General features: G+C 40.7%; 11 protein-coding genes across 16 annotated transcripts in view; 4 read left to right on the top strand and 7 right to left on the bottom strand.

Moving 5' to 3' along the window:
- Positions 1-1,046, bottom strand: part of six6a (SIX homeobox 6a) — a 2,288-nt gene extending 1,242 nt beyond the window's left edge. Inside the window, exon 1 of the mRNA XM_054614083.1 lies at positions 475-1,046. Within this exon, the coding sequence (XP_054470058.1) occupies positions 475-1,046 (572 nt within the window). The remainder of the gene's footprint in view (positions 1-474) is intronic.
- A 19,102-nt stretch (positions 1,047-20,148) lies between these two features.
- ppm1aa (protein phosphatase, Mg2+/Mn2+ dependent, 1Aa) lies at positions 20,149-42,351 on the bottom strand. Of its 3 annotated transcripts, none has more exons than XM_054614488.1 (6): positions 41,949-42,351; positions 40,227-41,080; positions 40,001-40,118; positions 38,442-38,553; positions 38,252-38,309; positions 20,149-21,936 (listed from the first exon to the last, which is right to left on the bottom strand). In XM_054614488.1, the coding sequence occupies exons 2-6, from the start codon at positions 41,061-41,063 to the stop codon at positions 21,901-21,903; spliced, it is 1,161 nt and encodes a 386-aa protein (XP_054470463.1). In that variant the 5' UTR covers positions 41,064-41,080; positions 41,949-42,351; the 3' UTR covers positions 20,149-21,900. The 3 variants fall into 3 exon arrangements, with proteins under 3 accessions (XP_054470463.1, XP_054470465.1, XP_054470464.1); XM_054614490.1 differs by lacking the exon at positions 20,149-21,936 and adding an exon at positions 27,792-32,860; XM_054614489.1 differs by lacking the exon at positions 20,149-21,936 and adding an exon at positions 27,792-28,025.
- Positions 42,352-43,876: 1,525 nt separating this feature from the next.
- dhrs7 (dehydrogenase/reductase (SDR family) member 7) lies at positions 43,877-48,327 on the top strand. Its single transcript, XM_054614491.1, is given in 8 exon segments — positions 43,877-44,031; positions 44,034-44,090; positions 45,067-45,219; positions 45,427-45,533; positions 45,768-46,007; positions 46,278-46,400; positions 46,521-46,736; positions 47,943-48,327. Coding segments are annotated over 8 exon segments (1,008 nt in total). The 5' UTR covers positions 43,877-43,961; the 3' UTR covers positions 47,985-48,327.
- A 46-nt stretch (positions 48,328-48,373) lies between these two features.
- On the bottom strand, positions 48,374-57,638 carry pcnx4 (pecanex 4). Of its 3 annotated transcripts, XM_054614485.1 has the most exons (12): positions 57,482-57,638; positions 57,312-57,411; positions 55,877-56,651; positions 55,592-55,771; positions 54,496-55,034; positions 54,265-54,365; positions 53,919-54,041; positions 52,957-53,317; positions 51,021-51,124; positions 49,836-50,941; positions 49,530-49,716; positions 48,374-49,348 (listed from the first exon to the last, which is right to left on the bottom strand). In XM_054614485.1, the coding sequence occupies exons 3-12, from the start codon at positions 56,572-56,574 to the stop codon at positions 49,097-49,099; spliced, it is 3,651 nt and encodes a 1,216-aa protein (XP_054470460.1). In that variant the 5' UTR covers positions 56,575-56,651; positions 57,312-57,411; positions 57,482-57,638; the 3' UTR covers positions 48,374-49,096. The 3 variants fall into 3 exon arrangements, with proteins under 3 accessions (XP_054470460.1, XP_054470459.1, XP_054470461.1); XM_054614484.1 differs by having other exon boundaries at positions 57,312-57,638; XM_054614486.1 differs by lacking the exon at positions 57,312-57,411.
- A 4,754-nt stretch (positions 57,639-62,392) lies between these two features.
- Positions 62,393-75,914, bottom strand: lrrc9 (leucine rich repeat containing 9). Its single transcript, XM_054614388.1, has 32 exons — positions 75,840-75,914; positions 75,207-75,425; positions 74,868-75,008; positions 74,567-74,630; positions 74,400-74,470; positions 73,521-73,703; positions 72,904-73,059; positions 72,556-72,764; positions 72,280-72,411; positions 71,984-72,163; positions 71,729-71,849; positions 71,267-71,402; positions 71,033-71,173; positions 70,823-70,950; positions 70,238-70,411; positions 70,031-70,150; positions 69,629-69,820; positions 69,419-69,544; positions 69,108-69,248; positions 68,735-68,912; positions 68,367-68,587; positions 68,149-68,271; positions 67,919-68,049; positions 67,707-67,815; positions 67,467-67,606; positions 66,786-66,922; positions 66,108-66,325; positions 65,193-65,261; positions 64,179-64,304; positions 63,063-63,252; positions 62,680-62,836; positions 62,393-62,600 (listed from the first exon to the last, which is right to left on the bottom strand). Exons 1-32 carry the CDS (start codon positions 75,894-75,896, stop codon positions 62,567-62,569), a joined length of 4,524 nt encoding a protein of 1,507 aa, XP_054470363.1. The 5' UTR covers positions 75,897-75,914; the 3' UTR covers positions 62,393-62,566.
- A 647-nt stretch (positions 75,915-76,561) lies between these two features.
- On the top strand, positions 76,562-96,481 carry rtn1a (reticulon 1a). 2 transcript variants are annotated; one of them, XM_054613340.1, is made up of 9 exons: positions 76,562-76,963; positions 83,785-84,492; positions 85,003-85,689; positions 93,578-93,785; positions 93,881-94,019; positions 94,252-94,321; positions 94,665-94,711; positions 94,795-94,853; positions 95,596-96,481. In XM_054613340.1, the coding sequence occupies exons 1-9, from the start codon at positions 76,741-76,743 to the stop codon at positions 95,636-95,638; spliced, it is 2,184 nt and encodes a 727-aa protein (XP_054469315.1). In that variant the 5' UTR covers positions 76,562-76,740; the 3' UTR covers positions 95,639-96,481. The 2 variants fall into 2 exon arrangements, with proteins under 2 accessions (XP_054469315.1, XP_054469316.1); XM_054613341.1 differs by lacking the exons at positions 76,562-76,963; positions 83,785-84,492; positions 85,003-85,689 and adding an exon at positions 91,734-91,782 and having other exon boundaries at positions 95,596-96,478.
- Positions 96,482-96,767: 286 nt separating this feature from the next.
- Positions 96,768-117,432, bottom strand: tdrd9 (tudor domain containing 9). Its single transcript, XM_054613853.1, has 35 exons — positions 117,237-117,432; positions 112,776-112,858; positions 112,588-112,655; positions 111,857-112,078; positions 110,233-110,355; positions 109,884-109,964; positions 109,640-109,804; positions 109,444-109,547; positions 109,241-109,360; positions 109,032-109,116; positions 108,897-108,954; positions 108,689-108,793; positions 108,502-108,599; positions 108,296-108,427; positions 107,452-107,614; positions 107,217-107,280; positions 106,466-106,529; positions 106,330-106,374; positions 105,855-105,908; positions 105,377-105,493; positions 103,489-103,596; positions 103,141-103,241; positions 102,844-103,014; positions 101,926-102,037; positions 101,582-101,797; positions 100,870-100,959; positions 100,521-100,778; positions 99,762-99,929; positions 99,297-99,367; positions 99,106-99,215; positions 98,359-98,455; positions 98,134-98,272; positions 97,445-97,563; positions 97,284-97,356; positions 96,768-97,156 (listed from the first exon to the last, which is right to left on the bottom strand). The coding sequence occupies exons 1-35, from the start codon at positions 117,362-117,364 to the stop codon at positions 97,058-97,060; spliced, it is 4,011 nt and encodes a 1,336-aa protein (XP_054469828.1). The 5' UTR covers positions 117,365-117,432; the 3' UTR covers positions 96,768-97,057.
- rd3l (RD3 like) lies at positions 114,832-116,094 on the top strand. The gene is made up of 2 exons (XM_054613854.1): positions 114,832-115,145; positions 115,731-116,094. Exons 1-2 carry the CDS (start codon positions 114,832-114,834, stop codon positions 116,092-116,094), a joined length of 678 nt encoding a protein of 225 aa, XP_054469829.1.
- Positions 117,433-117,574: 142 nt separating the features above from the next.
- On the bottom strand, positions 117,575-129,180 carry kif15 (kinesin family member 15). The gene is given in 37 exon segments (XM_054613852.1): positions 117,575-118,206; positions 118,208-118,233; positions 118,338-118,469; positions 119,004-119,136; positions 119,257-119,294; positions 119,381-119,447; positions 119,556-119,659; positions 119,924-120,088; positions 120,229-120,324; positions 120,435-120,581; positions 120,704-120,826; positions 120,964-121,068; positions 121,168-121,254; positions 121,358-121,436; positions 121,530-121,615; positions 121,696-121,846; positions 121,936-122,101; positions 122,249-122,354; positions 122,487-122,615; positions 122,701-122,868; positions 123,023-123,164; positions 123,709-123,850; positions 123,937-124,114; positions 124,985-125,076; positions 125,079-125,193; positions 125,296-125,375; positions 125,833-125,980; positions 126,094-126,216; positions 126,639-126,764; positions 126,862-127,071; positions 127,323-127,502; positions 127,603-127,700; positions 127,797-127,834; positions 127,960-128,036; positions 128,160-128,346; positions 128,808-128,838; positions 129,073-129,180. Coding segments are annotated over 37 exon segments (4,137 nt in total). The 5' UTR covers positions 129,089-129,180; the 3' UTR covers positions 117,575-118,160.
- Positions 129,181-131,597: 2,417 nt separating this feature from the next.
- On the top strand, positions 131,598-138,952 carry tacc3 (transforming, acidic coiled-coil containing protein 3). The gene is made up of 17 exons (XM_054613726.1): positions 131,598-131,730; positions 132,822-132,987; positions 133,482-133,609; positions 133,691-133,734; positions 133,817-135,710; positions 135,821-135,875; positions 135,967-136,129; positions 136,382-136,440; positions 136,529-136,659; positions 136,818-136,899; positions 137,026-137,154; positions 137,807-137,874; positions 137,955-137,998; positions 138,091-138,251; positions 138,357-138,463; positions 138,546-138,666; positions 138,757-138,952. Exons 2-17 carry the CDS (start codon positions 132,823-132,825, stop codon positions 138,820-138,822), a joined length of 3,417 nt encoding a protein of 1,138 aa, XP_054469701.1. The 5' UTR covers positions 131,598-131,730; position 132,822; the 3' UTR covers positions 138,823-138,952.
- A 947-nt stretch (positions 138,953-139,899) lies between these two features.
- LOC129103717 (fibroblast growth factor receptor-like 1) overlaps positions 139,900-141,559 on the bottom strand; it is a 25,978-nt gene continuing 24,318 nt past the window's right edge. The window contains exon 7 of the mRNA XM_054614305.1: positions 139,900-141,260. Coding sequence (XP_054470280.1) covers positions 140,818-141,260 — 443 coding nt within the window. The 3' untranslated portion in view covers positions 139,900-140,817. The remainder of the gene's footprint in view (positions 141,261-141,559) is intronic.

Below are 141,559 nucleotides of genomic sequence, written 5' to 3'. Positions count from 1 at the left end.
TTCATGTTAGCCTGACTAGTGTTCTGTAGCATTGTGATAATCTTATTCCTAAAACAATAAAGTAAAACCATTTCTCCAGAGGTTTGCTCTCCCAATAATCAAAAACTACTTTGGGAAATCCTTATTTTGTTGTTGTCACCACTGCTAGCTGGATTTTTGTTTTTTGGGGGGGTTATTTGGCCTCTGATTTTAGGATGATAGGATGTTATGAGAGAAATATCAGAAGTGAGTGAGACTATTAAGACTATTAAATCCTATGATGCATACGTCGAGTCAGGATGCAGGTTTGGCTTCCCTCGTTTCTGTGACAAAACAATTGGTATTGTGTTGCAGCTATCATGATGGGAAACCGTGCAAAGGATGGATGTAGCTGTAATGTAATGTAATGTAATGTAGCTGTAATGTAGCTGTAATGTAATGTAATGTAATGTAATGTAATGTAGCTGTAATGTAATGTAATGTAATGTAGCTCACCTGTTCTTGGCCGCCGCTGCTCTGTCTCTTTGTCTGCGGTTTTTGAACCAGTTCCCTACTTGTGTGGGTGTTAGTCCTGTAGCCTGAGCCAGCTCCCTCTTTTTACTGGGGTTTGGGTATGGATCCTGCAAATACCACTCTCTTAACAAGTGCCTGGTTCTCTCCTTGAAGCAGTGGGTCTTCTGCTCTCCGTCCCATATGGTTCTGGGCAGTGGGAACTTCTTCCTCACCCGGTATTTGTCCACCGGTCCCAGCGGCCGTCCTCGCAGCTTCTCCGCCTCCTGGTAGTGCGCCTCCAGCCACAGAGCCTGCAGCTTGGTGTGCGACTCTTTGGTGAACTTGTGGTTCTCCAGGATGTGGTAGAGTTCACGGAAATTGCCGGTGTGGAAGGCGACGACCGCCCGGGCCCTCAGCACCGACTCGTTCTTGTTGAGGACCTCGCAGGCCGCCGGAGCGACGGGCAGCGACCAGAGGAAGCGACCGAGGCGCTCCACGTCGCCGCTCTCCTCCAGGGTCTCACAGACCCCGGCGACCTGCTGGGGGCTGAAATTCAAGATGGGCAGCTGAAACATGGAGGCTTCTCCCGTGTTTCCTCCTCCTTTCTCCTCTCCTCTCTCCTCTCTCCTCCGTGTCGAGCTCTTCTGCTTCTCCCTGCGCGGTCCAAAGGCGAGACAATCCCCAAACTCACCCCCGGACCAATCAGTCTGAGCGGCCGTGAGAGACGATGCTGCGGTGGGTGGGGGTGTAGGGTGGGTGTAGGGTGGGTGGGTGGGGGTTTTGGGGTGGTGGGGGGGCCTGGCTACCGCATCCTCAGGCCGGGCTACCTCGGCAGGCAAAGGGCTGAAGGTGCGAGAAAAAAAAAAAATTTACAGCCAGAGAGCCACAACCTGGGATTGAAAGTAGGAAAGGATTAAAACCGGAGCAGAGATGTTATTTTTTAAGGTTGGTGGAGAGAAAAAAAAAAAGACAGACAAGCCTCCTCTGATGATCTCCTATTGGACTTGGCAGATTGGCTGCCCGGTTGCCATGGATGCACGTCAATCACTGTCAAGTTCGACCAATCAGGCGGAAAGGAGATCTCAGCACCTCCCTGTTCAAAAATAATATAAACATTTTGACCTTTTTTTGCTTCGCTTCTACAAACGTTTAACTGCCCCGTCGTGCTTTTTCCAAACACCCTCCGCCTTTGTGTCAAAGAAAGACTCTTCAGTCTCTGTCGTCAAGTGCCAGAAACAGCTCATCTCTCCAGAGCTCTTCAGGCTGCACAGCAAAGAGACACATCCTGACTAAAGCTGCACTAAAATATCAAAAACACAAAATCATATTTAGAGATTTATATAATGTGTTAATGTGGCGTTTTAAAGTGACCTCACTAATAGGCTTTCTATTAATCTACAAACATTTAGGCTTATAATATTCCTATATCATAAATGTTTTCATGCAGTTTGAATGTATGGCTTCTTTTTTTTTAAAATAAGATTACCCTATAGTTCATGTTTAATACTCGTATATCCCCAAGGCTTATGCTTATTTGTGGAAATCATTTAAAAAAAAAAAAGGGTCAATGTGGGCTTTATTTCAACAGGGCTGCGAATTTGCAGCCAACCCACTTTGGCAACCTTGAACAGATTTAGTGGAGGCTTCTTGCATTTTTTCAGCCTGACAAAAGTGCTAATTTATTAACCATAATAAATTATATCAGACCCCTAAGTTATGATGATGCATACTCTTTTATGTGGAGCATGAATAAATGCTCTTTTTTGTAAAACAAGGGCTAATTGATTGCTGTTATATTGGCAGCAGTATGTGTGTGATTGTGATTGTGTGTGTGTGTGTGTGTGTGTGCAGACTGGAGTTAACACAGTTGCTTATATATCCTCCTTTATTTACAGTATGCTTGCATCACTGCCGACAGCATCAGCAGAGAGGACATAGCAGGGAGTAAACGTGGTCGCTGCTTGTAGAGGATGATCACGGCCCTGCCAGGCTACCAGGCTGCTTTGGTATCAGACACACTCCGTTTTGTGCACAGGCTGATTTAGTAAATAAGAGGGCGGATAGATAGCGCAGATGGTTTGAAGTGTCGGGTCAGATTATTTCATGGCTGGATACAGTAGTAAAGTTCATTCTGACGGAAAAGCCTGATATTATTTCCACAGATCCCCCCTCCCTCACACACACACACACACACACACACACACACACACACACACACACACACACACACACACACACACACACACACACACACACACACACACACTCTCTCTCTCTCTCATGCATGCACACACACACACACACTCTCTCTCCTCTCTCTCTCTCATGCACACACACACACACTCTCACACACACACACACACACACACACACACTCTCTCTCTCTCTCTCATGCATGCACACACACACACACACACACTCTCTCTCTCTCTCTCTCACACACACACACACTCTCTCTCCCTCTCTCTCTCTCTCTCTCTCTCACACACACACACTCTCTCTCTCTCTCTCACACTCTCTCTCTCTCTCTCTCTCTCATGCACACACACACACACACACACACACACACACACACACACACACACACACACACACACACACACACACACACACACACACACTCTCTCCCTCTCTGAATCCCCTCCGGGCTCTTTTTGCATGAATTATAGACTCTTGATGTGGGTTATGAAATGCCTTCTGCACAGGAAGCTGTTCATTCGCTTTGCCGGTTTACTGGACACCGCATCACCATTGCATTTAAACAAAAGCAGAAGAATTAGGAATTTGCATATAGTGTCCTCAAACAAATAGGCCGCATCATCTTCATGAAATGCCCAATTTATAGCAGATAGAGCGGCAACGATAAACAATTAATGAGATTAATAGGATTCTATCGGTGTCATCCATCCATTCAGCCATATTACCATAAATATCAGTAAATAAAGGATCAGACCTCCACCACATGCAGCAGACAGACAAGGTGCTGGTTTAAAATATTTAGCTGCTTGTAAATATTTCATCCCTGCAGGGCTGACTGTCCCAAACTAAATTTACAAGGAGTGAAATACTTCTTCTAGGAAGCGCGCATTAATAAAATATGGACGAGTTGTGGATCTCTTAAACGGAAGGCTGGAAATAACAATAGTAGACTGAGCTTCTGTAAGCAACACGTCCAGCTTAGAGGCGCTGTTAAAACATTTATAGGAGAAAAAGAAGGACGCGATTTTTTTTTTTCCCTCATTGTGAATTCGTGTTTAAGTTTGGCCGCACTGATAAACAGGTGCTACATAAATTAATCTATAGAAAAATCCCATAATTCCTTTTTATTCAATTATTATTATTTTTTTTTTTTAAATTGCTCGCATCCTCTTATATATTTTTTTGTATTTAATGCTCCTTTCATTTCATCTTCCATATGAAATGATAAATATTATATGCCATTTTAAATATAGGCCAACTCAGACTAGGTCCAGGCCCATGTCACTGTGTGAGGAGAGAGGAGGCCTCCTGACACCAATATCTCCGCACATCCAGCACACTGGACCTCATTCAAACACAGAGTTTTTTTCTCCTCTTTTGCTTATTGGTCTCATGGTTGCCACTGACATCCTTGCAGCCAGGCCTTTGTCAGATAAAACTTATTTTGATGCCATTGTAGGTTTGTATATTAGACGTGTTTTTGTTAATTTTTTTTTTTATTAACATGGCTGTTGATTCTGTTTTTTTTTTATTAATTACAATAAAGATTCCCTAATTTACACACAGCTGTAGCCACTGTTTCCTTCGTAAATCTCTGGAGGATGAGTGTGAAGATCAGGTGAACAAGATTCAAGAGTGGTGAGGCACAGTGGGTGTACAAAATAACAGGAACACAGAATCTAAGCCAGCACGCCAATTGTGATCTGAAAAGAAACTATAAAATCAACGACTCCCTCAGAGAGTCAAAACAAACCAGTATTTGTTGCAGGATCATTGTAATGAATTGCATTCATGCCAATAATGGCAGATTTTCCCGTGTTTTGTAAACCCTCTGCAGATGCCAAATAGGACATTTCTACGTTGTATCATTTAACAGCAAAATATGAACTACAAGAAGTCTTTAAAATGTTTAGAAAAATGGAAATATTCAATTCCACAATCACTGGCAAACTCAATCTGTTGTTGAAGATCATTAAAAAAACAAAAACATTAATTAGCTTTCGAATTCAAGTAAACAACATTAGATGCAACTTTAAAACAGTAAGTGTAATAGTATGAGGAATATTAAAGGCTCTGTTCTTCATGAACACAACCAGCAGCTTCTGCAGCAGCTGTGGCAGTTTACTGCATCGAAAGAGTTAAAGATAACTGCGAGAAAGAGAAAAAGCTTGATACACATTTTTTTTTATTGAGCTCAGAAACAGAAAGAGGACTACAAGGTGAAGAGAGGCTTGATAGAGCACAGAGGTGTGGTGCACCCTTCTGAGGACCACTGCTCAGTTTCCTCCTAATTTATGATAAGAGATGAGTGTTTACTTTGTGTGATCATTAGCATGTAGCTGGGCCATAGCTTGCCCTGGGCAGAGGGAGGGGAAGAGTGGGGAATAGTTACATGTGAACAGGCTGGAAATGACCCAGATTCCCTCGGATTGCTGGAGCAGATGAGACGCTACAAGAGCCTGTCACAACAGCCGTCCTGCCACTATCATATGCAGACCTACAGTACCTTTCTCCCCCCATCACTGCTCCTTTTCATGGACATGCTTGCATGCACAACAAAGAGCGCTCACCCTAAACATTACTGGTAAATGCCAATCCGAACCTGAAACAAATAATATCATCGTCGTCATCATTTTAACACACTTTCTTACTGTAAATATATTCAGATCTGTCTCTGTCGCCTGTTAATGGCACTTAAACAGCATCAAGAGAAGCAGTGATGTAAAACTGTGCCACGAAATGCTAATGTTTGCTGTTAGTTGCCTGGGGCAGGAAGGCACTTCTGCTTAGCAAAGATGGAGGAATCAAGCATTTCTATGCATGTTCACTGCCTGCCTGAGTTCAGTGCTTTGTTGACTTCTCTGTGCTCGACAGACTGTTTTAACTTAGAGTCAGCTGTCCCAGCATCGGATTAACTTTCCAATTAAGATATCATGTCAGCAGCACACCACCATAACCCCTGCACGACCCGGATGTATTTAAAGGCCAGGGCTTGAGAGAAGACATTGCCTCGTGGCTACAGGGTGACAGGAGGGTTACGCTAAAGCTCTGTGAGAGTCGTGTGTTCAGACCCAGTTGCCCTCGAGGCAGCACTAGCTCTCGACACTGCGTTTAATCTGTGGATTTGTGGTAACAGAGAAGACTTCTTATCCACTGACCCATTGGCCCCCAGTGTACGTAATCCAGTGCCTTTCAGTCACACAGCTCTGCTGACACGGATAGAGGAGAGCCAATACACTGCAGCAGTCAGTGTGGGGGCGCACAAACACATGGGCGGCCCTGACACACATACTCCTCCCCCCCGAGCTTTTGTTTCACAGGGCATATACTATACAGTGTAGACCCGGGCTATTATAATCAGTGCACGTGATATTTGACCTTATATCCACTAAGCCAATTCACACTAGTATGGTGAATATGTAATACAATAATGCCCTTTTCAAAACTGAGAATGACAGCAGCACTGAATATTTACTGTCCGTTTTCAATGCTGCTATGAAAAGAGTAATTTTACCAACAGTGCAGTGCAGAATATGCACAGTGAGGCCATACAAAGCACGAGTTGCACTTCTATCAAAGAGATTTTCTCTTGTGTAAATGCCTGCAGTTCTCCTGCATATTACAAAAGGCTTTATCAATCTATCCGATCCGTGGCTTATGAATGTAACTTCATTGAATCCTGCTATTGTAATGTAGTACAAAAGTGAGATCTTATGTTGAATGTTTCCAGGTTCCGTTTTGCCGGCAGGTCGCAAATGTGAGTGAGAAAACTATGTTGGGCTGCTACAAAACAAACAATACAGTGAGAGTGAACCTCAAATCCTTGGAAGAGAGCCATTAGGAATACCTTGAAACCTACCCCTTTCTTTACTTTTTTTTTTGAAAACACATTTACGGAGCATGTTATAGAGGGCTTGCAATTATTACATCCATTCCACTCTTGAATGCAGTCAATTTCTGGGCTAAATGGAACTAGAGAGAGTGCATGTTGCACACAGCCGGGCTATATATTACTTGTGCTTGTGAGTGTTTGTGTAAGAGGCAGAGCAAGGGAGCAGAAATTGCAAATGAACAAATGCATGCATCACCTATAGCACTTGCAAGACAAAGTGATTGTATGTAGGAGGCAGCATTTCACTGTTTAGAGCTAAAATGCCAACCTGGTAATTATGAACAGTAAATTATCTGTGTTCACGCGCAGTTTTGTGCAGCATGCTTGAAATTGAACACAACAGTGAGTGATTTTCCACGTAAAAAAACAACATCCTTGTCTTCAGTCACAGCTACAGACAAACTGTCAAAACAGGTGGGTTGATTGAATGCTTGGTCTTTAGACCTTCCTCTGCAGCCACCCACACACTATCTCCGTCTCTCTTTTTCCTTTGTATTCACACATGAAAACTTAGTGGTCCTGCAATACTTAACATCTCAAAGGTCTACGTCTATTATGATAGCAGTGCGTGGAACGTTTCTGACTGAGTTTGCAACTATTAAGGTCAGTGTAACGGGAGGTTCCTGAAGAACAAGCCTCCATGAATAGTTATCCGATTTTTCTGCCTGCGCGTGACAACAGCAAACCCCTTTTTTTGTTTCCTGGTGTCTAGAGTCTGTCTAGAAAGCCTCCTCAGTGTCTCCTCTCCTCTCCATTTACCACTGGTGGGGACAGTGGTCACCCGTAGAGCATTTTCGGCTGCAGAAAAGCACCCTCTCAAAAAAAGAAAAAAGAAAATTCCATGTCAGGCGATCTTGACGACACCCAAAGGTGACAGGAGTCAAAACTCATCACGGTCAGAAGGTCCTCTGGCGCCAGGGAGCTACATGATGCGTGAGTCAGGGCACAGGTCACAACGCCCCAGCCATGCTGCCTGGGCCTCACCTCCACTTCACATTGTCTAAGAGCCCCTGCTCCTCCTAGTCCTCACTCACAAACACACACACACACACACACACAACACACACACACACACACACACACACACACGACTGTCAATAAATGTCTCTTCTAGCAACAGACTTGCTCTTTTGTCTGCAGAATGGTAGCTTTTTCAATTGTGACCTTTCTCTTAAGGATATGTGCAATTTAATGCGTTTCATGCAAGAAGAAAAACAGCTACCAATACTTCTTTATTTATGTACTGTACAAAAATGGCAAGCTATATTAATTTCATATACTTATTTGTATGTTTTTCTACAATTTTCATCTTCAGGGCTTCATTGACAGATAGGGGAAACAAATAAGACAGAAATGAATTGTGTCCATTAGCTCGGGGGAACGATTCATACCGAGCCCCTCGAAGTGCAGTGACTTCACAGTGATGAGTGTATCACTAAATGATACACTCATCACTGCATTACACTCTCCTACACAAGAATCAAAAAGACTCCTTTAAATTGAGTTTCCGGGAAAACCGAATGGTTTACTGGACGTTGTGTAAAATGCAGCACAATTTCACTCCTTGCCTGTTGAAAATATACATGTTTTTGTTGGCTAAGGTTGCTGTCTTTTAAACTATTATATTTTTGCATTTTTAGCAGGAGTACAGTTACAAATAAAAGGCATAATACCAAATCATCCTCATCTATTTAGAGCAGCTTAATTTAAAATTTGCAGAAAACAAACGCCTCAGATTAAAAACTGCTTATGATTTGGGGTGAAATTGTATATTTAACAAAGTGAATTAAAGATTATGTCAGAGATATCCATTGGCCCTGTATCAGATCAGAACTTCAATGTAGTTGCCCGTCTACTGATTGCAAATGGAGCACAAATTCAGAATTTGGGAGTTGTTTCCACTACAAGGGGATGGGGCAGCCAGGGATATCCTGGATTTCCGGACTCTTAATATCTGTCAGCTGTGCTTTATTGATGGCTTATGTCAAATGCCATTCTGACAGAGCTCATTAGGATGAAGGGAGTCGTCTAGGTAGAGGCAGGAGAAGGCAGAGCTGGCGAGCTGCCTGATCACTGTGTGCACAAAGCTCACCACTGTACCTAGAGGGTGATGCCTCTGACAGGAGGTAGCTGACAGGGCTATCTGTGTATCTGTGTGTGTGTGTGTGTGTGTGTGTGTGTGTGTGTGTGTGTGTGTGTGTGTGTGTGTGTGTGTGTGTGTGTGTGTGTGTGTGTGTGTGTGTGTGTGTGTTACAGAGAGGGCTGAGGGAGGCTGATGGAGTGCAGAGAGAGAAAGTATATGTGCATGTGTTCATGTCATTGCTTGAGTTACCCGGTGTCACTGAGCAGGTCCCTGCTTGATGCCACGACTCCAAACACAACTGACAGGGCTGAGAGTCATCTCGGTTTCGCCACTCACACATACTCAAATATTTATCCGTGCGCAGCCCTCTCAGTGCACTGCGTGGCATCAGCAGTCTTGTGCCACAAGGACAAGGCCCTGTAGAGACTTCAGGGACCTTGAGAAGATGAGTCAAATGATTTCAACCCTGGTCCCTGATCTTCTCTGTCGCACAGTAAATCCAGCAATAACCTTAACAAAAAGAAACAAAAAATACATCTTATTTGCACCTTGATAGTCACTCGTATAGGTAAAAATACATTTTACACATCCTCATTCAGCGATTACTCCCTTTTAGCCAGCAGCCAGGGTCTAATACTTGTCTGAACAGCAGAATCCATAACTGCTATGGCCAGCGGCACTGGTGATGAGCTCAGACTGTTATGTGACATCTTAATATACTGATTAAAAATGCATGTTCGGGAGGGTAAGCAGAGGGGTGCTCTGGGTGCTCCTGCCAGGGAAGATTAAATCATTCTACTAAACAGACATTGCTGGGGATTCAGGTCAATGTAAATGAGCAAGCTATAAGACACCAAAAGTCAGCAGTGGATTTTATAAAGAGGCAAAAACAATATGTTATGAAAAGAAGAGGATATGATCAATAAAAGTTCCGGCTGTGAGCCTGTGTCAAGGCCAGCTGGAGTGATGGTTATATGGAAGCGCTTATTCAAATGCTGAAACCAGCCCAAGCAGAGTTTGGTGTAATTAACAATTCACCTTCAGTTGGTCCAAGAAATAATCCGTATTAAAATCAGTTATGAATGGAGATAGATGCATAAAAAAAAACGGAGCGCACGAGTCATGTTAAAGAATGTGATAGATGTATGTTTATGGTCTCATCAGCATCCAGTTTCATAAAAATCCTGCCAAATAGTTTGGCACCCTGCAGCAGATCGTCACTGACGGCAGCAGGGATGCTGAGACCGTGTTAATGCTATCTTATGTTGGGATGGAACGTGGCCAAAGAGATGTGGCTGCTAATCCAATCAGCTAAAACACACAAGTCCATAAAGGCTTTCGTTTGAGCCGAGATAATCAATTGCTGTAGCCTTTTCTTTGCCACGCACATTCACACTCAACTGTTCACAGGTGAAGAAACACAACCTGACCAAAGCCAAATACAAAACATTTTTCACAATAACAAATTGACGCATTGAGCATTTACAAAAAAAAACCCTGCAACAATTACTGTTATTTGAGTCAAAGGAAACGCATTTATTATTGTAAACAAATAAAAAAGAAATTAAAAAACACAGTCAAGGCAAGAAAAAAATTCTAATATAAATTCTAATGTGGTATGTTTTATTTATTAATGTAAATGTCACATGTATAGAAAGTACAATTGACAAACTCATTTTAATGGTCTAATTAAATAAACATTTTAACTGCCAATAAATTAAAGCTGATTTGTTCATAAATATCATAAATTCAATTCAACTGAATTTAGCAAAGGGCTGTGACTGTAATCACTTATTGTTATTGAATGTATGATTGTCTCAACAGGGTGTTTTAAATAAATGAGCCAAAGTCTCTAAACGTCTTTAAAAATCAAGATACATTTTTGACCCACGTTTTCTTACCTACTTATAATATCAAAAACAACCTATAACGCATTCTCAGGAAAACACAAGCTGCCCTTTCTCTTTAGCTTATGGAAGAAACATCGAGGGTTATTTTACCATCAAATGTGAAGCCTGTATCTTGATCCAGACAATTTGTTGGCCTATCACATATAAAAAGGAAGCTATTGTGTATAGGATCTTTATTCTTTTTGTACCTTGGTGGGTTCCTGACAGTTTTTTTAGCATCACCATTTACAATCTTACAAATGCTTTTAGAAACACTGACTGGCATGGCCTTGTGCTGAATAATACAGCTTTAGAGAGAGCAAGGGAATTTTCCTGAGGGCACAGGTGTGCCCTGATAGTCTCATAAGCCCCGGCAGCACAAAGAAAGAAGGATGCTTTCTTGGTGAAAGGAAATAGGGAAGCACGAGGTGGGGAAACAGAACAACAATGGCTTTTTCGTTTGGGTGTATTTGGTTTTGACCTTCAGACAGAGCTTCATATAAATGCGACACCGAGGGGGAAATCAAAAATCCCACTGACCCTGAATCTATACACCATACGCTGGCAAGGAATGAAAACGTGATGTTCAAAGATGACTGAAAAAACAAAAAAAGATTCTAAATCTGAAAGTGTAATACGTTTCCAGACAAATGGAGATACGAAGTGTGCGGGTAATGCCTCTCCACAATCGGTAGCACCAGCAGGCGCAGTCAATTCTTTTTATTTACTCTCACACTCCTGAAGACAGAAGTGCTGGACATGGAAATCAAATATACACTAAACAACATTCCTATCATGCATGTGACTTTGACTTTGTCCGGAAAATCTCACTGTAAAACCTACTGTTGTTCAGTCAACCTTTAGGATTAAGAAGCTTGAATTTTTTTTATCACCTATAAAGCAGAAAAAAAAAATGTATACATAAATATTTATAGAAATAAGTCTCCTTAAAACTCTTTTCCTCCATTTCCATCTCAATCTTAAATTCTGACTGCAGATGGCCCTCTGAAAGGGTCGGTGTGGCTGCATGAGGCTGAGATGCTTGACATACAGTGACGGGGTTGACAAGGTAAGTGGTCAGACTGCTAAGTCAGGTTGTAAGGATATGTACAACACACTTATTGAATGAGGAGAGAGCTGAAGGAAGTGTTTGCTCAGGAAAATTCAATGAGTTGGTCAGAAAAATTGAAATAACCCTCATGTGGGTCCAAGTTATTGACTGAATTTTGATTGGAATAAATGAAAATTTCAAACCACACCTAGGGATCTCTCTACCTTGGATTATATTTGAAAATATCTGTATTTCAAATGGCAAATAATAGTATTTCAAATGGCAAACCTACCTAGCAGCAATGCTAGCAGTGAGGTGGGGGTTCAGAGAAATCCTGCCTGTCCTTGTGTGTCACTTACCAGCCCCAGGAAAAGGCTTCTTTTTTTTTTTTTTTTTTTTTTTTTGCCGATAGCGCAAAGTGTCTCCATGAGGCTAATACTTTATGTCAGATTCTATACTAACAAGCCGTTAGAAAGAGGGAATCCACCTTTACTTTCCACATAAAAGCATTTTTCTTTTCCCACAACACTTAGCAGCTGTAAGGTTTTTAAGTATCGACACAGTTGAAAAGCTGATGACTAGGTTCTTAGTAGGTGCTAGAGGTGTACTGTAGAATCCTGCATGATTCACCCTGTTTTGTCTATTTTCTCTTCATTTTATTATCTACACTTCAGCAATGAGAAGAGCTAGACAAGTGAATTGATGGGAGTGTGGTGCAGAGCGGGGGGGAACGGGGGGGTGGAGGGGGACGGGGGTGATAAGGAAGAAAACAAAATAAAAAGGAAAACAGACAACGAGTGCCAAGCTCTGAAAACTGGCATGCTGCAGTTGTATGTCAGTCACCTAGCAACAAGTCCTCCCCATCACTTACCCCCCGCTTCCCCGTCTCCCGCTGCGCTCTCTAATTCAACAAATCTGCTCAGAATGTATGGCAGCTCTTCTAACAAAACGCATTCTGCGCTGGGGGCTAAGGATGTGGGCCTCCGCTGAACACGCCACTCAGCTGCCCATTGACCACCGGGGCCTTTCTCTGCACACACTAAGGAGCGAGGGACAAAGACCCTGAAAGCAGGGGCAGCTCCACAGAGAAAACATTTGCTTGTAATTGTGTTTGACTGCATAATGAAAATGATGTTCTTTTTTAATTTGGGCTTGTTAAGGCCAACCTATTTTCATCTGGTCACCTGATTATTGTAAAGAAGCAACCCCTCACTTGCCCTATGGGGCACAGAGGGGGGAAATATTGAAAATGGTCCAAAGACCTCCCCACTCTTTACTTTAAACCCTCTTGTGTTTCAAGTGTTCTCTGGCAAAAACATAAATATGTAGACCCTGTTCATTACAGGATGGGAGAGTATGCTAGAACGAGTTTTTTTTTTCTCTCCCTTGAGAAAGGATAATGGCAGTGAGGCACACACAGATTGCACACACATACACAGATGGGAGTGCTGCCATGCTTGCCCTGAGTTGTGAAGCATTGAGAAGGTTAGCATTCCTGGTGCTACTTCAGTGAAACAGACCATTAGTGGGAGCATCAGGCGAGCACCCAAAAGAGTCCTTCAATGGACACATTCACATCCAGTGATTATTTGCACTTTAGCCCCCCAATTTACAGTTTTATTAATGTGTGTTTTCCACATTCATCTGGCTTTCCCCTTTTTCTCCTCACTGCTCTCCTGTGGCAAAGGTGAGGAGCATTCAGGTGAATGTCTGAAAACTGGAAAGGAGAACATTTAAACAACCTGCAAGCTGAAGACCAATTGGTTTAATTGTTGTTTGAGAAGGTCGCATCATGCTAGATTTTGTATCTAGTAAAAAAAATTGCCTACCAGTGCCTTTCTTTGATAACTACAATGTGACATTTATTTTGGTGACTTATGTCATGTTACATATGATTTCTGTCACCCTCCCTATGGACACCTATTCAGTGATTTAATTGGTTTAAGTCGGTGTCCCGTTTTTAACAGTCATCCTCAAGAGGTCACAGGTGAGAGGAAAACAAGGTTGACCTCTGCTCACTGATATTCAAGTATATTCTCTAGGTCTCTGTCTTGGAGGCCTTGGTGAAATGTGGGCTCATGTGACCTTGATGGCGATCGATGGCTTTACTCGATAAACAACACCACCTTTATCTGCAGTTGAAATGTTAGAGTCATTCATGATCCTGGTTCATGTAACTGAATCTCACAGCATTTATAGATACATACAGATTGTGAGAGCAGCCTCCAGCATGCTTTCATGATCAAATCAGGCAGTGCAAAGCATGTGTCTATTATTCTCTTCTGTTCTGATTATCTTCATATATATCAAATGTTTCAACTATGGATGGATAAAAGGGTGGATACAATCTATCATTGCATATTCAATTTTAAATAAAACACTCAGGTGTTATGCTGTCTAATGCAACAGCCCTGCATTAACTGAATAAATGTTATAATGGGAAATTGAATCAAGAGCCGTTGATTCAATTTTTTTGTCACTGTGGAGGCTGTGGTTTGTGATGCTGTTGAATTGTATTTTGTTATACCCGGAGGTGTTTTCTTATATTGCGTTCACTGCATTTAAACAAGCGATGGTAGACTAAATATAAGAAACACCTCTCAGTATAGCACAATAACTACATCCTACAAAATGATCATACAGTTGAATCAACACAACTCTCTAAAACCGTTTCAACAAAAACTGATTATAACCTTCCTGAAAATAGGACTGTCATATTAGGCTAACTTCAGTGTTAACCTAATCAACTTGTTTTGGCTATTCCAGTTATTTAAATACCTGACAAATAAAATACTTCACTAGATTTATACCAAAATCACGTGGATCTAATATTACCAAAAAAGATATCAGGCTCATTGATTTGCTACAATATACACAATGTTTTTATTCAACCAGAGATATTAAAAAGATTACTACCTTGGCAGAAAATATTGCAAAAGACTGATTAACAAAATACAAATCAGTATATAACGATTCATTAATTAATCAATTTGTCAACTGACATAAAATTGATCAGCAATAAGTTTGATTGTTCATTTTTGTTTTGGTTCCTGCTTTTCCAATGTGAGCCTTTTCTGTCTTCTCTGCTTTATATCATTATAATTGAATAATTTGGGGTTTTGGAATGGTGGTCAGACAAAACAAACGATTTGAAAAAGTCACATAGCTTTGGGAAATTATAATGGGCATTTTTCACAATTGTCTACCTTTTCATAGACAAAACAATTTATCAAACAAAGGAGAGAATCCGTAGATGAATCGATAAGGAAAATAAATGGTAGTTGCAGCCCAACCCTAATTTAGGCCAAATGAACAAGGAGATGAGATGAGATACATTTGTTCCTCAAGGTGTAAGAACTGTGAGATTAAAAGCTAATCTTCTGTCATTCTACCTTGGGACTGAGCAGGTGTAAAGAGGGAGGGTTGAATAGTCTGAGGTCAGATGGGACTGACTTAAGTCGAAGGATCCTGTCAGACTGGAGTGGCTAGAGGGCCTGCGGTAACACCCCCACCTCCCACTATAGATTAACAAGTTTCAGCACCACATTGACAAGACCCTGTTTCATTGGGATTTTTTTTCCTTAAGTGTCAACAAGTGAGCGTGTCTGTCTGTGTGGGTATTTTCAGGACTTTCACCATACGGACCCCAACTTTGACACCAATTAGAGAGATTATGTCTTAAAATGAGAGGAAAACTATAGCCGTGTGTTACCACGGTGATCGCTTTTGACAAGGTCACAGGGTACCGTGCAACAGTGCACGACCTCAATAGGGAGCTGACAAGGGATGAAAGCAAACAAAAAGAAAAGAATCACTCTAAAGCCAGAAACAACTCACTAAAATATAACAGTTATGTTCAGCCAGTCAGCAGCAGGCTATAAGGAGTGATATAAAAACCTGTAATTAACATAGTCCACTTTTAGACATGTAGCTGCAGCTCTCCTCCCAAATGGATTACATAAAGTCAATTAATTTGCATTATTATAGATTGCCTGTTAGTATGATTTAATTTGTTTCTCTACGATGTACTTTAAGGAGTTGGTGTGCAGTTAAATAACATTAAGTGATTCAGTGGATTCCTGTCCTCAAAAGAAACTCAAATGGCTGCCTGTGTTTTATTTTGAAGATGTCATTTACACAAAAGGCTTTATTACAACCTTGAAATACAGCACATGAAACTGAAAGAGCATGATCAATTGAATGTGACTTGAAACTATCAAATTGTAATGCTTAGTTAGAATAAAAAAACTAAAAACTGGCTCATTCAATCAACACGCCATGGGAAGCCTTTTTTATTTAACGTTGGTTAACAGTTTCTATGACTTCCTTGAACCCTATTCGTAAGTTATAAGGAGTACTTTAACACAAAAGCTGTCTGAATCCATTCATGATACAGAAACACAGGCTGGCGTTTCAGCACACATAGCGTTACTATGACGCGTTACGTCACGTGTGTGCAGAACATTTAAACTACATGACAATAACCACATGACAATGACCACATGACAATAATAACATGACAATGACCACATGACAATAATAACATGACAATGACCACATGACAATAATAACATGACAATAAAAACCTGTGCAATACATTACACATTACACTGTGCAATAATAGTTAAAAAAGTTAAAAATAGTTGTTGTTTTTTTCTCTGTCTGTAAATATAATATTTCAGTTATTGTTGTTTTTTCTACTGTTTTTATTTTTTTATTGCTTATTTATAATACTTGTTTTATTTTATTTTTATTTTTTAGCTTGTCTTCTTCTACTATGTCTCTTGTGTGCACTTTAATAAAGGATTATCTTATTTTATCTAATCTAATCTAACTAGAGGGAAAGAGAGGCCGGTTGGATTTAAACCAACGTTTAGAACGTTCACAACGTTTAAAACGTCCGCAACGTTCTAAACGACCGTTGTTCAGCCGTTATAGTGGCGTCACTTAGTTAAGAGTGAACCAACGGAGCAAACGTTACTGGTTTTGCACTTTAACTGGTATTGTCCTCTCGCCAAGTTACCAAATGAATACATAGTAGCCTAAGTATCTTACACAGAATTATGTCACGTCATTAAAACACATAAACGCAGTGCCAGGCTTCAGCTTAAGTAGCCCTTCAAGAAGGCCCAACGGAGCTAAAGTATTAGCATTAGCATTGGATGAGCGTACGCCTTGAGGGCTCAGGTACACGCTAAGCCCGGAGCCAGGTGCTGTTTTGGGCCTGCTCCGTACGGCGCAGCGCGTCGGGTGTCCTACCTTGGTGTGGAGGGCAGGCCCATCCTGACTCAAGTTTTGTGGCGGAAACCCAGTGGCCTCCTCCCCCTCTCTTTATTTTCCTCCTCTTCTACATTTTTTTTTACGTGTTTTCACGTTAATTAGCAGCAGTTGAACTGTGAGCCGTAAATCAAGAAGTGCGGAGTGTATTAATGAGTGGGACCACCCAGGAGAACTACTTTCTCTACACTTTCTGAGCAGACAATATGAGGATACTCGAGCCTGCCATGCTCTGAAAACCATGAATGAACATTCACAAGAGCAGTTCCGCCCTGCTGCCACATTAATGGCTGCTACAAGTACTGATTAAACTATTTAAAAAAAACAACACAGAGATCATTTTATTGGATGAATTTAGGGACCCTGTACTGTTTGTTTTTGTTGCTGAGCGCGGAGCATGAAGCTGAGACAGAAAACTTTGATTTTGAAATGAAAATAAAATCGAATGAAGGGCCACCTAAATGAGAAAATCATTTTTAATAAAATAATTCACCGGCCTCGATGAACATCCATCCAGCTCAGAAAATACGACCGCAAGGTGTCTGTGTTAGTATATTTATTAAAGTAAATAAACAATAACCTAATGCTGAGAACATTTCCCACATTATTTATTTTAACCTTTTTTTCTAATACAAAGCAAGGTTTATAAAACTTAAATCTAGATGAAAAGTCAATTTACAGGCTATAGGTCGGGCTATTTAACATATATCAAGATCTTTTCATGAATATAAAGGCTAGATATAGAATTTCCCTCTAGAAGTCCTTTTTAAAAACCTACCAAAACTCTCTTGCTATATTTTTCCCAACAAGAGCAGATCCTCAGCATGGCAGGTAGTGCTTAATTGTCTTCCATTATGAACCCTCACAAAGCTAGACCACTGGCTACTAAAATACCAAGGTTAATCTTGATTAAATGTCTTTCCAGGGTACAAAAAGCATATTTTACATAAAACATCCTTCAAGGGGATTGAAGCATGATGTTGAAAAAAAAAAACATTAAATGTTGCTGATGGCAAGGCCAAGCATCCCAACTCTCAAATGAAAGGTATCAAAAAGATTAAAGAAAAACCATTACAAATCAACATACCACTAATATGGCTTCATCCGCCTTCCCCATTATCTTCCTCCCCAATTCAAGTCACACCTTAGCAAGTCAAAACTGCATCTTTAATCTTTCCTCAAAGTACATTTTAAGATTTCACATGAATGGTTTTCAGTGCATATGCAGTACTTTAACATTTTCTGCTTTTGTAGCCACCATTCAGCGTAAAACACAAGTTCTGCAGCCTTTAAGAAGCAGCCTACAATGGACTAGGAGCCGTTAAAGCTTTAAAAGTAAAAAATAGTATAATGTTTTCATACAACATGAAAATAGGCAGTGAAGGTGAGTATTAAATATAAGTGTTAATTCAAACGGATTCTCTTACAAATGACTTCAAGCTTTACTGATCATTGTCAAATCTCAATGTCTATTAAAGAGTAAAGACGTGCAGTTGATTCAGCTGTATAAATGCTTGTGCATAACCAGCTGTATCAAGGCTTCCATCTCTTCTTTCCTCTGCTGAGCGAGGAAATTCTCTTGCAGGCTGAATGCCCCGAGCCAGCGACTTTTGTTCTCCCACACTTACCCCACACACTCCAAATGTAACATCCTTCTGCAGGGAGAAAAAAATATATTTCCTCTCACACCTGTTGATGAATTGTGTTTGTGTGTAAGGCTCAGACGGGGCAATAACACAGTGTCTCTTTATACAACTGAGGCACAGACCCAAAATAGTTTCTCCACATGGATAGTAGTGAATGAGGAAACCCTTTCATAAACACAGCACAGAAGCTTGTGACCAAATTAAAGTGACATTCATTGACAAGCAGAAACTCATTCCCAGTTTGGGCAGGAAAGTCAGAAGATGCCTTAATGACTGCTGCTGTAGAGAAAAAAGTGACTGTTTGTACTGTGAGGCGGCTGGCTGAATGTTTTTTTCTCCCAAATCAAACCATTCATTTTTATTATACCAAGAATATTTATGAACAATACAGGTTCTCAACCTCATCATAACTTTTTATTGAAGACGAAATTTAACAAATGCTGACAAATTACACACTCTGTTTCAACTTTCACTGCAGCAGAACTAAACTTGAACTTGACTGATTAATTAAAAATTATAAAATATTTTCCCACAGCAGTGTTTGTATAGTCAACTCAATAGTGGATTAAAAGTAATTTACCAAAATAAATCGGATTTTCTACTACAAGGAATATATTAGCTCTTATATTGAGCTTCTTGTTTACCTATAGGCCTTAAGTTCAATCTCTTTCGACTAAATCAAACTCTTTGTGTACTGAGGATATAACATTTAAGGATCACATGCTGAAGAAGAGGAGACAAAAGAGGAGTCAAATTTTAATTAAAATCAATATCACTTATACAACCTCACATCACAAGGCTGAAAAAGTCAGTGGTAAGGATCTTGACTCATGCTCTGACTTACCACTCAGAGACCTGCTGAAAACTATATAAATTCACAGTCTAGGTTATTTAACAATTTTGTAGTCATCAATTGGACTACTTTTTGTTTTCTTCAAACACAAAGATTTCCTGGTATCAAAGGCTTGACTGGAGCCTGTTCTCACAAAAGTAACTATCTACATTAATTAAATAATGCAATTTGTTAATATATGGTAAAACAATATATTGAGGAAATGTGGATTTAACCAGGCAATTATTTTCATCATAACCTCAAACAAAATGATAGCCAAACTATTTTAACTTTAGGAAAAAACTGAGCCAAAACTTAAATAAACGAGTGAGGTCACAGTTAAGGTTTGACAAATTTTGTAATTTGTGGTATTGAAATAAAAACATTAAAAGCGTTTTGTAGGTTATATGAAAGCTGGAGCTAATGGGGGAAAACATGGATTACACAGATTGTGCTGTTATAGTGTTGCACATAAGAGTATATAAATTCAAACCTTAATTAATTAGAAAATAATAAAGGTCAATGATACGCAGCACAAATTATTTTAGATTTATGATTCACTCAGTATTTGTCCACAATGAAAGCACATACAGTATATACATTCATCCAGAAAACCGAAGCGTTGTAGTCAAACTGCTCTTTTCCTTGTCCTCAGATCTTGTCCATATTTTTTTTCTTCTCAATATATTGCAAGCAAATGTAATGTGTTAGATTAGAAAGACTGTATGGTTACATTAGATTATCTATGTAACGCAGGAAGAAAAACATAGTATTAGAAAATGAAAAAGACACTGAAGGCACTTTGGAGGAGATGTCAACTTGTTTAATTCACTGTTAATAGAGGGCAACACAATGGCTTTCACATAACAACATAAAAACTCAGCTGTGTTCAAGGTTTTACTGGTGGACGCACATTTTACAGGGAACAATGTTAAGTCACTCAAGATACTTGAGATGTTCCGATCAATCCCTCAGGGAACGACCATGGCCTGCAGATATACAGTACAGTTCAGTATCAACTTTTGCACCTAAGGGCTGGTCTGCAGGCTGTGTAATAATATGTGGTCATACAGCAGGAATGAAAAATACCTGTTCACTTGGAAGATTCAGCCTTAGAACCAGCAACTTAGCTCAGGACCATTGTTTATCACAGACGGTTCAATTAAGAATCGTGAGGTGAGGTCAGAAAATAACAAAAGCACTATAGAGTTGTGTGATGGTCCAGGAAAAACTGAGGCGCACAACCCACTTGATTCCTCTCGAGGCAAACATGCCGGCAGCATGAATGGAGGGCTTTGATAAAGTAAGCTCAAAGCCTCGATAAATGCCCGTCAACATATAATGCGACTACAAAGAGATTTCATACACGTGGAGATCAAATACGCTGTCATTGAGAGGTAAGGTACAGTAATGATTTTTTTTCAACAGTGGCCCAGAGGCAAACACAGCTGCAATAGTTATCACTGCAGCTGTGGAGAGTGACACCAAATATTAAGTAAAACTGCATCTACTGGCTTGGTTCTTTTTCATGGGATTTAATGCTTCTGGTGTATGATGTAAAGGGATGGAAATTTACACAATCTGTTCAGTAACGAAGAAAACTTATGAATATGTGCAAAGTAATAAAGCTGTGTAAAACAGATAAGTCTCTTATGGAGACACTCCAAGTATTAGAACTTTGGAGCCATGAAAGAGTAAATTATAAGAACCCCAAAGCAACACATGAAAAACCACCATACACTGAAATTATTTGGGGATTTTGTGATTTAATTTAAATGTGATTAATGAAAAGAAATGTAACCACCCTACTTTTAAGTAGGTATTAGTTACTGTGTTCAAAAATGTTGTTACAAAGAAAGATGACAATAGAGCCATTTAGAATACAGAATAAAACAAATGTAGTTTTGCCCCATAATGAGTGTCTTATGGGGCAAAACCTCCATAGCAAGATTTGTTTCCCTAATTCTAGTTTAACTGTGGTGAATTTCACCAGTTCGTACTGCTCAGCTACCGGAGGCCTCTGCACTGTCCTCTCTAATCCTAATACCACATCTAATAACAAATCACTTAAAGATACATAGATTTATTCTTACCTGTAGTGCTATTTATCAATATAGATTGTTTTGGTGTGAGTTGCAGATTGTTGTAGGTATAGGCCGTAGAGATGTTTGCGTTCTCTCCAATTTAATGGGACTCGGCTTGTGATGTTCAAAGTGCTCATTGTTTTCTTTATTTGATCATTTTAATTTAACAATTTAGCATTAGTATGATCAGATAAACTGAGCTACATGATAGAAGACTAGGTAAATTCCCATCCCTGCACAGTGTCCTATGCTGTATTAACAATGAGTGTTCAAGCCATTGTTTGGAATGGTGTTATGCAATGGGCAAAAAAATTGGGTCAAACAACGTTGAGATCAAATGTTGGGTACATCTCATGTGTACGTGGATAAAAAACACATTCAATAAATGATGAAGTGAGAGGAGATTCATTCATTACGTTGATGGACAAATATGTGACAACAAATGCTCGCTTGACATCCTCTGATTAGTTCTTGTTTTAGCTGAAACCACGGAAGAAGAGGATGTCTGGGTCCTGGGGAAGAGAAGAGCAGGATGCAGATGAGGTGAAGTCTGAAGATACAGATGAAGTGACGGCATGCAGGAGGAATGACTCAATCACCCACAGGCTTCATGCTACCAGATGTCAGACAACATGCAGAAGAGATGAAAAAGACATATCGGTACGAAAAAAATAGACCGACACCTTGTAGTCTATTCTGTACGTGGGACATCTATTGCACGTCTGTCCGTCGTCGCAGAGGGACGCCTCCTCAGTTGCTCCTCTTGAGGTTTCTTCCATTTTCCCCCGTTACATGGCTTTTTGTTTGGTGGTTTTTTTTTTATCCCAAGCGATCGTTTGAAAAGGATAGAAGGTGTCCTACGCTGTTCAGATTGTAAAGCGCCCTGAGGCAAATTTATGAATTGTGATATTGGGCTGTATAAATAAAATTCACTTGTGACATTTTGATTAAGAAAAGCATTTAATGGTTGAGGGCCCACTGAAGACAGCCTGATGACAAGACACCTACAGACAGTTTCCATCACCAGCCTGATGACAGACAAGAGAGCACGCTGTAAACAAGAAACGGCTGTGCAGGTTCAAAAGAAAAACAATTTGCTAGCAGACGCATCAATACATTTTTCACAGTAAAGCGCAATAGTTGGTCTTAGACAAACGGAATAATGAAGAAAATTGCTGGTATGGATTGTCAGAAGACAGCAATGAAGGTACTGAACAAACACTGTACGCCTTTAGCAGTGCTTAACCATCAAGTAATAATCATTAAATGGGAATTTAACCTTTTTTTCATTGACAAAATTGAATTTTTTCTCTGCATCTGCAGATAGCGGTGAATTATGGTTTTGTTGAAACCTCAGTGTCCACTGTAGAGGCTGTACTTTGTGGTCTGGTTAAGTAAATACAACATTGAGTTTCTTTCAGCCAGTATTGCTAAGCATCTACTTGCTCCTCTTTCGTAATTCAGTTCAGCCATGTATTTTTGTACTTTCCCTTAGCCACATTACATATCATTTTTGCTGTTTTTGCAAGTGATGAACCAGCAATTCAGTTGCAAATCACATTGACACAGAAAGCTACGAGCAAGACATATAAAAATGAATGAATCAATAAACTGGATATTATCAGATTAAAATGGCCGCTCCAGTGATTTTTGATATCGCACTTCCATAAAGTTGAGGGAATTGTGAGAGTTTGACAAATTTAAAGCAGCACAGAATAGAGTGCTGCAGGTTTGACATGTTTTTGTAGGCTAACCCCAGAAGTTAGTATTGCACTTGTATTCTTAACAAAAAATCCAATGGAATTTTCCATTGGATTTTGAATTTTTGCAGAAAATAAGCACTGTAGCAAACACAACTTTATTACACGTTTTCACTGCTTTAATGATTTTTGGAGGATGAATGAAATTGCCAGAAGTGAAGAACTAACGTGGCAATTCTCGTTTCACATGTGGAACAAACTGTAGATTTAGCGGTCTTTATACGTCCTCATTAAAGATTACGTGGCTAACATAGGAAAAAATGAATGGGATATCTATGAATTACGGCGCATTATTTTATGTAGGTATTTTTATGAATGCTGAATGAGACCAGCCAGAATGTGGCTATAAAGAACTTCCCCACGGCCTCATGAGCAGTAGTAAACACAACGAGATTGTGAAGGCGGACTAGCCGGCATGAAGATGTTTTTTTGTCTCATTTAGCCACTTGTTGGCAACTGTCTTTTTAAAGACACAAGCTTCAAACTGTACAAGCTTCAAAATGCAGACGTTGGCTATAGAACAAAACTTCTTAAGCTCGTGTTGACTACAGACTTTATTTCAGACATCTAACCAAAAATCCATTTACTTTGAAACAAGGAAACCGGAAGTGCAGAAATGCTAACTCATTCCGGGTTTTAGTACTCAATCCTGCAGCACTCTACTAGATAGCCTGACTTTTAGTCTCTAGTATGGGCCAACCTCCAAAAACAACAACCTTGTCTTCTAGGAATTGCATCTGTATACAAGTAATTTGCAACAGCAAGTGTATTTAGATTATGTTTTCTATTGACATAATGAGGCAATGTCACATATCTGACAAAAATGTTGACACTGAACTAAAATATTCACTGAAATTATGTTTTATTGGTTTTCTGCCAGAATATCCAAACTTATGTTTAGGCTCTCACATTAAGGAAACATGGGGACTTCAGAAAAAGTCATCAGTGACTTGAAACAGGAAACTAAATGTGATAATCAACATTTACCAAAATCAGTCTTTCTTTCTTCTATTAACCTAACCACCAAAGGATGCTCTGGTCTCTGGAATTAAAGTGCTGCACTTTGTATGCCAACCCTGAATCACTTCACTCATTCAAAAACAACATAACTTGTGAACATAATCCAACCAGCAATTTCATTTGTAAGCACAACGTTATTGTGAAAACCAATAAGTAACATATAAAAACATAATTTCTAGGAGCCAGAGGGTTGAAAACACTGGATCCCAGATTTCCCAGAGTGCAACTGGATTTGCATCTTTTGGGGACTATCATATCCACTATTTAAGGAGCTTTTTTTCAGACTTTTGAAACTTTCAACAATTATTAGAGACAGAGTTGTATACTAAATCCATTAAAAAAATTACCATTAAGTTTTAAAAATACCTTTAACAAAAAAAACATTATGAAAATCAACAAAATGGGTTCACTAAAAACCCAGCATATTATATTGTCCATCCCCTGTAGCCGTGACAAACTAGTCACTTGCCAGACAAGTTATTCTGAGACATGTTTTTTTTTTCTTTTCCCTTCTACACAATGAAATATGGATAAGAGTGGCGGGGATAGTGGGCAGCTGTCAACAAATTCCACAGCTTTCCGCCACCACCGATCAATCAAGACCACAACAGTGCTGACCTGCTGGCTAAAGCTGACATTAATCCTAAATCTTCCAGTCAGTGCAGAGGAATGACAGGACACAACGCAGTGGTGGTGTTGGTGGGAGCGAGAGGCTGATACAGGCTCTAACAAGGAAAGGTGCTGATGCTAATGAGTGTGTCTGTGGCTCTCTAACAAGCCTGCATCGTTTGATGTCCTAATTTACAGTGAGCTTTGTCTCAGGGGTGCAGGATAATGAGCTGGCCCAGGATTCCCAGGGCAGCAGCTTGTGTAACACACCTCATGCAAGGGGACGCTCACTCCCACCAAGCGTGAGAGACAGAGAGAGAGAGAGAGAGAGAGAGAGAGAGAGAGAGAGAGAGAGAGAGAGAGAGCAGGAAGGACATATTGGATGTCTGTAGGAGAGAGAAGGGCGTGAGGAGGGGGGGGGGGGAGATGGGTACATGTCATCGCTGCTTGATATGCTTGTTTGTACACACCAATCATTGAATCGCTGCAACCAAGTGAGAAAAGCTTGTGTTCTCTGTGACAAACTGACCTCGGGCAACGAGAACACTCACAGAAAGAGGAAATGGAGAAGGAAAGCATGGCGGGTGGGGGAGAAGAAGAAGCAATAGAGAACGTTCGATTTGATCTTGATCCGGCTACGTCTTGTCCACAAAACACCCGTCAGAGACATCTCTCCCCCGTGCTCAACTCAATAAAAAAAAAATGTCCCTCCTATTTACAGAGCAACCCTGAAAATTCTGGCTCCTAGTGCACTCCAAAGCAAATTAGCAAATGTGGAGCTCAGTGACCTCAGAGCAGAGACCATCCACACAGAGTATGCGGTGTGCCCTACCACCCCCACCTCCTACTGATGCGTCTGCATGGCTGCATTAGTCAAGCTCAAATGGGTTTTTTCCGCCATGAGAAGCAGAGCATGACATGCGCTAAACAATGGCAGGCAGATGACGAGCCAGCTCCATTTGATGATGGCCTCTGCCGACATGGCCGCTTTTGTTTTGATGTGGGGGAATATAAGGGCAGAATGATTCATTAGGAGTGCACAGGTGGCCCCGGATCTAATGAGTCACATTTTTGTGCAGCTCTAACATGCAAATGGCTCCAAGAGGGATGAACACGTTTAAAAAAAACAAAAAAAACATGTTTGTTTTAGACAAGAGTCTGAATTTAGTGGTGATGTAAGTCTGCTTGTTTTCAGTGAATATAAATCTAATACAGCAGTAGCCAATAGTCCCCAACAAATTTAATACAAGAGGCTAAAGAATGTAACGACACGTTGACAATGACCATTAACAGCAAACACGGCACAATATTCAGGATCTTACCACCTTAAATGTCAACCGTGTTATGTGCTGTTATTTCATGCAACTAAAAGTCATCATCAACATCTACTTAATAACTAGACACTGACTGTTCCATCAATAAACTACAGAGGACTATTTGTCGGAGTGTGGATGCTATGGCTGGTGTCTCTAAGCAGCCTCAGCTATTAACACTGCCCCCCTCTGGCTTGCTTGCTGCCTGATTAGGATACTGTTTTTGCATCAATCATCAGATATTGAGTGAAGAGAGAAAGCGATTGCATGGTAGACATTTTGTTACATATCTAATGGGAGATACCCACTCATTGAGAAAAAAATAATCTTTAAAATCTACTCTTGAATATACTCACAGCAATACTTACAGCGGCTAGAGTAGCAAAACACACTCCAAACGGCATAATACAACTAACCTTGCATATCTTTAAAGAATTCACAAAAACATAAAAAATAAATAAAAAAAAGATTGTTTCAACATGCCACTCAATTCCTCACAGGAGCCACAACAATCCAAATTGTACCTGATCTATTAACTGCTCGCCACTGAGCACCGTTTGAACGTTTGACCTTCTAACACAGCTCATGACATTATGTTGACATTTGAAGCAATCCCTCCTACGGTTCTTAATCCCAGTGGCTGTGGACCGCCCTGACCCCTCCTCTGACATGCACTCACCACACACTGACAGAAGAGACAGGGAGACAAACACGACTCTGATACCCGGACGAGTCAACAACACCACTGTGCTTTGGAAAGCTCATGGGGATCAGAAACATGCAGCGATGAGAGGGCCTGTTAATTATCATACACAAACTGAAGCACTGGGATTGTTTGAGCCGCTCATGTTTCATTACATTTTTGTGTAAAAAGTAATTATTTGGCGATTTTTGTAAAATAAAACACAGTTTAATTAAGTACACTTGCAGCTGTTCTGAAGACTCTTTTAACATCTGGATGAGAAAATATTCTGTCTGCTGCACGATAAAGAAAGATTCTCAAATTGCAACTGTATTTCTTCGCTCAGATTTTTTTGTGCGTCATATTGTAACATCAAAATATATCAATACAAGCGGTGATACATTTTGGTTGTACAAATTAAGCACGGACGTGTCAACAATTTTTGGATAAGGAAAAAGAGGCAACAAAGAAACGGATAACAGATCTTTCATCGCGATATAGACTAAATACTTTTTTATCCAGATGTTAGAGGAGACTTCACATGATAACTAAAAAACAGCGCTATAGGTATTGCTTAATTTACTTAAATGTAAACATTAATCAACAATATGAGGACTGCCTGCCAGTTATTAACAGTAAACTCCCTTCTACATTTGAACATTTAAACTGTGTCTGCATTTGCGTAACAAGGAAGCCTGTTCTGGATGGCATCCTGTGTAGTTAGCATGACTATGCAGAAGATCTGCACGCTGCGTTTGTCTTAAAACTTACTGTTAGGCATGTTCAAGTGGCAGGATGTATGAAGCAAGTTCATTTTCCACCAGATCATATTATATAACTGAAGCAAAGAAGCGTGTTTGGATTTGATAACCTCAATTCTACCCTGGCTTTTAGAGTAGACACATACTTTTTGGAGAACGTTTCACAAGTGCAACAGGCACAAACAGATAAAAAGTGATGAAATGAGAGGTACAAGATGACAACCCATTTATTTAGTAATACATTCTGCAAACTAGAAACTTTATTCAAACTTCAAAGGCTAAAAAATGAAAGAAAGGAGGGAAAGAAGGGGAGAAAATGTAAGGAGCAGGGAGAGAAATGCATCAATTCACAAGCAAGGAATGCAATTTGTTCAATCGAGAACACAAATAGTACAATTTAGTTCAGGGAACAAAGCTTTTTTAAACATTTTCTTTTTTTCTGCCATTCCTTTGGAGCTAGAACATAATAGAAAATATACAGTTATTGAACTTTGTAAAATCACTCACAGAGGCCTCTGAGAAGCATTTGAATCGACATTGACAATACTTATCTACAGCACTCTAAAGCTATTCTTGAATGTAATCATAAATATAGCAGACATGAGTGTATGTATGCACATTTTGAATGCTTACGAGGTTACCATGTTAAAACACTTGCATTAGTTAAAAAGTATGACATCATCTGCAGTGAAAAATTAAAGAAGCTTTAAAGACCGAGATTCAATAAGGTAAAATTGTACCATGTGACAACCAGGACAATGTCCCTTTGTTGATAGCTTAAGTACCCTAACATGGGGATAGTTTTGAATTTGTTGGAGTGTAATGTCAGCAGCATTACTCCTCCTCATAGTGTTTTGTTGAACAAGTACTTTAGGGGGGCAACATGAGACTGGGTAAGGCAAATCGGTGAGCTTATTTATGAGCTGAAAAAGGTCAGCAAAGTGAGGCTCAGGTCTCCCTGCGAGGGGACAAATAAACCACAACTGCTCAGGGTCAACACAGTAAACGCCACAACTGAGGTACATCAATATGTACAAGAGGGCGCAAGCATTTAAAATCTCTTCAACGACTGCCAGGAAGTCCTCCGTACAAGAATATACAGGATGCAATCCAGGCAACCAAAGGTAACTCTGTAAATAGCTTTATAACCTATTTTCTACAATAACAATTTTCTTAAAAAAATGCTGATTACAGATGATCAGTGCATTTGACTTTTGTCATATGCACTGATCATTTCTAAAACCCTGAACTCTCGATACAATTCTAGATTTGAGCTAAGTGAAGCATCGCACAAGTAGACAAATTGGTGAATCACACAGGTGAGCATTTGAGGGCATTGGAGGGTTAGCGTATACGACAAGGCCAATAGTGTTACTAGTTACTAAAATACGCTGTCATTTGCAGTAGCAACTAAAATCATTACTTGGTTTTGTTAACATCAGCACAATTCAGTCTAATACTGTACATGAGCACAGGCTAATCCCACTCGTATAGATCAGTGTTAAAATCATAAGTTCTGGGGGAGAACCACAAAAAAAACCTGCTTTCATTAAAGTCTCCAAACGTTAACTGCTTCTTGAACAGTTTAGATCTACACAACACCAGACAAAAAATATTAATATGAAAGTTATGAGGTATTTTAGTTAATGACAAATAAAAAAACAAAAAACTAAAGAATAGATGCTTGGGATCTTTTTTTTGTTCATTTTTTGTCGGGGATGCAGGTTTAACAGGGATGCGATGCACATTTTTACATAATTGAAACAAAACGCCCAGATGTGAATCACACAGCCACTGTCAATATCAGCTAACCTGGCAGCTACAGCAATTTAAAAATGTAAAAACTAATTTAATTATTTTTCGTGAAATCGGGGCTTTAACCAGCATCATTTAAGGGCCACATCCTGAATTGTAAATCTCTAGGGCAACGCAGGACAGTAAAGGGGCCCAGGGATATCGATGGCCTCGAAAGGCAAAGAAATATTGTTTGCTCCTTATTATAGCGCAAAGAAAAAAGCATGAAATGTTGCTTTAAGAGTCATCAACACCTACCAATTTAGCAAGTAGCAGCTTGGCGCTGAAAACTGTTCTGTGTCTGACAAGAGAGACATTTAGTGCACTCACTAAACAAATACAAGCAATACATCGCAAAATAAAACTGCTCATCTAAGTAAAAAAAGCCTTTTCATCCACATTACATTTTGTCCTTAAACATACTGAATAAACTACCTTAAAGTATTTTCATTTTACATGATGTGAGCACAGTATGTACGAGTTCTAGAAATACAATACTGTCATTTTAAACCAAAAGAAGTGAATTAAACAATGTTTTTACTGTTTTGTTTGTATTTTGTTGCATTTCATTTTTTTTGCTTTTCTTTTAATGGAAGGGAATATTCAGTGAAACCACATTTTTATTTAAACACACAACGAAATCTACTGAATTATGACTACGTTTTGTCGGGTGACTGACTGTTAAAAGGTACTCTGTGGAGTTTCTACTGTAAACACACAGGTTTACATTCAACATTTCTTCCCAAAATGCAATACGTCTCTAAGGCCTAAAAAACATGTTCAATGCTACTCTAAATATTACAAAAGTATTTCAAAAGGCTTTTTTTCATTTTAACATGAACTTCCTGTGTCAGCTTGTTTGCAGTCCTATTGTCTTTTTTGGCTCGTTACCATGACACCAACTGTTGATATAGACGTTACTGCGTCCTGCAGCCATGTTCACTCTTCAAAACATTTCTCTACAGCACAACCAGTGTGTTAAAAACTCCGCAGAGTACCTTTAATAGCTGGAAATCTTAAAGTTAACATCACTTTCTTACAGTTTATCATTTTTAACATCTTTTACAGGGTTACAGGTTTGTATTCCTTTATATTGTTACTTCTTCTGATATAGACATCGCACTTTGTTTGAATGTCTTTGGCCGTTTTGCCACAAAAGCATATTAGAAAGCAGATAGTTCAAGATAAAGTTCTGTGTTTTGTTAAGATTGAATCTTTTGCAACCACCAGAAACCTAAATGCGGTGAAATAGTTAGGATTGTCATTTCTATAAATGAAGTTACATATTTTGTACATTATTATTGTGTATTTTGTAAAAGAATCAGTTCAAACTCTGTGTTGATCAGAGGGACACCGAAGTGATTAAGGGGAAAGCTTAAATTGAAGCACAAATATTGAACTAACCATCCCAAGACAAACCACCATCACATTTTGTCCATGGCAAAAAACTAAATCAAGCGACATGATTTATTCCTTGAAAGTTTAAGTCAAAAATATATACATACATAAATTTCCAACAATGCAATTTTAGACAAAAAAAATGGCAGAAAATAAATCTGAAATTAAACCATTTCTCTTCAAGAAATATATCTACTGTGTGTGTTTGTGTGTTAAATACAGATTTAGTTAGGGACTATTCATCTTTTCAAGGGAGGAAATTAACCAAAAAAAAAAAAAAAAAAAACCCACAGGTCATACACTATAACAGCAAACTGTATTGTGCTGTGGCTTGTGGTGCCGTGGGGGAGGCGGAGCAAAATCAAATGGGAATAAAAAGGTGCTATACAACCATGAGAACTCATTGCAGTTAGCAGATTTGTTCTTGGTTTGAATGTCCAGCTGAAGTCCATGTGAAGAATAAAAAATAGACTTGTAAGTTTAAGAGTCAATATCTTGTAAGTTTTGTCCTTTCATCGGACTGGTAATGGGTGATTTTCTCTAAAATAGTCAGTGAATAAACTGTTCATATCAGTCAAATTACCAGATGTTTAAGGTAGAAGCTAAAAATCTATCTGTACCACAAAAAAAAAAAAAAAAAGATTCTCATGAAAAAGAAACTTGGCATAGGCTGTCATAAAGCTGTGATTATAAATCATATTGCACCCACAGTGGGCACTGGTAACAATGTTTGTTTAGAAAGTGATATTGAAATATGACACAATCGATGTGTAAACTAGTCTCGACTCGACTAGATTCGATGCATTGTACACCAGGGTTAAATTAAACTACTTGTGTCATCTCAGGTTACTGTATAGTTATGATATATAGCTTGAAGTTGTTCAAACAGCATAACAGCATGTAAACTCTGTTATCCAAAGCTTTTTGGAATAAGAAGTAGTGAAAGCTTATGTTGGGTTGATATGGAACACTGGCTGAAAAAGAGCAGACAATGTGGGTAAGCGTTGGGAGAGCATTTCCCTTAAACTCCATCCTGGTCTGTTGTCTGAACCACCATGGGACATTTAAATTAGAGTTGCACAAACAGATCTGCCTTTACACTGACACACGTGCGCACATACATACACACGAGCACCCATTCACGCTTGAGAGTAACTATTTGCACAGACAAACGTGTTAACAGGGGTCTTTTTTTCATTAAATGAGTCGAAGAAATGAACAAAAATAAAAAAGATTATTTGTCACTTCAAACTTCCACAATGACTGAGAAACACTTTGCCATTATTATTTGAGCATGTAGAGAAAACCACTTACAAAAATAAAATACAATAAAAAAGCACAGGGAAAAAAATAATTAGGATTTAAATGGTTTGATATAGAGAGCTTACTGTGCTGTCAACTATACAATTTACCCGTTTCTTTTAAAGGAGCAAAGACTAACTAAAAAAAATAAGGAAAGTAAAAGCGCAGAGACATTGTGCCTGGAGGACAAGCAGTAATATTCACTGAATAGACTTTTGTTACAATTCCAGAAGAGCAGGAAAAGGCAGATAGTGCATAAAAGGTTCTCTTTTTCATTTCTTTCATTTTTTAACTTAAAATCAAGCTGCATTAAATACAGGCTGTTTGTACAGGACAATTGCACTTCACAAAAACAGAAATATACAAACACACACAAGGAAATGTGAATCAAATTAATTACAGCAAAAAAAAAAAAATCTTACTACTTAAGCTGATTATTTAACAAAAAGAAAGAAAACTTTGGGGACTCAACTTGTTATGGATTTCTTTAGAGGAGAGCATTAGGGTGGGTGAACATAAAGGGGGAGACAAGACGGTGGGGATCCTGAACTCCAGAGTGGACTGATGCTGCACTATTCCAGGTTTGTGTGCATGCAACTCCTCTTCTTCTTCCTCCTCCTCCTCCTCTTCCTCCTCCCATGAAATTCCCTTCTTAGAAACCAAAAGCTCAGAGTGACGGAGAGACAGACTGCTGAGCTGAGCTGCTGTGGGTCTTGAGAGGATGGTGGTTTGTAAACTCTATGCTGTGTTAGTGGTAGGAGGTTGTGTTACCACATGTCGTCTGTGGACGCAGAGTCCTTGATAAGAGAGGAGAGTAAGGAGAAACCCTTCAGACTGGCTCTACATCCATGATATCGCTATCATGAGGCTGGACAAGTTTAAGCATGTAGGACACAAACTGAAAATAAAAATCATCCAGGATTTGACCAAGATTCTTAGATATCTACACCATTATTTCTCGATCATCTTTGAAGCTATGGTAAATACTTTTACAGATGAAGTCATATATCGTTACTTGATCAAATATTCTTTTTTAATGATAGCTGCATTAATTAACTTGTTCAGTGTTCAACATAACTATATACAATTGCCATAGAAAACACAATAGTTATTTGTTTAAAATATATGGTAAAATAATTAACAATGACTCAAAACCAAACAACCCCCCAAAAAATGAAATGCACAAGACAAAGAACTGGAGTCAATATTTGGAAACTCTTGTTGACAAACAATGTGTAATTTGCCACGGGTTATAGCTATTACAGAAGAAAACTACAACACTTGGCTTTTTAATGCGACTTTTGTCATCCGATCATGCCAGGATGCTTTGAAAAGTCAAGGAAAGAGGAGAAAAACCACAGCTGGAGCAATGTCTGAGTAGGAGTTTGTTACTGCTGATAACCCGACCTTTCCTGATTTTGCTGCTTCAAAATAAAAGCTTTTTGGAAAAAATAAGGGCTCTTATTGTGAAGGATTGATAGGATTTTTTTACTGAATCAGCAGCGCTTTATGAGTGGCTTTTTTTCCACTACTCTACTTTCTAGTCTATTACTGCTGCAGCACGGAAGAGTAAGCAGTAAAAATAACAGAGGCTTTTATTGTAAAGAATTATAGGAAATTTAATGTGTTTATCAACGAATAAGCAGAGCTTTGTTAGAAGCTATTCTTAAATAACACTGCAAGGACGAAGAGTAAGCAGCAAAAATAACCGGGAACTTTTATTGTGAAGAATTTATAGAAAATTAAATGAGTTTATGCACAATTTTACAGTGGCTCCTTTGACCACAAAATATATCCGTTCAGACAGGTTGCATTATGTAGAGATCTGATCTGGTGGATTCCGATCACAAAAGTGTAACCATGGCTCAAGTGTGGAATCTAAATGCTCAGACTGATTATTTAACACAACCTTTCACTACAAGTTCAGGCATAAACTTGGCATCAATAATCCTTTGGGTTGTATATACTCAGTAGTATATACTCACAATGACTGCCATTATTCTCATAACTGATGTTACTACCATGTCATTTTAGCACTCCCTGCAGGATAAATGGACAATCATGTCTAATAGCCGATTCTAAGGATCATTATCAGGTCCGATTTGGGCATATTTGAATGCATCAGTATTAGTGATGCACCGATTCTAAATTGACCTATTCCTTTTTTCTGCATATTTCGAATTGCTTTCTGACCTGCCTGTTACGATTTTTGCAGATATCATTTTCCAGTCTAAGAACAATAATCAACAGGTTCCAGACCACCTTTTTTTTTTTATACCACCGACCCAGAACAGCCAAAGTCAGTTTAAACCGTCAAATTTGACAAGATTACATTTGATCACGATAATGTTACAATTTACCTTCCGCCAATATTCATTCTTACTGAGTAGAGCTGGGATGTTCAATGCAAGTCAACGCAACCTCCGTTAACGTTATCTGTTGAGCTCTGTGCTGTCTGCAGACGAGCTAGTCACTGCCATAACTCTGAGCAGCATGCATGGGAATGAATTACAATATGACAACTGTCTGATTAAATTAGTTGTTCCAAATGTTTTTAATCAAATACATAAAATGTAATTCCTCAATGGCTTACTGTGGACTTTCAGTGACAAATTGGGAGCTTTATGACTACGCCAGTATTTTTGTCATACAAACAAAGTTCATGTCTGAAGATAGAAGGCAGACAGTACTCTATGTAAGACTGACTTAAGGAGACATAAATAAGGCAGACGTGCTAATAAACAGCATATTAATACAACTTTTTTACTGTCGATTCACGGAGCAGCCATCTTGACATTTCGAGCCCAGATTGGTGGAGGTTGTCTGACTTTGCAAGGCAGAAATCCGAGGTGTTCCAGTTAAAATTTTCCGACTGGGAACTCAGAAATTCTGATTTCTCAGTTTAAAAGGAATTCAGTATATTTGACAGAAAAAAAAAATGGAAATATGAAACCGAAAAGCAGCCTATAGATCGGTGCATCTTTCAACAGAAGCAGCCAAAAGAAGATCTTATAAAGGCCTATCCAAGGAGCTCATCCGACAAGGCAAAACATGTAAGACAATTTCTCCACGCACCACTAAAACATGGAGCATGTCCTCCACAGCATGCCTCTACAGGCCACGGCTCATTGACCGCAGTTCACCAATGCTGCTGGATATACTAAAGTTACAACCTAACTCTCTTCACTACTATGGAGTCTATGAGCAATGAGTAGTTCTTAAAAGCACTTCTGGGGGCCAAGCAATCTCCCAGCTTCAAATGGGCATGAGTTCCAAATGGCCATGTGCTCCAAACGGGGATATATATATATATATATATATATATATATATATAATATATATATATATATATATATATATAATATATATATATATATATATATATATATATATATATATATATATATATATATATATATATATATATATATATATATATATATATATATATATATATATATATATATATAATATATATATATATATATATTATATATATATATATTTTGGATATATATATATATATATATATATATATGTTTTGGATAGCGACAGCAGATCCCCATTACCAATATCAAAAGGACTTGGTTCGGGGCAAAAAAACTGATATGGACACCCGGTTTCTTTACACATGCAGTGACATTAACTGTATACAATGACTTATCTGTCTTAAACCAACCAAACCCATCTGAATGCTGAATTCAGAGTATTTTCCGTTTTCATTATTAATGAGTCCTTCTGACTAATGTTTTCCTTTAATACAAAAAAATGTGTATTTGCTGGATAGTGATGTTAACAAAGTTTTGTTAAAAAGCAGCAAGGGCCGTCTTAAATTAGATTTTTTTCCCCCCCTATTTAGAATGTATATATTACGATTGTACTAACTTCTGATCCGTTATTGCCAATTCTTTGCTGTGAACCACAACTTTATATATATAAAAAAAAAAGATTAAAAAAAAGGACAACGGCCCATCTTAATTTGAGGACATAATACTGGAAGTTTCTGTACTGTAAATGGGATTATTCTTGGTAAGGCATTGCCTTTATTCTCACTATAAATAATGCTAAATACCTACTACAGAATATCCACACTTAGTAACAAATACTCAAGAAACAATAAAGGTATTGGGCTGACCTATTGACAACTACCATTGTATGCATTCATTTTGTTCATGACTACATCTTGAATCCTTTCTTATAAGGACTTTAGTAACATGGTGTGCTTCTACACAATACTGACTTCTGCCTGAAGGACAAAGTACCAGCTAACAAACCACTCCAATTTTCCTGAATAATGTGATAAATTGCACTGCCTCAATTACCTTTTTCTGTATTTTGTGGTGCTACACAAGTTTATAATGGGCTGTTAAGATTCCTTGTCCCAAATCTTCCTCTGTGTTTAGAAGGGTTCATGTGTCACGTACTGCGCATAACGTGATCTACTAATGTAGAGGTCTTGTCTGAAGCATTAAGAGCCAGAATGAGCTGGATACATACATCCGAGCAATCAGGTACGACTCAATCAGAGCAACAGGTCAAAGGGATGATGAGAGATGACACTTATGGAGAAACTTTTTTGTTTTTTAAACAACTGGCATTACATAATGTTTGTAGTTTGTAGAGAGGGAACGTAAAGACTCAGCACAAGTTCAACACAGTCTGTTTCGTAAAAAGACCAATGCCATAACGCTACGTGCCATCAAGCATGGACCGATACGGACGATGAATGAGGCCAAATACAGAAACATTTGAGAATCTTGTGTGAAAGACCAAATAGAAGGAGAATGTTTGTGCTTTAAAAATACAATCACAGTGCACTAGAGGAGCAACAGTACCGTCACCTCACAATAAGATGTAATGCACAAAACTTTTAACATGATTAAAGTTTTGGTTGTGTAGAAAATGTCCCATTTATTTCAACTTAAGCCAAGATTAATAAGTTAACATTTACATTTATTTGTTAGCTTTCATGATTTCATTTGATATTTCTAAATGTTAAACGCCTACAGCAAAGTCATCTTCAGACTGGCCTTCCTTTGACCTCAAATTTGAATTTCAGAAAGAATTATAGTGAAAACTTAAGACAATCCTTCACTGCTTGACCAAACTAGAGCGAATCTGCAAACACTGGGATAATATCCAGATGTCCAAAGATGATAAATATGTGTCCTAGATGAACTGAAAGTGCAAATGCCGCCAAAGGTGGTTCAAAAGACGACTCACTCAAAAGGATGAATATTGTTACAAATACTGTATAGGATTTCTATGAGTCACTTTGAATATGTTTGCAAATATTTCAAAGAACCTAATTTCACTTTCTCCATGGAAAGCTTTGTGTCCGTTTAGCCCATTATGTATTCAGGCTGCACCACATAATACAGAGGAAGCCAAGGGGCCTGACGGCTTTCTGAAGGAACCCTTATTTTCTATATAACTCAATGTGTGAAAGTAATTTCAAATCCATCTTTATACAAACACAAAACACTGAAACAAAGTGCCAATTTCCACTGTACACACAAGATGACATGCACAATTCAAATGCAGCTGACCCAGTAAGCTTATCTGATGAAAACTCAAAAGCTTTATATCCGAGTGGACGAGGGCAACAGCTTTGTGTCTGTTCATAAAGGAATTATGAGCAATGTTCCTTTTTTTAAACCAGTGTGTGAGAGTGCAGGTTTTTTATTCCAGTGACACAAATACTAGACAATTTAACTTATTAGCTCTCCCCTCCTTGATTAAAGAGGACTAATTAGTGAAATTAGCTCCTGTTGTATGAAACTGAGCCTTTTTAGCCTTTTTTCAAAATTAAACCAAGTTATGTTTTACTAGGACTATTATAGGGAAACAATCTTTTCTGCTGGTGTCAGCCAAATTGTAGTGTTACAACAATATAATGGTGCTTTTATAGATTTTTCTCAGTTTTTCAGATTCACTTACACTAGACAGAAGGCAAAGATACATCGTAGAGTCACTACGTCATTGCTGAGCCAGTCATTAACGTTATTTTTTTTGACTGCATTTTGAGGTAATTAGACTTGGCAACAAGCCTATTTCCGTGTTCATCTTGTTGAACACTAATGACATGCATAACATTTTTTCAAATTTGCCGGTCACACGAAAAAAAGCATGCATGGACCAATTCAAGCACACCTACGGGGAGTTAAAAGACAAGTGGGCATACTTACTGTGTCATCACTCCGGTAAGGGTTGAGTTTGTTGTACACTGACTCAATAACACTTCGTCTAAGGGAAAGAAAAAGTAAAAAATATATATTATAAGAAATGATATGAAATAAAAATACTACTAAAAAAAAAATCACTGCTAGAAAGAAAAAATTGCCATTGTTATCAAATCTAAGCACAAAGCTCACTCACTTGCTTGCCAGCTCTCCTCCGGGGGGGAGGTTAGGGATGCTCTCAGACGCTAACGTCCGCATTACATGGACCAAATCCGGGACACCTTCATCCCCCTGCTTTTTAATAATCTCTGTTGGAAAACAAAATTATATTTGGATCATTTTACAGGAAAGAGTGTTTTTAAAACATATGTGATATGTGCAAAATATGTTTGACTTTAACTTTAGATATATTTTTTTCTGGATACACAACATCTATAGTATTACATGTCTGTCTATCCTGGAAGAGTGACACCTCCTCTGTTGCTCTTCCTAAGGTTTTTCCTTTTTTTTCCCCACTGAAAGGTTTTTTTGGGGCAGTTTTCTCATCTCATCTCATCTGATCTGATCGGGGGTCTATAGAGGCTCCCTGACCTCCTGATAGAAAGTATAAAGGTTTCGTAATGTAAAACTTAAAAGGCAGTGGTAATGATTTTTGAGACCTATGGCCAACTACTGTTCCCAGAGAAGAAAATTATTAACCAGAAATGTTTTGTAAACAACCTATTTTCCTGGTTGTCAAGTCAACATTGAACAACATGTGTTAAGTTTAATTCCCGGATGAAATGGCATCCAATTTGAAAATATGTCTCTCAGGGAAGGACAGAGGATGTCGCATGTGCACAGATTGTAAAGCCCTCTGAGGCAAATTTGTAATTTGTGATTCTGGGCTATACAAAATAAACTGAATTTAATTGAATTGAATTCTTTCAAAAACACTTGGCATTAACATGTAATTGACTGGAAGTTCTTTGCTCAAGAAGTTAAATGTAATTGATTGTTGTGTGATTTAAACCATATACTCTAAGGCTTACTTGATGAAAACAAACAACACATTTCATTTAACAGAAAGAGCCAAAGTGGTCCACAGGGTCGGGGTTCTGCGCTTCTTCTCAACAGACACTTACAGTGAATGTCAGGTAATGTTTTGATTAAAAGAACAGGCCCATAAATAAAAGCATTTTGAATGGAAAAAAAATATGCTATGCCAGTGGACCTCTAGCTGTAGTGACTGAATGGTGGAGACTTTAAGTGGGTGTTTCAAACTTCTAGTATGTCTTTAATCCAAAGAAGAACACTGTAAACTGTCCTGCAAAAAAGTGTAAGTGTATCAAGGATAAACCTGAGATTTTAAAAGTGATGAAATGAAAATGCATTAGACATTTAAGAACCCCAACTGGTTATGTAAAATCAAACAGATGACAATGATATTTGAATCTCTACATTATCCTCATTCTAGTGTTTGCTTTTTCTTTTTCAAACTTTGTTCTACCTGACCACTGTAGATGCTTGCTGAGCATAAGGGAATCAAAGGAGAATAACTGCTTTCCGAGCTGTGAAATATAATATTTATAAACTTTTCCCATCAGCCTAGATGTTAATAAAGCTAACATTATTTTAAAACATGATGTTAAAAAACATGGAACTAACACTGAATAAGGAAAAAGACCATAACACCAAAAGTAAAAGGGATTATGATGTCAATATCCCAGGTTCTATTGTGTTTGACTAATCCCATATAAGAATTTTCTCTCCTACCTTCTACTCTGCCCTCCAGATATTTATCCAGCTCAGCCTCCCGTTTCACTGCTTCTGGAGATACCTTTGGTGCCCCAGGAAAGCAGATTAACACAACACTCATATTGTCTCGGCTTCCCTGTGAAAAAATAAAGAACAAACACAGATGTTATGTAAATCAACCATGTTATCATAACAGACAGGTGTGTAACAAAATGTCTATATAGGTTTTGTGGGCATGCCATACCTTGTACAAGCAGGTGTCAACAATTTCATTGCTGACTCTTTCAAGATCATCTGTCACCTCTAGCCTTGACCTGACAAAGTCACACAGTTCTTCATTGGCCATGACATCCCAGATGCCATCACAAGCTAGTATAATGAATTCATCTTCCGCCTCGCATCTCTCTATTGCATACACTTCGGGCTCCGGGGACACAAGCTGCTCTGTCGGACCTTTTCCATGCACACACTTGTAGTCGAAGTCTCCCAAAGCCCGAGACACAGCTAGAGACCCATTAACTCGCTGGATCATGACTGAGCCACCGGCATTCTGGATCCTTTCCTTCTCCAAAGGGTTGCTGGGTTTGTGATCCTGTGTGAAGAAGTGCACAGCTCCGCCCCGGCTGAGGAGTCCCCGTGAGTCGCCACAGTTGATAAAGTAGATATGGTTCGGAGCAATCATCACTCCCACTGCGGTGGAACCACTGCGGTCAACGCCATGCTTTTTCTCGGAGATGGTTCGCATGTGTTCATCAATCTGCAGGAATCCTGTGCGGATCCCATTCTTCACGCTTTCTACGGAGGTGTCCTCCTGCAAAGCACTCTGGAAGTCTGAGTTGCTGGTGATGTGCTCCAGCAGGTGCTCACAGCAGTACTTGGCCACCTGAGAGCCAGCATGCCCATCATAAACAGCAAAGAATGACCAGGGGTCGAGACCATGAGGCAGACCGATTACTGCTGTGTGTGCATCTTCCATCTCTACTCGCCAACCCTGCATGCTACTCAGCCCATACCTCAGGTCGTTGCCCTCACCACGGGAATTGTATTTTTCCATCTTTGGTTTGTCCAGAAAAGCACCCATCGTGTCTCTCTAAAGACCTGTAACACAAGGGGAAAGAAAAGCGTCTATTAACAAGAAATGAAAGAAACGTAGTATTTACTAACGCAGCCAATAATTTAAGGACTTTGTGGCAATGTTCGGTTTCTGATCACGTAATTATACAAAGGTATATCTTTATAGGAAATAAAATAAAATGTACATACTGGATATATCTAGTTCTAACGGAAGGACACAATGTTTTTTTATCAATGGGTCCCAAACAAACAGCACGTATTCCATCCATTTGTGGCCAAAGATTAGCATATTGGAGCTGGGTTTAGGTGCCCTGTCCTTATCTAAAAATAGTAGAGCCGTGTACACATTTTGGCTACTTATTAGGAACCCTGCTGGTGTGGATCAGATTGAAACGCCCTTCACCCACTGCCTGCTCGAGTGTAACATTGAATGTAGTTAGTGTAATGCATTTAAATTGTACTTTAAATAACATTACACCGCCAGGCAACATCTATCTGACCTTCTCAATGCCCAACACCATAATAGCTCCTCGGGTTAATACTAGTCAAAGCTATAAACACCACATAACAACCTCTTGAGATCTGAAAAATGAAGCCTTCATGCAGCATGGAGCTGCTGCTGCCATCAGGTTAGAGGGTAAAAGTTGTGTCTGTATCCAGACTAAACCCGAGATAAACAAACAGTCGTGCCTGGATGCGGGCCTTGACCCTTGTCCCCGACAGCTCACTCTGACAGGCCTCCCTCTCCCAGGGTTTGCTAACAGAGTCTGAAGGCAAGGAAAGCCCCAGGCCTAGCTAGCGTACCGTCGCTAGCATTGCATGCTAACGCGGCTAGGCTAGCTACACCACACAATGTCCCCGCGGGGCTAACAGGGGTCGTGTGAGGACTTACCAAATATCTGATATACCAGCTGACAGCGACGGAGACTGTGGAGGTGACCAGGACGGGCTCGCCTCAGGAAGCTAAGCCGACGGAGCAGGGGGGGTTGCGGCGGTGCAGCTATGCTAGGCTAGGCTAGCCGCAGGTAGCAGTGAGCAGCGTCACTCGCGTCTCATGTGAACGGGGTAAGTGCGGAGGTCCCTCTTTGCGCGCACCCGTGATGCATTACATTATCTCAGCTGGCGATCTTCAGGATATGTTTTAACAGGTTTTCTTGTGGGTTTACGGGCCGGAGATGTGTGTGGTCAAGGGGGAAGCTGAAACGTCCGTCCCAGCCTCTCCGCTAGACAGCCTGACAGCTTGCTAGCTAACGTTAGCTTGTGAGCAGCACAGAGCGAGCCGCCGGGAACAGCGCCGCGCTGTGATGGGATTTCGCCCCAGTGGCCGAGAGGTGTAATTACAATTTCCGGGATTATCACGTGACGCGCACTGGGCCATTTTTCCTACACACAAACATTGGAAAAGGACCAGCTGTAAAATGGCGAATACATTTTTCCAAAAAAATTCTGAGCGTGTCAACCCCCCCCGAAAATGACTTTTTACATTTTCATAATTTGATTCATTCAGTCCAATAACGTTTGAAAAGAGCTGCGTGATTAAAATGATTTAATCCCATCCGTGTGTACGGGAGAGCAACAGGAAGTGGAAGGATGTTTTTATTATACATTCATGGATTTAACTCCCACAATGAGCAGTTGTTATTATAATAATTGGGGCTCAGTCGTTGAACGTGGTTTGCAGTTATTGTCAATGCATCTGTGGCATAGTTCCTAAAAGAAAGGACCCGGATGTTGCAGGTTGCGTACTCGAAAAATGACATCATCCCTGTTTTTTTTGTTTTTTTTGCCTGGCACAGACTGTAACACAGGAGGCATGAAGCCAATGCAAAATAGGCTCTCAAATCTGATATTTAGCTTTGTTTTTTTTTTTTTTTTACATGGTATGGATTTAAAGGACTCATGTACTTAAAAGGATATTTTTCACATACATGTAATATGTCAGTATTGAGCAGTGTAATATGTTTTGTAATACGGTAATAAAGTATTGTCTAGGCACCAATATCCTACCCTTGTTGTTCAGTATTATGTTTTTGGGATGCCAGTGGTCAAATTTAAGTATATGTTGTCCATACACACAGTCTTTAAATGAACCATTGTGCATACGTTCTTCATTTTAGAATGTAAACTTTTTACTTGTTACTAAATGCTCAGATTCCCAGTAAAAGTACAGAGGACAGGTCCTCAGTGGTGTAGCTGCAAACGAGCAATGTAATTTATGATCACAAGCCTATGCTGCCCAACACCTGCATAAACCAAATGTATGGCCTGTTTTAACTACAAATGCACTATACATGAGTCTATATACTTGATAATATGAAACACTTTTGGCAACTGATTATGAATATGAGACATGCATTACTTTACAGCTTTTATGTTTTATGTCCAGATGTTAGTAGAACAATCTGTAACTTTCTTAGCTTCTCCTGTTGATTCTCTGTTGACCTCTATTGCAACATCAGAGGCCATGGACATTTATTTATTTATCTCTTTTGCTTACATGACGCCTCATGAATTGCACTGCTGCACATTTTACCATAGTTAGTTGGTTTTCCATCTGTCTTCTGAGAGTGAATAGGTTTTTGTAACAGCAGTTGCTTTTTGGAGAACCAACATGTGTTTGTGTAACACTGTGTAACTGTTGTGGTTTGACGTTTATTATTGCAAAAAGCTGACAATCACCACAGTGATTCTGCAAATGGAAGAGCGCAGGAACATTTAAGAGTTAGAGGAAAAGACGACGGGGTTTCCCTCACAACATTCATTTTCGGCCCAAAATTGCCAAGCGCATATCTTTAATTCTGAAAATATTTGACCGGAAGTGACGTCGACATCCTTAAGCTGCAGTTTAGTTGTGGCAGCAGCTTCATGAAGCAGTATGGCTTCTTAACTTGAACCATTTCATCAGATGGACTGCTGCATTGCATCTGCCCTGTGGTGGTTTATTCCACTTTGTTTACTTGTTCACTTCCTGTGTTTCTCTTCGCGGATGCAGACTTCACTCTGCTCTGGGCAGGTCTGCTCGGACACCGGCCAGGTGAGTGGAGGAAACCTGACCCCATGTCTCTGATCGAGACCCGGTTCTTCTTCACCAACAAGGACATGTATCCGTTTTATGAGAGGACAGGGACAGTCAGTGTCATTGGTCCTATTTCCCCATAAACTGGAGGTCAACGAGGTATCGCAGCACCAAGTAAACAATAATTAGCTCACGTTTTATGTTTGATCTTTGAATGTAACTCACATGATGCTCCTCTGAGCTGGTCACAGGTCAAATCCCAGTCCTATCTGGGAATGATTGACACACGTTTTCATATGAAGGACCAGTGGTCGAATAGTTATTCACATATTTGACTCAGTAAGAAGTAGCAGTAGTAATTGAAAGCATAAAAATATTTAGTGGCAAAAAAGTAAATGTCACTTTCCACCATTGTCAAGGACAAAATATAGACACACAAAAAAACCTATTTACATTTTTGTTTAATGGAGCCCCATGACTGTTTTTTGTTAAGTTATATGACCTTTGATTCCAGGGAGTAATTATAGCAAAAGTATTTAATTAAGGGGAAACAGGACTTTCTTGGATAAAATAATTCTTTGTTGACTCACAATTTTGTAGACTAACAAAATAGTTGATAGTTTCTCCACAAAGAATCCCACAAAAGCACCACTCTACATTTTTTGTTAGCCAGAGAAGTTTCTTCAAAATAAGTCAATCAGCATGAAAAAAAGCATAGTAAAATTACCAATCAACTGAAGAAAAGTTGGTAGACTGAGTTCAAAACTATCAATTAGTTGATTAATTGACTAAGAGGAAGCAAGCCTAGTATAAAAAAAATAATATATATATATATATTATTATTTTATTTTTTTTAAGGTTGTGAAGATCCCTGGGGGAGACCAGAACTAGTAGTGGTCCAATTCACAGTCAAAAAAAAGAAAATGTTGACAGAGTAGTCTCAGACCCAGCATATGACATGCAATGTTGACAGTTGTATTTTTTTGTTAACCAGAGAATAAACTGAAAGGGCTGGTGGTTTGGGTCACTGGAGCCTCCAGTGGTATTGGAGAGGAGCTGGCCCACCAGCTGGCACGGTGTGGGTCACGTCTCATCCTGTCTGCTCGACGTGAGGATGAGCTAAAGAGGGTGAAACGTAGCTGTTTAGGTGAGATAACTAAAAACAACTATATGTATCTATGTATTACTTTTTGGCCTAGCGAAAATAAATTCACCAATACTTTCTTAAACTCTTACAACACTGCAGTGTAACACAGTAACACAATAATAACATTGTGTAACCTTGCCATAGGACTTTCATTTAGTCTTACTCCGTTGTGACCAGCTGAATAATTTCTGTAATTTATTCCTCAAGAGTGCTCCGACCTTCAGGATGAAGATATTCGTGTTCTTCCACTTGATTTGTTGGAGAGGACATCGCATGAGGAAAAAGCCAAAGCTGCAATTCAGTTCTTTGGACATGTAAGGCCACTACAATTACTCTTTTATAATAGAATGTGCTGTCATCATTAGTTTAATTGCAACAAGAACATGTCACAGACTGTCATTCCCAGGTGGTAAAGCAGAACAGCTTTATCAATGTGAAATAATTATATATATATATAAAATTTGTTCAAATTTGAATCATGCTGTTTTCCTATTCCTGTTTTCCTATTTTTTTTTTTTTTTTTTTTTTTTTTCAAATTTCCTTTCCAGATTGATGTCCTAATTAACAATGGGGGCCGAAGCCAGCGCTCTCTGTGCTTGGAGACCAGTCTTGATGTGTATCAGGCCTTGATGGAGCTCAACTTCCTGGGTACGGTCTCCATCACCAAGCAGGTGCTGCCGCACATGACGCAGCGAGGCACAGGGAGCATTGTGACTGTCAGCAGCGTCGTCGGCCTCGCAGGGGCGCCCCTGGCAACAGGATACTCTGCCAGCAAACATGCTCTTCAGGTGAAGGGAATACAGATGGCAACTGTTTGGACCACAGCTTCAATAGTCACATGACATTGTGTTTTTTTTATCTCTGATTTAATTTCTCCAGTGTCCTCAGACAGTTTTTACCAACAAGTTGTTGATTCATTTGAATTTTTTTTATCACAGAAGGATCAGTTGTTGTTTATTTAGTCATTAGTTCTATCTGTGAAATAAATACCTCTACATGTGATTAGCCATTTGGTCCTGTGTATGTCCTGTTGCTGATTCTAACTGTTTTGTCTTCAGGGTTTCTTTAATTCTCTTAGGACCGAGCTGACTGACTTTCCAAACATACTCATCAGCACGGTGTGTCCAGGGCCTGTGCAATCCCAGATTGTCCAAAATGCCTTTACGGAGGAATTGCACAAGGTATCTGTCACAGAGCTGTAGATTTTAACCATAACAATCTAGTGTTTTACCTGTATGTGATATGAAAGTAGCTATTTCAGTAGTAGGTTTTCATTCACCTGTTTCCTTCCATTGACGAAGCCCATGGCTACAGCAGGTAACCAGGAGCACAAGATGCCAACGAGTCGCTGTGTGCGTTTAATGCTGGTGGGAATTGCCAATGGTGTCAAGGAAATGTGGATTGCACAGCAGCCCTTCCTCCTGTTCTACTACATCTGGCAGTATGCGCCCACATTTGCCTGGTTCACCACAAACATGTTGGGCAGAAAAAGGGTGCAGAATTTCAAAGATGGTCTGGTAGGTATATATTGAAATTTTGAAAATCTATGTGTACCATGACAATGTGTTGCCTAATTAACCAACACATTGGCTAGATTTATCATCCGTGAAGTCTACCTAAAATCAAATATCACAATTGCTATGTCTTTCTGGTAATTATGTAAATGGACTTGCCACAGATTACTTTAGCATAAGTAAAGACTGGAGCTAACAAGGCTCTATTCAAAGGTAACCTGAGGCCAACTAACGTCTGTAAGGTTTTAGTTAACAGGTTATATCTTATCCAATCAGCTCGTTAACATAAAGACATAAGTGGTTACAATCTTCTCATCTGACTCTCGCCAGAAAGCAAATAAGCATGTTTCCCAAAATGTTGAACTTTATTTTAAAGTTGGGTGGAGCTAGGCTGGGAATTTTCTAGGACACTAATTCATACTTAATGCCAATCAGCCACAGGCTCACATAGACTAGGCTGAGATTTGTAAACCTGGCCAAATTTAGATTGAAAGTCTCACTTTAGTCAGAATGCACCAGAAAGCGCTCACAAGGGATGAGACCAGTTTGTTGTTTCTGTATGTTTGGCCTTGTAACTGCTCTCTGTATGGTTGACCTTGCTCCGTTAGACCTGGGACAGGGGGATTTTCACTGTGTCATAGGACTTAAAATACTTGAATAAAGCAGAACATGGCAGACAATATGCAAAGCTGTGTCTTGACAGCTGGCGGGCCTCAGCTGTTACTGACCTTGCTTGAGTCTAATAAGAAGAAGACGGTGGCCAGGGTATGACAGTGAGAATGCTACTTCCCCGCGGTTCTGACTGACTGACCAGTGTGCCTGTTGGCCTCTGCTGGACAGTGACAGCTGAGGGCCATGAAGAAAGGTCATGCCCTACTGGCCAGACATTGGCGCGTCACATGCTTATACTTCAGTAAGGTCTGTGACATCTACTTTTGAGACCAAAAAGAAAAACTTGTACACAGTTTTCCCAAACACTGTGGTTAAGGTAATGTCACAGTCGAGCTTGTGAGAAGGGTTGCAAAGTGAAATGTCTGGGAAATTTTGAAAGAGCAGTTAAGCTCAGGAGTGTTCAAAATGTAGCTCAACTTCATTATAAAAATCATATATTTTTAAAAGAGAACTTTTTGGGGGTGAAAAGACATCTAAAAATCTTGATGAAATTTACAGTCTTCAAACAGTGCTAACTTCCAGCCCTTTCTTTTGCAGGATGCAGACACTGCTTACTTCACTAAGCCCAAAACCTCCTGAGAGAAACGCATGTATTCCTGATGTCCCACCTGGAAAATGATATACGTTTTTCTACAAAAAATGTATTTTCCTTCATCCCAAAGAAAAACTTTTAAAGACAACTTCTGTGACAGCTCAGAGCGCAGTGTTTGACAGGGTCTGATAAAAATGGGTACGTTTTTATTTCCGAAGTCTTTCATCTCAAATGTTATATGATTAGATTAGTTATATAACAATCATCTTCAGAGTATGTTCATTTCTGGCTGAAAGCCTACATTAATTATGCAATGGGGGTTATAGATTCAATGTAACGAAGCACCATCACTAACCTTTGAAATGCCTAATAAAATGTTGTTGGGATCAATTTTCTGCCCTGGCCAGTTTGTTTAGTGAAACATAACAAAACTGCTTTTGCCAAGCTATTTTATTATAAGTATATACAGTTAAACATATAAAAATCAACAATATGTACATAAGAATATGGACACATTCATTTAACTCATTCTAAATTGTAAACAAGTGAATTGTAAACAAAACAATAGCAATAAACACCTTACACATACAGCAAGACATACTCAAGGCACATCCTTGATATCTTAAGAGAACATTAAAACTCTTGTCCTATCTTTGTGGACAAAGGGGGATCACCAGAAAATTCCGAAATTTAAAAAGGTACAATAAAACTGGAGGTATGCAACAGGTGTCATCTAGAGAGGAGGCCAAATGTTTTCACTTCTTTTTAAGCACAAACAATAAAACAAACCACAAAACGTGTGTGCTTTGGTGGAAATCTATCAGGGATTTTTTTTTCTTCCTTAATGTGCTGTTCTAGGAGGTAGTCCACATAGTTAAAATCTGTTAACTTGTATAAGAGTACACTGGTGACGCCACTGCTTCTTCCTCTGTGGTGCAGAAAATGAAGCACCAAAAAAGTCAAATTCATGTGAAAACTAAGTAGGTTCCCGACATAGCTTTTCTGAAAGTTTTCTCTTGACTTTGCAATAGTTTCCACATGAATTACATGATAACTGTTGACTTCGGAAATGGACATTTTGCTGTGGTTGTACCGGCTAAAAAACGTCCTCCTACCTCTCCAGAGTATGTTCAGCAGAAAGGGCCGAGGATGCCACAGGTCAGAGGCAGGGGAAGTGGAGGGGGGCTGAGGAGTAAATGGGGTATCCCAGAGGGGGATCAGCTGCCTGAACAGTTAGGTTCCTTAGCATGAAGGGGTGAGCCTGGATGCTGTAACGTTCCTCGTCATCATTAGTAGCATACAGGAGCTCCCAGGAAAGGTTTGCCCACTGGCCTCGCACCCCCTCTCCATTCAGACGACCCACCTGCACCAGCTGCTCCTGCAGTGACAGGACTCGTCCTGTGTAGGTACCCTGTGGACAAGGACAGTCAATGATTCAAATGAAATACACAACTTTAATTGAGATTGGCTCTAAATTGGTATTTTAAATACCATACATTTTATTCAAATACCTGAATAAGAAAAAGCTGTAGTTAAGGTATCAACAGTGTAACTTAGACAGGATGTCAACAAGGACTGGTACGTGTGATTACCATAGCGAGGTCATGTCCTAGAGAGAACAGAAAGGGTTTCTCCTGAAGGACACTGTCGTGCCAGCCTTTCTCTGTCACCAGGCCAATGTACCAATCCCTTTCATACTCCTCCAAGGTGCTGAACAACTCCTCAGGGGACTCCATGGGCCCTAGACTTGCTTGATCAAACAGCAGCTTGAAACTGAACCTAAAAGGCAGACATAGGGGCAGAATTCAATAAAATGTTTATTTTTCCTGACATAAATAGTTATGATCCTGTGATCAGAGTTACCAAAAACTAGAAACTCTTTTCTGCCTGAATGTTACCTGAAAGCCCGAAGTGCAAGCTGGTAAAGTTCTTTACTTGAGGAGAGCCAGTCGAGTCCTTCCGTCCACGGTATATCTCCACAATAGAGTCTGTAGACGTAACTGGGACTGGTGAAGGCAGACTCTGCTCCCAGAGAGACTAGACATGAAAGTGCAACCTGTGCATGCAGCTCTTTCAAGGCTTCATCCTCCTTCAGGGCTTTGGTCATGTCCTCTGAGGTCTCGCCCTGCACAGCAGGCCCAAACTGCCCCAAGGTGAACCGAAACCAGTCCTCGGGAAACAAAGACCTGAGCTGCATCAAGCGAGATGGTAGCAGAGGTGCAGTCCTCCACCCTGTCGGGAGGTTGAACACCTCTGACTGGGGGCAGCTGAAGTTCAGCTGTGGGAGAGAGGCGGGACTCTCTCTGAAGACATCTGGGTTCCGGCCTTTATCCACTGCTGGCATCCCGATGCCCAAACCCAGAGGCTGCAGTGGCTGCAGAGCAGAGAGAGCCATGTTTTCAAAAAGGCTGTCCATCTCCACAGAGCCTGGCAGAGAGGCCCCTGTCTGCAGCGCTGGGTGTCCAGGCTGTGCCTCTGCGGTCACTAATGCCACTGTCCTCCTGGCTGGTTGAGGTCCAAATAAGTCGTCCTCATCTGACCAATCACCAATGGAGGTCAAACTGGAGCTGTCCTGTCTGAACCTGAGAGAAGACACATTGGATTCCACCATGACAGCCTCAGGTGGCTGGGTACAGGTGGTTTGGGCCAACTGGGAAGACTGGGACTTCCTACCTCCAACCCCTGGCCCTTCTTCATTGCTCCATAGGAATCCTTTATGCTTCTGCACACAGTATCGGAGGAGCAACCAGACCAGGGCTTTCAGAAAGTCATCCTGAAGTTTCCTCAAGTTGTCATGAGAGTCGATGATACCAGAAAGCACATTTCGGGCATCAGAGTAGACCCGCACAGGAAGGGCAGCACAAGGGATGAGGGCATTCCCCCAGTGCAGGTTAAAGCCCTGGGTGAAACCAAGCCGCTCAGGGCGCTCAAAAGCAGCCTCGAACACCTCATCCACCCTCCGTGCTTCCACTGTGTGGCAAGATGTCTCCTGCAGCTCCAGACCCTGTAACAAACCATATTGTACTAACTTGTTGTAGATGACCGCAGTGATTCTTAAAAGACAAAACAGAAGGATATAGTACCTTAATGTTGACTGTACAGTAGCCATATCCTCTCTCAAGGATCATTATCCAAACCATACGGTCCTGAAAGCGCCCAAGAAAATGAGAGCCTGGGGCTAAAGAACCTACAGATGGGGGAGAAAATAATCAGCCATCCATGCATCCGACATGTAAAGAGATACATCATGTAACGCTCACAAGTTATGGAGCACATTCCTTTAATTTTGCATCAGCTGTGCATCCCTCTGGTGACTATATGGGTAACATAGCTACCGGATGAGCTGCAGGGAGACATGTACCATCACAGTAGTACAGGAAGGTCATGATACTGTTTTAACTGGCTGACTGCACACAGATCTCAATATTACATCTTTTCTTAGCCTTAGTTTTCCATTAGTCTCCTTTAATACAATGCGGGCAAATGACAGACATTTATTCCAACGCAGATGAACAAAAATGGCAAGGTGATGGAGGCTTTCGTTTTAAGTTGACTAGTACCCGCTCAAGAATAATGTCATGTCCCATAACGACATCTCGGAATAGTCCCAGTTGTACCTCATGATGGAAAGTGACAAGCTGGGCAGAGTCCTTCCCGCTCACTGCTCCACGGCCCCCAGTGTGAGCAAAGCAAGAGAACACTGCAAACTGCCAGCGCTAGACTGTGAGCATCAACCTAACAAGCTCTTATTCTGAATTATACATCACAGCTACAGCACCCTAAGCTAACACAAAAAAAACAAAACAAGATTGAGTGAGGACATCACTTCAGGAGCTTTATTCAGTTTTGAATAATCAAGCCATGAATAATGTTTCTCTACTTGCACCATTTTGTCTCTTGCCCCCTCCTGATCGAGCACAGAACAAAATCCTAGCAGCAGCTCTGTTTGGCTTTACGAGTATTATGCGGTTAATGGTGTGGAAATATTTGAATGTAATGAATACAGATCAGAGATATTTTTTTTGGGTCACTTCACAGGAAGCTCAACTGGATCATGCAAGCTCGCATTACTGCGAGCAATTCCAAAGAGCTGCCCCCGACAACATTCCTCCTACCATTAAACCATATGAGGTGATGGTTCAATGCTCTTTGATCTGCATTCTGTCCCTACTTCACCCATAGAATAGTAAAACCACTGCGATTATAGTTCAAGTTAGGGGTGTCGCAATATAAAGGTATATTCATTTATATATAATTATGCATATATAACGGTTATGACATTTAAAAAATGAAAAAAAAAAAATTTGATATCATGTTAATAATTCACATATGATAAAATAAATAATAATCCAGCCCCTCCTAAATTACGCTTTTGGTTACAGACTCACCTCCATACACTTGTAGATGGAGTGTAATTCAATTTAAAATTAAAAATAATCAAAAAAAGAGACAAAATAAACAATAAACAATGGTAAAGATGATCGATTGATAGAGGTTTTTTTCTTTTCTAAAGATATAGTATTAATATTATCTGAAAAATTTCAGGCCAAGATTCCAGTGCATTGAAAATATGATATAGTGACAGCTCCAGTACAAGTCAAAACACACTGTAGTAAAAAAAAAAAACATATTAACTTTTGCATATTGTTACTAACAAATCGAAAGAATTGAAGCTTTTAATTAATCCAATTGACGAGTTAAAGATTAAGAAAATATCAATTACAACTATTTTGATCACAATTGAAAAATTAAATCATGTTTTTTATATATTATTATTACCCCAAACAATTGTGAACTATTAACTGATGGGTAAAATCTATGTTTTTAATTAAAAAAAAGCAATTTTTTTAGATCTGATTGTAATATACTTAAAAGCTCTCAAGGAACACTACAATAGAATATTCAGATAAATTTGCAGACCATATATAATATGGTAAACAACATTAACTTGTAACATTTGTGAAAGATTTAAAAACAGAAGACACCATAGAAAGAAGATATAAAGCATGGACAACTAACCCAGTGAGCCTCTTGCAAAGGCCGTCCTCAGAGCAGAGGCCAGACTACCACTCATCTGCTGGTAGAATATTGAGTCCGGGCAGGGACAGGCGGTACCTACGGGGCCTGGCCAACTACGCTGAGGTCTGGGGAACCCCACCAGGAAGATGGGCAGGGTGAAGAGGGGCAGCAGAGGGGCGGAGAGCAGGGCAGATAAGGTCACCACAGCCAGCAACAGTGGACATAGGGAGGCATTCAGAGCCAAGAGGGTTCCAGCCGACTGACGGCGCTGCTTCTTCTCTGTCCAAGATGTCACCAACACAGTCAGGGTGAACTTTAGCTTGGTGAGGAACTGGGTCAGTCTGTCAATCAGGAGGCCCACCTGGATTAGAAACACACATAAAGAGCAGTGATCTACTGAACCACCATCCGGTTTTACCAGCTGATGTATAAGTAATATACCGTATGTTTGACTTATTTGTCTGCTTCTTTCACTTTTTATTACTTTATGTTTTTTGTGTTTTTCCTATTTTCATATCTGCTGACCAAACCAAAAGTTTGGAAAACTGTAGCTGGAATATTATAAATATCTACACTCAGCAGCACCTTTATTGGGTATACCTGTAAAATCAAATGCAAACTAATAAAATAGCTCATTCACAAATTCTACATTTGCAAAGATAATAATGGGCCGTTTTGAATGACACGGTCAAAAATGTATTTTAGCTATTTGTTTAGTATTGAGGTGGTAGTTTGCGGTGTTGATGAACTGGGCTGTGTGTGATAAGAGCAAAATGTGGCCTGGAGACACCTACATTGCCAGGTGTTTATTTTTCTGTCATATTTTGTGATCATGGTAGCGTTGCAACCATGCAAGATGCAGTAACAAAACTTTTTATGTGTAGTTAGATGATGGCCGTGGTCCGAGCAGTGGGGGTCAAAGGGGCCATTGTGTGGGCTGGAAATATTAGTGTTGACCTCACCAGAAGAAGCTGAACTCCAGTGCCCAGGTTGTCCCACCCTGGCAGCATGTTGTTTCCAGCTGCAAGCCGCACTAAGACCACCACCACCATCTGCAGTAGAGCATCCTCTGAATTCTGCCACACCTGCACAGAAACAAAGAGCATAAAATTCCAGCAAAACACACTCAGGGATTAATATAAAAAAACTGAATTTTGCAAAGGCACTAATAAGACGCATACTTTTCAGTTATTTTTTCCTGGTTACATTTAGAATCTATCTAAGTAGGTCTCTATTGTAATATATATTTTCTGCATGCTCTGTTCATATTGATACATAGATTATGAGCAAGAGTGAGTGTGAGCATACCACTCTAAAGGCTCGTGTGAATCCCACACTGAGGGAAACCCTGTGGAGAAGCTGCAGAGATTTGTCCATAGACAGGAAAGCAATCATTGCAAATGGAGACACTGTGAAGTAAAACAAACAGCAATTGCAGGTCAAAAGCACATTCAGATACAGAGCACTGTTTTAATCACAACTGAGATTGGAGAACATCAGACTTAAAATACTATTAATAAATAATTATAAAAAGCCTACCAAGATAAAGAAGGACTCTTCTGATTGCTGCAGCAACGTATAATCCTCTGTTCCTCTGCTTGAAAGTCTGCACACTGGACATGCCTTTAGGGTACAGGGGATTGATGAACATCCCTCCAAATACATAGGCCCCCTGGATTTCTCTGAGAGCCCAACAGAAGCAGAAGAGTACGAGAAGGAGGTGGCTGACAGGAGCCTGGGGTCCCTTAACCCAGCTCTGGGACTGAGCTGAACCGAGGAAGTGATGCAACAGTCCTGCCTCTGCCATCGCCACCAGAAACAGGCTCAAATATAGCAGCAGCTCCCTGCAGCCCAGATTCCAGCCAAAGGAACTGGGAGGAGGAGGTGGCGACCCCCCTCTTCGTAATCCACGTTCCCCAAAGGCTGCCCTGGGACCTCTGCAGAGTGTGCCAACCTGGCTTAGGTCCAGGCTTAGCAGAAATCCCGTAGAGATGGAGAAGAGAACCACACCCAGTGTCGACGGGATGAAGTAATTACACACAGCTACGCCGGCAGATATACCGAACATCAACAGCAGCCTATGGGACAGCGTACAGACAATAGGTCAGTGCTGATGATACACAGGTTACTGTCACTCTTGTCTTCCAATGGAACTATTAGAATCTGATGAGAACTAGTTTCACACATAACACATAATGTAAATAAACTGTGTTCAAACTGCTGCTGTAAAAAAGGCACAAATAATGATTGTATGATTCTATGAAATGAGAGCTCAAAATTCATGTTGAAATGATGACAAATAAACTTAATAGGGAAAATGTGATCTAGCACTAGAATATAATAGCACCACTACTTCAAACAACAAATAAATATGGATGATTATTGTAATGATTTACAATCTAAATATCTAACCTGCACAGACTCACACATTGTACTAGATATACTAAATTACAAACATAACCATAGCCTTTATTAGAGCCAGAGATTATTTTATTTATCTCATGGCATAGGAGGGATCCACTGGTGTCATTTACAGTTGGGGTTGATTATGTTGTCTATGATTTTCAGATTTTCTACTGTGTGTATGAAACTGCAAATGAAAGCGAAGGTTGAACCATGCTCTTTCAATATGTACCTGAGGTTGCTGGACATGGGCGAGCCTCCCAAGCCAAAGACAAGAGCCTGCTCCATGCCCCAGAGGAGCAGGGCATCAAGGGGAGGCAGTATACCAAGCGCCCACAGCAGAGGTAGGAAAAGGAACAGCACATGAAGAACCTGGCTGGCCAGTTGGAGCTCAGGGACCGGGCCTGAGAACCTAAATTAGAGAAAGGCATTGAGATGAATTATGGCAGCAAACATTGTAAAAAACTAATTCTATAAGAGGACAACTCAATTGATCAGATAACTTGCTGTTGCTTACCTATCAGCCAAGTCCACAGCAATGAAAATAAAAATGTAGAGGGGCCGCGTGAGTGGGGTGATCTCATAAGTGTCCTGTGCCTGGAAAGTGGCCGTCTCCGTGGCTGTATTTACAATGAGGGAATACTCAGCTATACACAGTGTCACCCAACTCAGGACAAAGACGACCAGGGATATGCCAATGCTGCCATAAAGAGCAGTCAGTCTGCCAAGGAACACGTACCATGTCCCAAAGCCACAGAGCACCCCAGCTAGCACTGTATGCAGCACCACATTCAGTCCAAACCTCTTCCCTGGGGCGATAAATCGGACCGTCTCTGGGCTGACACAGTGGGTGAATTCCACATCCTCGTCATCAACCAGGATGTTGGGCGCACCTAGTCTCTCCACTGTGCCGCTCATCCGAGCACCATACAGTGCCAGGGCCTGGACACCCGCTGCGGCCCCGAACATTAGCATGCCAGAGAGCACTGTGGCGTGGAGCTCCTGAAGCAGCTGCAGCTGGCAGAGCAGCGTAGCAATGCCCCCAATAAGCCATGGTGTCAAGAACAAGACTACCTGATTGACATAGACATATGGTGGGGCACAGTAGCCCAACTTGAACCGCGGACCCCCCAACACCGTCTGGGGGAAGCGCTTCCAGAAGAACTCCTGCTTGTACTCATTGAGAAGGGGCACATCTGGCCCCATTCTGACCATTCCCAAATGGGTGGCAGGTCATCTCCACACAGCTGAAGTAGGGGGTCCATTCATCGTCCCATACAAAATGATTTTGTCTGCAATGAAATACACACTCAGTTAGCAAGCAATGGAGAAATCATTTCCAAATCAAACAAACCAGGGAGGTCCTAATACAATACATCACTGACATTGTCAAATAAGAGGAGCCCTAGTCTGTGCCTCACATGTAGTAACGTAACACAAAAAAGTAGTAAATGACACGACTTTTAACTTCAATATACTGTAAACTATTTTTGCCTCATTTTGCATGTATTTGGATGATTTTGGACTTCTTTCAAAATCCCTTTTACAGCTGCCATACTATAAACAGGATCTAATTTTACAAAATAAATAATCACTTTAAAGCCCTTTAAGTCAAACAGGACAGGCCTGAAAAACTCTTTTGGCAACTCATTTTCTGCATCAATCTGTTCATACATGGTGCATTTCGTCTAATAAGCATCTAATAAGATAAGATAAGATAATATAATAATATGCCAATCTCCAATAAAAGTGGACGTGTTAATAACAAATGATCCCTGAACATGTGTATGATGTAATGCACACAATAACATGAGACACACACACACACACACACACACAGCAGCCATGGATGTGCTAACGGGGGCTAGCCTGTTCCAGCTAACTAGTACCCGGACATTTACAGTCACTTAACCAAACCAGGTAAATATAAACAAGTCATTTCGTTCATGCACCTCCCTGAGACTGTCCTCCTCTGTTTGTCGTCGTCCAGATATGTTGTTGTTGTTGTTGTCTAGCGGTGCAGCACGTCTCTCAGCTGGACTGCCCGTTAGCCTGCTAGCACCAACAGGTAAACAACAGCAGGTTGGCCACCTGGACGGACACCGGGATGAGACAGACTTACCGTTAAAGGCAGAAGAAAGCACTGCAGACAAGCGATGTGTAATATCGGACGATATGGGCAGAACTGTGGGATAATAGGCTGAAATCGCCGACATTAACATTAGCAGCGAGCTAAACGCTTGAAAGCCAAGCAACATCAGCATAATACACAGACAGAATGCGACCAATAGGAGCGGAGAGAAGAAGAGAGCGCGTCCGCTGATTGGTTCGAAACACTTAAGCCCCGCCCCTTTACCAGCAAACCCCTCCCCCTATCTACACACATCATTATAACAAAGAAAACCTATTTATTACGTTTAAGATAACGAAAAGCCAGCAGCACATTGAAATAATTAGTTTATGTACTAGCCCCATTTGTATCTAAATGCGCACGCACCTGACAGTCTTTTTATAAATATGTTTTGCATTTTTTTTCCCCCTTTTCTTCTGTATTTTTTAGCAGTTTTTTATTAAACGGCAGCTGCATGCTGAGCACTGAACACACACAATACACAGAGTGGAACCAGATCAACATCCAGATGAGTTTACATACCAACAACATTCGGAACACAATGGATTATAACCTGTGCAGTTAATCTGTGATCACTTGTGCATGGAGTTCGGAGTAGAAAAAGCAGACTATAACTTTGTCACATAGCTGTTTGACAGGTGACACTAGATATATATTTTTTAACAAATCAAAGTACTAATTTAAGTGGGAATAAGTGATGATAAATGTTCTGTAGCCTAAAACTGTCAATATCATATAGGTATAAGATTAGAATAATAGAATATAGAATATTAGACTGTGATTGTCAGTTTTTCTGTGAGTGGGAATCACATTCAACTGTACCAATCAGTATTAAAAAATGGTATTGTATGAAAAATTGACAAAACTACAGTAATGAGGCAACTAAAAAATGCAGATACCCTCATCAATAAACAACAAAGGATCCAACGTGCTTTCCACAGAATAATGAAAAGGCCATCACTCTTTGCAATAGTAATTACATCAAATGATACATTAAGGGCTTGTTCATCCTCCATCTCCTAAATATATTCTTAACCTTTCTCTTGCCAGTGTCTTTAAATCCTGCGCTTAGTCGACCCCAAAATCTGACATAGGATTAGAAATATTAATATTACATTCTAAATCCTTGTTATAATGTTCTTAATACAAAAAAAGCAAATCCTACAAGTATTTTATTATTTCAATATAATGAAAGTGTTTGTGGTCAAGTGTCTGCCTCTCCAAAATGTTGATTTACATAGAGAGGAGGGCAAAAAGGAGGATTCATGAAGTGATCAACAAAAGGCCAAAATATCAACACAAAGAAGTAATCTGTAGCCAAGGAGATTAAATTGTTTTTGTTATTCTTCACTTGGGCTGAGGGGATAAGGGTGAGCAGGATGTTGTGTTTCCTTGTCATCTTGAAAAAACAATTTCTTCTCTTGTGTAAGACACAATAAACTGAAACAACATAAAAGCATGTCAGTCACGACAACATGTATTGCACCCTGTAATCCTTAGATAGTACCACTTGTTTAAAGTCATTACTCCATTTTTGTTATAGCTGCCTGATGAAGAATATCAACTTGAATTAAGACTTAAGAGTTATTAGAGGATGCAAATGCAAATATCATGAAATGAAAAAGGCTGATAACAAATTGGCAACAATCTGCAAAGAGCAGACCATCTGATGCTGGTCGGCAAATTGATTTGTGTTAAATTTACAAGGAAATTGGATATTTGTCGGTTGTTTGGTTACCTTTTTTTTTGCCATTTTAACCGAGTGAGACGCTCTGTGTGATTGAAATAATGTGATAAATGACACACAAGTTCCATAATGTGATAAATCGCACATAAATCCAGAAATGAAAAGCAGTTAAGATTTAATGCTGCCATCCAAAATATCAGCACAAATAATAAGAGCATTTTCCTTTTCATAATAATTGTCACTCTCACTGCATTCTTTTATCCGTATTTCCTCTCTCTCCATTCACTCTTTATTCCCGGGAGCCTCACAGAAAACAAATTACAGGAAAATGACAAGCGACAACAATAACTCAATGACAGACTTCAAGACAAGCAATATGGCAAGATTGTTTTTGAATAGAGGATGTATTTGTGGGGATGAAAAATGAACTCTGGGACATAATATGCACCTTTTGAAAACAAAATAATCTATATTTTCATTATCTGAATTTGTTTGCCATCAGCAGCCAAATGGGGAGAAAACATTTCATTTTTTGAACATCAATTCCAGGTCAAGTGATGATGTTGATGTTGATGTAATTGCAACCTCTACCGAAGCACTCCTAATGTTTATACACGCTAATAAATGCGTAATGCACCTGGAGTTGTTGTTCATCCATTACATGTACTGCGCATAATGCTTTGATAAGCATTGCACAAGATGCAGCATTATCTTCAGCATCAAACATCAATCAATGTCATCCCTCTCACTTCACCAACAACATCAACCAACACTGGAACCTGAGTATATAGCAGTAAAAACACAGTCCATTCAGCAATTATTCACAGAGTCTTGGACTAATGGTGCTCTGAATTCACAGACACAGCAAATGTAGGGAGTTAGTGGACCAGAAGTAATGGCCCCATACAGAGCATGTGTTTTTCTATGTGGACATGTGTGTGTGTGTGGGAGGGAGAGCATCATCTATAACGGATTCAAAACAAGCACAAACATTTCTAATTATGAATCCCGACCACAACTTCAGAGACCAACTCACTTCCCCCCCCTCTCCACCTTTTCTCTGTCTCTCTTCCCCCCACCCCTCGTTCCCTACCGCCCGAGCCAGGCTCCATATCAGGCAGATGAAAACATAACCTGTCACATTCCATCCCATTAAACCAGCTACGAACCATGTGGTCTACTCACACGGAGGAATGAAAGAGAGAGAGAGAGAGAGAGAGAGAGAGAGTAGTGCATCTGAATTCACTCAGGACTGATGAATTATTCACAATCTTTATGCTAATGTCATTTTAATGTTAAAATACTGACAGAAATGCAAAGGGAAGCATACTGTATGAAGGGGTATGCTCCTTATAAACTTACACTACACATATACATACAGTTGCATTAAAACAGTGATATTTCTAACATATCCACACTGCACATACTGTACATCAATATAAAGTGCGTAATTATCCTTTGCAATACGTAATGCGTTAGAGAGCTCTCTCAGAGCTCCCAAATCTGTGCATTAGAGTTTATTTTTATTTTTATATGTGAGTCCATCAGCTGCCATTTGATGTCAGGCAGACCAAGGTAATGACAGTGCACTCACTCGCTTAATGCTGGGAATTAACACAAATTAAGTGAAGTTAAGTACATGCATTAGAGGAGCTTGTTTGGGGAGAGCTTTTTCACTGTTTGCCTCGCATGTTCAGCAAAGGCCACACAGGCAGGGGAACACAAAACTAAAGCATACACACATAACCGCCCTCAACTGATAAATTGCTATCTACAGGGCAAGTGGTAAGTACATTGAGGACTGATTAGCAGTGTCGTATAGGGAGAGCTAATGGAGCTCTAAGGACACCTAGTGGTCACATTACCGCCACAGAGTTCATGTTGGTATTAGAAATATGACAGAAATGCTGCTGCTTCTATAAGGGAGATGAGGGATGTTTTCTCTGTATGATCGTATTACGGTAATACGCATGTTTTTGTTCTGCTGTTTTTTGTTTCTTCGGCTTTTTGGTTCAATTTGTTTCACCATTATCACTATTTTTTAGTTGTCTATTTTATATACTTTTTTTCATGCACAAATGGAATACTTTATACATGTAACATATTGCAAATGCACTGTAAATTAAGCATCATCTTTACTACAACGAAATGTTTATGCTTCTGACTTCACTGGATTCAAAGAAATGTCCTTTGGAAAGGGTGTTCTTAGTATACCGCTCTGCTTTTGTTAACAATATATGACAAATGTTTCCCAAACCGTTGTCTAAACTTAATGTATGTTGTGTCTTTTTTAACAAGCGTGTATTACGATGAAGTACAAGTCTCAAGTTAAATCAAACAATAATTGAACTCTACAAGAAGTTGGTGAGAAAGATAACAACAGTTTGCACAGTGGCTAGGTTGATTGATGTAAACAGATGTACTATCTAAACACATGGGGGTTTTCATCCTGCAATGATCAGTTTAGTGGTCCCAGAATGAAAAGGTTTAAGACCACATACTATGGGCTGTATCCTCATTTAAGGATCAGACTGGTGTTTTTGGTAACTACAGGACTCTAGGCTAAACTGTCAGGAAGACCGGAAGGATTAAAATCTCAGTTTAGCAGAACTAACATCAATATCAAGTAGAGTGGGTTCATTTTCACTTACAACACACGAGATTTGCCTATTAGTCAGAACTGCGGAGGGCTTTTCGAAAAGAGGCTAACATGATGAAACTGACAATCTCTGAAATCCATTTGGACCTCATTCAAGATTACATCTTTATCTGAGTGACTGCAGATTATTGTCCACAGAGAGGTGTGCTTAAGCCGGATTATCCACTTGTTGGGGATCCATTTGACCCCATGGAAGCAGCATGCCAGCCTCACACGCCCTTACATCTGTGGGTGTTTTTTTCACTTGTTCTGGGCCAAGGATGGGATAGCAGTAGAAATGACACCAAAACCTCTCATCCTCAGATTACCATGGTTAGTGATCCACATATGTGGATAAAAAACAAGGTCACAGTCATTATAAATGCATTTGAAAGGGATGCATTACATGTAACCTTCACGTAGCCTAATTTTTCTTTAACCCCAAACATGTTTAAGCTTAAATTTAAAAGTGGCCATGGTTTATTATTGATATGTAAGCAGAAAAAAACATTAAAAAAGGGTTAGTTATATTTAAAAGTTATTTATTTAAGACACTTGAATGCCATATGTTCTGAACAGTTCCTCATTAAATATGTGTGTATTCAGATGCTCATATACATTAAGGCACACTTACAAAAACCTTAGGCTCAAGATATGGTGCCATAAGGTACTATGATAAATGATCATACCACATGGCTATTGCATGTGTTCACCTTAGTTTCATCTGAGCATGCTCCACCTCTTCTATCAGCTACAGGGGTGGAGGTTTGCCACCATTTGGAAATCTGCAAAATAACAAGTAGGAGAAAAAGTCAACTTATATTCTTTTATCTATAAAACATCTTGATTTTTGGATTTACCAACCTGCTGTCTTGCTCCTGGGTGGGATAGTTGATGATGACTCTGTTCCCATCATGAAGGAGACCTGTGGTTGGCAGGTTGCTTCCTGTTCTTCGAATGTGTCTAAATGTAATGTCAGCTTGGCCGTTACGAACAGCATTACCGTGCTTGTGCTTCTTGTCTGAATTGGGAATTAATACAATAGTGGGGAATAAGGGTTGTCAAACATGCGGTTAATTTAATACACAGAACAGTTTTCTGGTATATATAAACTAAAAAGTGAATTATATTTACTGTATTATAACTTAAAGACCAAAAAAGTTTGTGTCGACCTCAAGCTTGTTGTTACGGCCAATCATATTCATCAAGAAACTATTGATCTTCAAGAGGAGAAATGTCACACTCACGCTTGTATGTGAAATGAGATTGGGACTCGTCCACGTTGCTTGGCAGGATATCGTGCCCATGCATAAAGTTCTGTAGTCCACCACTTATAGTCATTCCTCTTAGAGGGGTGTTTCGAGGCATGTGGGGTAGGAGTCCAGGTAGGTTTATTTCAGTGGTAGGAAGAGACGCTCCAGGATGTTGGGAGAATGCCTATAAGGGAAATATGAATTAAGGACCACGAAGAAGATTGAAGTAATACTCCAGGACAGGATTACATTTAAAAACATAAGCAGATATTCAGATAATGTGAGACTCCAGGGCCAACTCAATGTCTTTAACCTACTGACAGTTGCATCCTAACTGGAACAGTTTCTCTTTTCTCTACATACATGGCCACTACTGTCACTGCAGGAGATTAGTTGCTTATTGTTCCACATATAAAAGCATCTTATCGGGGAATAATAAATACTAATCATCAACAACAATGTTCAAATCCAAACAAAAGCAGTGGCACAAGCTGAAATTGACGGTCAACCGAGATGACAGTTATGAGAGTCAATAGGGGGAGGTTTGTGTTTTTAATGAGAAAACCCAGGACTTCTACTCTGTCATTTCCACATCTATGATGCTAACAAGCAGAGGGGGTCGTGTTGACCTGGCTAATAGGGGGTAAATCCACTGGTGCATTATCGGCCGGGCACATTTCATCTAATCAGCAGGATGATGCCAGCAGGCTTAGGCTGCTTTTAATTCAGAGCTGCAGGAGAATTACTGCCTTGGTCTCTCATTACATGAACATCAAATCAGTCAGACTGAAAGAGTTTGATCCAAGCTTTCCCTTTAATTGGCAGCTATGGTTTGGTTGTTTGTCTTTTGATTCTTTCAGTATGACTCATCTTACCTGATAAGAAACTTTTAACACTTTTTGTTCATTGGGATATAAATACTGAAGCCTTTTATTTTGTTGTGTTGTCCTTAAAGAAGTCAAATTCAAACCAAAACAAACCAAAAAATACTGCATACTGCAATACTACAAATACCTTTGTGTCCTCAACGGTAGCTATCGTGTATGTATGTACAGACATTCTGTTTGCGATTGTTTCTTTGTGAGTATACATGTTGTGTGAAGTTCTCACTAATGGATCAGCACTGAGGAGTTCAGCCCTGGTCCTCTCCTCCAGGGTGATCATCACTCCGTCCAGGACCTGCAACTGGGACAGACGGAGCACCATCGCTGGTCTGTGGAGAGAACTTTTGGCCACCTGGAAGAAAAAAAAAAGGCACTTGTTTGGTGAAACAACCAGGTGATAAACTATAGAGTTCAGCATTTTTATTGTGGAGCATCAGGGGCGCTTGCCCTGAGACATCTGGGATAAACATGATGCTATGGGGCTCCCAATGTAGTTATAATGTTCCCAACAGCTATTCCAGTGAGCCAGCTGACAGCAGCAGATAGCTCCCAGCTGAGGGCACCCTCTGGCCAGGGTAGAAATTCAGCCTGTCCGGTCATAGAACTTCATGTTCCTATAGGACACTGCTGCTGTGATTAAGTTGTGAGTGCGTGCCAATGGATGTCCAGTAGAGAGGAGAAGACAGAATTTGGCCAGGGAACATGGGTGAGGTAGCAATCTCATGCTGTCAACAGCAGGAGGTATTGTCTCCAGGGTGGCTGTTGGCCTCTACCCCCTGGCAGGATTAACCCCCCCCCTATGGGAAGAGAAGGGGGGATGGGGTCCAGCAGAATAGAGGCGCCCACAGCTGAGCATTGCCCAATGGACGATAGAGAAGCCCTGGGTTCCAGGCTCTGCTCTGGCCTGATCCATGAGCTCCAGATGGGCGATGTAAACGGGCCAATAGTGCCCTGCCATTTGGTCAAGGGATTTGTCTCTGATGCCGGCCAGTTTGAGGCACAGCAGATGGCCCATCATGTAATCGCTTAATTTGGAACCATAGAGTTACACTGGGATAGTGGTTTGGATTGTGCAAGTGAGAAATGGAGCGCGCTTTTGATCAGTTGTTAGCGAGTGAAAGAATTCAAAGTGCCCTGTGACTGAAAGCTAGTAGATCAGATCGCTATGCAAAATTCCTAATAGGAAAACAAGCTTGTAAATATTTTGTGTTTTTAATGCACAAACACTGGTGGCACTTACCGGGTTGCCAACAACAGAGAGCTCAGTCAACAAAGGAAGAACTTCTAGTTTGTCAAGCTCTGTGATGTCCTACAAAAAGTAAAGAAAACAAAGATTTTATTAAAGACCTTTTTCTTAATTTATTCACTTCCCCCTCATTTTGCTTTTTCTTTCCCACTGGTTGTTGCATACTGTGTTGAAAATGGAGAGATTTGCATCAGAGCTGGACCTTTCATAATTTTGGTATAGGAAGGATGGAAGCAGCTGATGGGAGAGATTACATGTGTGAGCTCTCATTAATCTCATGAGAGAGTTTGGGCACACAACAGGGCATGGGGGTGTTTTTTCTCATTCCCAGGTTTATGGCTGCATTTGGCTGTAATTCAAAGACGCCCCCGCTGTGAGAACTGTAGTGCTGGGGTGATTGCTGTATTTTATATCTTAATTGAATGCATGAAAACATTAAGGATGAGAAGGGAAGAAGGAACTAGCAACAAAAGTGCAAATCACTCGCCCTGGGTGAGAAGCAGATGCAGACTGAGAAGCTGATTACACGTTGTCCTGATTGTTCCCCTCTTTCTTCATACACACGGCCCTGACCTTCAATCAAACTTGATTCTCCTTAATGCTACCCCTCGCATGCCACAGTGGGGTGGTAATGACTCATGATTACTATACTTCATGTCTTACTTTGCAAATGCAGGGGAAAGTAATACTACGCTGCATAAAATACATTCTTAAACATCTGACACATTTTTCCTATGAACCAATCAGTAAAATCTGGATGGTGGTAAATCAAAAACTGCACAAAAGCTTACCGTGACCTTGGTGGTCACCTCAGGAAATTAAGTCTTTAAGGCAGTTTGAAAGAAAATCTGAATGTAAACATTAAATTATCCAGCATTTAAGGAGATCACTGCTGCTGGAGGAGTATACCTGCAGCTTGTTCATGCCTAGAAAGAGCTTGCGGAGTTCAGTCAAAGGATCAAGATGGTTGAGCTCCCGGATCCGGTTCTCTGCTAGGTGCAGTTCCAGCAGGACGTTCTGGGCTATGAAAGAGTTTTCAGCCAGAGCTTTGATCCGATTCCTGTCTAACACAAGCTCTCTGAGCTGGTGAAGCCCCTCCAATCCTTCCACCTGGCTGATCTCATTACCTATTGCGAGAGAAACCTCATCAAAATAATGTAAAGATATCTCAAACAATAGTCAGTAGAAAATATTTCTATGTACAAAAAAGAGAGAAATTTGCGCAACATAAACAATATGAAAGGCAGCGTTTAAAGGCAACATTAACATTTGTTTGGTGTTACTCGGGTACCCTGGTGTAAAATGCACTGAAATTACAGAGATGGCTTTGAAAGGTTTTGAAGAAAAAATTAAGAATGGACAAGTAACGTTGGCTTTGTGGCAAAAATCCCGCTGACAAATAAACCCGATCAAAAGCCTTCAAAACTGGTTGAAAGAAAGACAGTCATTCTTTTCTTCAAGTCTCATCTCCCACCTGGCCTACAGTGTATGGGAGACTTTGCTCTTAGTGCTTGCCTTTTCACAGGCTTCATGCACTGCACTTTTAACAGGCTGTGTGAGGGAGGGTGGTACGCCAACCATACATACCTTGAAGGAAGAGTGCTTTAAGATTGGTGAGCCTGCTGAGCTGCAGATTGGCCATATTGGAGATGCCATTGTGACTCAAATGCAGCACCTCCAGGCTGCCCATCAGCGGCTCCACACTGCCAGTGGCCCCAGTTTCCCTTAAACAAAGTCACAGAATGACAGCTTCAAACCTCTGTGGTTAAATGAACATCTCTTTCTCCCCCCCGCTGCCTCATTGAACTGGTCAGACCTCACACACGCAGACCACCTAAAGGCAATCACAGCCAGGGCAAACAAAACCATGTCCTGTCACAGCACTGCTGATGCACTGGTTTCTATAAAAGGACGTGGTTGGAAGATCATATCGTTATTCACACGGTATTATGATATTTAAAATATATTTTTGCATTAATATTTAGTTTATTTTAGGAATAGTATCTCTAGAGAGAATAAATATTAAGTTATTTTGAATCAAATCAAAACATCTTGAAACCGTGTTTACAGCTAGATTTTTATGAGGGTTTATAAGCAACAACTGTGATAAAAATCTGATACAACTGTCAAGAGACAGTTCACCCATTGGATGGTCAGTGCTGCCCCCTAAAGGTTACAGTTAACACATTCATCTGAAGATCATTCTTCACACTTGGCAACAGTCGAACATTGTTAAATGTAAAAAAACTGAAATAGGAACAGTGTTACCCTTTGCCTTTGGATGGGCTCTGTTGGCCGTAACCACTGGAGTGAACTTTGCTGTGAAGAATCTGTCTGTTTGTGAGAGGAGCCTGAGTCTTCTGTCTGGGCAGGATGGACTCAATGTGGTTGTAGTTCAGACACAGAGCCTGTAAAGAAGACACTGGAAGTAATTTATTTGTCCATGGCTCAGGTGCATTTCAAGCCAGCCTGTTTAAAAAAAAAAAAAAAAATCTGTGTAATTTATACTTTGATGTTGGGAAGGTAAATGAGGCCAGAAAAAGAGGTGAGGTTGTTGTGGTCTAAGTTGACACTGCGCAGGGTACAGAACAGGTCTGCTGGGGACAGATCAACCATCCTGTGGAGGAAACAAACCCATTTAATCAGCCTCGTCTTCAACACTATGTAAATCACTATAATCACACTTTTGTGTTTATATGTCTGTTTAGGCGGGCTATTACCTAATGGAGCAGGACTGCAGGGTGAGGTAGGTGATGTCTGTGTAGTTCGAGTGGCCCAGCTTCTCTGCTACCATGTCAGGGTTTAGTCTTCCTCCAAACATATCCTTTGCACTTTCACACTCAGTCACCTCCTAGAGAAAACAACAGAAAATACAAAACACTGGATATAATGATGTCATCATCATTACAATATCTGAAAGGTTTGACTGGTTGTGGTTGTGTGTAAATACCACTGCAATGCCATCCAGAGCTTTTAGCGAGGGTAGGTGGAAAACCACATAAATCCGATAGTTTTCCAGTTTCTCCACTAAAGGATTCCCATAAAGATCCAGAATGATCAGGTTTGTCAATCCCTGAACAGAAAGAGAAGCATGTGAGCTCAGACAGCATGCATATAAAACAGGGGGAAAACTCTGAAACCTCCTGTCCTTCTTTCTCACCCACTTACCTTCAGATAATAGATGTCACGTGACGTAGAGATTTGGTTGTTGCCGATGTAGAGCTCAAGAAGGGAGCGAGCTCTCTGGATGCCATGCAGGGAACTGATACAGTTGTTCTCCACAGACATGAAAGACAGATTAGGCAGCCGATCTAGGACTGATGCGTCCAGACTAGACAGCTGATTCCCATCTAAACTCAGTTTATTTAGGCAATGCAGTTTTGATAGTCCTGAAGAAACAGAAGGCAACACAGTTACAAAAACAACTATGGCTGCTGAGCTAAAGGTTGGGGTATAAGACTTATATAAAAAACAACTTCTTTTTTAGGTACATCTGAATGCTGTAATTTAATTGTCAAATTGATTGTGTGATTTACCATTGAGTGAGTTTATGCTGTTGTTGTTTAGGGAAATCTCCTCCAGCTTCAAGCAGCTGTCAAGACCCTCCACTTTAGAAATGTCATTATCATTGAAGGAAGCCCAGCGAAGGTTGACCAGCTTATTCAGATTGATCAGTTTGGAAATCCTCTGGCTGTCAAGGTTCAGGGCAGTGATCTGGGAAAAAATTCAGGGCCACAAACCCATATAAAATCGATAAATCATTACATTTGTTAAACCTGTTTTACAATTAAATATTTTATGCCACAGTATCAACATCATGCATCTTAGTAACTCCCTTTCGGGTGCATTTTTATTTTTTTATTTTAGAAATCATTACTTTAGGGAGAAACCCACAAGTCTGTAGCTCACCTTTGCAGTCCAGTCAAGCTCCAGCTCTCGTGTGAGGCCCTGGGGTGCAGGACTGAGAGGACATAGGAGCTGGGCTGTTGACAGCAGACTTAGACTGCGGGGTCGGTCACTGTTGGTTCTCGACTGAACCAGAAGAGATGCCTGTGAGTGTCAACAAGTCTGATTGAGTTACAGTGCATCCTGAAATATACTGTTAGATGTTCACAAACTGTATGCATTCTTCATTGGAGAATGTTTTTACTTTTTTTAATGCTGTCAATATTAAAATTTACGGAAAAAAACAGCAACCAACGATATCTGTAAATCTTAACCTGGTTAATTTTGGATCCAGCAGCCATCTGAACAGCATAAGCAGCCTCCTCCTCTGCTACCATCATATCGTCCAGGTGAGTGAGGGTTGTTAGACGGCCCAGTATGGTAATTCGAACTGTTTTGGACTGAAAAAGGGGAAATAAGTTTCCTCCTCATTGTTCCTTTTACAATATATATTTTTGCGATTTTTACTTGATAACCTTACGCACCCTGATCCAGGGGTTATATCGGGTGTCAAGCTTCAGCAAAGCAGGTGTGTGTTTTCTCAGCACAGATGTGTCCTCTCTGGCCTTGGTCAGCTTGTTCCAGCGCAGGTCGAGTTGTTTGAGCTGTCCCAACCTCCTCAGCCCTTCTAGGGTCACTAGGCGATTGTAGCTAGCGTCCAAAAACTCAAGGTTGGGCTGTGTTTTAGGTCACAGAGATAATAGATGTTAAATGTTTCCACTTTATGCCATTGTCTACAACACAGTCTCTCATATTATGTGTCTCCCCACTACAAAAGTTAATTCAATATTACAGAGGTAACTATGCTGCTCTCTTATGACTTATGACACTGATTAATTCAACCTTAATAATAACATTTCCTATTGTCGTCCCCTGTCTCGCCCTACCATGTGAGAAATGTCATCCAAGTGCGTGAACTCATTAAAGCTGATGGTGAGATGCCGCAGAGCTGTGAGGCGGGAAATCTCCTTTATTTTACTCAGACTGTTGCCATGAAGGTTCAGAACCTGGAGGGTCAATAGATTGAGGATTATCGTGAGTACATGACATGACTTCAAAACTCAAGTTGTCGTTTGAAAAGCCAGAAAACTTACAGTGATTTGACTGAGGACATTGGCTCTGGCCACATTCAGCAGAATTTTATCATCCAAACTCAACAACTTGGGCTGCGGTTTCAGCACAGGTTCCATGTTGAGGACTTCCCTGTCTAGGATGATATCGTTGGTCGGAGTATCATCAATGCCTGTGCTGTGTGGCTGTTCTTGATCCTAGTAACAACATAACACAAGGAATATGAACTGCCTGGTCAGAACATAGTTATTGACTTGTTTTGGGTATTAAAATAAAATGTGGATTTGTAAAACAACTATACAACTATGGAAGAGACAAAAAAAATCTGAATTATGTTTTATCATCTGTGAGTATTGGATTAAAGCCATGCTGCTGAATTTCGATAACATGAGAGTGCACTGAAGAGTTATGCAGAAAAGAAGATTTATCTATCTATATTTACGTCATAGATGTGACATATGTATAACAGTAAGACAAGATTCCTTTTGAACAAGAAGCAACCAAAAGGAAGCACTTAGATTTAGAACAGAACTGGTCCAAGTACTATTAATGAATCATGTAGCATGTCAAATGTTATAAAAAAATTACAAAACCAAATCATTATTTACCCCGTTGGTGATGTATTCAAAATAAATGTTGTACTCAGGCAGGACAAGCTCATGGTCAAACACAAACCACTGTCTTCGTCTGGGACTGCACTCAGGACCTGTGTGTGTTTTGGTGGAGTTGGATCTCTCTGAATGAAAAACACACAGATGTAAACACATTTCACAAATACTGACTGAAAAAGTATTGTTTTCATTTGTAATACAGCATACCTTCACTTATTGCAGTTCTCTGCTTAGTGTCCACATTGCGATAAACGGAGCAGGCTCTGGGATATCTGCTTCTGTCCAGCGGGTCTCCCTCTCGGATAGGCATGCTGTGTCCCACAAAAACTTTGGAAATAATAATCTGACCTGCAAGCAAAAAATAGCAGCATTTTAGAAAAAAAACCCCAAAAAACAGTAACAGCAGAGGGGAAATGAAAACTATGAGCAAAACTAACTCACCGTGCCTGAAGAGTATTGTGTCGGTACTGTGCTTTGAATCGTCCTGGCTGGCCTGGTGCAGTGCATGTTCAATTCTGGGCTGTTCAGCCACACTCAGGCTGTTCGATAAAGGTATAGCACCCTCTCTTTCCAATGCCTAGTTCAACGTCACCATGGTAAAAGTCAGCAAGATTTGGAGTTTATGTGAAAACAAGGAAATGACAGACCCTCGTGTGTAGTTATGCTGTACACGAAAGGTGGAGTTTTAATAAGCTATAATTTCACACATTTCTCTCCTTCTATTATTCATGGCATTTTTCTTAATAATCAAATATAACTTGTAGAAATTAATTTTTGCAACTGCTGTTCATTTTGTTATGTATAAGTAGTGAAATTACTAATCCATGATTTACTAGTTCAATGTTCAGAGGAATAAATTATGGTTGATGGGATCGAGTGTTGCGGGAACAGAAGTAAACACACCTTATATTGTTCGGTTGTTTTGAAGCCTTCCTCTAGAATGCTCAAAATTTCTTCCCTCTCGCAATTTTTCTCAGGGTCAGCTATGTAGAACAAGTGCTCCAGCCGACGTCTGTAATTTCTACTTCAAAAGTTTAAATTAGATTCAAGTTCTAATAATGATGACAATAGTAAGGTTAAAATGCCTGTTAATCATTGGGAAAAAACTCAACCACATTTCACGATTTACGTGAAACGATCACGTTTAGATTAACTTACTGTGAAGAAATAGCAGACTCTTCACTTGCTAGAAGGGTGTGAAGTTTGTCCTCAAAGCGAAGCCTTAAAGCACTGTTGTGGATGCGGATAACTCTATTGATCTTAATGCCAGCGATGTTGTGAACCTTAAAGTCTGAATGAGAAAAGCGGGAATGCAGGAGGTCGCAACAGGAAGTAAACCTGTTGGGCACATAAAATAGAAAAATGTGAGTTAAGTGGGGGTCTGCTTTTGATTTGTCCTTTGTGAACTGAAAATGTTTGTAATTGTATTTCATAATATTGTACCAAGTACGTACCATGGGTCTGTGGAGCAGCCCTCTTCCAAACGAATATTTCCAACACTTTCTAGCTCCATCAATAGAAACTGGACAGTATATTCCATCATGTTTGTGGCTTGTTTCAAACCCCGCTCATACCAGGCTTCAATCCTGAATACACAAGGGGAGCATTATTTTTTTCACATTAGGAGTTTGTTTAATCAAACGCTTCAATGTAGGAACATGCACAGTATGAGACTAAATTCTATAAGGCACATTCAAATATTTCTTTGTATCTTATTAGAATATACAGACTCATCCAGCCTCCTCGTCCATAGCACCAGTCTCTCCCTCAGCGCTTGAATCTTGCTGAGTATTTTGTGCTCCATGGCTGGATCGCGATTGATGTCAGTGGTTGGGTCACTTCTGTCGATTGAACCTTCAACCAGGTGGCTGGATCCGTCCTCCAACGTGCAGGAAGACTTCTTAACACTAGCTGGCACCTTGGAGAGCTCACCTTCAAGCTAGGTATGCATCCAGATAAAAACAGCTTTCTTAACTTTGAACAACAGCAAACCTGAAGCTGGAGATTACAGCTAAATAGCTGTTCTCTTTTTACAGCTGTCAAAATAATTTCAAAAATGTTTCAAGGATTGTACTTACACTCTTGAGGGCATGATTGAGTGTTCTGATGCATTCTTCCGGTAACTGTAACATAGTTTTCTTCCTCTCCATCAGACTGAGCCGGACCTCTGCCAGGTTCCTCTTAGCAGTACGTACACGCATGTTGTAGTACATCATTTTCTTCATTACTGTGGACTAAAGGGGAAAAAAGGCAAACAAAAAAAAATAAACAAAAGTATTACATTTTTTATATAGACAGCCATTGTTAAAAACAGATTTTATGTTACTCGCTACCTCAATAAGGTTTCAAAAGATCAAGTCAAGCTACATTAAAGGGAAATGTGCATGGGTAATGCAAAACACCTAGAGAATTTTGAAATTAAGAAATGCATTAAGAAATTGTGTCTTGGATTCAAATATTGTTGTAACTCCACTGAGAAACAACCAAATACAGAACAAATATGTGTGATATTGTATTTTTTTCTAATATCTCTAAAGCTAGCTTAAGAAAATGTAAGGGAAATGTTGATAGAACTTTAAGCAAATCATTAGCAATCGACATAAATCAAGAGAAATTGTATCCTCTGACGAGAAAAACAAAGACTATGATAAGCTCTGTTGGTGTAAAGCAGAAATCCTGCTGGTCCTCTCAATACCTCAGCTGCTTCTTTGACGTGCTTGCTGAAGACATCATAGGTGTCAAGTCGCTGAAGGCCTGGGATGTGGTAAAGAACGTGTGTGGCGTAGTTGCACAGGAGACACACTGGGTTTGGGGTTGACGTTGGGTCCTTCAGTGCTAGTTCTCTCAGATAGGGTAAGTGTGCAAGCAGGGTCAGCTCCTGTTACACCAATATCAACAACAGAACACACAGACAAGATCATTAACAAGGTTTCTCTTCACTCTAAGGCTCAGGTTGTTCCCTAAAAACACAAAAGACATTATATATACAAATCAGAGGTATTATGGCATAAGATTTGTATAAATATGCTTCACATCAGCTAAAAAGAAATGTCACATCATAATGAAAAAGAAAAATACTGTGATTCTGCAGTAGTTGCAATATACTGGGCTGAGTTGTGACTAAAGGGGGATTGCAGGAATATGATTGAGGTGGTATTCATCCAATCAAAGCTAGAGCCAAGAAAACGTCCCGTCAGAATGACCTTGAACAACACAATGACTAAGTACAAATGCTTTGAATGAGTCTGTCTTGTCTAAAGTGTATTACTGACTAACACAAAAAATGTTATATCACATCTCATATCTTTTAGTCATTTAATTCTTTTCTATAGATGCAGTAATTAATGTATCATTAAATCCAGAATGATATAAATTGAAATTATGCTACTAAATACCTTGTTGAAGGTCTTGTGAAGCCAGTCGATTGTAGAATTAATTGAAAATGTGACCTGACCCCGACATTTCACAAGAATTTTAAATAGTCCTTATAAGACCAAGGATTTTAATAAGATTTTACAAATAAGTAGGAAAACATCTCACAGAAGAAATGTCAATAGCATATTTCTTTTCTCACCTTAAATGAGCTGATCTTGTTCCCGGACAGATTAAGATTCTGAAGGCTGACATTAGGATCAAGGCTATGCCCTTAAAAGAAGTTTAAAAGTATTTTATTATTTTCAAACAGCTCACTGAATCGCAATCAAACTTGACACAAAAATACAGAGGAATCTAAAAACCTACCAATCTTTTCAATATTGTTGTCGGCAAGGTTTAGTTCTTTGAGGTTTTGAAGCGTGTTCAAGCCCTTTGAAGAAAAAAAGCACACATAGCAGATACTTGATCAAAAGGAGCACGCTATTTTGAAAGAACATGCTGTCATATTTACTTACTAGATTGTGTAAAATACTGTTTTTGTGAGCCAAATCAATAGAAATGCAGAAAAAAATCCAAGGTTAACACATATTGTAGAATGTTGTGTGATAAACATGTAAACAGACAGACAGATAGACAGACAGAGTGTCTGATGGACAAGAGTTCAAACCTTTATCTGAGTTATGCAGTTGTTGTTGAGCCACAAGACTTCTAGGTTGATCTGCAATTCTAAATTCTCTATTTCACAGATCTGATTATCATAAAGGTAAAGTTTCTCTAGTTGTAGACAATTCTGAAGCCCAGATATCCCCTGCAAAATAAGAAGATAGGACACATTATTATTTAATCAACTATGGGTTGTGATGGGGGGGGGGAGAGAAACTCTGCAATAAAACAATAAGCTGGACTCACTCCCAATAAAAAAAACAATCGCACTCTAATAAGGCATTACACATTGCATTATTGTGCCATTATTACTAAAAAACCTTACCAGCATCATCAAACTTACTGTCAGATGGCACTGGACCACCCAGAGCTCCCGAAGCAGAGGACAGCACTCAAGTCCTTCAATGTGTTTTATATCCTGGCCCAATATGGAAAACTTACAGAGCCTTGGGAAGAACGAAAGGCCAACCATGCGGGGGAAACCAGAGAAGAAGATCTCCAGGGAGCTGACGTTGCTTCCTTCTTGTGCAATGTTTTCATAGGACAATCCATTAGCCAAGCACTGTTGATACAAATATTCACGAAAATCATGATTTGAAAAAGAAAATGATAAGGCAGTGAAGTAATACAAGCAAAAACAACATTACAATACATTACAGTCATTTAGTAGATGCTTTTATCCAAAGCGACTTACAATAAGTGTATTCAACATAGGTATTCAAGAGAACTACTAGTCACCAGAAGTCATAAGTGCATCTCCTTTCTTAAACAAGCATCTAAGAGCATAAACCAGAGCAAAAGTACAGAAACAAACTAATACGAATACAATAAGTGCAACAAATAATACCATTGCAACAAATTTCAGTAATGTACCATGAATTCAGTTGTTGGAAGCTGTAACAAATATTAAGACTGACTATCAACCTGGAAACCATTTATCATTTTAGTCAAATGAATGTGAATTTCATATACTCACCAGTTCCTTGACCACCTCCTCGTCCCCACGGTGCCTCTGTTTCTCACTCTGTATCATAACTTGTCTGCCTTGTAATTTATTTGAATTCAACCTTGCATGGAAGAAAACAACAACAACAACAACAACAACAACAACAACACTGTTTTCTCCACAAAGAATTGCTCAACACCAGTGTGGCCCAACTGAGCCAGCAGTGTTTGGTAATGGCGCCGGTGGCGTCCAGGCAGGCGCGTCTGGTTGCTAAGGAGCCAGGCAGGCGCGTCTGGTTGCTAAGGAGCCAGGCCGAGCTTCCTCTGTGCTGGTCATGTTGTAGGCCATCACATGAGGGCGCTACACTGCAAGACACATTCTCACCAGACGATAAAAACACTTGCTTTATTTTTAGGCACAGTTTTATACAACGTCACACTTTGAAACACCCTTTTTCTTTTATTTATTTATTTTTATTTATTATTTCAGTGTTATTGACTTGATTTGTATTCATTTCCCTGACTTATCTGAAGGCATACAGACTCACTGTAGCCTGTTCCCTCACACCAAGCACCATGAAGCAACATTCACTCCCTCCATGTCAAACCCTTGACTTTATTAATACTCTGTAATGTCTTTAATGTCCCCCAGAATAAAGTGCCCACCCTGACACCGTGACGTCACCGGTGGATCACTGAACTAAAACAATCAACCTCTCCTCTCCTCCTCTCCTCTCTCCTCGCTCCCCGACCGACCGCACCGTCTCATCTGTGGCGTATAGAAACCCCGGCTCAGTGGACAGACAGGAGCTGAACTGTGTGTTTGTCTCCGTCTCCCATTCTAGCGCTGAACAGAAGAGGAGGAGGAAGAGGAAGAGGAAGAAGAAGAAGCCGTGTAACGTCATTTAGTGTCTCTTCTGTCCGATACCAGCATGTCTGCTCAGCCCGGAGAGGAGCGAGGCTCGGAGGGGAGGTGGTTTGGGGATGACTGTGAGAGGAACGGCCTGTACGGGAACACACCGACCCGCTTCGGAGAGCTCCGGGAGGACTGTCAGCCGGGAGGCGGAGAGGTCGCCGGAGACCTGGATCAACAACTCCATCCTTTCCAGGACGACGGGGAAAGGCCTCCCGTTGCTATGGGAACTGCATCCACAGGTAAAGGGGGGCACTCATCACAGATTAGTCTCCATGTTTTCCCATGCATGGTATCTCAGGCACATTGGGGTTCATTTTTTATTTTATTTTAATAACAGCTTTTCACAAACACACAGTGGAGGTGAGGTGTAAATACAGGGAGGGAGACAGAGACCAGTCCATTTGTCTTAATGGGTTAAAACACAGAATGCAACAGAGTTACTTCTGCAAATGTCACAACAGAGGTGATCATATAGGACATCTTCAACACTTAATGCATGCACACTTGGTCAGAGCTGTAGCCTTATGAAGCACAGATTGTTTCCCACCAGGCAACACAGTAAAACAGATGGGAAGCAGCGTGCATTAACAATAGCCTGTTGAACTTTGAATGGCCTGGACGTCACACTCCCACACGTAGGCCTGCATCCATATAGCTTAATGAAATATTCTTGATATGGTGGAGGGATGATACATTGTCTCATATTACATCCCATAGTTTATCAATAGAATGAGACTCGACCTAAATATTGCATTAGTCTTGCTGCAGCCTAACAAGAAACCTGCACGAGGATAGGTACATTCTGGTTTGGATATTGTTAATGATGAAGTTATATCATTGGATGCTGGAGACAGTGTGTTTTTGCGGGGACATCATGCAAACCTCAGTTCTAAGTCCGCCACTCTGCTCAGCACAGCCCGGCTGGTGCTGCTATTTTTAATCCTGAACGAACGGGGCTCACTATTCGCTTGGCTAGCAAAACTAGAGCCCTGTGTACTTTCATTCACGAATTCACTGAAAAATTCATGAGAGGATGTTTAAAAAAGAAAAAATCGCCGCCTAGTCTCATGTCAGGCCTTTCTCATTTCGCGAGCTGCTGACGTCCAAAACAAGAAAAAGGAGGTGAAAAAAGCTAATTTATCCGTAATGTACAAGATGGATCATTTAGACTTTATACGTTTGAGGTTTTAAAAAGGCGTTGAAACATTTCTATAATTTACAAAAGCTAAACATGTATCATTGTTAAGCAGATTGCATGTAAAATATATGTGATTTGATGAACTGGCTACTCGATGTTTGGTCTGGCTTTCTAGAAAAAGACAACAAAGCACATGCTCCACTCTACTTTCATAACAGTGTGCCCAGACAAGCTCCAACTCGTTTAGGCGCACACACATACACACAAAACACAAACACACACATACAAGAGATTATGTTTTGATTCCTAAAGATGGAAAGAAAAAGTGTCCCTTATTGCTGTGACTCCCGCTGAGCCGTGTCCATACCAGTGAAATAATCCACTCTGTCACTTATGTTCTTGGTGGGAACAGTGCAGATCTCATCACATCAACCAGGGCAGACTGGACATTTCCTCTTGACCAGACATGTTATAGTCGATTCTGAGCTTTGTCAAAGACATTCTTCACTCCCAACAACCCCCTCTGTTACAAACTTTCCTTCGCTGCTGTGCTTGTGAATAATTACAAAATAATATGTAATTAAGTTTTGGAAACTTAAAGATTTTGTTTTACTGAGGGAAGCAAAGTAGTTTGGCCTTTGAACAGTATTAACTGTAAAATAGTATCCATCCAAGATGTCTAGAATTGCCTCTCTAGGTAATTGATCCATCCCTGTCCTATATCTTGTTTACAGCAGGACGCAGATAATGCTGATATCAGCTCTATTAAATTACTAAAGGACAGAACCGTAGCTTTGGATCACAGACAGTCTATTACAGGATAGCCTATTTTATCCTCAAAAGTTTCACATCCTGTGATATTGCTGAATCATGACGAGGTCTAAATTTGCTGTGAAAATCCTTATTTTAAGCACACGGTGTGTCTAATAGCCTCCCCTGCTGTCTGAGAAGAAACAACCAAGTGCATATTGTACACAAACATTTTGTCGTCCTACAAGGTCTTTTATAACCTATTACTGTGCATTATATAAGTTACTTGGTTACAAAGTGCATTTGTCATGAGAAACATTCTCTAACACAATCCAGTCCCTGATAGGTGGATTAGACTTGAGTCTTTCTCTTTTTCAGCATATCATCAGGGACAAGGATGAGACAGCATATGTCTGACTGGATCTTTTCCATATCTGTCAAAAAGGGAAAGCACTTAGTGGACTCCACTGGACTGCATAAGCCAACACAGTGCATTTGTGCCTTTAGCTCCTGTTCCCAGGGGGCAGAGCAGTGCTAGGTCTTTTCAGACGAGAAGATAAAGATGCAAGATAATACAGGGGTGGAGGATGATGATGAGGAGGAGTAGGGGGAGGGGGGAGCAGCTTAATGGCAAGAGAGGCAAGGCTGCGATGAGAAGGCCGACAGTTCAAATGGCCAGACTGTCAGGGAAAAACAGGAGTTACAAAGAACTGTCTTTACTTTAACGGACACCTTTAATTCATTATCTGACTCTGACAGAAGATCTTACTTACTCAGTCAGATTCAGCTAAGCAGCTCCCAGGTGTGAGCCAGTGTTTGCATGTACTTCCGTTACATATTGTGGTTGAAAATGTGTTGTCCAGCACCTTACATGATGAAACAGGGCTTAAAGGGTGCACAGTATACTAGTGTGTCTGCTTTGGTTGATTGAGGGTTCTCATCCCATGTGTTACCTGCCTGCTTTCCAATCTCATTTATCTTCATCTGTTTCCAGGACCAATCAGCTAATGCTGAGTTATAAACGCATGACAGACTATAAACGCCTGACTGCAGGGGACAAAAACAAAGCACTACTGCTATCATTATATTAATAAATCATAATTTATCATGCCTTTTCATCCCCTGTGTTTACACTGAAAACAATTGAAAGCCAGTCAGTGAAATATGATCTTATGTATACGATTTTACTGCCTCAGTCCAGCTCTCCATCCTGTGGGCACAAAGTAATCCCTGAGCATAGTATTACTAAATTGCTTTTGGGATTAGAGCTACTACCAGCAGAGACACTTTTAAACAATAAAGTCCATCTTATTTTTGTGTTGGTTGGTTTAGTCTACGCATGCCTGCGTTACTACCTGCGTCTTTTCTCTTTAATGCCAAATTCTGTCTGTACATTGAGAGTGAAATACCAATCCAAAGTCACACTGAATTGACAGCTTTGACCCTAAGCCGACAGCTTGCAGACACTCAGTCTGGATCCTCCCACATCCTCTCCATTCATCCATAAAGCTCTATCCAAGCAAGAAAAATACAATCAATACAGTAGAAGACAGGTACTGTACGTACCGCGACTTCAGAATCTGAACAGGGACAGATTAGCTTTTATTTAAACTGCCTCTACATTGATTTATCTTTGACAAAGGCTGCTGGAACAACAAAACTTGTCCTGTGTGGCCTTTAGTGATTTTTTAAGAATGGTGGAAACACTGGCCTTTCTTACAATAACTGTGGGTCCTCATTGTCTTGGATCAATGCAGCTCAGGGCAGTTCAATCCCTCAGCACAGCTGTTCTCTTATCGACCTCTGCTAGTAGTTTTGTTGTACCTCAGCTCTTAGTATAGACTGTCTTTGTGCTCTCCATTATCTTCTTTTTTAAAAGCGGGATAGTTAGTGACTAGTATTCATGCCTTTGTTCAGCCAAGGATTTAGTAATCGATAAATTATGAACAAGAACGTCATAACCAAAGCTTTTAAAGCCAGAGACCATTTACAGTCGAAGTTGAGCCTCAGTTTAACTATGACTAATAAGCACGGGTCTTGATATAGAAATCTAACAGTATACCACTCTCTATAGAACATAATATATACTTCTATGTACTTTCAAATAACATATTCATGTAAACATTTATAAATAAATTGTACAGCAAATAAAAGGAGAAAGAAAGAAATACTGCCAGGCAAGCTTATAGTCTGTGCTGATAGATGGAGTTTTTTTTGTAATCTCCCAGGTTTTCTCCTGGTATAACTGGCTAATTTAAATGTTTCATGAATTGTGCACAGCTAAACCAGTCTTTGTGCACAATACATGTTTTCAAAGTCATTTTCTGTTTTTAACTTTAGGAAGAAAGTATTGTGCGGTTCCCAGTATAAGGGACAATGCATACCTTAAATAATAAAGCTGCAGTGTATTATTCAATCTCAAAGGCACAGACGGCTTTGAAAGAAGAGCACAGTAAGAAAGCGTCTTGATGGATTACTTTCCACAAGGTCATGGATTGAAAGAGAGCTCCTGAAAGCTAACACCACAGCCAAGGGGGTCACGGACAGAGTAATGGAATCGGTACACTACAGTAGATTAACAGATGTTTAAAAGATGAGATCAACGCTGCTGTTTACTTTGACAACACCAATTTACAGAGATAGTTTCTGGACTGGACTCCTGGCTGCAAGAATGAGAGAGCACGATGTTCTCGAGACTTGCAAACACAGCTGTTTGCGCAAACATTTTTCATCGATTGTAAAATCCCTTTCTGTTATCACATTAGTTTGTTTATTTTAAACCATATTGAATAACTGCAGTGGATCAGTAAGTGTCTTTAAGGAAATAAAGCCGGCTGCAGACAGAGTCCCACATGCAGCTCAGTAAACCTTTAATTTCAAAGTGGTAATACATTCATTTTGCAACTCTGGCTCTTTTAATATCGTCTGTGCTCACATGTTTTTGTCTGCAGCCTGATAATTAGGAGCCCATGCCTCGGCGTAGCACAGATTGTCAGGCTGCATTAGTTTCAGGGCTGCACTGGCTGCACAGAGGACAACAAAAGGACTGCCCCTTCACAGCACATCCACCAGGACTTATTTATTTAACTGCACCATCCCTTCAGTGACATGATTATGTTGTGTGGCTACAGAGTGAGCTGAGAATTCCTCTGTTGTCACATCCAATCCCATCTGAGTGCAGCAAAGCATTTGTTTCAGCCTTGTGTTCCCACTGTCTGGGTGCTATGCCATATCAACAGATTCGAAAATGCCCTCAATCGCAAAACACTAGCTTTGTCGCTGCCCAGCATGGCTGCCCCCCCTGGCAGTTAAAGAGTAGCACCAGCTTCTTTATTGTTGCAGATGCCTTATGCAACTGCTGGTGAGTTTATCTGTTGGTATGTAGAATGCGATAATAGAGAGAGAGGGAGTGTGTTGCCTACAGTCAACAGGATTACTGGCAGTTCACAGCTCCTGAGATCACCTCTCATCACAGTTTGTAGTGGCCCCGAGTGCTTCCCACATCTGCACAGTAGGTTTTTGTACAGTATATCAGTGAGTGTAAGATTATGATGGTGTTGCCGGGGTGATGGCTGATGGGACATATACGATGGTAGTACACTAAGAGGATTATACATCGGTTGGCTTTAGCAGTACATCAAGGGCATTCATGTCATGAACTGAACTTGGCTCAACGGCTGTGTCCATCAATGCTGCATATGGCTTGAGCTACAAGACATTTGAGTCTATTAGATGGAAATAATCTGCAGCTCAAGAGCATTGGCCTGCTTTGCTTTTCCTCCATGTCACGTCAGCCCTCCCCCTACGTCCCAGCATGGGTGTGTGATAGTGTTTGTGCCATTGTACTGCGGTATGATGTATTGTTAATGACGATGAGGGAGCAGGAGTAGGAAGGACAGCAGAAAGGAAGGGTGGTAGGGCTTTTTAGAGGAAGCGAAGGGAGAGACGGGACGTCCTGACCTGTTGGGTCGTCTGTCAGTCAGTCTGCATCCTCCAGAGCTAACCCTAAGGCTGCTATTTTAAATCTTCCCCCCTCGTCCAGCCCAGCAGCTGGACCCAGGCTATTTATAGCATCACCGCTGCCCTGGGAGAAGCAGGGCTAGAGAGCAGGAGGAGGTGCTCAGTATGTGGAAGTATAAACTCTGACTTGTACATAGCACATTAAAAATATTACTTTCAGATGTGTGGTGGTGTACAGTGTGGCGTATTGTGTGTATTCTCATGTATTTGTGTATGAACATCAGACAGTGTGTGTCTGTTGGTGGAGTTGGATGATTTAAAGACAACGTCAACAAGTCTGAATACTTGACTTGACCTTGACTTCTGACCTGATCATTTGAAATAACATCCCCATCAAGTCTGTCTCTTCCTGTTTTGCAAGTCATATGTAATATGAGCATCCTTAATGTTTCGCTGCAGCACTGTAACAAATTATTCAGTGAAATGTTGAGTGATATTTTACAGCAGAGCACACACAAATCCACAGCTAACATCTGTTGGTTGTGCATTCTAGATTTGTAGACCATAAGCACTACAATTGTATAATTTTAACTAGAATAATTTAAATTTTTCATGTGTGTTGAATACCACAGAGATGCATGCTGTATTTGAAATATTTATTTTATACATTTATCATGGAAGAGTTTTGCTCTAGTGTAGTTTAGCTTTAGCCTTTTTTCATTTTCTGGAGAGGGTAGCTTGCACATACAGTGTATTGTTCATATTTTATGTGTGTGTTTGTTTTCATGTCACTATTTGTCAGGGGAGATACAGGATTATGGTGATTACAGAGCAGAGATGCGACTAGAGAAAGCCCTTTGCTTGCATGATTTAGAACAGACTCTGCTTGTGGCACTGTGGTTTTTTGGGTTCTGAACAATCCGCCTTTGTCCCGCGCTGGGTACAAGTACCCTCTGTTACTGCTGCCTCACTGATCTTCACAGCCGAGCACCCAGTCTGACTGTGCTGCCCTCACAGTGCCACCTCCCTTCTCCCTGGCAGCAGCACCAGCTGAAGCATAGTATTGTTTAACTGTATGTTTTCATTAATCAAACAGCTCGGGCACAGGATGATTTGATTTGAGAGTGTGACACAGAGATTGCTGTCATTCTTCCTTATCAGTGTGTGACCACACTGAGTTTCAGTTCTCTCTCTTTCTGTCAATCTCTGTAGATGACCCCATGTCTGGCCTGTTTAGGAAGCCTATGAATGATGATGGTGATGTCTACACTTCCCTGATGTCGAATCAGAGCTTCACATCGGGTCGAGAAGACTCCTACCTGTCGGATGACCTGAAACCGTCTAAGCCCTCCTCTGGCTCCTCTGCCCTGGACCAATTCTCAAGCGACACCTACAGCTTCAGCTCCAGCACCAAGATGACTTCCAGCCTGGCTGATGACATGCCCAAATCTCTGTTTGGCTCAGATAAGACAGAATCCTACAACTACATGGACATCAGCCACGGGGATGAGCATCACGACCAGCACAGCCTGGTGGACACAGGCTCAACTGGTCACGACTCATTGGGCAGCTACATGGATAAAAACCACGGAAGAGATGAGGAGGAAGAGGAAAACCTTGGTTCAGCACTGGGCTCCCACTCTTTCCCCTACGTGGAGGAGCCATCTGATGAAGAGCTGTCAGACTACCGCTCCTACCGAAACCTGGGGGGCACCCCACAGACGGCCAGCCCGGTGAAGATCACTTTGACCGAGTCCCATCCTCAAACTGCCAAGACTGAGCTGCAGCCACAAGCCCCTCCAGTCAGTGTGTCTGAGCGTGAAAACGTCCTCAGTGTGGGCTTGCAGGGGGTTCCCACTGTGACGCTCTCAGAGCCAGAGGATGACAGCCCTGCCTCCACTCCCAACGCTTCACCAACACGTAAGCACCGCACACACACACACACACACACACACACACACACAACACACACACACACACACACACACACACACACACACACACACACAACTGTCACACTTAGTCAGATATAGAAGTTGGGGCTGTAGATAATATCTTCCATCATGGTATAAATAATTTCATATTGCAATATCAGTATATTTGAGTATTGATGATTATCTGGAAAATCAATTAAGAAACTATTTATGGATAAAATAAATTTAAATTAAATTAAATACTTGACAAATCAAGAAACTACATCACTGCAGCTATATTTCATGCAGATGACGTTGACTCCAAAAAAAACAAGTAAGGTTGCAACAGGAAAGTTGAATTCAGAAAGCAAACTTTTGATTTGTCAGAGGAAGACTTTTATTTCTTCTTTTAAAAGTTACATAGATTGTCTTTAAGTTGTATGTTCTCATACTCTATGTCTGAATTTGTAATGTGAATGAAGACTTTAATGCCCTCTCTGCATTTCTATGTGAACAGAAAAAGAATTCCCTTCCAATGACATGTTCAAGGCTGACGCAGTGAAGCCTGCAGCTTCCAAAAGCAGTCCAAGCACAAAGCCCGGCAGCAGGGAGCATGATGGCAGCAGCGCAGAGTCTGGAGACTCAGAGATTGAGCTAGTGTCTGAGGAGCCTCCAAAGTCCACTAGCAACCCATTTGTCCAACCGAATAAAAGCAAGGGCACTTTCAGCCAGCCTAACAACCCCTTTGACAATCCCCCAGTCGCCAAGGGAGGTTTCGGCCTAGCAGGCAACCACGCTCCACCCACAGCCTACAGCATTCTGAGAGAGGAGAGAGAGGCAGAGCTCGACAGTGATCTCTTCATTGAGTCTGCGTCTGAAGAGAGCCCAAAGAGAGAGCAGGTCTTATGTGGCCCCAAACAGGCAGTCAGGCCTCCCTCTCCCCTGGTTCCCAGTGCCGTCCCCCCTAGCAGTACGGCGGAGGTGGCGCCAGCCCAGCCCGGGATCACAGAAAAGATCAAGACCCCAGTGAAAACAGAGGAGGATCGCCCCAGCAAGCCCAAGCCACCCACTGCTGCCGTGCCCCCAGAGGTGCGATCGGAGAAGCCCCACCAGGACGACATGCACAAGTACACCAATGAGGGCAAAGGAGACCTCGGAAAGCCTGCTGCCTCAAACTTCCTGCAGGGCTTTGATAAACAAAAAGGTCAGTCTTAAAAATCTTGATTTTCTCTTTTGCCCAGAATGAGGTGTTTCCCTTAAGGTTACAAGTAATAGAATTTCACCAAAACATGTCTGTAATCTTTGCATTGTTGCAGTGGTTTCACCTTGGCTTAAAAGCTGCTACTTCGGGTATTGGCTTTCCAGAAATAGTGCTGTGGAACAGGTAGCGTTGCATATTCTGATGTGTCTTCATGCCTGAATTAAACAGCTATGGCATGTGCATTTGTGTTTTAAAACCTTCCTCATTATAGCTAGGGATAAAAACCGATGAATTTAAAGGCTGAAAATTATTGACCGCATATTTTTAATCAAGTCACTAACGCAGTACTTGTGTTTGTTTACCTCCTGGACGCTACCTGCACGTTCTGCTTCGGCACTGTTTTGTTGACAAGGCTGGGAAAGTAAACAGGATCGCTGAGAGAGATGGGATGTTTCCACTGCTGAGTGTGTGTCCGTGCTGGGGTGGGTGATGGGTGAGGTGTTGTACTTCCCTGAGGTCTACTTCCCCCTGGTGGTAAGAGAAAAAAAAGCAGAGTGAGGATGCATTGATTCAGGTTTATGACAATGCATGACGACTGAAACTCAAAAGCCACACTGTCTAAATGTGTAAACATTACTCTCTCAATTTATGGAAATGCAGATGTGTAAAAAAAACACTCTACATCGTGAGTGAATTTGGCTCCTTGCATCACTCTGTGATTAGATAAGTCAGACATGTCAGTCGCAGTCAGCAGGAGTTAATGCTGTCTAAGCTGCACATTTTTGGATGCCATGGGTATTTTGACTCCTATTGGCTGTTCTCTGTCATTGTAAACAGTGGGCTTACATAATCCTATGAAGTCAAAACTGGGGCACCCTCCTACTTAGGAGCTTTGAATGCTTCCATTTAATTTCACATTGATAGAGCTGAAAAAAAAAACATCTTAATGAGTGTTGTTTGGCTTTGGTTTCCTGAAACTAACAGCTACTAATGCACACTGGTCCAGCAGAATGTGACGATCCAGTCAGTTACACAACTGAAATGTATAATATCACGAGCTGGTGTGATTAAATAGCAAATAAAAGAGACTGTCCTTGTTGTGTTTACTCAGACTGTAAGAAGGTTCTGGAAATGCTTAAAAGCAGGTCATGTGTATTTTTTTCTCCACCACTAGGGGGAGCAGTGCACCTCTGTCATTGCTGCTATGTTGAAGACCAGCAGGTATTGTTTTCATGGTGCACTTCCATGGCAGTTGCCATAGCAACAGGGATGGGAGAGCATGTTATGTTTGGTTCAGGGATATGTTTTTTTTCTTCTCCCTGTCATCTTGGTTGGTATTGGCATTGAAACATGTCAAGGCTGCAGTGAGCAGAAGGTGTGAGGTGTGGCTGTTTGGGGGGGGACCTGACTAATGGCTTTGGTTGGATTGCAAAATGACGTAACTACAAAGAGATTGTTTTCTGGTCAGTGCTGACAACACAGTGACCGTGCTGTTTCTGTTGCACTGCTTTTATGAGCATCCTATGTTGCTTATTCAGTTGCTGGTGTCTTTTTTTTTGCATTACAAATATATTCTAACGAGGAAATCGTAAATCACAAACCTGAGGGCACTAAACAAGGATCATTGTGCTGTAATGCACAGTGTCTCTCGATATGAATTATTAAAGTGCATGCACTTAGCCTCGTCAATTACCAGTGACTCATAGTGGAAACAGCTATTTGAATCTCTGGCTATAGCCATAAATATTGTTCTGTGCAAATAAATAACAGACCTGGATGTTTGCCATATTTTTCCTTAACAACATGGCCTCAAATCCAGCTATTTTCAACCTTCAGAAAACACTGCTATTGCACTTCTGTGCAAGATGACATCATGACTACTGTTACAAACCATATTTATAGCCTACATTATAAACTGCACCAATGAATATTGGAGGATCTAAAAGGAAGTACAAGACAAGTGTATGTGGGATAACCCTCCCACTGCTACCCACTATCACCAGTGTGTGCTGATGCCCTGTTAGGGCTTTTATTGTGAAAGCTAGTGTTCCTTTCCTTTCAAGAAAAAAAGACTAATCTCCAACGATCGCCACACACCCTCTCACCCTCTTAGGCTCTTAATCATTGCATGGATGGTTTGCTGCAGCAGCGACTGTGGTGTGGTGTTTACAATCTGAACCCCCTCCCCCTCCCCCATCACACACACACAACTACGCACTTTCCCCCGCTCCTTCTTTTTTAGCCGTCGCCGCTCGCCAGCATCAGTCTGTGAGCTCCGTGAGCCGGCAGACTTGGAAACCTTTCCTCCCTCCCTCCTTTCCTCCCTCTCTGTCATCTAAGCCTATCTCCTGCATCCTTTTTTTTGGCCATTCATGCCTTTCTTGGATGAGTGAGTGAGTCGGTGCTACTGAAGAGGGAGACAAAGAAGAAAAACGGAGACAACACAGAGAAAAAGAACAGGGACATAACTGATCACCAGCATGCAGGCCACTGCAGACGTTACCAAGAAGGAAAGCTCCTGGAGCGGCTGGAAGGGCCAGGGTACTGATGTGTTTACTGTGATCTACTCATCAGTCTGTCTGTGTTTGGTGGCTGTGAGAGAGGGACTGTTATCTCTGCATGTAGGTCAAATCCTCATGACATTGTTGGAGTGTATTTATGAATGTGTGTGCGTGTGCTTTGCATGTGTACATCTGTCATCCAACTGTATTTGTCAAGTGTTGGGGAATCCAACGGTAGTGTTTTCCTGCAGCCACTTTCCCACGGACACGCCCTTACAGATCCATTTTGCTGCATGTGTGTGTCCTATTAAAAAAAAAAGATAAAAGAGTAGAGGGGGCGGGAGATGCTTGTGGGTGTTTTGATTAATAAGTCTATACACACCATTGTGCTAGAAGCCATCTGTTTTGGGTGCATGCTAATATGGATGCCAGCGTTGTGTTGTGGACTAAGGCGTGTCATTGTCATCATCCTACCCACTTTGCTACCGTGCAGGGGAGCTGGTTTTATATGGCGTATGCTCTGTTTTTGTGTAACGAGGCAGTCAGAGCATCGGGAGGGACAGCATTGACAGACTGTCTCCATGGTAACCAGGCCACACCCATCCCGATTACATCAGCCCCATATCCTCGGCTGCCATGGCACCTTGCAGAGACTGGGCCGGAGCAGAGCATCCTCCGTCTGTCTGTTTCCATAGCATGGAGGGCTATGTAGAAGGGGCCAAGAGAGAAAATGGCGTCCCTTCCTCCACGCTGGTTGGGCTTGATTATCTGCCATCATTTTAGGTTTAGCCCAAAATAGCAGTTTATATTCACTGGTCTGCTTTAAGTATCCCAACAGAGACCACGACAGTCTCTGATTGTGGATGTGCTACTTTGTAAAAGTAACCTTGATGAAAAGCTTCATTTGTCATTTTTCTACAGAGTCACTGTCCCCTTAATTTGTCAAAGACTGTGTAACATGATGGCCTATTTGTCCAGAACAGAAGGAACGCATCACATTAAGCTGATATAGTTAGCACAGCAAAGGATAAAACTGAGCAGATTTATTTTCTGAATAAGAGTGAATGTGCACCTCAAAGCTATAGGCATTTTTATGTTTAGTCATTCTCATTGCACATGCACAGAACTGACTCACTGCTAGCAAGATACTCAAGTATGATCAAACAATGATGCAGACTTTGAGTCATGCACTTTTTAGTCAAACAGGACTTAAGATGACAACAGTCAGGTTTTCTAATGCATGCTTAAAACATATACTCGCTACTGTGAATGCTTGATTTGTGTATTTCATTGAGTGTTTACCTTTATCAAACAAGTATATGTTTTATCTTAAATATATGGCATAATGTGTTTTTTACAGCAACCACAGAGCCAGTTTTACCATATTGTATGCATTAGTTTCTCATTACATGAACATATGTCAGCACTTAGATGCTCTCTGCTGTGGTATGTTGTGCATTTGGTGGTGTCTACAGCTTTGAGCATTTAGGAAGACTCTAATTTAATGTTCTGGTTGTTTCAAATCAGTATTAGATTTTTATGTGGCAGAAGTTTGTCTTTGACAATTAAACTTTGGGATTCAGAAAGAAAGGAATAGGTCAGATTTCCTGACATAACTTGGTGACTTATTCACTGCTAGAGATATTGATGCATGCATAAATCTATTCAAATAAGTGGTATGATATAGAGAGGTCTGAGAGAATAATACAATTTTAGAAATACCCTAAAGGTGGTTGGGATGCTTGAAACAGTTTAGTGCTGTTTTGGTTGCACATGTTTTGGTTACTTGGCCCCATTTGTTCATTTCTGTTGGACAAGATGTGCAATATTCATTAGATCATGTGCTAGAGCTCGTGACTCTAGACACAATAAAAGCCATAACTATACTTCTTATATAATAAAAAAACAACAGGACTATCCCTCTGATAATAAATTTGACATTCATGATCATCATGTCACATCCAAATATAAAGTCATCATCTCCAAGTTCAAGTTCCAAATCTGCGACTCAAGTTCTACATCTGTTTGCAGCAGAAGTCCCTTTGCAAGTGTGCTCACTGTGGCTGATGGCTAGTTTGAGGCCATACGGATGTCTTCAGTGATTGAATGAGGTCAGGCTAAACTAGCTTCACTACAGAAAAGGGGGATGGGGAATCAAACTATAGTCACTGGTGTTAATCGTTTGATTTGGTTTTTGCTCGGTCTGTGTTTAATGTCAGAGGCAAGAATTGTATCAACAAACAGAACTCATCATTTGTACTTCCTCTGCACTCTGGTTCAACATCCTGTTTGTTACATTTTAATGTCAAAGACTGTGTAACATGATGTCCTATCTGTCCAGAACAGAAGGAACGCATCACATTAAGATGATATAGTTAGCACAGCAAAGGATAAAACTGAGCAGATTTATTTTCTGAATAAGAGTGAATGTGCACCTCAAAGCTATAGGCATTTTTATGTTTAGTCATTCTCATTGCACATGCACAGAACTGACTCACTGCTAGCAACTAAACACAACCATGCAGTTCAGTTTTTGCTACTGTCAAACTAACTGGATTGTCTGTTTGGTACATGCCTTAATCTGAATATACATTTTTAATCAAATGTAAAAAAAAAAAAAAAGAAATTGAAATGTCACCTAATCTGTCACCTAGTGTAAACTAGCTGCACCATATAAATGAGCATTTTTATTCTTTCTATCAGTCACATTACAAAGTCACATTTGTACCAGTTTCAGTCAGATTAGAATCAGTTAATCGATATACACACCATCTCTCTCATTTTCTTGACACATGTCAAGGCTCTGTGTGAAACCTGCCATTGTCCTTTTGTGCTCCACAATAAAGGGAGAGGCTGTCTTCATGTGTCTGGGTGTAGAGACACATTATGTGCTGCTGGTTCCCCAGATTCAGAGCATGAGACTCTCTCTGTTCCCAACAAGGCTCTCACCCCTCCCTCCCAATTTCGGCCCCTCCCTTCCTTCCTTACTCGGTCTCTCAGTGAGTGGTGGAGAGAAAATGGAGCATGGTAACTATGGTAACTGCATCAGGCAGGTGCTCAGTAGATCCTTCCCACTGAATCATTTTAATGGAGGAGGTGATTATGACTACAGTCTGTGCGGTTTATCAGCATGCAATCTTACGCTAGTTGTCTTTTCTTTAGCTAATTAAGTCACATAATGCACATTAAAAGGACTCTGGTTTCACTTTCCATTTTGGTTCTTTTATTTTAGTCACTGCTTGGCAGTCTTTGTCACGTGTCAGCGGGGCTGCGTTTAAAAGCCTGAGCATAAAAGAGCTCACAGAGAGAGGGTGTGTGTCTGTAAGAGTGTTTTAGTGTGTGTGTGTGTGTGTGTGTGTGTGTGTGTGTGTGTGTGCTGGATTGCTATGTGATTCTTTGGCAACCGCACCCCACAGACACCCCTCCTCCTCCCCTCCCTGCCTCAGCCTCCCCACTGCACAGACGGATGCTGATTTGCTGGTGTGGCTGTGGCCCCTCCCCTCCTGTGCAGGGGGGGGACTCCCCCTCCAGTGCTCTCCTTTTGTCCGTGGATAAAGCAGCTGCCTCTTTCCCTGTTCAGCCATGGGATCCGCAGGTCAGTACACGCTTCTACTGCGATAGCTAAAGCTTTTTCAGTCCGCCTGCAGTCTGTGCAGCACATCACAAGGCACGGCCAACACCTGTCTCTAGCAGAGCTGCAGTCTTTTGTTGATGTGTCTGTGTGGGTTTAAAGCTACTGTGTGTGTGTTACCTGTGCCTGACAGTGTGTTTGTATGTGAGCATCCCCAGGGAAATCAGTAGCCACATAGACAGTTTGTCAATGTTGGCAGCAACAATAGCTTCCGTTGGGAGTGGTGCATGTGCAGCAGCTAAGGCACATGGATCCTGTTCTCACTGTTTCTGAATGAGTAGTGTCTTTGATTTGATAGTGGGGGTGGGAGGGGGTGCGGGGGGCAGACAGGCACTGTAAGCCACTATTGGTTTCTGATAAGAAAAGACAGAATGTACATGTCATCCTACAGTAAGCGAAGGTTAGTCTGTGGGTAGCAGAGATTCACTAAGTCACCCAGGTTTAGCCTGCCTTTTTGGCATCCACAGATGCCTTTTCAGTGGAGAGTAAAGATGGCCGTCATCACTATGCTGCTCACAGCTCCACAGCTAAAATTAGAGCAGGCAGGCGGACAGCTCAAAGAGGAAGAGTAAGACACCCAAGATACCTCAGCCACGATTCTCTCTTCTCCACAGGCACAAAAGTTGACATTAACATACCGGTTTGGCCTGTCTCCCCACGTGACGTGAAGGATAACCAGGTCTCTGTGACAACAAAGGAATGGCAAAACCTGGTTGTACTGTTAGACGTGCAGTGGTTGAGGAAGCTGGTTCAGCAGAGGTGAAACAGGCAGCCGACAGTTCTCATGGAAACAGGCCTGTGTTTCCATCCGACACAGACGACTGCCAGAGGAGGACCATGTCGGCTGTAATGGTACACTGGGCTAATCCTCGGTTATCACTTCTCCCTCTCATCTTTGCTAGTGGCTTTGAATTACAGGCCCCAACGCCCAAAGAAGAGAGTAAAGAACATGTTAGAATAAAAGGAAAATGGTGCAGCAAAATGCACAAACGCCTGCAGGCATGTTGTATATTTCAACAAGTATGAGTGACACAGTTCGGAGGAATCATGGCGTTTCACTGCATTAATGAGACTGCATTGAAGCATTGTTGTCCTTCATCACTGACCACAAAGCGGCTCGTCCGACCAGGTCACATTGAACCGTTATCTGTGAACTGCTGATAGTGCTTCTATTTCTGCTCCTGGCTTCGCTGAGCTATACTGCAGGTCAATCATTAATTCTGTTCTGTAAGCAGCCGGTGCAGGTGTACATTGGGTGTAAGACAGTTCCTTCTCCCTGTTGCATGTATGTTTGTCAACGTATGAGACCAGACCAGATGCCCCAAACCAGAAGTACACGTCAGATAAATATGAAGTCTCACAGGTCCGGAGTGTCGCAACACAGACTGAGACACTTGCTGGACAAGTGAGAGTCAGGTATTATCTTCCTCCAAAGGTCGTGCTATATATAGGAGTAAAGAAACTGAACTGGCAAATCATCACTGAGACACCTTCCCAGCTCCACAGCTCACTCTAACCTAATGAAAAGCTAGGTTAGGAAGTATCACGTGACAGCCAAGGATCTCTGAGGACGTTGGGTTGTGAGCAGCTTCCAGATATTTGACCCAAATGTGTGGTGTGTAACGCACAGCAAGCCTTTTCCACTTTGAAACGGATACGTCCATGGATGTGTGTGGTTACTTGTCACAGAGTGAGAGGTCGGGTCGATCTGGTTGTGGGTCCTAACCCCGTTTGTCCTTGTTATGTTCTTCCCTTCCAGCGATTGACCTGCTCTACTGGAGGAATGTGAAGCAGTCTGGGGCTGTGTTCAGCAGCGTGCTTCTGCTTCTCTTCTCGCTGACCCAGTTCAGCGTGGTCAGTGTCGGCGCCTACCTAGCCCTGGCAGCCCTCTCTGCCACCATCAGCTTTAGGATCTACAAGTCTGTGCTGCAGGCCGTGCAGAAGACAGATGAGGGACACCCTTTCAAGTAAGTTAAATTAAGCATTGTTCAATAATGGATTCCATGAAAAGGTCTTCAGCTTTTACTTACTGAAAGGTCTATGTTTCTGTTTTTGTCACCAGAGCCTACTTGGAGATTGAAATCGCTCTATCCCAGGACCAGATTAGTAAATATGCCGACAAAATCCTGCTGTACACCAACACCTGTATGAAGGAGCTCCGCAGGCTGTTCCTCGTACAAGACCTGATCGACTCCTTGAAGGTTTGCCTCAAACTCGCTTGTTTGCCTTTTAGCATCACTAGACATTATCTGTGAGTAACTTCAAACTGCACCACCTTCAGGTACAGTGTAAGATCAGCTCTGCAGAGGGGCTTTGTGACTCATGTCATAAAACTAAGAACACGGAGACTAGAACAATCGGGTAGCACACGTATATACCGTCACACATGCAGGTTACGATGATTAAAACGTGTCATGTCTCTGTGTGTTTCAGTTTGCTGTTTTGATGTGGCTGCTGACCTACGTGGGCGCCCTCTTCAACGGCCTGACACTGCTCATCCTAGGTGAGGTCACCGCGACTCACTATGTGTCTCAATGAACAAACTTCCAAAGCACCGTTGTTGACTCACACACACTCTTTGCCTTTTCTGTGTCAGAAGTTCAACAATCTTAAGAGGCTTGATGAACAGAGTACATTTAACAAAGTTATATTGTAATAATGAGAAGTACAGCATGTCCTGAAGACTATGCCAGAACCATATTAATTTATTGGACAAGCTTACTTCACTGTCCAAGGTGTACATTATCTGTTTACTTTTCCAGTTCACCTTAGATTAGTGTTGGCTGTTGGAAACCTTGTTGACACAAGTGTCAGAATTAACCATTACCCTCTCCCTGCCTCCACAGCTGTGGTCTCCATGTTCAGCATGCCTGTGGTCTACGAGAAGCATCAGGTAGGAATTTGAGCATCATGATCGGTAAAGTTTACAAAATCTTGTCCTGTATTTACGCCCGTTGCTTTCCTTTTGTTTTTCAGGCCCAGATTGATCAGTATGTGGGACTAATACGGACCCAAGTCAACTCTGTGGTGGGGAAGTGAGTGTTTGCCAGTCAGACCTTTTGTTCAAAGTTCACTTGCGTTATATAAACAAATGCAGCTTCAAGCACAGACCTGTGCACCAAGTCACACACGAGGAAATCAAGCAGTGCAACCAGTTCACAGATACAGTAAGGAGTCTGGGGCAGACATTAACATGAGGAGCACTCGATTTACCTTGATTAGACCACTAATGTGCCCTTGTGCAAGGCACTTAACCCTAACTCCTCTGCTCAGTGGCCTGCAGATAAGACTGCAGTGCTTCTGGGCAGCTTCCATGTACTTGTGTGTAAGCAGGGCAGTGCTGAAAAGAGCAATTGTTTGCAACTTTCATTCATGTTTTTAATTAACTATTTGGACTTTCAGATCTGTTTAAGATAAAAAAAAAAAAAAAAAAAAAAGGCTACAGATGGTAATTATGTTTCACAGGGTTAATAGTGGATCAGCTGTTTAACTGACCTGCCTTTAAACATTAGCTCTGTGTTAACCCAGAAATTCAAACAGTGAGGTCTATGGATTCCTAGAGGGGTTAACGGATGCCAAATGTCTGCATGCAGTTTTTTGGACTGACCACTATCTATTTACCAATTTTAGTAAAACCTGACGGTCAGTTCTTTGGACTGCCATAAAAAGAGAGAGAACAAAAACATTGGGTTTAAAATGAAGTAGAATAAACACAACTTGATCTAGAATAAATACCTTGTTGCACACGTGGTATGAAACGCTGTTTTCTCTGTACAGGATCCAAGCGAAGATCCCTGGAGCCAAGAGGAAGGAGGAGTAGATGTGTCTGTCTCACGATGAAGCGGACAGTCCAGTCCAGCTCAGTCAGGCAGCTCGGTCACCGTTTGAAGAGCCTGGTCGTCATCTGTGGGGCATAGTGCTTTGTCATCTTGGTGTTCTCTATAAGCATCCACTGGAGAAACCGTCACCCTGTCTATAGCAGTCTAAACACTAACACACAGTCACACATCCATAATCCTGTTTCTAGGTAGACAAGTTCACAACTAGAAAACGAAAAAAAAAGAAACTGACTTTCTTTGTGTTGCTTATTATTAAAGTGCATGAAGTCGAGCCTTGGGTAAATAATATTTGATATCTTTTGTGCAGTTTTTAAGTCACGCTACATTTCTGCTTTGCAGTGCTTACCACGAAGCGTATGGTTTGGCACAAAAAGCTAAATGCCCACAGACGTGCTCTGCTGCCAATGTTAAATACTGCTTCATGTCTATGAGTTAGCTGACAGGGCTTCTCTCAGTATATGTCCATATATATAAATAGCAAAAATGATTTCCTTTTGGTGTTTCCAAGCACAACATAATTTAACAATATGCGTCTTAGATGTGGTATTTGTAGGGTTTTTGCTTTTGTATAACCATAAGGAAAAATACACACGCTCATGTTTAAGGTACTGTTGTACAACTACTATGAAGACAAGGAGTATCTGGTGATATTTAGCTTGTTTGAATAACTGTCCAACTTTGTACTATGTTCAACTATACTCTGTAGTTCTTTAGACCCTGGACTCTTTAACTATTTGCACTTACACTATGTATTTAATTACAAGAATAAGAAAAATAAATGTACCTTGATGTATAACATCTCCTCAGCTGCTTTTCTGATTTAAAGTTCACATACATAAGACAACTTCAAGTGAGTGAGGATGAGTTTGTCTGTGACACCAAAGCTAAGTTTGATGTGTTAACACTTTGAACGGGAGACCTGGAATGATGATCTAAAAATATAAGCCAAAGAATTCTGGCACAGACGCACCTCTCATCTCGTAGTAGTTTAGTGCGTATGTGTGTGTGTGTGGATATATTTAACTTGACTCTCGGTCACAATGAGAGTTTGTCTGAATGAAGACTGATTGACGAGCCTCATCTGTTGCAAACAACTATTTTTAATGGCCCACTGCTGAAGCGCTGTTACAAAGAGCTATACAGCCTGATTCTCATCAATGAACTTTAACATTTCTTATTAGCAGCAACTTATTTAAACAGGGAATAACTACTCCAGTGGTAGCTGCAAACAACAAAGAAAGGATTGAGGATTCTGGTGTTGAAAGCTACAGACCCATTAGAACTTAAACATATATATACTCTTCTGAACATAAATACATTCAAAATTAAGCATTAAAAACTGCTTATAGAACATTACAATCTGTTCAGTTTTAACACAGATGTAAGAAGTACAGCTGTTTTTAGCTGTTGAGGAGGGTGACAGGATGCAGCTGGAAGAGAACCCCACTGGTCTTTCCTCCACCCGGCTCCACAATATCCATCTTCAGAGCAGGATCCACCTGTGTGTTCAATACACAAACACTTTAAAAAACGCATTGCTAAAATGTGCTCAAAAAACATGTGTGATGGCTTATTATCAAATTAAAAAGCAATTTTTTGATGCAGGATTCCTGTCATGTACCATACCTGGTTCCATTTATCAGTTTTCTCGTAGTACAGTTGAGTGACAGCTTCTCTTGGCGGTGACTTAGTGAAAAGCCTGCATTACATAATATACACAGATCAATAACTCCATACACATTGATTGAACTTCTTATGCATTATTTTTGTGGGTGTATGTGAGTAACCGTATGAGGCGGTCCCTGCAGTCCTCCTGCAGTTGGCTTATCCTGTCGGGCCCCAGATGCATAGTCCCATTGGGCCCTTCACACACCAGACGGTTTATAGCCACTCGCAAGGCATTTATCTAAAATAAATACAAATACATAGAACTTATCAGTAATACACAAAACAGAATGCTTCATCATGTAACATAGGCATTAAGGTATAACAGAATAGATTGGTAGTATTTAATAGACACTAGAATCATTCGTACACCAGTGCCAATACCACAAGGTACAAAATGATCTGAATTAATTTCTGCGATTATACTAGTTTTATTCTAGATATGTATTATTAGCTGTCGAAATACTGACAAAACCATACTGAGAAATCTTATTCAGATTCAATATAGAAAATTGTTACCCAAAAACAGTAAATTCCACAAAGCCATTTCTAAAACATTCCTCCATCTCGCCAATGATTTGGAAAACGCATTCTAACCACATGTACTTCAAGGACTACTATCGTTCTTCAGGGAGAGGGAAGTGCTGCAGCTCAACCCATTTGAAAACAGTTAATCTTTTTAGGAGAGATGCTACATATCACCCATCAAACACGAAGATTCAACCAAAGACTGACAAAGAATCGGTTTTCCTGCCTACTTCATGGCTGCTGTCAGTCACAGCACAGCTGTGTTTCTGGTGACAGCTTTTACCTCAGTGATGTCTTCTACATCAAATCTGACGTCAAAGGTGAGTTCGATGTCATGCTCGGGTAGGATGCCCTCCTGTGTTTGACTGTTCCAGCCCAAGCCACAGAGGGCGCCAGTGTAGCAGGTCCTCTCTTCATTAGTGCTACAAAAAATAGGGGGAAATATTAAAATGTTATTGAATATGCTGCCTTTAAGGTGTGCAGTTATAAGTCTGTGTGTCTGACTTACCGTAACTCCATGATGGGGGTGAAGAGCATGGTTAGGAGTGCAGGCAGTCCAGGGATGTCTGGCATGATGGAGGTATCTCTCAGTAGAATACGTGTCCCTGCGACACAACCACACATTTAAAGCTGCAATAGTTGATTATGACATTTAGAAGGGCATTAAAGGTTCGGCAACCACTGACAACAAGTTCATGTTTTCACATTCAGCAGACAAGGAGCAACAATAGCATTCATATGGAGTTGTGTTTTTGGCCACCTGAGAAAAATATCTTTGAGGCACTTTAGCCAGTTAGATGCTCCATAATGTCAAGCAGCTAGTCGCTAACTTTGTCCGTTTGCTGTTTAGTGCTAGGCAGGTAGTATCCAGTGCGGTTTTCCCTAAAAAACAGCTGCCTTATACTGGAATTTTCAACCATAACAATGAGCTTTAAGACACTACAGCTTCTGATATACTTACTGCAGAGTATCGGCCGCATGGAAGCGCACACGGATCCATTTATGCTAAAATTAAGGGCAACGAGTTCAACGACATTTAGCTGTCTTTGTATTCCATTAAAGACAAACTATATAAAATGTGGGTAACCATGGATCTCCTCGCACAACCTGTCAAAACAAGCACCCATTTTGTTTTCTTCTTGGCAAACCAGATGGAGGTGTATACACCACCAACTAGACTGGAGTGAAGAACGAAACTCGAGCATGCGGTTCGGCCACTAATGGGTATGTATTTATGAGATGTTGTATCTGGTACCTGTGGGGTTGACGGACACAGCGCCAGCCACCAGCATCCTCAGATGTTTGTTGTGAGGGTTTTCATTCAGGGCCAAGGAGTTGATGCTGACTCGCTCTATACACACCGTCCTGCAGGAGGACACACACATAAGCAATGAGCACTATTCCTGCCTGAATGTTAATGTGGCCGTTGTGTACGTTTTTGCTTACTTGTAGAAGGTCTTGTGGCTCAAGCTGTGGAAGTTTATCTTATAAGGACTGTGTGGTCCATGCAGATGAACCTGTGGTGTTAGAAGGAAGGCTGCAGTCAGACACATCACATGACTTCATGCATCACCCAGTCATCATTGTTCTGCCCTTCAGACAGAATGGGTGTGGCTTTGAATGAACACAACACATGAACTGAAATGGCTCCACCTCCTGGACAAACCATAATACATACATGTATTTGGTATGGATTATACCAAAATACATACCAAAATATCAGCATCTCAGACACTCGGAGTGTGTGTCCCATTTTAAATCCCTCCCTCTTTATTGATTGTAATTAGTTGTTTTGAATTATTGCTACTGTTTTCTTAAGATGCTTAATACACTTTGTAATATTGTTTTTGAAAAAGATTTTTGTATATATATATATTTTATGATTATTCTGGAAACTGGAGAGTATCTTGCCTTTGTCTTGGATTGGGACTGGCGGCTTTTGGAAAAGTGGGCAAGTAGGTTGTCAATGAGCTGCTTCTCCTCTTTCTTGCGATCTTTCCAGGAGCTGCTGGCAGCGTTAGGGACATATGTTCCCCTTTCCATGTCTTTGTACAGGGACATCAGAGATTCATGGTTTTGCTGCAAATGCACACAAAAATAAGACATCAAGTATGAGAAGGGCGCACAGCATTTTAATGGATCTTTATGAATCTGAGATAATTCAGTCGTATTCATTCTCCATCCTACACATATCATTTCTGTGTGTGTATTTTCTTATGTAGCAAAAGGGAACAACAAAATTAATTTATGTTGCGCAACCCTTTTGTACATCAATGTTGAATATAAATGAACCTTGAATCCTTGTCTTTGCTGTGATCTATCAAATCTATGGGTTGGACATACGAAGCATCTAAACTGTCAGAAATCAAGTCGAATACGCTGCAGTTCTGGCTAATGGAGTGTCTGAGGATGTTTTGATGCTGTTTATTTACCATTAAATAAACAGCACCACTCTGAGGTGCACTGTAGCTGATGTTAATCCAGGCTGACCACAGCCACTGCTCTTTTTATTAAAGAATAGAACTAAGAGCAAGCTCAAGACTTATGAAAGCACATGTTTAGGTTAAGTATTGCTTTGAGTAGGGCATGTTATGATTGATGTATTTCTATATTGCAGACTGCCTAATACATTTTATGTGGGACAACCTGAGCTCCCGACTGGTGCATTACCTTGGAATCGAAGCTCTCTTCGGCCTCCACAGCATGTTCTTCTTCCACCATAATGTCCATCACGCTGGTGCTTGTTGTCTCTGTGTTGATGAGCAGCTGCACACGAACGACGCCATGGAGGATGGAGTACAGCGACACGATGAGTGAACAGCCCTTCACTAGTGTGATGAACCGATCCCGGGCTTGGCTGCTCCACTGGTTCCCCAGGATGATAGACCGGGCTGAAGGATGCATTCCAACAACTTGGAACTCCTGAGCCTGAGACCAGAGTGTTTGTGTGTTACTGTTAGTTCACAGGTTGGACAGTGGAACAGATAAGTGTGCCATCATTCTCTGACCACTGGGCTACCTGGAATGGGTGAGACAGGAGGTCAGAAGGGAGCTCCCTGAGGCTGCTGCAGGAAACAACCGCTGTGTTGCCAAAGTCCAAGAAGAACACCTGCAGGATAAAAACATATCCTACGATCTGGTACATGAAGTAACAACAGCAACTGCCATCACTTACTGCTGTTGAGTGGGATTTCCACTACATTCAAAGGTCAACACTGAGGTCAGTTTTTAAACGCCTGGATACCTGGATACAGGTATTCAATGGTACGCCTTTGAAATGTTTTGTCTGCACGAGTAAAAAACAGACACATGTCGAGATCACTGCCAGTTTTGGTCAGTGATGCTATACATTTTGTAAAATTTGAATATGTAGAGTAAAAACTTTCTCATGAATAATAAAATATACTTTATTTTCTATTATATGTTATTCATAATAGCCAGGTGGGACATTTAAAGTCTGTACTTGGTGGCACAGAGGTGAAGGCACTGGTCAAAAGGCAATATATAATCCTGAAATTATTAATTTATAAATGTATCTTAAAAAGGTTTCTAGTCCTTGATCAGCAAGTCTAAACAACTGACAATTTCTCTTCTATGATGGCATGAGCATATAAGAGACATTTGAAAAGACATTGAAAATAAGACAGGAGAAAAGTAAAGTAGATTTGTTATGAGAAAAATTGAATGGGTGCACTACATCTTGAAAGCTGCAGCTTGTGAGCGATATTCACCTCCACTGTATTGACACGCATGTGCAGGATCTTGGCACGGTAGTACATGTTCTGCTCCTTCATCTCAGAGTAAGGAGCCAGACACAGCAGGTTGGGGTAGAGCGACACAGTTACAGGGTGCAGCGTACGTGAGTTTATCTCTGCTGTCAGATGGCGCTGCTTCTCCAAGCTGGCTTCATCTGCACGGAAGCCCCAGAAATTCCCCACCTCCACCACCTGGCACAGAGATCAGAGTTAAGAGAGGATATAACCATTCAAGATTCAAACATGTAATCAAAAACCCAACAAATAGATATCTCTTGTTGAGATTGACTTGTTTGGCCAAGTTAATTGTAAAGACTGACCTCTGTGATGTTCACCACAAACAAGTGGTTGGGGGGTAGCTTGTCCGGGTCAATGGCCCCGCTCACAACTCCCACTGGGCAGACAGACTGGCTCTGGAAGTCTACATTCACCCTGCACAGCAACAGCACATAAAGAAGTCAACCTTAAAGTTTCACTATTTATTGCTGTTTTGAGGTTGCCTGTCAAATCACAATATAAGCATAGTTAATATTTAACATAGTCGCTTTGCAGCTTTTCATAAGGCATCCTAGAACAAAAAACAACTTACATACATTTAAAGTTTAATAAGTTTAATGCCTACTGATCACAGCAATCGATTCAATTGTTTTCCAATCTTTTTTTTGTTAGACAATGCTGCAAGTATCATTTTTTAAATAGAGCCTCTGTGTCTGCTATCAGACCTTTTAGGGTGGATGCTTGTTAGTATGGGGGCTTGAATCCAGCGGAGCCTAATAACAAGAATCACAACCTCAAATCTATTTCAGGGTTATCACAACATGCCAACCTTGGTTAACTTTTAGGCAGGTGGAATTACCAGTGTTAAAGTCAAAGCAATAATTGAGACTAGTTGGTGAATTGTGTTATTATTGGATAGCTAATAATGTGCAAAGTCACCCCATCTCCTACCCAGAGGGAGGTAGGAAGAAGCTGGTGCTGGCTCAGCCTGAAACCTCCCCTCTTTGAGTCCAAGTGAAAGCTTGAGCCACACAGAGCGTGAAGATGTCAGATTATATTAAGGCTCAGTGCAGGGGCACTGACCAATGCAGCCTGTGGTTCAAAGGGCACCACTTTCCAAAAAGACGGTTAGTGTGGGACTTTTCAGCCCTCAAAAATCTGTCATAGTCGAACATTAGTGCTCTTATGACATTTTCTGCATACAGAAAGAAGGTAACCATAATGTGTGAATAATGCCATACCGTGCAGATTTCATGTGAGTAATGTTTTTACACGCATCGCAGATTTCTATTTGCTCGATGGGGAAGACAGACAGCTCCATAAGAGCACTGTGCTGTGCCAGGAGGAGGGCAAGAAACACCTCAGGCAGCACCCCCGTATCCTGGGAAGTCCTGTAAAACTCCACATATGCTCTGAGAAAGCACACACACACAAACCCAAAGACAAAAACAATTATGAATATGCACATTGCAGTGTTGTTTAAATAAAATGGAGCAGATTAAAAAAAGTTGATGATGTGCAGCAGTGGCTTTCACTACCTGGAGCTCTCAAAGGAAATGGCTTTGACCTGTCCACACAGGCGGAACAGAGACTGCAGCTGCTTGTAATACAGGAAAGGGTACGGAGGGAGGTTCCTCAGCTGAAAACAGGTGGTCTGGTGTTATTTTACAATATCCCAACATCCTACTTAAAGAGGCTAATAGACTAAAATAAAAAATAAAGACACCAATTCAAATTTACTGGATTGTTATTTACTACTAAAATAATAAATCTTACACCAGCACCTTGGTAACTTGTCACTAACACCAGATCCAGCTGTTTGAGTCAGTATTGGCACAATATTAGAGATATTAGTACAGCCCTCCTCTCAACATCATGGATCATACCATCACTGTTGTTCTGGGGTTGAAGCCACTCAACTCTTTGGAGGCCAGGTCTTCATCTATTTCTCCCTGGATGAAGTAGTTGGGGTAGTGGGCCCCAGCAATGACCACCTAAGACAAAGAGAGGTGCAACCTAAAACAGACTGATATTTACAGTGGGTACGGAAAGTATTCAGACCCCTTTAAATTTTTCACTCTTTGTGTCATTGCAGCCATTTGCTAAAATCGAAAAAGTTCATTTTTTTTCGCATTAATGTACACTCAGCAACCCATCTTGTCAGAAAAAAACAGAAATGTAGAAATTTTTGCAAATTTATTAAAAAAGAAAAACTGAAATATCACATGGTCATAAGTATTCAGACCCTTTGCTGTGACATTTGATGTGTCATATTTAACTCAATGCTGTCCATTTCTTCTGATCCTCCTTGAGATGGTTCTACTCCTTCATTGGAGTCCAGCTGTGTTTAATTAAACTGATTGGACTTGATTAGGAAAGGCACACACCTGTCTATATAAGACCTTACAGCTCACAGTGCATGTCAGAACAAATGAGAATCATGAGGTCGAAGGAACTGCCCAAGGAGCTCAGAGACAGAATTGTGGCAAGGCACAGATCTGGCCAAGGTTACAAAAGAATTTCTGCAGCACTCAAGGTTCCTAAGAGCACAGTGGCCTCCATAATCCTTAAATGGAAGAAGTATGGGATGACCAGAACTCTTCCTAGACCTGGCCGTCCAGCCAAACTGAGCAATCGTGGGAGAAGAGCCTTGGTGAGAGAGGTAAAGAAGAACCCAAAGATCACTGTGGCTGAGCTCCAGAGATGCAGTAGGGAGATGGGAGAAAGTTCCACAAAGTCAACTATCACTGCAGCCCTCCACCAGTCGGGGCTTTATGGCAGAGTGGCCCGACGGAAGCCTCTCCTCAGTGCAAGACATATGAAAGCCCGCATAGAGTTTGCCAAAAAACACATGGAGGACTCCCAAACTATGAGAAATAAGATTCTCTGGTCTGATGAGACCAAGACTGAACTTTTTGGCGTTAATTCTAAGCGGTATGTGTGGAGAAAACCAGGCACTGCTCATCACCTGCCCAATACAATCCCAACAGTGAAACATGGTGGTGGCAGCATCATGCTATGGGGGTGTTTTTCAGCTGCAGGGACAGGACGACTGGTTGCAATTGAAGGAAAGATGAATGCGGCCAAGTACAGAGATATCCTGGAAGAAAACCTCCTCCAGAGTGCTCAGGACCTCAGACTGGGCCGAAGGTTCACCTTCCAACAAGACAATGACCCGAAGCACACAGCTAAAATAACAAAGGAGTGGCTTCGGAACAAGTCTGTGACCATTCTTGACTGGCCCAGCCAGAGCCCTGACCTAAACCCAATTGAGCATCTCTGGAGAGACCTGAAAATGGCTGTCCACCAACGTTCACCATCCAACCTGACAGAACTGGAGAGGATTTGCAAGGAAGAATGGCAGAGGATCCCCAAATCCAGGTGTGAGAAACTTGTTGCATCATTCCCAAGAAGACTCATGGCTGTACTAGCTCAAAAGGGTGCTTCTACTCAATACTGAGCAAAGGGTCTGAATACTTATGACCATGTGATATTTCAGTTTTTCTTTTTTAATAAATTTGCAAAAATTTCTACATTTCTGTTTTTTTCTGTCAAGATGGGTTGCTGAGTGTACATTAATGCGAAAAAAAAATGAACTTTTTCGATTTTAGCAAATGGCTGCAATGAAACAAAGAGTAAAAAATTTAAAGGGGTCTGAATACTTTCCGTACCCACTGTAGGTGTGTCTATTCAGTAACTGAATATTTATTTTTAGCGGTGACTGGATCTCAAGTGTATAGCTTCATTTACACAATGTGCGGCACTGACTCTAACCTGAAGAATGAACTTCTGCCTGTGTGTGCTGGTGTAATCCAAGGGTTGGATGCTCTGCAGCACATGCATGTTGAACTGGGACACACGCTTCTTCAGGTCCTCGTACAGCTCTGCAACCTGGACAGTGAGTTACTTCTGAGGAGGTCTGAGCCATGATATTTTACAGCCCAACTTCAAAATATTATCTCATCAAGGCTTGAAGTTTAAGACAAGACATGTTTCACAGCCAACTGTGCACCAAAAGGCTATGATTATCAAATCTGTGATGTAACGGGCCAAGTTCAAACTCTGTCAATAATAATACCCACCCGCTCCTCTGCTACTGATGGCATTACCCAGATTACATAAAATTGTATTTTTGGTAACACGACTAAAAACAGGATCAATGCCTGTTAGACTAAGATGGGTAATGACGAAGACATCCTGTGATGTGTCTTGATGAACTCATGTGACCCAGCTCTCTGCTCCATCTCTGTACCTCCCTGATCCTCTTGATCTGGATGAAGTTCTCTTTTCCCCAGTCCAACTCATCCTAAGAGAGGAAGCAGCAAAGGTACACTTCAAGAAATAATACAGAAAATAAGAGAGTGCTACACTGATTTGTTATGCCCCATTAAAAAGCTTTAGTGAATAGTTTAAATATTAACATAGGCAAGGCCACTTTTCTCCAACTGAGGTGAAATTGAATAAACAATCTAAATAAGGACAACAAACATCAATTTTCCTTTGGCAACTGCTTTAAGAGCTATAGCGTACTAAATGCGGTTCATACAGGGCTATGTTATTTAATTATCAATAGAGCAATTATATATATGTAGATGGTAATCTTTAAAATAATTTATGATGAATAATAGTGGAGTGTCAAAGGGTGGCTCTTTACAACAATAATAGTAGTACTTAAAAAAAGAAAATCAGTTTTATTTTATTTTATATATGGTAGTTGTTTTGTTCACCTTTGGGTGTCTCAGCTGTCCTTTCTTTTTGGATAGATGCCATGCCTGACAGTAAGAGACAATAAGGGAATGGTCTTAAAAACAAAAGCTATGAGGAAAATATGTAAATCCATTTAACTCGCTGCCGACACATTACCTTGAAGGCATTGACAAAACCTATGGAATCACTTGGTGTGCCACGGGCAAAGGCCAGCTTGCTCCTGGAACGATAAATATCATTTAGTGCACAAAGAAAAATTATATAATACACAAATCCAATATCTGTATCTGGCCTGCATGTATTCTAAAGACAACATGTCGCAGGTTTGTGCTCTGAGGAAAGGGCCTGTGTCCATATAGCGCTTTTTCTGAGTGTATGCGGCTGGTCATTTTTGAGAGGCCGCTCCGACTCTGAACCTTACACTACCGAGTCTGTCTGTCTGTCGTGAGCTTTATTATACAACATTGGTTGGAGTGTTAATAGAGTTTTAAGATATTTCTTTTCATAGAACCTTTTTTTTTTTTTTAAAGCACTTGGAGGCCCAAACATCTGACCATTTGATTGAGAAACCCAGGACTAAGGATAACAGTGAATTGATGGCTGGATATACTATGACAGAGACTTTATTAAGATTTATACATATTTTTTTACACACTTTCTCTTTCTTCTCTTCAGTGTTTTGTTTGTCCACAAAGATTTTAACTGCGAGACAAATCATTAGATACAAAACACTGTGATGGTACTTAAGCTGGAAAAGTAAGTCAATAGTCAATAGATAGGTCTGGACTCCATGGAGCAGGTTACAAGACAACATTATGTCCAAAACATCTTGTGTCACAGTGGTTGGACACATAAATGATCTACACTGACAGTCTGTGAATCAGTGCAGCAGCTGGATGTGACTCACCTGTGGCCGGCAAGCTGCTGCATGGATGGTATGGCAAAGAAACTCTTCAGAGAGTGCGAGGCAGCTGAGGATGAGAGAAATTCTTAGTGTCTCCCACAGACACAGATTAAACCATTATTAATGTTGACGTTTTGTACTCGTCATGACAGATTGATTAGTTGTACGTCTTTACCACTGTGAACACGTGCATATGCAGTGATTGAGGTCCATTGCAGTAGCATAAAGACAGACTGACCTATGATGAGGCACTCATCCAGGCAGCCAAAGATGTGGCCCAGGACAATCATCTTCCCCAGGCACAGGTCAACAGGTAGGTGTGCCAGCACTCGGCCCAGGAACGTTAGCTCACCATCGTCATTGTGACCCCTGCAATTACTTTTCGCAGACAGAGCACCCATCTGCAAAATGAAACATCCAGCTAGTATCAAGACAACAGGCTTTATTTATATCTCCAATCACCTCCTAAAACCTTACCTCAGAACAACAGCTTGACTTCAAATATCCAAGGATTTTGAGATGAAATGACTGACACATATGGAATTATGTGGTAAACAAACAAATGCTCAACAAACCAGAATATGTTTTATATTTTAGATTCTTCAAAGTAGTTGAATGAGAAGGCGTGTCCAAACTTTTGACTGGTACTGTATACCAACATTTATCCATCTATTTCTCCTTGGTCTTGTTGTCTTTGTTATGTATTCCCATTTTCTGGATTTACAATTTGTATGTGCCAATACTACTGTCTATTCTTATTCTGTTTGATTCTGTGTAACTTGGCTTTGTGAGATGGTATAAAAGGAAAAAAAGGAAACCAGAGCTATCGTACACTCTTCTTTCCCTTCCACACACAAAGATACATAACACAACCCTGCCCTTCATTACCCTCACCTAAGAGACTTATGCAAACACTGGCTGATGCAGAGCTCCTGTTAGAGAACTCCTGGTCTAATTCTCAGTGACAGAGCTGTGTGGTCAGCTGCCAGCCCAAATCCATCATTAAAGCCACACATTGATACAAACGTGACTAGAAATAACTGGCTCACTAAGGGAAGGATCATGAATCTGTACTTATTTACTTCTTTGAGTTGGAGCACTGTCCGCACTATGTCACCAAGGTTGGGGGGTGAGAGGGCTGTCGAAAGGATGGAGCGGGGATCTCCCATGTCCAGCAGCTTCACCTTCAGCATGATGGTGGCCAACGGGGCAAGCTGAGAGGAAGGCAAAAGGGTCAAAGCAATGTTTAATAAAAAAGAAATCTCTTGGCAAGTGGACATTCTCCTACCAGCATCTCAGGGATCATGTAGTCTAGGATTTCATTCCTCCAGAACTCTTTGGTAACGAGGCGGTAACAGTAGCCCTTAGACACTCGACCTGCCCGACCTGACAGAGAGAGGAAATAAGTGCGAAAAGACAGAAGTGAGCAGATGTTTACACTTCAGAGATGAAGTTCTGTGCTGCAAGTAGTGCACCTCGACGCTGGTTGCAGTTGGTTTTGGATGCCCAGGTGAGACGCAGAGACTGATAATTGGTATCTTTATCACAGACCATGTGACGGGCCAGGCAGAAATCAATCACTGTGAAGAAAAAAGCACCGATACAGTTACAATTTTAAAATACTTGATCACAAACCAAAGATTAAGGGAATAGATAAAAGCAACCTGAAGGGAAAAAACGAACCATATTTGACGTCTGGAACAGTCACCGAACTCTCAGCAATGTTGGTGGAAAGGATGACCTGTTAAGTTGAGGAGATCATCGGTATGGCAGTTACTAAGAACACACTTGAGACAGAATGAGATAAAAGTGTTTTACCTTCCTGTATCCGGGGACGGGGAACAGAAACACACCATTCTGCTCCTCCAGAGTCACAGTGGAGTGGAGAGGATAAACCTGAAGTCTGAACAACAGCACTTTGAATTACACAAAACTGACTTGTCTTATAGGTTGCTAGTACAGACAAAGAACAAATAGGTTTTAGCTACAGGGTATGATTCAACAAAGAGATAATCTCAAAAACTCACCTTCTGTGGACCAGCTTGGCCAAGGCCTCCTGCATGTAGCTTATCTCGTGTATACCAGGAAGGAAAACCAGCACACTGCCCCGCTCCGATGAAGTCATGCCACCTTTTATTTCTCCTTTGCTGCTCAAACACAAACGATCATCACTTTATGTGTCTGCTGTTTTGTTAAAGCAGTCAAGTGTGCTAAAACAGTAAGGCCTCACCTTGAGTCTTTGCCCTCCATCTCATCAAAGCTCTGAATGAGACTGATGGCGAGATTGTACATCTCCACTGAAATGTGAGGCTCCTCTAGATGAAGCAACTCAGCCTGATACAGACACACACACAATTCAGACATTAACTACTTCAGTGTTCAGTACAGAGAACATTAGCATTAGCAAACATTGTCTGTCTTCTTACCTTGTATGGAAACAGTGTTTGGAGGTCATCCAGATAAAACTCCTCAATGGCATACGGTGTTCCCTCCACTTCAAACACATAGGCAGGGTTCATTTTGCCACGAATAGGTGTTCCAAAGTACTCAGCAAACTGTTTGCAGTTAATGGTGGCTGACATAAGGATGATCTAAAAAAAACACGGGTCCTATGAGAGTTTAACGGATGCAAAAGGAGAACAGAAGTTGGATTTTACATGATGCAATTACCTTGACATAACATGAGTTGGAATGAAGAAGTTTTCTCAACACCAGCAGGAGAAAGTCCATCTCCTCAGTGCGCTCATGTACCTTAAGCAAAGGCAGAGTAGTAAAATGGCTTAGACCAAATTGTCAGGAATCCCTGATTGGATCATATAACTAAAGGGATCCTGAAACTAAACGGAAATTGTGTGTCTAAAAACAAAAACATTAAACACTTACTATAACTACATAAAATGATAAACTTGAATTAAGCACAGTGTAACATTAGGGAACCTGCCTTTTCCTTAAACACATTTACAAAACAAAATACAGAAGCCGGCATACAGAGAAAATTATCTGCCTCATTTTTATGCACCTCGTCTACAAAAATGTGGGAGTACTCTGTGAGGCACTTGGCTGAAACCAGTTTTTGCAGCAGCACTCCTGTAGTCATGTAGATGAGCTGTGTGTGCTCAGTAGCCATCTTCTCCAGTCCAACCTGGAATACACATATGCAAAGTTGTATTCATAAATCTGGACAACCGCACACGCACTGAAAATTAATAACATCTCCTTTGGGCTCTCTAACTGGGGCATCTGACAAAAGGCCCCCGGGCCCCATCTGTTTGTTTTTGTTTCTTCATCTTGTTTTTACTAGAGAAGATAATCACAATCTTTGACTCCTATCATCTGAATATTTCATCTCATCATCATCGTTTGGTGTTTTTGTACAATGCTAATGTACATTGACTTACAGAGCAAACTACAACCCTTTCTTCTTTTGTTTAATGCTTCCTTTACAGTAGCTTTAGGCCTTAACTTTCTTAAAACTAACATCTGCAATGCCAACATGACTATTTCTGGTTGGTCATGGAGAAAACCTCGGGGAAATACCTTTTGGTTCACCGACTTCACTTTGATCTTAAAAGAACTTTCCATGCCTTGACTGCACAACTTTTACAAACAAAAAAATAGGAAAGGGAAGAAGGAAAGAGCTCTCTTCTTAGAGCAAATTGAGATATTTCAGAAGGGCTAAAGACAAGAATCAAAAAGCACCTTAGAGCTACGTGGATAAATATCATAACTTCAGGTTATGCTGCATAACACGTTTGGGTTTACCAGGTCTGTCCGGCAGCCTCCCCCGCCACCTGATCCAACTCACCACCAGATGGTGATCAGTTGACAGCTCTGCTCCTCTCTTCACCTTTGTGTTTACTGCCGTTTGGTGCATAGGCACAATCATGACAGTCAGAGACTTTCCCCTGCGATTCGCAGTCGCAGAAAGAGGCGTTTCAGTTCTCCGGGGAGAACTCCAGAAGTGTCCAAGACATACGGCCGCAGGTCTGATGACACAACTACAAAGTCGATCATAGACCTTTGGCCTAGGGTGTTCTGGTACCAAGTACACTTATGAACCTCCCTATGCTCAAACATGGTGTTTGTTATGGACAGTCCATGACTAGCACAGAAGTCCAACAACAAAGCACCACTCGGGTTCAGATCGGGCAGGCCGTTCCTCCCAATCACACCCCTCCAGGTTTCTCCATCGTTACCCACGTGAGCGTTGAAGTCTCCCAGAAGAACTATGGAGTCCCCAGTCGGCGCCCTTTCCAGAACACCACCCAAGGACTCCAAGAAGGCTGCGTACTCCTTACTGCCGTTTGGTGCATAGGCACAAATGACAGTCAGAGACTTTCCCCCTGCGATTCGCAGTCGCAGAGAGGCGACCCTCTCGTTCTCCGGGGAGAACTCCAGAACAGCGGCGCTCAGCCGGGGGCTTGTTGCCCCCGACAACACAGCTCTCAGGATCACTGGGGCACACAAACCCCTCCACCACGATAAGGTGGCGATTCATTGGTGGCGATTAATTTGTTCCATACCCTTTTTATTAAACAGATAAAAACAAAATGGTCTGAGCTATGAACATATGTACAGGCTCACATATGTATCTGTAATAAACCGTTCAGGTAAATCAGATTCTGTCTAAATGTAGCACTAACCTGATATCCCACCAGACTACCCAGGGTACACTTCCGCTGGGTGGCAACCCATCGGGCAATACTGGTGGCCCCAATTTTGCGTGGTTGGGTGACCACAATGTTGCATGAGGAGTTTTTCTCATTGTAGTGGTCCAGGATGTACTGTGGCACCTGGGTGGTCTTGCCACTGCCTGTGGCTCCTCGAATGATCACTACAGAGTTGTTCTCTATGAGGGAGATCAGCTGGAAGCAGGCACACACACACACGCACACGCACACACACACACACACACACACACACACACATATATAACGCAAACACATGTGCACAGTAAAAGAAAGAACGTTAACAAAAGTAGGAAAACCATTTGGAAATCTGTATCATATCAAATTTAGAAATAAATTATGAAATTCTAGAGCAGATGGGTGTGCTAGACTGATTTGTAACCGGAAGTCCACGCTTAATAATCTGCATTAAGAAAGCACAAACACTACTCCATATTAGACTACAGAACATTCCAGGCAGGACATTTTAAAGCTGGTTGTTGTTCTGCAACATGAAATGACGTTGAGTTAATCTTGAGCAAACAGTAAAAGCTTAAGTGCACCAGTGTCCTAAGGACATAATGGTATTTTCAGTGAAACTCCTAACATGAACCAAAATAGAAAGTACTACAGGAGAATGGAAGAGTACTTTCAGACCATCAAGCTGAAGGGTTGAGAGTATGTGGTGTATGGATGGTGTATTTTACCTTCTGTCTGTTTTTGGTTATGAGCAGGCTGGGGTACTTGTAGCTGGCAAGTGGAGGAGGAGCAGTACCTAAAGACACGGACACGAATGCACAAGAAACAGGGTTAAACCGTTTAGGGCAGGAGGAAGATTTCTTTAAGTGAGTATGGTGTGAGATAAGAAAAAGATAAAACAAAGTTTAATACTCACTCCCTCCATGTTCTGTTTTTTTAAACCACCCTCCATCAGAGTTTACATTTTTCAGGCTGCTCTCATCAGGAACGTCTGATTGGCTGAAACAAAATAAAAGCAGTTTTAAGCAGTTAATCATTTTTGAGGCTCTTTTAACCAATGAGTTAATTTCGGCCTTTTTGCCCGTTTCCCCTAACATTACAAAAGATGTAAATTAATTTCAAAGACCATACCGTAATCTATTTACTTTCCTTCTCTGAACTCATATGTGATAGACAACAAGTCTTCCTTACTAGAATTGTTCACTGCAATGAAATGGTAAAGAATTCAGTGTAACCATTGTTCAACTTACAACTACAAGTCTCATCTCAGAAAGCCTAACTGCCAAACTGCCAAAGGACCATTATGGTAAAAAACATGAAATTACACATAAAAAAATGATATTGCATGTAACAGTAAGGACCTGCTAAAATTACGAGGCTAAGCTTTATAGCAGCTTTAATCAAATCAAAAATGTTAGTTCACATGAGCGATAATAACCTCAGCTCTACCCACATCACTGCTTGGTACCATTTGTAACTTTGCTCATTTGAGTCTCTGCCTCATCTCGTCTTTCCCTCCGGTGGACGAGGCCCACAGCACTGTATATTCGGGAGAGCGTTCCCAGTTGTCTCTTCCTCTCGCTCTCTCCTAGTGGGGGAAGGATTTTATCGCAACAGCAGGCAAAAACCCTGACAGTACTAAGAGGAGCTCAAATGCAACACACCCACGGCTTGTGCACACACATGCACTCTCGCTCTCTTCCTTTCTCTCCAATGCACACATTTCGTGCAAGCTTCAAAGCAGCTGACCTTACAACAAAGCTGCACACTGCACAGAGGAGGTCGGGGTGAAAGCAGAGATGACAGCTCTTAGTCGGTTAGCAATGTGTGACTAACTCTCCTGGAAAAAGTCAGCATGACGGGAGTGGTGGGAGGGCCGATAGGGACAAGACAATAACTATAACACAAGAGGAAAAACGCTTCCAAAAGCCAAGACATTGGAGGATTGCTGCCGATACACAAGTGCTCCTTTGATTGTATTTGACACCGAGGGACATAGTCAACAGCAAGTGAAGGAATAAAGTTTAAAATGGACTGACGCATGGAGACAAGGAGCTGGAGGCTGTACTCGCTGAAAAGCTGATCTTTGCACAATATCTCACAAAAGCATCAGCGGGGCAGTTTTCACCTGTAAGTACAGATCTTTCCTTTCAATTTTCAGCAAAATGTTAGTGTGATTCTTTCTTTCTGCACGTGCTGGATAACTGACAGCTGTTTAAGTACTGGAATTAAATCAAATGAAAAGCTCTGCAACCTATTGATGAGTGAAGTCACACAAACTGTCTGGGTTCAGTGAGGCTGACCTCTGACCCTGCAGGTGGGGTAATCCATCTGAATCCCAGGTGGAAGCTGTGTTATACTAAATAACACAGCTGTAACAGAGTCAAACACTTACAGCTGGGACATCTGCTTTCAGAGTTTGATTTGAACTGAAGACAATCAGAGCACCCACCAGACGGGGACCAGAGGTAAGCTTGGTTACGGGGTGATCATCTGTCACTGTCAACCTTAAAATGTTAATTATAATGGGGCTTCGTAGTAATGGACAAAATGAGAACCAACATGTCCTCACAGAGAACTGAGGTTGCCGCATTCTCACACATTTCGCCGGGATCTTTGAAGCTGAAGATATCAGTACAAGTGAAATATTTTGTCAGAAATAGGACTGGATATATTTATTTATTTTGTTCTCAGCATCAGGAGAGGATAATATTGATAATGACTATTTTGTATCACCATTTCTTTTCTCTCTCATGTTATGTTTTGGCTTTTTCTGCTTTTTTGCAATCCGTCACATGGTGTTATACCATCTTTTCATTTGTATGTGCAAATAAGTACTTGGTCTTAAGCAACAGATATTTGAGCACATTGAAATGTGTTAAAACAGTGCGTGAGAAGTCGTGGCATCATGGTCCAGAATAACGAATAATTCTTGTTTGTGTAGTTTTCTAGGACTGTCTGCTATGACTGCCATGCCCCTGTTCAGCTGGATGAAATGGTCCCACGAAACAAAAGTGCAGACTCATGATGAAGTGAAAACTCCAAAGACCTCGGGGGTTGTTCCCAGACGCATGTTGATCAGAGAGCTCCTGTGGCATGTGGAGGAGCGTGAGCGGTTGGTGAGGGAACTCGATCGAGAGCACAGGCTGGCCCACAGCGCCCTGGGTCTCCATTGGTTTCAAAAGTACCCCAGGTTACGGACCCTCATCCCCACATCAGAACTACACCAGCTGGAGTTCCTGTGTGCCCAGATCCCACCCATCCACGCTGCCACCGTGCTCTCAAGGTGCTTGGTCGCAGCCATGCCATGCTCTGTCCTCACATTAGTATGCTGTCAACAGTGGCTAGCTGCTTCTGCATCAACACAAGGCCTGACAGCAGGCAAAGCAGAGAAGACCCAAAGGGAAAGGGAGGCAGGGCACGCTGCCAAGAAAGCCATTATGTGTTACTGTCACAGAGGCAGGCGATGTAGGGTGTGAACATGTGAAGGTGAAGGATGCCCTGTAAGGCGGAGTGAAGCCAGACTGCCAGGGGTTTCCACTCATCATCTCTATGTTGGCCATAATGATGTAAAAGACATTGTTCTACATGGTTAAGCACTGTGACCTACTTACTCATTTCCATTAAACTCCTGTGTCACTTCTGTGTGCTTGCATAACCACATTACAAAAGAACAACATATTTAGTATCATTTCTAAAAAGCTGTGCTGTTGTCCTAAATATGTCATTCTTTAAATTTCGAGACTCCTGGTTCAATTATACAATATTAGAAGTCCCAATAGAGAATTTGGTACAATGGCATTGTGTTGATTCAAATATTTACTATTTCAACAAGTTTGTAATCAACTCTATTGGTTGATTCCTTCCACAGGTTTCGTGAGGTGCTTGCCACTAACAACATTAGGCCCTGGGAGCTGGCTACTGTCTTCAAGCAGGTGCTAAGGGACTTCTTGAGCCAAAAGGAGCACGAAGAGGAGAACTACTCAATGCAGGCAGCAGAGCTCCGATCAATGGACGCTTGGACCAGCTGCTACATAATGAAGCAGGGCTTCGTCACACCCACCGTCCCAAACTGTGGAGACAACCCAAGAGAGGAGATACCAACAATCTCTGGTTATGTGGATCGTGCCATGCGGCATTCCAGTTCATTCGCAGGGTCGGACAGAGACTGGGACCTTCCAGATTACTGTCCTGTTCCTCTCAGGCCCACAGGGACCTACAGCACTACACTGTGAGAAGACATTACTCTGTGAGAGGACATTACTCTGTGAGAGGACACTACTCTGTGAGAGGACATTACTCTGTGAGAGGACACTACTCTGTGAGAGGACACTACTCTGTGAGAGGACATTACTCTGTGAGAGGACACTACTCTGTGAGAGGACATTACTCTGTGAGAGGACACTACTCTGTGAGAGGACACTACTCTGTGAGAGGACATTACTCTGTGAAAGGACAGTCTGCTGCGGTTTTGTGTTAAACACAAGAAAAAACAGTTATCACATCAACATCACGAGGAGACAAGATGCAAAACTTGATGTTTTATATAAAGCTTGTTGCAGCTTTCATAGCTTGTGACCAAAAATGTCAGCACCACATAAGGCTATGTGGACAATGTGTTGAACTGTTTCATTACAATAACCTGTTAGCCACCTCTTGTAGACCCTACTTTATAGACTGACTGATTTTCTCTTTTCTAGTTTAAAACCTTAATCAGACTTTGTACATGTGGGCATACAGTACCAGTCAAAAGTTTGGACACACCTTCTCATTCAACTACTTTGAAGAATCTAAAATATAAAACATATTCTGGTTTGTTGAGCATTTGTTTGTTTACCACATAATTCCATATGTGTTCCTTCATAGTTTGGATGTCTTCAATATTAATCTACAATGTAGAAAAAAATAAAAATAAAGAAAAACCATTGAATGAGAAGGTGTGTCCAAACTTTTGACTGGTACTGTATAATACAAATGTGTGTTTTCAGATGACAAGAGTTTTTCCCACGTCATAAGTGCACAGGATGTGAAGACATGCATTACCAGCCTGTGAGTGCTTCTCCCAGAGTGGAAATATCAGTTCAACCACAGATTGATGTTCTCATCCCAAATATTTTATTTTTTTTAAACATGAACAGTTTCAAAGCCCTAAAGAGGTCAAATAAATAAGAATTTAACAATAAAAGAAATCATGGAAAACTCTGAAAAAATTTAATTTGTGCAATGGATTTTGGAGTTTTTGTCTGCTAACTTTTTCCAGCATTCTGTGCACTATTGTATTTCTGTTTTAAATAACCAGTAACTGTGGCTTTAGTGTTGTCCTGGAGCAGGTGTGCTCAGTAGACGAGCACGAGGTTAGCACCTTTGAGTTTCTCACCTGGTCTCTTTCGACGACGCGTCATCAAACTTTCTTTCCACCACTTCCTCCGTGAGTTTAATGTTCGCAAACGTCGTCCCCGAAGTGAACCAATCCGAAATTTCTTCCTTAGTAAATACTTTCTTCATGTTGAAGGCGTTTGCAATTCTCTCATTTCTCAGTGGAGTCTCTCGCTGCGTGAGGCTGGTGAGGAGTCCTGTTACATCGCCCCCTGGCGGTCGGATAGTGCAGTACTTGAGTAAATGTACTTTCCATCACAGCTACCACATGCATGGAGCATTTTTACAGTCCTATTATTTGAACTATTCAGAAAACAATACCACCAAATTAGAGAGAAATTTTAATTACAGTATTAAAAGTTCATTATTCTGAAACAAAAAGACATTGGCTATGTATCTCAGTATGATGGGAAAAATACAAAAAACTAAAACAATGGATTCAACACAGATGGCCAACAATCACAGCACTAAACATAAGCACCTGAAATATTATGAACACAACATTTTTTCAGTTTTCACATTAAGATTATGTTCAGCATTGTTATAATTTCAATGTGGTCTAGGTGTACTAATGTACATCAAGAGAAACCCAACAGGGATGGAAATGGACTAATGGAGGTTTCATCACAGCTGGTCTTTCCATACTCTTGTTGGGTTTTATAATGCTGAAATAGCAGATTAATGTAAATGTACAGTATGCATCCACGCCAAACTTTGTAGGAGGTGTAATAATATGAATACATCATGAGCAAAATCATTTCTGCACAGTCTCACAATTGAAAAGAACATAAATCATAAATCACAAAGCCTTTGTACTTCAAACCATTAAAAGTTGACCACGTCAATACAGTTAAAAAAAGAAAATCATACAAAAAAAAAAATGGATGCAAATAACAGAGATACAAACAATTAAAGAATCAGGGATTTATATTATCTCCAGTGTCTGACATCCACCGTTGTCCCGCATTAAGATAATCTGTTTTGAGCTTTTCATTTTCCTTTAAAACATGAAGAAATACACAAAGTTGATTGATGTATTGTGTTTACAGTTTTCACATGGTCAAAGAGAAAATCATTTGGTTATATAAGAAATGTTAGTTACCTCTTGAAGTTTTGTGTTTTCCTTTTTCAGCTTCACCAGATATTGAATCCTCTGTTTGTGGTTCTTATGCCCGACAAGATTTCCATTCTCCTCCGACAGCTGAATGTTCTGCTTACGGAGAACCTCGTTCTCCTGTAAAACAGAAATAATAGGAACAATCTTGATAATGTTTTGAGACAAATATTTTCTTATATATTATGCACTAAACATCTAATCGATAAAAGTTGCAGCCCTAAGCAGTTATTATCAGTGTTAGGTTTGGCAGTTATTAAACCTTGTGTAGGTCACCTCAAGCCCGATCATTTTTAATTGGAATGTCACTCTTCTTGAATTAAAAAATGACAGGGTATAACTTAAGTTGTAAGGTGCAATCTGTAACTGTCCACATTATCGGCCCATCAAAGGTGGCAGTATATCGATTGTAATGCTTATTACATTGTCTCATCTTGTTGTAACAATCAGTCTATCTTCCAGAGTATAAGCAGGAGCTAATCAGCAGATCCACTGGGTACTGTGAATACAGTATGTGAATACAGTATGTGTACCAAATTTCAGCTGCTGACCATGTTGCCAGGAGTTCAGGTGTTTTTCATACTTGAAAGATAGAATCCCAAAAATCTTTCTTTAGTGAAAGATACTCTGGAAAGATTCCATCCCAACTCTGACCTGGAGTAGTTTCTCCTCCTCCTGCATCCTCAGGCTCAGGTCTCTCAACTCTAGGCAGCGGTTCCTCAGCTCATTGGTCAGCTCCTGAACGCAGGTTTGGGACTGGGCCAACATCGACTCCTGCGCATGCAGTCTAATCCACAGCACAACAAAAAAAAAAACACAGACAGAGCTTGTCAAATGTCAGGCATTAATTAAAGATCAGAATAACCACACGCTGATTAATTTACTTAACTAAACCACATGTCCTTACCTTTTATGAGTATCAGAGAGCTTCTGCATTATTTGAATCTGTTAATTAATGAGAGATGAACAAATTATAATCAGATTATTCAATACAGAGGAAAAATAAAACCAGTAGATAAACAAATACAAACCTTCTCTGCTCTCTCCTCCTGTAGCTCTTTAAGTATGGTTTGCTTGATGGCTCCATTCAGCTCCTCCCTGAAAATTACAATTAACATTATTGATCTTACTTAATCCATCCACAACGGATCATGTGATGTCTTTTAAGGCCGTGGATGGCTTAATGACTGGATGAATAAACTCAACCCATTATTATTTCCATTCTGTGTCAGCTGGTTCTGCTTGTTGTAAAACTGGTCAAGTAAAGCCTGGATCTCAATTCGGACCATCTCTTTCTCAGTCAGCTGCATCTGAGGACAGTGAAATCACGTAATCAATATTGATTGACTTCAAAGTCCATTGAGACTTTAAGGCCATTAAAACTTATGTCTTTGCATTCATTTAAAAATGCATTTAATATTTACAAAAACACTTTTAAGTAGTTAGTTAAACCTTTTAAAAATTTGTAAAAATAACATAACAAAATTAGAAGCATGCAATAACCATGAAGGATTTGGATATTTCAGTCCAGTAATTGATATCTATAGATTAATTCATTTTTTGCAAAGATATACCTTAAGCCTTTGGATCTCCTCATTCTTGGCAGCCCTCTCAGCGTTCAGCTCTGTTAACAGAATCTCCATGGTCATCATGGAGGAGCGGCGATTCTCCAGCTCCCTCTCCTGGCTCTCTAGCACCTCGGTCAAGTCCCTGTTGAAACTTCCTGGAGTGCAGGGTGTCTTCCGAGACAAGGCAAAACAAGCTATTTTGGCATTTCTTACTGCAAATCTTAATAAATAATTAAACAAATAAAAACAGGCCCCAATGTTTATTTCTAAATGAGGAATTAAGGAGCAAATAAACCACAGACAAGTCTTACCCGAGGAAATGATTTAGGTGTTCCTATACACTCAACCAGGGGTTTGAAATGCCCATTTCTGCTAGTTCTTTCAACAGCTTCTTGCTGTTGTTGCACCTGATGGAAAAGGAGTTTTGTTAGTAATTTTGATAAAGTGTTTCCTTTAGATTGGTTTGACCTTACTGGTTTTTGTTTGCTGTGTTGAGATGGAAAAAAAAAAAAGTCACCTTCTGCTGTAGATTCTGCATCATGATGTCCTTCTGGGCTGTTTGCTCTTGAGATGCCTGGAGGAGACTGTTCTGCTCACCTAAAACCTTAGTGAGTCTCTCAACCTCCTCAGTGGCATAAACAACCTCCTCTTGCAACACCTCCACCTGAGTACAGACACACACGCACACGCACTGGTTAGAGCATTAATCCCTTGCAGTTAATCTAAACATTTTTTATAATAACTCAAAAATGTATGAACAGCAGCGTTGAACATGATCAAACGTACCTCTATTTTGTTTGATGCTACCCTTCTGTCTATTGTTTCTTTCATATCACAGATTTCTGCCTGCATCTTAGAGTTTTGCTCCCGGATCTCCTCCCTTTCAAGGCAGGCAGCATTGAACTTGGCCTGGAAGAGCAATGACAATATTATTATTACAAACACGTCTTGACTAATTCAAACGTTAACATATCTACAGTAAGAGGTGGTAGAGAAAAAGAATAGGCAACTACAGCAAACAAAGTTATGTAAGACAATTATCGTACTGTGATGTCTTTGATGTCTCCAGACAGGTGGGTGATGGTCTGATCCCTCTGGCTCAGCTCACTGCGGAGGTCTCTGGTTTGGTTGATGAGATCTAAAACAACATCCTGTCAAAATACACAGATGGGGTTCAGGAGGGGAGCATTAACCATGCAATTACATTTGAAGGAATAAGAAATATTTGAGAATGATTCGATCGGGCTTACTTTGTCCTGTTCCACCTTCTGTTCCAAGCCTTTTATCGTTTCGTTTGCAGAGTTAACATTTTGCTCAATGTCACTAATTTTGGATTCCTTCAAAACAGAAATCAGACAAACATATTAAGCTACTGAGCTTCAAATACTGTTAGAATAATACTTACACTTTTCAAACATGCATACTGATCTTAGGTCTGACCTGTTGTTGACGTTGTACTGTCAGGTCTGAGACTTGTTTTCTAAGCTGTGCATTCTGCTCCACTGTTTCAATAAGTTCTCTGAAGGCACACACCAAGGTCACTTCCGTTAATAAGAGTTATTTTTTAGGGTTGAAAACCTCTAAAAAAGGTGAAAGCTTTGCACAAACTTACCTCGATGTACTCTCTTTGTTTTCTCTTAACTGGGAGATCAGGGTGCCTGTGTGCTCTTGCTCAGTCTGCAGAGAATAATTCAACTCCTACAAGATAAAAAATATAATTTATAGATCAGATATAGTTCAGAGATCACAGTCTAAATTTCAGGATGAAGTTCACTAACCGTGAGCTGTGCCTTCAGTTCATCAATCTCCTGCTGCTTCTCCTGCAGCTGCTGTCTTGCCTGATCAGCCTCAAACTTCGTCTCAGCTTGGAGCTGGTCAAATGAATCCTGCAGTGTCCGATGCTGCTCCAGAAGCTGCTCCCACTCCAGCCTGGAATGAGGACATGGTAGTTGTGGGCACATAAGTCACACATCTGATCATGAAGAGTCACAGTGCAGAGATATTAAACTCATGCTTACTGGACTTTGTCAAGCTGGAGCTGTGTGCTGATCAGACTGTTAGAGAGCTGGCTCATCTCGCTCTGCTTCTCGCTCTGGCCGTCTCTTAGCTCGTTCCTCACAGCGGCCAGCTCGGTATCCGACGACTGCAGCACCAGGCGTAGATCACGGATTTCACTCCTCAGCACTGAAAGGAGGGAAAAGAGAGAGTCGTACCCCTTGGTGCTATTTTCCATACCTCAAAACCCCATAAACAGCCAAGTGCAACACCAGCAAAAATCCAGACGGGCAAAAAGGTAAATACAACACAAAAGGAGGGAAATTTGATCCTTACACTCTGCAGCTTGCTGTTCAGATTGAAGGCTCTGTTGCAGCTCATGGACACTTTCTTGCAGGTTGAGGTGATCTTTGTTTCTGTTAGCCCGCTCAGAAGAAAGTAGCTGCATCCGGCGAAAAGAATAGGTTGGAAAATAGCTTAATGAAATTCCGAAACATCAAATAAAAACAATTTTTAAACAACGTTCAATTTTGATTAGACAAAACCGTGAAGGAGGAAGATGAGGAGATTCTACCTCATCCTTGCGGTCACACTCTTGTGATATCACAGCCATCTGCTCCTCAAGTTTTGTAATTTGCTGCAACAGCTTGCTGTTCTTTAGCTCCTCCTCATTGAACTGTGTCTGAGCACGGCTAACTTGTTCCTGTTGAGAATTTAGAGAAAATATGAGACCATGACAATTTGTGTGTTTTGTACAGACATTTGCAGGATAATCCACATTGTTGTACCTGCACTTGACAGAGTTCCTCAGTCAAGGCCATCTCAGTCATGTCTGAAGGAGGCTGCTCGGTCCAAATGTCGTCTGCATTATTGTCTGTCGTCTCCAGGTGGTCCGGGCTAGAGAGAGGCACAAGACGGGTCCGCAAGTTGTATGCTTTGGTGGGCGTGGTGAGAATCTGGTACAACAGACATTAGAAGGATAAAAGAAAAAAAGAAAATTTAATTTCACAATTCTTTTTAGAGAATCTGCATGACAATGTAAATATATGGAACTAGAGTCTTCCACCCAAAGCCATGCTCTATCTATTTTAAATTCCAACATTCACTCACCTTTATAGTTTCAACGTGAATTCTGTTCAGCTCAGAGACCTCCTGATTTTTGTATGCGTTTGTGGCTTCCAAAATGTTTTCCAAATGCCTGTTGGACTTGTCCAGATATCTTTTCTCAGACGCCAGCTGTGACAGCTGTTTGCTAGAACACAAAGCACAAACCACATTAAGCTCTGTAAAACTTAAGCCTAATAAAAGGCATTGCATGAAAAATCGCATATTTTATTAAGATCACAAAATAAACCCCCCTTACATTAAAAAATTATAAAAACATCTTCTTGAAGCTAGAAATCAGAGCTTGGCAATAATAATGTAATGTATACAACGGTGGACTTACTGTTACAAGTAGAGGAAGATTGTTACAACCAAATATATGGAACCGGTAAGATGTTATTTTTCCAAATTAACCAGCCCAAATGTAAGTCAGGAAACTAAGCCTAAGATTTTTTCTAATTATAAAACCATATAAACTCCTTAATACATTTGGCATAATTTCACTATATAGACAGTAGTAATTGATTAAGAAATGTCTCAATGAAAAGAGTACACTGTTTGTTCAAAGGAGCTCTACTATTTATAGATTCGTTCTTTGCCTTTAATTGTTCCTAAACATCTGCTCAGCTTGTCGGAAACACATAAATGTGAAGTTGTTTTAACTGTGGTTTCTTTATTAACACCCTCCTTACTTGGTGACTTCTTTGTACTCCTCAAAGGCCTGAAGGGCACCTGTGAGGTCAGACTGTTTCTGAAGCAGCTGAGCCTTCAGCTTCTCAATTGTAGTTGCCGAGACAGTATCTACAGGCACAGGGGCTGAAGAGGCTGCTGGAGCTGTGGAGCAACATGAGGTTATTGAAATGTATACAAATAGCACATTTACTTTACATTTTCTTTTCTGAAGCTGATAATTATCTTACTCTCTGTGAGTCCTTCCGTCTCCAAAGCCCTCTGGAAGGCCTCTTCCAACTCAGCAGCAACATGGACTGCAGCTTCTTCAGCTTTTACCACCGATTCAAGACAACGAAGTTGACGGTTCTCCTCTCTAAGGCTGAAGTTCTCTGCTGCATATCGCGTCATCTTTGGGTGATGTTCAACCTAAAAGGGGCAGAGTTGGGAATAATAAATAATACGGAAGATCTAATGTAGCTCTATTATGCCTTTTAGAATAAGGAACTCTTGGAATTTAGTGGAAATAAATAAAAACATTTAGTAAACATAAAAATAATGTTTTGGACATCTGAACTATAGCTCCTTCACATTAACCATGTATCCACACAGCAGTGTCGGAAAGGAGGATGCAGTCCAAGTAATGAGTCATCTTGGACAATGTCTCCCACCCATTAGAAGATGTGCTGGATAAACACAGGATGGCACTGAGTACAAGACTCATTCCACCAAGAGGCAGCAAAGGAATTTATACCTGCCTGTAGCTCTCAAGCTTTTCAACTTTTCCCTTATTGTCGAGACTCTGACTCAATAGACTATCCCTTGGATTTATTTTCACCCGTCAGCAGCTTCTCTCGCAACTCTTATGTACAAAATGATTAAATTGTACTATAAATTGTATAATAATCAAACTGTGCAATACTGCATTTATACTGTACATTTCAAGAAATATTCTTATTTATACAACTCTTGCATTTATATCAAACACACTTAATAGATCACCCTTCTCAGCATTTTAAATTCACTGCATTTGTTTGATTAACATATTTCTTAATACTTATTTAAAATATTTAATTACATTCTCTACATATACTGTTTATATTGCAGCATTATGTAAATAATACACACATCATTTTATTTCTATTTTTCTTATATTTCCTTAATGCTTTTATATAAGAGTAACTGTAACGTATCAATTTCCTCCAAAGATCAATGAAGTATTTCTGATTCTGAATGTAGACACATTTGCAGTCGTCAGTAGTGGGTTAGGCAGTGATCAAACGGTTTTAAATTTCGTACCTGATCTTTCAAGATATTTATCTCCTCTTTCAGCTGGTCGATCAGAGTCTGACCCTCCTTGTCTGACAGTGAGCTTTGTCCTGTCTTCAATTTTTCTCAAGGCGATAGATGTGGTCCTCTCGAAACCTGACAATCATTCGGCTCGAGTGGATGAACTTGTCTTTCTGGGTCCAGGCCTCCTCAAGCTGAGCCACTTTCTCTAACAGCGTCTGAGTGTAGTAAATAATTATTGTAAGTGTCCTGCACCAACAGTATTTCCTTACTTCAGCATACTTTCCCCAAATAAATGACAATGCAAAAAAGTCCCATACCCTCTTCTCCTCTTCTCGCTTCTTCCACAGACGAACAGAAGCCATAAACTTTGCTTCATATGAGAGATCATGTTGAATTTCTATGGATGGACATGATGAGAAAAGCTGAGTTACACTTTTGCAACTTACCAAAAAACATTTGTTTAAAAACATGTAACTTTGCATGATATACAGTAGCCAGAATGTTTTCATTTAATTCATTGCAAATTTCCCCGCTGCGGGACTAATAAAGGATTATCTTATCTTATCTTATTCGTAGTTACATTTTTCAGCGTGGGCAAATAGTTTAAAGAGGATGTTATTTTATTTAATCTAAAACATGAAATAACATGTCCCAGTCTCGTTTACTCATAAGAAGGTAAGCTGTCCCAAACCGCAAGAGTGAAGTTGAATAACAACATATAGTTTAGGTAAAATTTGGACATATCTCTTATCCCCATCACTACTCTGGAGGTAATACAGACAGTTTTGCGAAATAAGAAAGGAAAGGCCGCTGTAAGAGGATGTTGAGGTTAACACATTGACGTATACTGTTACCTTTGGGGAGTTCAGGTCCTCCGGGTGCTACATCTCTTCCACAGTCCACTGCCTGAGAAGTTAGTGCCTGTGCAAGCTGCTCCTTCAGCTTCTTCACCTCAGCTTGTAGCTGCCTCACATTTCCCTGCGTATCTTCATTGATAATGGCCTGGCAAAACAAAAAAATAGCACATTGATGACAAGTGTTCTTTGAAATCAACAGAACTTGGTTAAGTCGTTTCTGTTTAATATGATATAGAGTTGTGTTAATGAGAGACAGACCTTATTCTTGATCAACTTTGCTCTCTGAGCAAACTGCAAGGTGGACAGCGTTTCTCCAAAACACTTTGATCCAGGATGTACATTGGCTATGATATAAGTCTTTGCATTTCCTCCAAGAGAGTCCTGAAATAACAATAACAATTGTAACAGTGCATAAAATCTATTCAAACTATAAAGTGAAATCAACTACATCTTTAATTGTATTATTATAGTTTTATCTTCTACCAAAGCAAAAAAAGAATATACATGAATGTGAAGCAAAATGCAATACTTGAAAGTGCACAAGATCGATGCTTCCTTGTTTTGATTTGAACTAATTCTCCTCCACAAATATTTATAACATAATCTCGTTCCGACATTGATTGAAGTAGACAAAATGGAAGCATGAAAATGTGTATTTTACGTAGTAATTCCATTTGAATTATGCCACTAAACACACAACTCCATAATTCCAGGGAAGCTGACTCCACAATGATACACAGCAACAAAATTCATTCTCCACCAAAGCCACGCTCAAGATGTATTTTGCATTAAGAATCACTCACCCTTAACAAGAAGGTGAGTTTAGAATCTCTGTAGCAGATGTGGCGGTTCTTCCCATTGGACACATCGACCAGTGCCATGATCACCTGACCAAGACACATGAGGGAGCGGTTGATACTGCTGGCCTCCTGAAAGAGAAGCAATGTAGACAACAGCTGTTAGCAACAGCAAAAATCACAAATGCAGTAATTCTGTATGAGACTGAATTCATGGACGAAGCTTCACCTTGAGTCTGGAGCCTTCTGTGTGTGTGTCTTTCTGCCTCTCAGACCCTGCCAGATCTACCAGGTTCAACTGAGACATCCGGATGTTCACCACTTCATTGACAGACTCTTTGGACTCCAAAGTCATGGTGAACACTGCGTGAGATCTGGAAGACTCTCGGTTCATGGAGGTGGAGGCCACTCGTCGATTACGCCAGCCCATAGACAGCACCTAAGTAGTAGTTAACACAAACTATGTACATTTCCACAGTACATTTCTTAAAATGGGCCTGCATTCAATTTATTACCTATTTAATGTGATCTCAACTCTGTGTTATAACTTGACATTACTCAATTAGGAACACACTTAAAAAACACAAAAAAATATATATTTTCATGATAGGTCAGTTTTCTAATAGTCGGACAGGAGTGTTACCATGTAATATATAAACTTCTGAATCACAACAAGCAAAGACTTTATACCTGGTAGGCTTCAGCAGCTGAGTTGACAAACTTCTCCACAGCTCCCTCAACAAAAAGACCTTTCTTGATGTTCTCCCTGAGGAAAAGGCTGGCTGAGGCTGTGTCCAGAAGGTCATAGATTTGTTCATTGTATATCTCAATAAATGAACATTTACAGAGGAAACTCTTGGACTGGCCAGACTTTTAGGAAAAAGAACAAACAAAGGATAAACATAATTAGAAAACAAACATGAAATATTAGTTTAGCACAACAGTATGGTGATGAAATGTTACAGCTCACCCTTTCCACTTCTCTGTTGATGAGAAAAAACAGGTACTCAAAACTTCGAGGTATAACCCCCCTTAATTCATCTGTGAAGTTATCCAACTCAGATGGTCCTAAAGCGGGAGAGAAAAAGTGTCAATATAATGAATCTATTTCTTGATCTTAAAGAATTTGTAGTACACAATGTAAATACTATATTGAATTCTCACCAAGCATGGTGAATGTTTTCCCTGAGCCTGTTTGTCCGCTGCAGAAGCAAGAAAGGAATCCAACAAGGAATTGAATGGGTGCTGCATATAAAGCACAATGCAGCCCAATTGTGCCATAAACACTGTTCAAAAACTGTTCATAAACAACGTAAAGACCACTTACTAGGCAAATATAGTACCATTGTATCCATTTATGCAAGACTCAACAATATTCTTGGCCACACTGGAGAATACAGAATCCTGTAAAAATATAAAAGTCAGACACAAACAACCCACGCTAACAAATCAGGTAGATATTAGTCCATTAAGGTAGTTTTAGTTTCCAGTTGCATGTTAATAATAGAATAAGTGTATGCTTCCAACCTGAGATGTGTCCATGTCAGCAACATGATCATAGGTGAAGGTTCGTGGTTCTGGTTTTGACAGCAGACGGATGGTGCTGGGTGAGGTGACGGTGAGACACAGCTTCTGATCTCCATCTGTGGTCAGCCCGGTGCTCTGGGTCAGAGGTCGAACCCGCACGAACACTTTGATGGAGTCACCTTCACAGCTGCAGGACAGGACATAAGAATGAAACGTTGTTAATACATGAAGGATGATGAGGATGTTGGAAACTAAAGGTTTGGATGACATGAGGATGTTGACTCTATTGTGGCTGTGGCGTAGTGGAGAGCAAGGTAGTTCTCCAATCAGAGGGTCGGTGGTTCGACACCCGGCTTCGGCAGTCGATGTGTCCTTGGGCAAGATACTTAACCCCAAGTTGCTCCCGAAGGCTTGCCATCGGTGTGGACTGGATGATGAATGTTAGTTAGAGTCTGATGGTGGCACCTTGCATGGTAGCTCTGTCATCAGTGTGTGAATGGGTGAATGATATGTAATATACTACTGATTGTAAGTCGCTTTGGATAAAAGCGTCTGCTAAATGACTGTAATGTAATGTAATGTAATGTAATGACTGATCTCTGTCTGGATGAGACAGAGCAGAGCATCCTAAAGGAAACGTCTCATTACCTGGCACCAAGTTGAGATGAATCACCAGATCCTGTAAACACAAAGATCATGAAGGTTAAGAATAGTTTGACTTCCTAAAGTGTTACTTAACGTCATGCACACTGACGTTAGCACCATTAACATTAGTTAGGTTATTTAACTCATAACTTCCCGTTCATAAAGCTAGATAGTGAGTTAGCTGAGTCGTGCTAGCAGACTCTTCAGTGTTACACCAACATGCTGGCGTTACCAAAACACGTGATGAGGTTCGGTCCGCCAACGTTACCTTTAGTTGAGTTCATTGTTGACAAAAGATGTTCGCTGATATGTTGTAAAACTCTCTACATATCAGATTCAGACGAAAAGGGACGACTGACGCTGTTTACATCCTTCCAAATTGGCGGTCAGAACGTTCTACGTCATCTTCGTCTTCTTCGTGGGGTGCGGCTACTAAGCGTGAAATGTGCATACCGCCATCTAGTGTAGAACCTGAAAACTTAAGTGTAAAACTAAACTGAACTAAACTGAACCAGGAAGATTCGGATGTTGCAGCAGCTCAACTACAGAGAAACAGATAATAAATGAAACGTATTATACAATAAAATAAATAAAATAAATAAAATAAATAAAATAAATAAAAAAATAAAATAAAAAAATAAAATAAAAATAAAAATAAAAATAAAAATAAAATAAAATAAAATAAATAAAATAAAATAAAATAAATAAAAATTTAAAAATTTAAAAATAAAAATAAAAATAAAAAAAAAATAAAAATAAAAATAAAAATAAAAATTAAAAATTAAAAAAATAAAAATAAAATGTGCATACCGCCATCTAGTGTGCACTGAAACTTAAGTGTAAAACCAAACTGAACCAGGAAGATTCAGGTGTTGCAGCAGCTCAACTACAGAGAAACAGATAATAAATGAAACATATTATACAATAAATAAAAAAATATTATAAAATAAATAAAATAAATAAAATAAATAAAATAAAATTAAAATTAAAATAAAATTAAAATTAAAATTAAAAATTAAAATAAATTAAAAAAATTAAAAATTAAAAATTAAAATAAATAAAATAAATAAAATAAATAAAATAAATAAAATAAATAAAATAAAATAAATAAAATAAATAAAATTAAAAATTAAAATAAAATTAAAATGTGCATAGCCCATCGCCATCTAGTGTGCACTGAAACTTAAGTGTAAAAACCAAACTGAACCAGGAAGATTCAGGTGTTGCTGCAGCTCAACTACAGAGAAACAGATAATAAATTAAACATATTATACAATAAATAAAACATATTATACAATAAATAAAATAAATTATTAAATAAATAAAATAATTAAAATAAATAAAATAAATTAAAATTAAAATTAAAATTAAAATTAAAATTAAAAATAAAATAAAAATAATTTATGTCATATACATTGAATGTGTTGTATCTCTGTTATGCTGCTCATTCTGTACACATGACATCTATTGCATTCTGTCCATCCTGGGAGAAGGATCCCTCCTCTGTCGTTCTCCCATAGGTTTCTTCCTTTTTTCTCCCTGTTAAAGGGTTTTTTTAGGGGAGTTTTTCCTGTGCTGTGAGGGAAGGACAGAGGATGTCGCATGTGCACAGATTGTAAAGCCCTCTGAGGCAAATTTGTAATTTGTGATTCTGGGCTATACAAAATAAACTGAATTGAATTGAATTGAAAAACAAAACAAAAACGGTAGTTCATTCTTTAAGTGGATTTTTTAATTTGCATTATAAGGTATGTAAAAAAAAAAAAGCAGCGACAAAAACATTTATCTGAGCAGGTAATATGGCCCACATCTTCCCATTAAAGATTTTACCAGAGGAAAACACTGTCCATCAACACCAAGCATCATGATGTAAACAAAGAGTCCACCTCCTCTCGTCCCACCAGTGTCGTGCTATATGTCCTGTTTGATGTTTGGTGTTTTGAGCATACGAGACTGGTCAGTGCCTGGCTGTAATTATATTTACTGTTGTAACCATAAAGTCACTTTAACACGGACAGAAAGGAACAACACAACAAAATATCATGAGTATTACAAGAATATAATATTTATTCAAATTGCATAATATATAAAAAAAAAAGATGATTTCATTTGCTTCCTGTTTTGGGGTCTTTGAGTCTCTTTCAGACACCGATTTGAATAAATTTGAATTTGTTTTGGTCTTCAAATCTGTGAACTTTCTGTGGTGCTCAAAATAAAATAAAAATGCACTGAGAGAAGTCTCCTCTCCTCACTTGGCACTTCGCTTTCAATGCCCCGCCCCCATTCAAACCAAATCACTTTTGTTTTTGGTTAATTCAAAGCAATCAATCGTCATGCAGTCATTCAAGCCCGTCTATATATTCAACAGGGATATCAGTATTGCCCTGCAATAACATTAGAAGGTGATTACTTTTCCAATGTGAAAAACAAGCCTTCTGTTTCGCACATAAGCAGGGTGACAATGTCCGTCGCTAGATGCATACATCAACCTTAAATGCGTTTTGTAGATTAGCTCATGTCCTGATCATAGACTGTGTATAAGAAGGTCCTGATGGCAATTAAAAGCCAAGTGTTGAAAATTTCGGTTGTTATTTTATTTTTTATCATAGTTGCACTTGTCCCTGTAGTTGAGTTTGTTTTAGTTGACACTCTTATCTTGTCACGTCTATCATCTTTGTCACGGGCCGTGGATTGGGTCACATCCGCTCTCCAGCGCGATTGGCTGCTCAACCCGGAAGAGCGTTTCCTTTGAACGTTTCTCGCGATTTCATTGGTCCGTTTCAAGACTTTTAAATTCCAAACGGTTGTTGCGCAGACAAGGCGAGGGGTTTTCAAAAGCACAGCAGACATTCGTGGTCACCTCGCCGTTGGATGCTTAGACGAGATACGTTGTAACACCGACAGACTGCATCTGCTTTGTTGTGAGGTAGGTCGTCATTTACGCCTTGCTCTGTTGTCTGTGTTTCACTCTGCTTTACGTTACCTGTTGATCTTTACAGCACTGCATGGTATCAGAACGTTGGTCTCCAGCACAGGGAGGACACGTGACTCACTGACCTGGGCTGCAGGACCTGAGGAGTCCACCATTTCACCCATAGTGTTTTAATAGACCTAGATAATAACATTAACAATGGCTGCGTGAGGGGAGAGCATAGTCACTTCAAGGGCCCTTGCACCCATTAAATGGAACAGAGCCATTGTTAATGTAACTAGTTACACCTTTGCTTCCCCTGTTAGGAGATGTATGAAGATCTATTGTCTCATAGGGGCTGGCTGATCAGGTGGCCCAAGTCATCTGTTTTTTTGTCTTTTTTTACATCAATCAACTTTAACTTTTGCCAAAGTGCACACTTCTTGGCTCTATAGCTTGAGCAATACTATAAAGCTGATACACTCGTTACATTGATAATGATATTGGTTGTTTTTCTTCTTTTTTTGATTAGGTTTTGTTTCATTGGCAGATAGGAGTTTGACTGTTATGTGCTGAACTTGACTTTTTACAGTTGGAAAAATGATCACGTTAGTGCACTCTGGTGGACAAAGTATGTAATGGCAGCACTGTTTCTATCAAATATTTTGTCATTGCTGTGCTCTATTTTCATGCTACATATTGGCCAACGTGTACATTAGATACCAACAAATATCAGCAATACGCTAATATCGGCTGACCAATCAGCCTGGCATATGGCACCATTGCATGTGTAGCTTCAACATCTTTATTCAACCTTCAGGGATCATGGTTCAGGTTTTTTTTTTCTCTTTACTTCTCCACCTTTTAGGAAGGAGTGTATTTGCATGTGCCAACCATGATCCAACAACAGAATTTAATTGGCGAGTCACATTTGTCTTGATTCTGCTGTCAACTCTGCGTCATCATTCTCTTTTTCACACACGCATCAGTAAACCTCATGACCCAAAGTGTCTTATCAACTGGGTGCAGCTTTCAGGGTGACACCTCCCTCAGTTTGGTGTCAGATCGTTGCAGCCTCGTAACTTAGTTTGTCTCTGCGTTTACAGGATGAGTTCCGTTGATGTGAATGATGAGAATCGTGGGGTCTGCCCTGGAGGAAAGCATAACAGCTCAATTAACGACATCTTTGCCCTGGATCAGCCAACCGGGAGGCCATCAATCCTGCGTCAGACAGAGAACCTGCCCAGCAAGACTGTTCAAAAGGCGGCAAAGGTACAGAACCAGCTCTGCTTTTGAGTTGTTGTGTCCCCCTTCTCATCTTGAGCCTTTAATCACACCATATGATAAACACTGAAAATGATAAAAACTTGTGTGTTTGTCACCAAACTAAGTCTTTTCTAAAGCTTTTTTTAGACTGTTATCCTGAAAGGGTAGATGGGGAGATTAACATCTATCTGTTTATTCGGTATTTTTCCCCTGCTAACACTATTTTGAATTTTTGATTCTCTGACCAAATGGAGTTTGACCCTCCCAAATAATACACGACAGTATATAATCAAATAAAACAGAACACATGTGTTGGTGGACAAAGCTACAAAAAGGACAGTTTGACGTTTTTTCAAGCCCACATTTGCCAGGAATATTAACTTGTGTTGCGTATGACTGTGGTGAAAATGCCAGACATTCTTTTTCCATTCTTTTTTCTGTATACTTTTTTGGGGTATACAGATAACATTTACAATACTGATCAAATCACTTGTTTGTAGGTTTGTTTTCAGACTCCAAGAAGAGATCCTGTGACTAAAAGAATTGTATCTCCATCCAAGTCTGCCAGGATGACAAGTGTGGACGAGTGTACAAAAGGGTTGGAGTCCCTAAATTTGGATAAAATAAAGTATGTAACATTTCTTATACTACAACCTGGCTTCAATTAGATGACTGATCCGATTAAGTAACCAGGTTTGTGTTTTTATAGTACTTTACAGAAAGAGGCCACTGAGCAGCCTGAGCCCAAACCAGGTAATCCATCCAACATTAGTTACAATACATTATTTACCTTGAATGTGCAAAATTGGTGAGCATCTTCTTGAATTTTCTACAGAAGTGTCCTCTTACCCTGATGATGACATGCCGATACAAAGCAAAGGAGGCTATCAGTTTGATTTTGACAACCTCGACTCTATCAATCCATTTAACGGTTCTGATAAGATGGTCCTCACTCCTGTGAGGCCTGCTGTTGAAAACCATCCTGCGGAATCTCAAAATACAAAACCAGAGAATATCTTGGAGGATCACACCGAAAAAGAAACTGCACTAGACGAGACCCTTCCATTCACGCCGTCTGTGGAAAACTCACTGGTTGACGTCTCCACCGACATCAACTCCAGAGAGAGCAGTGTGGTCACAGTGGCGAATGTCCCAGCCGTTGAGGAACAAGATTCATACACTGCCACACCTGATGAAAAACAACCTGGAAGAAGGTCTCCAAATGTTGATCAAGACAAACTCTCGGGCAGTTTTATGGAAGAGGCTCCACTGCCAGCAAACGGTGCTTACAACTTGGATTTCGACAACCTTGATGCAGTCAATCCTTTCAAAACCGGTGGCTCTAAAATTCCGAATTCCCCTGTCCCTGGGGGAAAAGTGCCAAACAGTAGCCCACCTGTTGAGGAGACGCAGAAAAAAGAAAATAAACCCACACGTGTTGTTAACATATCTGAGGCAGCCCAAGAGGCACTGGAGCTGGTCGACTTCTCCACAGACGTCATCTCCAGTGGAAGCAGCGTGGTCGCAGTGGTGAAGGTCCAAGCACACGAGGAACGAGATTTATGCACTGCCACACCTGATGAAAAACAACCTGCTAAAATGTCTCCAACTGTGGATCAAGACAAAATGTCAGGCAGTTTTATGGAAGAGGCTCCACTGCCAGCCAAAAGTGCTTACAGCTTGGATTTTGACAACCTTGATGCAGTCAATCCTTTCCAAATCGGTGGCTCTAAAATTCCAAATTCCCCTGTCCCTGGGGGAAAAGTGCCAGACAGTAGCCCACCTGTTGAGGAGCACCAGAAAAAGGAAAGTAAACCCACAAATGTTGTTAACATACCTGAGGCGGCTCAAACAGCACTGGAACTGGTCGACGTCTCCACAGATGTCATCTTCAGTGGAAGCAGCGTGGTCAAAGTGGTGACAGTTCCAGCAGACGATGTACAAGATTCATGCACTGCCTCACTGGATGAAAAACAACCTGCTAAAATGTCTCCTACTGTCGATCAAGACAAAATATCAGGCAATTTTTGGGAAGATGCTCCCCTGCCAGCCAAGAGTGCTTACAGCTTGGATTTTGACAACCTTGATGCAGTCGATCCTTTCCAAACCGGGGGCTCCAAAATTCAGAATTCGCCTGTCCTTGGGAGAAAGGTGGCAGACAGTAGCCCACCTGTTGAGGAAACACAGATTAAAGAAAATAAACCCGCCAGTGTTGTTGTCATACCTGAGGCGACTGAAGAGTTGCCTGTTCAGCCTGAGAATAAACCCACAGCCACAGTGGCCCCAATCTCAGCTAATGCTGCCAAAACTCCCTCTGCTGAATCCACGACCCCGCCAGCTGATGCCCCAATCAAGGAAGGACCAGTCAAACTGGAGTTTAATTTCGATGACAGCAGTGAGGTCAAACCCAAACTGCCACCCAAGAAATTTGGCAAAAGGCCATCAGGTGTGAAACCTAAAGCTGGAAAGCCGGCATGTGACGTCAAACCACATAAAGAAACTTCAGTGAGGCCTGCTGCCAGTGACGTTGCTAATGTTCCCGCTCCCAAAGGGTCCTACTCGTTTGACTTTGACAAGTTTGATGACCCAAACTTCAATCCCTTTGGCACAAAAGCAAGCATGAACAACTCTACAAACTGCAGTGAGAAATCCGTCCCAGTGCTCATGGAAACTTCCATTCCAGAGCAAGAGAACAAGCCTGTGGAGGAGGAAACCGTATCATCAGCATGGTACGTATACCTTTTTATCTCAGTGTATCAAGCATTTATTTGCAGTGAACCCTTCACTTGCCATCAACACTTCATTTCACAGTAAGTTTATATGCTTTCGCCCTCTGTAGCGATGGAGAGTGTGTCCCAGCTGCAGCCGAACCCAACCCTGGAGCGATGAGAGAAGTAAAGCAGTTTGATACAATCCTAATCTATTTAACTTTCCCTTGCTTGCAAGTATTTACTATAACAACATTTTGCTATTGCGGAATGACAGATCACTGAATACAAAGCTGCTTGTGACCAAGCCGAGGGATTCCAACTTAAAGCTGAGCGACCCGTGGCGATTCTTCCTGAGCTTTCTGAATTGTCTCAGCCAGAGCTAAAGTCCCAGACCGCCATGTCAGAATTCAATGAGGAGTTTGTTCCTGGAACTATGTGTAAGTAAATGTTGGACATAACTCCATTTTACTAGTTTCCACAAATGTTTCTGTTGGCGTACCTTTTGAATTTTAGAAATGGTTTAAAATGGGTTCACCCAGTTTGGTGTAACTACAAAGAATTAAATAACTTTCCTCTTAAGGAAATTATTTGTTCTGTATTATTTATGAAGCTGCATTAAATGGAAACCTTTTTTTTTCTCCTTTTTTTTAATTTTTTTTTAAACTTGAATCTATGATCTTTATTTCTAGTCATGGCCAATGACTTTGATGGGCAAATGGATTACCTTGAACAGTTTGGCTCCAGCAATGTAAGTACCTACTTCATGTATGTTTAATGATTCATTTTTTTGATTGTCAGTGCATGACGTAAGCATCTTAAAATGTGAACATTTTCAGTTCAAGGAGTCTGCGTTGAGGAAACAATCCTTGTACCTTAAATTTGACCCTCTCATGAGAGAGAGCCCCAAGAAGTGTGCAGGCCCGGCTGCTCTCGCCCACGGCCCGCGCCCCGCTGCCTTTGTTTCACGGTATGAAATACGTCTGTTTCCACTCACTGATCGCTGCTGTCACTAAATGTTAGAGCTGAATTTGTTCCGGTCTGACATCCTGATCAACAAAATGAGATTTGTCTGAAATGTGACAACTTTGACCACTTCACAAGTTAGTTTATTCCCCCCCAACTCAGGCTGGAAAATCCACAGATGGCAGAAAACACTTCAAATGGACCACAAAAGGATGATTTCAAACTGTTTGATGCTACAGCACCAGTAAGTCACTCTTGAAATACCTCTCTGTTGACTATGCCTGGTAACCTTTTATTAAATATAAGTCAAAGTTAATATTCAAAAAGCCTCTCCTAACTTGGATGTATTTACACTGGAACTGTCATCTAGGCTCCTCCAATCCTTGCGGACCTCGTCCCTCCTTTCCCCCAGACGGCGAACACAGAGGATGCCATTATTGAAGTGCTGAAGTACAGTCAGAAAGACTTGGATGCAGCCATCGCCAGGGTCCAGGCAGAAGTATGTCCTGCTAAATGTTTTATGATTTGACAAATAACAGCAGTGAGAGAGGTTTTCCATTTGAAGTCACTTTGTTTGTGTCTATTTGAATACAGGACCTTTCGTACAGACTAAAAATAAAATACACACTAGACCTTGTTGATAGCATGGTTTTAGTGGATTTCCAAACAATCCCTGGAGCAGTAAAGACCCACATTCTGGATTAAACACAAGAATCAGATATCAAAGAAATGTGTTTAACAGGCAAATGCCAATTATTGTTGTTTAGCTTACAGGGTTGTTAGTGACAGCTGAATTGTTTGTTAGAGACTTCTTCCAACATTTACTGAGATTAATATTTCATAAATATTGGGATAATCCCAGTTTTAAGCATTGGCCCAGTATTCAGTTCAATAGCAATTGTGATCATCGGAAAGCATCACGTTTTTGACCACTCGGTCCATTCTTAAACCAAATTTTGAATGAATCAAATTCCAAATTGATTATTTTAAAATATGATTGTATTGTACTAATTTGACATTGTAAAACACAAACAATAAGTTGCACAACTTTAAATTGAATGAAATGTCGCCCCTGATTTAAATCTGTTTATAGGTCATACATTTCCTTTTCTTTTAATGAATAACTTTAAGTGTGTATTTTTCTCAAATAGGGAAAAGTAAAAGAGGAGCAGTGGAGTGCAAAGTATAAAAAGATACTTGACGATGGTCAAGAAATGAGGTGAGCTGCGCTTTCTTAAATTTCCTTTTGTCATTTTAATTCATCTCAAGGCAATTGTAAACCTTTTTTTCTCCACACAGGAAAATAATTGCAGAATTTGAGCTCATGATTGCAAAAATGATGGGTAAGTCAGTTTTAAATTAAGTACACATCAATCTTAAGATATTAGATGTAATGATGAATTAACAAAAGCTCTCTGATTTTCCTTGTATTCAGCTGATCAAGAGCAGGAGAGGGAGCTGGCCAAGGTGAAGCTCCACGAGGCTCTGCTGGAGAAGGAGCAAGTGTCCAGTGACCTGAACACGATGGAGAGATCTTTCTCCGACCTTTTCAAGAGACTGGAGAAGTACAAGGATGTTGTTGAGGGCTACAAAAAGGTAGAAAAAACACAGACAGTTTCCCTGTCATAAACCTCCCATACATGACGTATATCTAAAGTTGTAGTTTGTTTGGTAAACTGTTTTCTGTAACATTGCTCCCAGAATGAAGAGACTCTGAAAGCGTGCGCTCAGGACTATTTGGCAAGGATCAAAAAGGAGGAGCAGCGCTACAAGACCCTTAAAGCCCATGCTGAGGAGAAAATTACTCAGTAAGAAACATGACTTTACCACGTTTAAAGCGTAAATTGCAAGACTTGCGTTGTCTGACTGACATTTATTGTTCGTCTCCAGGGCAAATGAAGAGATTAATGTGGTGCGATCCAAGAACAAGGCTGAGATATCTGCACTTCAGGCTCAGCTGAAACGGGAGCAGCTGAAGGTGCAGTCACTGGAGAAGAGCCTGGATCAGAAGGTGAGTGAAGATTTACATTAGATGGAGGGTATTTGCAGACGAGACATAAAATATTATCCTCACGTTACTTTTTTTTATTTATTTTTACAGGAGAAGGAGGCTGAAGAGCTCACCAAACTCTGTGATGAACTTATCACCAAAGTCCAGAAGGGTTGAGCTCATTTGTAAATACTGTACATTTTAGTTATTCTTCATTGTTGCTGTCAGATCATTTTCTTGTGTTTGTTTGTCTTTATCAATGTTACTGTAAAAAAAGTTAATAAAGATGATTTTCAAGTTTTAGAGACTTTGGGTTAATAGACTGTCCTTTCTTATTAATTTCTGCATGATTACAAACCACTAGGGGGCAGTATTTGCCTTTGTTTTTGAATCTTGTCATTTGGATTTGAATCATTGCTAATGGACATGGAAGTAATGTTGCTGTTTGAAGCCTAAAAAAAGTTACGCTCTGTGCTGAATTTCTACTTTAAACACACAAAGCCATTCAGTGCACTCATCTGTCTGGAGCCAAAGCTCATCCCCATCCTCTTATGCTTACAACAAAACAAGAGCTCACCTGATACAATGCTCCCCTTCTTTCCTGAGCCATCTCAGGGCCCTGTCACATCACTCCCAGAGGCAGGACAATGCACTTCCTAAATGGTGAAAGGAAATCCTACCTAGATTGGAGTTGAATGAGGTGGTAGTGCGGACCAGGGGGGAGGCGGAGAGGGTCGAGTCACTTAAATGGGAAAAAAGATGCTGGTCACTCGGTGTAGTCTTGCAGGGGCTGTCACTCATCTAAAAAGGACAGAGAGAGAGACTGCTCTTGTGTCTGTATTCAGTCTTTCATCCCAGTAGCTTCGTCCCTCTGCTGGCTGCCCTCTGCGTCACCCTCAGCAGACACTTCAACTCGCTCAAAGGAAGAAAGCTGCCCTTTGGATTTTCATGCCTTTTTTTTTAGACCACAGCCTTTGAAGCAATTTCCATGCATTGAACACAAGCATTAATCTATGTGAGGCATGTGACTAATTAGTTTCAGGTCATTTAATCAAACTACCAAACCATCAATCTTTTATGATTTTTAGTTTTTGAGCTTTGAACAAAATACATCAAACAAGATTGTCAAATATAACCAATTATATAGAGAAATACCTAAATATTGGCATGAACTAAATGTGATTAAACTGAGTGACAATGTACTATACACAACTGTATACTTTAATAACATTACATAGATATGTAAAACGCCTTACTGTGAAAAATAAACTTTTGATACATATTTCTTAGCAAAATAAATTAAATATCAATGACTCAATTTGATTATAAATGACTACAGCTTCATACTCTGGGGTTGTATAAGGTTGCATCATCTGCTGGTTTAACTTAACATGCTACTGACTGATAATGGGAACCTACCATAAAGAAGTTGAAATGATAAAGACGACCAATTCAGCTAATATGAAAACACAATTCTTCCATCCCTTGCATTCTTAGGCAAGGTTTGCGTGGCATAAAGAACCTATAAAAACCTACCAGTCTGCTCTCGATCACTTTTACCAGAGAACAAAAGTGAGGGATGGAGAAAGGTAACGGATAGTGGTCAGCGTTCCAAACATTATGCATCTTTAACAAACAAAAAGACTACCTGAGTAGGGCACAAAACCAGCCCTTTTGTAAATCTTGAGAACCATTTTCGTCTTCATTACCAGGCAGAACGTACAGAGCCCCTGCGCTCCAACAGCTGAATAAGTGAAAGGTAAAACCTCACCTCCATTTTCAGCTACACCTCAAGTAGGAAAATGCAAAATTCAGTTGCTGAGGAAGTCCTTTCAGCTGGCCTGAACAGCTGCAATTAAACTCACATGCAAAAATGTCTTTGTCCTTTTTGTATTAAGTGCACAACAAGGATTAATGGATTTTAGTGGTGTGAGAATCTGACAGGTAAAAAAATAAGCACCAAATATGGAAGTTTGGATGTAAAAACACAATGTGTGTATCACTGGCCACTGCTGTTTTTCTTCATGCACACTCTCCAAACAATCTCCAGCAATGAGACGAGTCTATAAAGAGTAATGCCAGGTGAATGTCATTCAGGAGCTGCTACTCAGTCCAGAGCTCATTGTCCCTCTGAGAAACTGGAGCAGTTAGTGGGGGATATTTGGCACTGGGCTAACACTGAAAATGAATGTGTTGATGCTGATGTACTTTCCCGTCCACGTGGGAGTGAGTGTGTGTGTGAATGTCAGTGTAGATTTTGGGGTAGATTTTAGGGGGGATTGTCGGTCTTCCCTGGTTGAGGAGCAGCTGCTGCTGTGCCAGGTACTCCTCATAGTTCATGGAGCTCATGCAGTCTTTGTCTGGGCTGGAGGAGCTGGAGGACGGAGCCACACATCCCCTCTCCCGCTCTCGATACGGCAGCCGATGGGAGCTCTGCAGTACCTGTGCAGCCGAAGCTGGAGCGCTGGGAGGGGGACAGTGCTTTCTGCTCTGGCAAAACCACAACAGCACCGTGCCAAAGATGAACACTATTCCAGCGGGGATGCCAATGATGACGGGCCAGGGGAGGGAGCTGGAGGTCGGAGAGAACATGGGCATGATGGGAGGCTTCGTGTCTGTAAAAGAGGAGGACAGAATACAAATCAAAACAGGTTTCCAACTCTTCAGTGTTGCCAAGAGTTTGTTTATAGGACAGGTGAAGTGCTTAAGGCCTAAAACAGATAATAATTTTCACGATCAATTAGTCTTTTGATTATTTATTTTTTATTCAGCAATTAGTCAATTAAAGGTCTGATTAGTCCAAAACAATTGAACCAAGATTTGTTCCAAACTTGCACAACTGAGGACAACTATAGGATTTATGACAAAATTGTTGATTTATCAACGAATCATTTCAGCTCTTAAATGCTTACAG

Source organism: Anoplopoma fimbria, chromosome 15, assembly GCF_027596085.1.
Source record: "Anoplopoma fimbria isolate UVic2021 breed Golden Eagle Sablefish chromosome 15, Afim_UVic_2022, whole genome shotgun sequence".
Taxonomy (NCBI): domain Eukaryota; kingdom Metazoa; phylum Chordata; class Actinopteri; order Perciformes; family Anoplopomatidae; genus Anoplopoma; species Anoplopoma fimbria.
Note: the sequence above shows the minus strand (reverse complement) of the source record. Positions and strands in the feature narration are given on the sequence as shown.

Coding starts and splice junctions, on each gene's coding strand:
- ppm1aa (XM_054614488.1), bottom strand. CDS start 41,063: ATGGGTGCTTTTCTGGACAAACCAAAGATGGAAAAATACAATTCCCGT. Junction 38,310..38,441: donor GGAGGAGAGCTGGCAAGCAA/GTGAGTGAGCTT, acceptor TCTTTCCCTTAG/ACGAAGTGTTATTGAGTCAG. Junction 21,937..38,251: donor CTTACCGGAGTGATGACACA/GTAAGTATGCCC, acceptor TCTCTTCCCCAG/GACCCAGACATCCTCTTCTT.
- pcnx4 (XM_054614484.1), bottom strand. CDS start 56,574: ATGGTCAGAATGGGGCCAGATGTGCCCCTTCTCAATGAGTACAAGCAG. Junction 54,366..54,495: donor AAGAGTCCTTCTTTATCTTG/GTAGGCTTTTTA, acceptor TTTACTTCACAG/TGTCTCCATTTGCAATGATT. Junction 51,125..52,956: donor CTTTGCAAGAGGCTCACTGG/GTTAGTTGTCCA, acceptor CCCCATCTGTAG/GTTCTTTAGCCCCAGGCTCT.
- lrrc9 (XM_054614388.1), bottom strand. CDS start 75,896: ATGATACAGAGTGAGAAACAGAGGCACCGTGGGGACGAGGAGGTGGTC. Junction 70,951..71,032: donor GAGAACTGCAATAAGTGAAG/GTATGCTGTATT, acceptor TTTTTCATTCAG/AGAGATCCAACTCCACCAAA. Junction 70,412..70,822: donor TTGAATACATCACCAACGGG/GTAAATAATGAT, acceptor TGTTGTTACTAG/GATCAAGAACAGCCACACAG.
- rtn1a (XM_054613340.1), top strand. CDS start 76,741: ATGTCTGCTCAGCCCGGAGAGGAGCGAGGCTCGGAGGGGAGGTGGTTT. Junction 76,964..83,784: donor TATGGGAACTGCATCCACAG/GTAAAGGGGGGC, acceptor CAATCTCTGTAG/ATGACCCCATGTCTGGCCTG. Junction 85,690..93,577: donor GGGCTTTGATAAACAAAAAG/GTCAGTCTTAAA, acceptor CTTCCCTTCCAG/CGATTGACCTGCTCTACTGG.
- rd3l (XM_054613854.1), top strand. CDS start 114,832: ATGCCCCTGTTCAGCTGGATGAAATGGTCCCACGAAACAAAAGTGCAG. Junction 115,146..115,730: donor GCTGCCACCGTGCTCTCAAG/GTGCTTGGTCGC, acceptor TTCCTTCCACAG/GTTTCGTGAGGTGCTTGCCA.
- tdrd9 (XM_054613853.1), bottom strand. CDS start 117,364: ATGAAGAAAGTATTTACTAAGGAAGAAATTTCGGATTGGTTCACTTCG. Junction 112,859..117,236: donor GCGTCGTCGAAAGAGACCAG/GTGAGAAACTCA, acceptor ATTTTGTTTCAG/CCAATCAGACGTTCCTGATG. Junction 106,375..106,465: donor GTTTTGTCAATGCCTTCAAG/GTAATGTGTCGG, acceptor TCTTACTGTCAG/GCATGGCATCTATCCAAAAA.
- tacc3 (XM_054613726.1), top strand. CDS start 132,823: ATGAGTTCCGTTGATGTGAATGATGAGAATCGTGGGGTCTGCCCTGGA. Junction 132,988..133,481: donor CTGTTCAAAAGGCGGCAAAG/GTACAGAACCAG, acceptor ACTTGTTTGTAG/GTTTGTTTTCAGACTCCAAG. Junction 138,252..138,356: donor TTGTTGAGGGCTACAAAAAG/GTAGAAAAAACA, acceptor CATTGCTCCCAG/AATGAAGAGACTCTGAAAGC.